This window comes from Elgaria multicarinata, chromosome 10 (assembly GCF_023053635.1).
Source record: "Elgaria multicarinata webbii isolate HBS135686 ecotype San Diego chromosome 10, rElgMul1.1.pri, whole genome shotgun sequence".
In the NCBI taxonomy this organism is placed as follows: Eukaryota; Metazoa; Chordata; class Lepidosauria; order Squamata; family Anguidae; genus Elgaria; species Elgaria multicarinata.
In genome coordinates this window covers 51,940,805-52,084,983 of record NC_086180.1, presented here as the reverse complement: position 1 = coordinate 52,084,983, position 144,179 = coordinate 51,940,805, and the positions used below count along the sequence as shown (strand labels likewise).

General features: G+C 41.5%; 3 protein-coding genes across 9 annotated transcripts; 2 read left to right on the top strand and 1 right to left on the bottom strand.

Moving 5' to 3' along the window:
• Positions 1–72,519: 72,519 nt before the first annotated feature.
• Positions 72,520–84,762, top strand: CTSO (cathepsin O). Its single transcript, XM_063136146.1, has 8 exons — positions 72,520–72,858; positions 74,460–74,568; positions 75,606–75,745; positions 77,109–77,276; positions 77,837–77,958; positions 79,922–80,085; positions 81,669–81,761; positions 82,403–84,762. The coding sequence occupies exons 1-8, from the start codon at positions 72,694–72,696 to the stop codon at positions 82,435–82,437; spliced, it is 996 nt and encodes a 331-aa protein (XP_062992216.1). The 5' UTR covers positions 72,520–72,693; the 3' UTR covers positions 82,438–84,762.
• On the bottom strand, positions 84,750–104,783 carry TDO2 (tryptophan 2,3-dioxygenase). Its single transcript, XM_063136145.1, has 12 exons — positions 104,697–104,783; positions 104,260–104,365; positions 102,222–102,312; positions 97,855–97,925; positions 97,100–97,227; positions 95,234–95,420; positions 93,811–93,918; positions 91,490–91,601; positions 91,318–91,375; positions 89,753–89,832; positions 87,089–87,179; positions 84,750–85,591 (listed from the first exon to the last, which is right to left on the bottom strand). The coding sequence occupies exons 1-12, from the start codon at positions 104,729–104,731 to the stop codon at positions 85,438–85,440; spliced, it is 1,221 nt and encodes a 406-aa protein (XP_062992215.1). The 5' UTR covers positions 104,732–104,783; the 3' UTR covers positions 84,750–85,437.
• A 13,572-nt stretch (positions 104,784–118,355) lies between these two features.
• Positions 118,356–143,156, top strand: ASIC5 (acid sensing ion channel subunit family member 5). 7 transcript variants are annotated; one of them, XR_010025882.1, is made up of 11 exons: positions 118,356–118,647; positions 122,462–122,509; positions 123,115–123,465; positions 123,666–123,897; positions 126,842–126,964; positions 130,441–130,590; positions 132,063–132,210; positions 134,210–134,266; positions 135,192–135,360; positions 140,067–140,231; positions 141,874–141,953. XR_010025882.1 is itself a non-coding variant. In XM_063135148.1 (11 exons), the coding sequence occupies exons 2-11, from the start codon at positions 122,484–122,486 to the stop codon at positions 142,724–142,726; spliced, it is 1,491 nt and encodes a 496-aa protein (XP_062991218.1). In that variant the 5' UTR covers positions 118,359–118,647; positions 122,462–122,483; the 3' UTR covers positions 142,727–143,156. The 7 variants fall into 7 exon arrangements, 6 of the variants coding, with proteins under 6 accessions (XP_062991220.1, XP_062991218.1, XP_062991215.1 ...); XM_063135148.1 differs by lacking the exon at positions 140,067–140,231 and adding an exon at positions 142,536–143,156 and having other exon boundaries at positions 118,359–118,647; positions 126,842–126,916; positions 141,874–141,965; XM_063135145.1 differs by lacking the exon at positions 140,067–140,231 and adding an exon at positions 142,536–143,156 and having other exon boundaries at positions 118,360–118,647; positions 141,874–141,965.
• The last annotated feature ends 1,023 nt before the right edge of the window (positions 143,157–144,179 follow it).

The following is a 144,179-nucleotide window of genomic DNA, read 5'->3' as shown; positions in this document are numbered from 1 at the left end:
CTTAACTACAACCAACCCCAAACAGTCAAAAAACAAGTGGCTACCTCCTATATCTTGACAAAACTATATGTCCTAGCCATGGCAAAATAGAAAAGCACTGTTTGGGGCTCAGAGCTTTCCCAACTTTTAAAGTTTTTTTTTTTTTTTTTTTTAAATGGTAATGCTTTTCTTTCATGATAATACTCCCCAGCCCCAAACCTCTTCCTACACACACAAACGCATATCTTCCTCCCCAGTTATCAACTTTAAAACCCATCATAGCTAATGAGCCCGAGCAGTACATATCCATATTGCAATTCGCAGTCAGACTGGATTACCAGAGTAGGGTGGGCAAAGAAGGAGAAAACTTTACTCGAAATATTCCTCCTTCACACCCACTTTCCCAGTGCAGTGGGGCTCTTCTCCTGCACCCTTCCCCTCCCCCCTTCCTTCAGCTCTGAGGCTCCATAAGTGGCTGCATCACAATATAAAGTCAGATAGGGACTCAAGGAATAAAAATTCTTTTAAAACCAGATACATGGAATTTTTTAAAAAAAAGAAATTGCAAGTGGGGGAGGAAGGAAGCTTGATCAAGCAACAGCAGTGATCAAAGGAAGAATAAAAGAACACACACACAGTCCTGCACTGGCTGTAGCATTCTTGGTTATACAGCCGACCACCAGGCCAAGTAATACCCCAGACCAATGTTCCAGCAGACAAGCTTTAAGTTCAAGCAAATGCAGAAGTAGTCAAAAAGGCAAAGGATCAAACACAGTGACGCAGTCCATTACATACATAATCCGGTAGCAGGGTCAAGCAGAGGTCCAAGGTCGTAGCACAGAGATTCAGGAACAAGGCAGGGTCAGGAGACACGAAAAGCTAATGAGACATTGCTACCAGCAAGCTCTCACTGCTGGCTTCACAAAGGCTGCCTAGCCCCATCCAGTCTCAGCTGCTATCCATCAGAGCTCTCTGGCCAGAGCCCTACTCTGGAGGAGTTGCTTTCTCCTGAGGAGACCATTTTTGCAACTGAGCACTTCTTCTTATAGGAGGCCTACTGGCTTGTCACTTGAGGCGATGGCACTCCTGAGGGTCAGGGGGTTGCTAAGCCGCTGCTCCAGAGTCAGAGTCCCCTCCCCTTGTCAGGGAAGGACCTGGAGCTGTCACTCCTGAAGGCCCTGCAGCCGTCTCCCCTAAAGGCCCAGGCTCTTCCTGGTCTGGTGCCAGTACTTGATGTGTCTCTCTGGCTTCTGGGGGCTCTGTTACCTGCTCTGAGGAGGATTCCTCTAGGGGCATCACACACACACACACACACACACACACACACACACACACACAGAGAGAGAGAGAGAGAGAGAGAGAGAGAGAGAGAGAGAGTAAGCAAGTTGTTAATTGTAGGATTATTGTGCTGGAAAGGAGAGGAAATTCTCAGCAACATCTCCCCCTTCCAAGGTTCCAGGCAGTTTAAAAAAGGCTACAATCCACTACACACTTACCTTGGAGTAAGACCATTACACTCAATAGAACTTACTTCTGAGAAAACACTGATGATTCCACTAAGGAAATATCTATGCTATAGGAAGCAAGCAACCATTTTATTTTAAACATTCTAATCTATCTGAGGCAGGAGGGGGAGAGTGACGCTACTGAGCATGTGCCACACTATCCCTGAAGAAGCTCTCTGTATTTACTCTAATAGGATGAATAAATATTAATTAAAAATCAACCAAAGGGATTTTTTTTAAAAAAGGAAAGCCATTCCACCAACTACAATGAAGGAGGAAGAAGACACCACCACTGGATTAATGGATGAGGGGCGGAATACTCCAAATTCCATGGATAAAAAAATCACCAGCCTAAATTGCCAGAACCATTTTGTTTCAGAGAGGTTTTTTCTTTTGTATTTTAACCCCCCCTCCTTCCCTCATGACCACCTCCAATTACCCCTTTATAATGGCAGAGTGCTTTATCTACTCTCCAACCTTAACTACAGGCATACTGCCTGTCCCTGTAAATTTAAGCCTTAGCTGCTACTGTCTGTTGTATTATTTATTCACCATGGAGTGACATGACTCTGACAATGCCAAGTCAGAGAAGATACTTACTTCAGGCATTGTTATTCCTGCTGAGAGATCTATCCTTTTGTTACTGAGCTGTTAGAATATTCCATTTTATCTCTGAAATGCTTCTAAAGGATTAAAGTATTCACTCCAGTAGCTTAGCATTGCAAATTGTTATTAACTTAAATGTATACTGCACCTTCCCACTAGGGTTTAGTTCACTTGAATAAGTGTCCTTTGAGGAAATTATAGCTGATACACAATTTCATTTGCAAGCAACATTGAATTGTCTTGTTTTGTTCTTAAATCTAGTAAATAATATACTGGAATAATTTAGGGCATTCATGGGCATAATATGGAAGCATACACTAGATAAATATGAGAAGGTCCGGGCCCAATTCAAAGTGCTGGTATTGACATTTAAAGCCCTAAACGGTTTGGGGCCAGGTTATTTGAAGGAACGCCTCCTCCCATATGTACCTACCCGGACCTTAAGATCATCTACAGGGGCCCTTCTCCGTGAGCCCCTGCCAAAGGAAGTGAGGCAGGTGGCTACTAGGAGGAGGGCTTTCTCCGCTGTGGCACCCCGGTTGTGGAACGAGCTCCCCAGAGAGGTCTGCCTGGCGCCTACACTGTACTGCTTTCGTTGCCAGCTGAAGACCTTTTTATTCACTCAGTATTTTAACACTTAATTTTAACTTAAATTTAAATTTTACTGTTTTAACTCTGTATTTTAATCTTATATCAACTTTGCTGTGTGGTTTTATCCTGGTTGCGCTTTTCATACTGTATTTCGTAATTGTGTTTTAACCTGTTGGGTGTTTTACTGTGGTTTTAATTTTTGTGAACCGCCCAGAGAGCTTCGGCTATTGGGCAGTATAAAAATGTAATAAATAAATAAATAAATAAATAAGGAAAGGGAACAGGGCGAGTTGGATCCTTCCTTCCCAGTCCTTAAGTAATTATTTGGTGGAGAGGAGAGATGGGGAACATAGAGCCCTCCATGTGTTATCTGTTGAGAGAATACTGAGGATCATCATATTTGTTAGGAATGAAAGACTCTAACCCCCTTTGATTGTGAAAATAAACTTGAAATCATGAAAATGGTGGCCTCAGTCCCTTGCCTTCGTGCAAGGAGTAGACATTGTTACAGAAGAATATCACATCACACATTCTATTTCCCCAAGAACTTGAGAATCAGACTGGATCAGACCAAGAGTCCATCTAGACCAGCATTCTGTTCACACAGCGGCCAACCAGCTGCCTGTGGGAAGCCCACAAGTAGATCATGAAGGCAATAGCACCTTCCCACATGGCTCCAGCAACTGGTATATTCAGAGGCATACTGCCTCTTATTGGAGGCAGGATATAGCCATCATGACTAGTAGCCATTGACAGATTTATCTTCCAGGAAAGAAATTATCCTTCTCCTCCATGAGAGAAAGTTACTTTTTTCTGTGAGGCATTCATTTATATATTTCATTAATGTATAGATTGGTTTTTTTTTAATTCCCAAGAGTTCTGAATAACACTTTTGTTAGACGGACCACATAGTAATTAGTAATGCTTAAAAAATTGCACACACACACACCCACCTTTTATACTCTGCATGAAAGTAACAGTAAAAGCTGAAACCTGGCACAGAGGTTAACATAATATTAATTAATTATTTGAACTGGTTCACTTTCTTCTCGAGCCCACTTCATTTCTCTGATCATCAGAAAGGTAAGCAATGAATAATTCATGAGGTTTCAGCAGCGCAAATGATTTAGGGAAGTTTAAAAGGTGAAGCACTTTTAAATCAACATCATAAAAGTTTGCTTGTGTTGATTCTGAACTTGCCACACATTCTATTTCTCCCCCTTCCTTCCTCTTATATGAACTCTCCCTTCCCCCTCCCCTTCATTCTCTGGTAATTAAACGAAATAATTTTTACTTCACTTTTTGGGCAGTATGGTAACCCTGTTAATTTTTAAGTGGACACTTATGGGTTTATTATTCTGTGACCTTGATCCTATGACCAACTCTAGAACAGTGAATCGGTTATTTCTCAAAATATAAACACCATTATTATTTCTACTAGTATGAGTTGAGTGTGCAAGATACACTTTATAAAAAAAAGGGGGGGAGGAAGTAAAACATATAATTCCTTTGTAAGCCAACCTTTCATCATGAGTGTATTTCTTTACAAACTTAATGCAGTTCAGCTGTGAACATTCATAACTGAACCTGGATTAATCTCTCTCTCTCTCTCTCTCTCTCTCTCTGAAATAATGCTCCTGTTTTGGTGTTTTATAATCAGATGACAAACTGAATTTACATTGGGGGTGTGATACTTAATTGCTAAGTGTACACAGCACAATAACTGGAATTGGAAGTCATGTGTTTCCACAGCTTCTCCGCATGGCCTTACACAGCACTGGAGGGAAGTGACCACAGTGCTGCATAAGAGCAAGATAGATGAATCACCCTGTGGGAGGTGTAAGTAGGCTTCCCATTTTAAGGAATGACCAGATGTTCTGCAATAGACCCAGCACTGTGTCTTCACTTACGAATTGAAAAACAAAGGGAAAATGTTTCATACCAAAAAAAAAAAAAAAAGTGACAAAAGAGGACACTGATCTGCATAAAAGTTATATATGCATATATATATATACATACCTACATACATATATATATATATATATATATATATATATATATATATGCATATATACCTTTTATGCAGATCATGCTTGCCCAAACAATGGTAGGGACAAAGGTGTTGAGCAGTTCTACAGAACTCTCTCTCTCTCTCTCTCTCTCTCTCTGTGTGTGTGTGTGTGTGTGTGTGTGTGTGTGTGTGTGTATGGGAAGGCAGGGGTGTTGATTCTGCCCTGTGTGTTTTAGTGTAAAATTCTTAGGTCACACTGAAAAAAGATCGGAATGCATTAGGGTTGCGGCATTCACTCAACGTTTTTATCAACTCTAAAGTTCACTTAGGCAGACACTTTATGTAATTTTTAATACAAGTCCTTATAAAACTATGGATGATAAGCATCAGTAGATGCATAACCCCTTCTTTCACACCCAGGAAGAAATGCCTCTTGAAAGATGATACCTACTGCAACATCTGCATCCATCACCGAAAAAAAAAAGAAAGATGAATGATATATGCTTGTTATTTCAGAACTCTTGTTTTACTCATATGCACATTTATAAAAATGCAATTGACTGACTGATTAATAGATTCATATTTCTTTACTGTCCTAGTATACAACATTTCAAAATAAAATAAAAGAAGTCCTTTTATTAGATTGTAAGCCTATGCGGCAGGGTCTTGCTATTTACTGTGTAATCTGTACAGCACCATGTACATTGATGGTGCTATATAAATAAATAATAATAATAATGTCATGTTATTCCCCCATCACACCCCCACAAATCCCTGTTGCAGCATAGAAAAGTGTACTTTAGGCCATTTAGAAAAGGCAGTTGATTGCAGTCCCTTCTTTCATTCCTTAACAATTTTCTAGCAGAAGCTCAAAGCTATAAGCCAGGATATTTTGTTCAAGATAAACAGCTATTATTAAAAGAAAAAACAGAATTGCATTGGGCATGCTGCTCATAGACTATGAAGTGGAAAAAAGTTTTTCATGCTGTTGGCAGAAACAATAAGCGCCATTTATACCATACATGCTTATAACAGGCTGCCAGTTATATAGAATAGCAGAGTTGGAGGGGGCCTATAAGGCCATCGAATCCAACCCCTGCTCAATGTAGGACTCTACCTTAAAGCATCCTTGACTGGCTATGCAGCTGCCTCTTGAATGCCTCTAGTGTGGGAGAGCCCACTACCTCCCTAGGTAATTGGTTCCATTGTCATACTGCTGTAACAGTCAGGAAGTTTTTTCTGATGTCCAGCCAGAATCTGGCTTCCTGTCACTTGAACCCATTAGTCTGTGTCCTGCACTCTGGGATGATCAATAACAGATCCTGGCCCTCCTCTGTGTGACAATATTTCAAGTATTTGAAGAGTACTATCTTGTCTCCCCTCAGTTTTCTCCTCTCAAGGCTAAACATGCCCAGTTCTTTCAGTCTCTCCTCACAGGGCTTTGTTTCCAGACCCCTGATCACCTTTGATTCAATTATATGATTCAATTGTTTGCAACCATTTGCTCTAAATGGCAATTAAACCTACACTCTGTACTGTACATGTCTAATACTGGGCAAAATGAGTTTCCACCAACATGAGAACAACTCTGCCTCATGATCCCTCAAGACAGATGGCCAGAGTGAACAAAAGAAATAACCTTTTCATGCCCCTGCAATGACCCAAGTACATCTCTTTCCAAGTCTACTATATGCTCCTTCTGGGGGTGTGGTAACTTGGTCTTATACTTGTTAGCCTTGGCTAACATTATTTTGCTGGCATGCACAGCAAGTGATGGAAGGAAGCACTATTTTAAAATTCAAATTCATTTCCAGTTCAATGTGGGGGAGATGGAAGTCCCAATGGCTCAGTGCCATTTTATTGTTTAGTAATAATAGGAATAATAGTATCATAAAGAATGGATTTTTGGATAAGAACTGTAAAATATTTTTCACTAGGGACACATTAACCCATGATGGGTTTAATAAACCACAATGGTTTATTTAACCCATAATTTATTTATTTATTTATTTATTGCATTTCTATACCGCCCAATAGCCGAAGCTTAGTGTGTCATCTGTGAGTTCTTTTTCCCACCTACAGTGGGTTATTTTACCCAAATAAGTCACCCTGGGAACCCACACTCTGCTGTGAGGATTATTTTACTTATGGTGGGTTAGTGTGTCATCTGTCACACTAGAGTGTGCAATGGAGATTGCCTACAGAACTGCTTTGCAAGAATGGGCAAAAATGCTGCTGCCACTCTACTCCTCTCGAGTGATCTCTGAGCAAGCTTGTTTTTCTGAAATATTCAGCTGTGTCTCCAACTCCCTCCTTCTAGCGCAGTTCCAAAATGGTTCCACGTGTGTATAAATCCTCACTTTTCCATTAAAATGTCAATTCTTGTATTCATCCAGAAGTGCATATGGTTGCTCCTCATAAGGGAAACAAGTATATTAATTTTGTTCCATTTCTGCAAACTTTCAAAGAATTAGAGCCCCACCCCCATTTTGTTGCACATGGGCAAAGAAAGGAGACTTGGCAAAGGCTTGAAAGTCCTCAAAGGGAGTTGGGATACCTGCCTGGCCAGGTGGGAGGATTACAGAGGTAGGAGGAGCAAGGGGGGAAATAAGCTGTGTGTAGTTTATTTGTCTGATTGTCTATTGGGGAACAGTAGGCTATTTGCAAAATAAGCTACTGTGCATAGCTGATAAGCCACCATGGGTTAATGAGACATGCTGAACAGGCCCAAAGAGTTATGGCTCAATGGTAGGGCACATGCTTTGCATGCAGAAGGTGCCAAGTTTAATCGCCAGCATCTCCTTCCTAAACATTCCTTCCTAAAACCCTGGAGAGCCATTGACGATCAATGTCAACAATACTTGGCTAACTGAACCAGCGCTCTGACTCACTATAAGGCAGCTTCCGACTGTTCAAAATTCTCTGCATAGAGCTAAGGAAGGTTTAGAAGATACACCAAAAAGGCATTAGGACAGGAACGTTATTTATCTTTATTAACTCTCTTCAATCAGAAGAGAACAGTAACCAGAAACTCGCTGACTCCAACTAGATACAACTTATTTTATATATTACTGTATTTTCAAATACTTCCAATGCAGCATTTTCTCATGTTTTCCTACCTGAATTGAATTCAGTTTTGGGATTATATCTAGGAAGGCATACCAAATAAATATATAAGGATTTCCTTCTGGATTGAGATAAATTTAATTCCATGTTGGTACTGATTCAGCAGAATTCGAGCTCACCACGTTCCTCCGAGTTCCATCTTGAAGCCTCTTCCAACTTGGCCCCAGATTACAAGCTTTGTTTTGCTTTTCACATGAATTTCCATGCAGAGTTTCATGCAGACTTTTCCAAATATATATTCATCAATTGTGCCTATCTCTGAAATGTACACATTTTCCTCCCATTTATTAAAGCACATTTGTACACATTTTTCAAAAGTACTTTTTTCATGCACATTTTCCAAGATAAGCATGGTGTGGAATGCATTTTTGGGGGTCCATGAGTCTTATTGCAAGTTTGGAAATGTATGGACTTCAACTACATCCTAGTCTGTGTTCAATCCGGAAGTTGCAAAAAGGATAAATCCTGATCAAAAATGAAGTGAAACAAATTTTTCATTCATCCCTACATGTGTGTAGGAACCCTTGCTTAACCATGAATTCTGCTTAACCATGAATTCTGTGTCCCCCACCCCCCGCTGTTGAATACACCATGGTCCTAATGGACAGTGCACACTCTGGTTATATTCCTGGTTGGGTGGGGGTGGGGAACCATCCCACCCTGAGCAATGATTAATTCTTGGACAGAGGTAGAGCAGCAAAAAGTAAATTCTATGCACTCCACCCTTGAACATTTATGTACTGTTTATTTCTATTTGAAGATGATAGGGCTTAATTCAAAGTAATGTGTTTGGGAAGAAGCGTTTTATTGCAGTTGGGTGGGTAACCTGGTCTTACAGCACAAACATATCTGAGTCGGAATTGGGATGTTGTGAAGAAAAATAAAGGGCAAAATCAATGGCAGATGACTGCTTGTTTATGGCCCAGGCCATTTTCTTACAATAACAAACTGTGTGTAGCAAACATCACAGATGGATGAGAGATTCTTTCCGCTTTTGTAAACTTAAAAGTGCTCAGGAACTTGGACTACCTCTACCTTTCCTGTTCTGCACATAAACATAAAGGTCACTAAACAATCTGAGACTGCCTCCATTCTCCTTAGGAATGGCAGCTGCCAGAAATAGGAGGGGACACTTAATTTTTTAATAAACATTTACTTCTCAGCTTCCTGTTGAAAATGCCAGCACATTGCCTAACTAGGACAAAAACTCAGTGCTAAATGTGGTAAACAGTTAAGCATGTGCGCAATCTTACAAATCCATAACACATTAAAACAGACATGCTACTTTCCTCTTTGATAAGGCCCATTACTATGTAAAATAGTAATGGAGGTGCATCATTCTAGACTTCATAAAATCAAAACTGTTTCACCAAATCTTTCTGAATTTTTTTAGAAGCCAGAATGAAGTTGTTGGTTTTACATACCCAGAAAATTTCAGAAAGATTGGTGAAAGTTTGTGGAAGAAAGAGAAGGTTAAAGCAAATAACAACAACAACAACAACAACAACAACAACAACAACAACAACAACAATAATAATAATAATATCCAAACAAAACCCTCCCTCTGTCAAAAGTGATAGCTCTTCCTTGGCCTGCTTTGGACCCAGTCTGATCTGCTTCAGATCTAGATCCAAAGCGAGATCCAAACGTCTGAAGTGGGTTGGATGTTGTCGTTTCCTGGACTTCCACCCAGACTCCCACACACACCGCTCGCTCACCCCTAAAATAGCCTTTTCCAGAAATGGCTCATTATGGCCGCTGTTGTGTGCAACAATAGATGACAGTACAGAGCTCCAGTCTTACTTTAAAATGATGGCTAACATGGAAGATGGAAGGCTGCCAGGCAAGAGTAGATGGGTCAGGTAAGTCCCAGCCAGTCGCGTGGCTTGGACAATGGGGGGCAGCGGCTCATCATTGCCCGGGATTGGGTCGAAGCAGCCAAAGTGCTTTGGCCATGATCTGACCTGCTTTGGGCCACTTTGGTGTGAGATCCAGATCTGGAACCGAAGCGGTGCACAACCCTATTTAAAATAGACTATTCAAAGTGCTGCACCTGGGTAGATCTTCCTGGGTAGATCACATATGTACTGTCTTAATTCTGGAAAAGAGGATGCTCTAGAGCAGCTTTCCCCAACATGATGCATTAGCTCACATCCTGTCTGGGATAATAGGATTACACCCTAAATGATGAAAACTGGTGATTGCATTTTCTATAGAACTAGGATTTTTTCATGATATTCTCCATCAGCCATTTTTATATTCTTGTGGCAATGAGATCACAAGTTACATCAATATAATATGCAAACAAGGACCCTGGTGGAGGTCTTGAAGAGTTGACTCTGTAAGGTAGAGTCTACGTGAACTGCAAGCAGAAGATACATCTTTCTGATAACATTATTCTAAGGCTTTTATAATTCTTTTAATTTTCACTTTGAAGCCATCTTTTATCTCAGAACATGTCCTCCCTCTCCCAACTGAAAGTTTGATCCTGAAACTAAGCCAACTCTAGCCATAGTAATATTTTGTAATGGGCACCCTCTTTGACATCACATCATTCCCCTAGGTACATCCAAAATTTTATGCAAGCCCTTCTACAGATATGCAGTGGAACAAATCACCTTTGGAATTAGAAAACGTAAATCATTTATAAAAGGAACTCTTTCTGAAGTTAAAAACTGCTGTTGATGTTCCAAATGCAACTGGCACCTGGGCATTAAAGTCCTACATCTGTTAAAATGCTCAGGGGCAAATCTCAACACACTTCATATTCTGTCATCTCGACAGAAACATTAAACTACTGATTCGAGATCCTCTCAAGTTATGTCACGATAAATACTTGGGAAGAATTTCATTTTCAAATGCAATTACACTAATGCCTTTGCCAGTGAAATGGCAAAGAAGTGCCGAATGATCTCCCCGGCTGTAGTTCTTATCTTCAAGGCAAGTTGGCCATTTGAGGATTGGGCATGAGTAGTGTCCTGCTCTAATGCTAGCATGTTTCATATTATAAAAGTGCTGTACTACTGTACTGAGGAAGGGTGTCTTAGTCTAAAAGAAGATGAGAAAACCACTTTGAAAATTGTGGCTGCACAACTTCTGGTATCCCAGAATGACTGTCTTTTTGTTTTGTTTTGAAGCATGCAGTATGTGCCCTGTTGAGCATTTCTGAATCAGTCCCCAACTTCTAATTCAGCAGATCCAACCCTTTTCAAGGATTATGTGCCATATCCAACTCCAGCAGGTTAAGCACATGCTTAATTCCCATTCACCGGAATCAGGGGGTGGGAGTGGGACCGGGGGGGGGGGGGGAATCACTCCAACAGTGGTGGCTTGCACCCAAAGAATTCATCTTTAAAAGCTGTCTTCAGTTATATTTATTAGGTCCATAATACGAAACCTACAATAGTCTGAGACTGCTCAGAAATAGTGCCAAATTAAGTCAATCCATTATCCTTCTTCATCCAGGAGAGTCACTTCAAAACCTTTCTTCCAAATGAAAAAAGAAAAGCAGCTGATGGTATTAATTTTGGCAGATAGACAGCACTTTCCATTTACGCTCATCACAACTCAGCTGCCCAATGAAATGCATTATCATGGCTTGGAGAAAAGGGAGGAGGAGGAGATCTGAACAAGAACTTGGAAACTCTGTGTACTCTCTGTATTGTACATCTGTTTGCAATTTGTAGAGATTTGCTTAGTGATACATGAGTAAAAATTCTAACGGTGGAGGGGAAAAACCCATTGCAAAATAAAAACAGAGGTCTGAGCATGCCCCTTCTTATAACCAGGTGGCAAGCCTAAATATCTGTGCCATCCATTCCACAGAGAATTACATGTAGACTGTAATTGGACTACATGATGATGATGATGATGATGATGATGATGATGATGATGATGATCTATATGTGACTGTCCTTGAAGACTACTTGGAAACTGCCACAAAAATCTTGACCAGTGCCCTCCTTAATTGTATCAGATGCAGTAGCTGCCAATCTGTTTCTGAATGCAATTCAAGGTCTCCTTAACAGCTTGGGTCCACGTTACCTGAAGGACCACCTCTTCCAATGTGAATCCACCCACATTTTAAGAACTAAGGGCAAGAGCCCCTTCTTGTGCATGCCGGGGCTTTCTGAGACATGCTTAGTGGCAACACAGGAAAGGGCCTCCTCATTAGCAGCACCCTGTACTGAGAAGTACCTGCCTCAAATAATTAGACCAGCCTTGCCTCAACCTGATGTCCTCCAGATGTGTTAGACTGCAACTCTCATTATTCCTAGCCATTGGCCAAGGTTTCCAAACTACATGTCCAAACTACATGTCTAGCCTAGCTTTCTCCTTAACATGCTATTTATTGTTTTGGATAGAAATGCTTTCCGGTGGGGGAGCATTCTAATATGGAAGTGCCACCTGCAGAATGAAGTTTACCACCTCAATGAGAACTAGGCCATTATCCCTTGCTGTTATGTCCTCTGGCATCGATTCCACCTCTGGCTCAGGAGAGCATACAGACAGGGAGGAGGCTTCATCCAGGAACCCATCATCTGCTACTCTGGGACCTTTAAAGCCACATGATGTGGCTTTACTGACTCCTCAGGCTCAGAGGGGGCAGGGTTAACAATAGGTCCAGATCTCCCAGCCTTTGGAAGGCCTCTGCATATTGCTGAGACAACTGCTCCTTTTGAGTGAATTCCAGACAGCATAGATTTGTCCAGCGTCCTGCTTGCCTTGCTAGCCTACTTTGCTGAACCTGACTCTGCGACATCATATTTTACTTTGCATCACCCTTCTAGTTGGTGCACCTGCTTCAGATCAGCTCCCTTGGGAACCTTGAAGCAAGGTAGACAGGACACTTGCTTTTTCAGAACTATGCTTCCATTTTGTCAGCGGCAGTGTATGAACAGTTCAGTTTTCTATTTTCAAGAATTCACCTGCCCCATCTTTGAATCTTGTATATTACAGTCTACTGTACTAAATTTGTTCAAGATGGAAAATACAATGCGTGTAAAGACACTAATGATATTCCAGGGTTTTTGTTTCTCCCCCCCCCCCATTGTACTGAAATGGGTGCATGTAGCACAGTCTTATACTGGCTGGGAATTATGGGAATTGTAGTCCAACATCTGGAGGGCACCAGGTTGGAAAAGAATGATGTATCAAAATACTACTGTTTTGAGAAGTCTCTTAGGAAATGAAATTGGTTTCTCGTGCTAAGAAAATAAAATTTAAACTGTAATAATGAATACTGAATAATTAATGCAATTAAAATAGCATTATATTTGCAAAGAACATGCTACTGGGGAAATTATATCCTTAACAGGAATTAAGACTAAAATATATAAATGCTCAAACAATGAACAACAGATCTAATCAAGTCCTAATACATAAGAATATCCCATTATATTTCTAGTGCAAAGTGAAACAACAACATAATATTAAAAAAGGTTCAGTAATTTAAAGACTCTTAAAATCAGGATGGAACTTCACTGGAGTAATTGTACTACATAGATAATCAAAACTAGTAGAAATAATGGTATTTGGAAGTCACTTGAAAATTACAACCAAATTATTGAAAGGCAAAATCCTATCCAGGTCGGTGCCAGACTATATTGCGCCCTAGGCATGCGCATTCTGAAGCCTCCGCCCTGTGCCTGCCCGCCTGCCCACTCGCTCGCTCACCGCCCGCCCGCTGGCTCGCTCGCTCACCCACTCACCGCCCGCTCGCTTGCCCGCCCACTCACGCTTTGAAGCCAGGATGCTGGGGTTGGGGGGGCGGGGCGGAGGCTTTGAAGCGGCGCGCCCGGAAGTGGCTTCCTGGCGCACCATACTGAAGCCTCCACCCCGGCCCCCCACGCCCGCTCCTGGCTTTAAAGCCAGGATGCTGGAGCTGGGGGACGGGGCGGAGGCTTTGAAGCGGCGCGCCTGGAAGTGGCTTCCTGGAGCGCTGTACTGAAGCCTCTGCCTCCAACCCCAGCATCCTGCCTTCAAAGCCAGGACGCTGGGGTTGGGGGGCAGCCGGGGTGGCGGCTTTGGAACAGCGTGCCCGGAAGCTGCTCTAGGAGAGCAGCTTCCGGGTGCGCTGTTCGGCACCCTCGTTTGCTTGGCGCTCTAGGCCGCTGCCTGAGTTGCCTCTATGGCAGCGCCAGCCCTGATCCTATCAGTCTATTCAAAGGGAAATCAGTACATTCAATGGGATAGGAAAAAATTTCCTTTCCCATGCACCGTCGTCACAATCCTGTTTTCCCCATCCCCTGCAGCTGCTATTGCTAAAGCAGACAAATGACCCATCAAATACATTCACACATTTACAGCACAATCTATATATCTACTTAGGAGTAAAGTTCTTTGAATTTTATGAGACTTACTCCATAGTATATGTGCTTGGGATTGCAGCCTTAATATATATATATATATATATATATATATATATATATATATATATATATATATGTGTGTGTGTGTGTGTGTGTGTGTGTGTGTGTGTGTGTGTGAGTGTGTATGTATGTATGTATTTATGTATTTCTGATAGAGAAGATGGGTGTGGGGGCATGCTGATTCTAGGAAAAACCAAGAAAAACATTACTCCAGGAATAGGGAAACATGGTCTTAGAAGTGTAGAGGAAAAATGATTAATAGGAAGCACAAAAAAATAAATTAAATTAAAGAACATAAATATTGATGGTTCCATTTTCCCTACAGAGGAAAAAAGTGAATGCCATTGCAAATTGCACTTTTAGAGGAGATGGAAATGCAGGCAAAGGAAAGCGTAACTATTCACCATTTGCCCCAGGCCAAATCTATATTCCCAATTTCTGGGAGTCACATCTAGAAACACATTTCATGACTACCCACCTCCGAAAATGATGAAACACATATGAGAGATTTGTTGCATTGGTTTAATAACTAATTCTATCAACCAAATGCTCCTGGTAATGGAAAAATACCATCCTGAATAGGGGAAAATGTAAAATATACACAGGGTTCCAATGCAGAAAGGTGGAATCTATATCTTATTGCCTTCTGGTACTAGTGCAAAAGAGAGGAGATACAGTGGGTATTAATAGTGAACTTGGTTTATTGCTTTCGTCTCAAGTCAATTTGTTGTCAAAAAAAACTTCCCGTGGGATTTCCTTCTTTGACCTACCAATGAAATTTTCCGGGTAACCCCATACAATATGCTCAATTCATAGCAGAATTGCTGTAATTCTTTTGACTAAACCAATCTTGAAATGCTAATTGACAACAAGTAAGCTTCTATTTGAGACATGTAAGAAAATGTAAGTGCAAGTCTTTATTCAAATTTCATGCGTATTCTTTAGTGTTTTATGTATGTACAATGACCACAAATTGCAAATGTCAAAATGGAGGTCAGGCAGGCAACAACACTAGGCCGCTCCTGGCACCTCCTGAAAACTGCTCTATTCCTGACCAGCCATGGTTTGTTCGTTTTGTTTTTGGTCCTTTATTTTAAACTGAACAATTTTAATTTGCTGTTTTTAATCCTCTTTCTTTTTACGGTTTTTTCCCTATACGCATTGCTCTGGAATCTATTTTAGATATGGAGCAGTATATAAATATTCTAAATAAGCAAATAATAAATAAATGTGTATGAATAGAAAACATGCTTTACTGTTATTCGTTTGTCGCTCTCAAAGATTTTGTCTGAGAATGTGTTGACATTTTCTCGATTGAAAGAAGCGGAGTCTTTTTGAAACGTATTAGCTGACTCTACATTTTTAATGAAGAGAATAGTTCAGTTCTTAGTAGAAAATTAGAATATAAGCACAGGCTTCCCTAATGCTAGGGTGGTGAAATTTTTCTTGGTAACCTGTTATAGATTTAGCTTTCCAGTTCTCTTCTGAGGGTGTTTTTGACAGGTCAGATGATACTGTTGGAAACCTACTGCTGGTGTCGTAATTCAGTCACGCTTCAAGCACGTGCTGAATCCGTCCACTAAAATAAACAGGAAATGGTTCCTAAAATAACTTCAAAACTGTTTATTATTCTGTATGAAAGTGCCATGACTAAAATATTTCTGGAAAGTCCATGAAATGGAAAGAAGAACTTTTATCCACACAAGGTTGCGAAGGATATGAATTAATGCTTGGCAAACATATTTGGCCCAGCAAGTTTTACAAGTACCCCCAAAAGACTGGAGACAGGCACATTCCACAAATTTTCAGTTGGGGTGAACCACCCCCAAACTGGGGTAATCAGGGGTTGCTGTGTCTTCAACTTCCCCAAAAGCCTTGCTGCCACTTCAAGTGGCTGCTCCAAGCAGCACAGGCAGGGTTTCTGGGACAATAACTTTATTCCATGGGTCATAGAATCATAGGGCCTTGCTAGACCTGCCGGATAAGCCGGCAGGGAGGAGGGGTGACGGCGAGCTAGATCTAGCGCGTACCGTCGCCAGCTTCTAGACCTACGATGCGAAGGGGCAATGGGAAGCCCCGTAGCGTCGTACGTTTTTTTTTTTTTTAGTTAAAGGGGCCATGTGCGCCGGAGAGCCGCCGGACAAGGTAAGTGGGGTTTTTTTTAAAAAAAATTAAGCCCCCCGCTCCCCCTGACCCCCCCAATTCCTGACGCCCCCCCCTGCCCGCTCAGCCATCCTCCCCCCATCCCCCATCTCCGATGCCCTGTGCCCGGCTCTCCTTCCCTCACCCCCATCCCGTCCCCGGCTCTCCTTCCCTTGCCCCCATCCCCTTTCCCCAGCTCTCCGTCCCTCGCCCCCATCCCTGTCCCCGGCTCTCTGTCCCTCACCCCCCATCCCCTGTCCCCGGCTCTCTGTCCCTCGCCCCCGTCCACCATCCCCGATGCCCGGCTCTCTGTCCCTTGCCCCCTCCTCCATCCCCGATGCCTGGCCTTCTCCCCCCCTCTCCTGCCGGGTCCGGCCTTCCCCCCCTCTCTCCCCCCCGGGATCCCTCCCCCAGCCCGATGGGCACAGCGCTCATATGAGCGCTGTGCCCAGTCTGTGGCTTTTCCCGGCTACTCGCGAGTAAGCGAGCAGCCGCAAAAAGCCATGGACCTTGCTAGACTTTCCGCAGCCCCGGAAGAGCCGGGCCATAAGCGAATTCGCTTATGCCGGCTTAAGGCAGGTTTCAGCGCGGCCTGACCCCGGATTCCCCTGTGCGTCATCTGGATGCACAGGAGGGAAACTGGGCTTCACACCACGCTAACGCCTGGACTAGCAAGGCCCATAGTTGAGCTGGAAGGGGCCTATAAGGCCATCAAGTTCAACCCCCTGCTCAGTGCAGGAATCCAGATGATGATGATGATGATGATGATGATGATGCACCATCAATGTACATGGTGCTGTAGATAGTAAAATAATAAAACAGCATTAAAGCATACCTGATAGGTAGCTTTCCAGCTGCATCTTCAATGCCTCTAATGTGGGAGAGCCCACTACCTCTCTACATAGTTGGTTTCATTGTCATACTGCTCTAACAGTTAGGAAGTTTTTCCTGATATCCAGCTGGAATCTGGCTTCCTGGAACCTGAGCCCATTATTCTATGTCCTGCACTCTGGGAGGACTGAGAAGAGATCCTGTCCCTCCTCTGTGTGACAATCTTTCAAGTATTTGAAGAGTGCTATCATGTCTCACCCAGTTATTTCAGTCTCTCCACATAGGGCTTCATTTCCATACTCCTGATCATCCTTGTTGCCCTCCTCTGAACCCCCCTACAGTTTGTCTGCATCCTTTTTGAATTGTGGTGACTAGAACGGGACACAGTACTCTAGATGAGGCCTAACCAGTACCAAATAGAGGGGAACCAGTACTTTGCATGAATTGGAAGCTATACTTTTATTAATGCAGCCCAAAGTAGCATTTATTTATTTCTTTTTTTGCTGCCACATCACACTGTCGGCTCATATTCAACTTGTGATCTACAACAATTCCAAGATTCTTCTGACCTGTAGTATTGCTGAGCCAAGTAGCCTCCATTTTGTAACTGTGCATTTGGTTTCTTTTTCCTAGGTGTAGAACTTGGCATTTATCCCTATTAAATTCCATTCTGTTGTTTTCAGCCCAACGCTTTCTGTCTTCCAGGGTATTAGCTATCCCACCCAATTTTATGTCATCTGCAAATCTGAGAAGCATTCCCTGCACCTCCTCATCCAAGTTATTAATAAAAATGTTGAAGAGCGCTGGGCCCAGAACTGAGCCTTGCGGTACCCTGCTCATTACTTCCCCCCAGTTTGAGAAGGTACCATTGATAAGCACTCATTTAGTCCGATTCTGTAGCCAGCTGTGGATCCACCTAATAATTGTTCCGTCAGCCCACTTTTAGCTAGTTTGCTAATCAGAATATCATGGGGCACTTTGTCAAAAGCTTTGCTGAAGTCAAGATATATTATGTCCACAGCATTCCCACCGTCCACAAAGGAGGTTGTTCAATCAAAGAATGAGATCAGATTAGTCTGGCAGGATTTGTTCTTGACAAATCCTTGCTGACTTCTAGTAATTACTACATTGTTTTCAAGGTGCTTACAGATTGAAAAGGAACAGGAGGCAAGTTCTGGTGCTGCTGAAAACAGTTCACATCTTTAATGGTTCTTTTTTGTAAAAGGCTCGACATTTTGGATTTAACAAAATCCTTCCTCAGGAGCTACAACAGATGAGATTTTAACAGTTAAATATACAAACAGACATAAGGAACAACACCCGTACCAAAACAAACTTTATGTTTTTTGTTACTTATATAGCCAGGATTTGTTTTTAAGAACAACAGAAGGTTGTTTTGTTAAAATATCAGACTTTAAATACATGAAATATCATATAAAATTCTACAAAAAAACAGCATGAATTACAAGGAAAGGAACCTCTCGTGCAAGCACTTGAGTCATTGCTGACTCCTAGAGGGATGCCTGCTTTCGCTTACGTTTTCTTGGCAGACTTTGTAGCGGGGTGGTTTGCCATTCCCCCAGCTAGCTGGGTACTCATTTTACTGACCTTGGAAGGATGGAAGGCTGAGTCGACCCTAGGCGGCTGCCTGAGAACCAGCTTCCGCTGGGATCGAACTCAGGCCATGGGGAGAGTTTCGGCTGCAGTAACTGCCACTTGTCACACAAGGCTCTATGAATTACAAACCCTCCTGAAAATTTTATATATATTATACATCATTCTCTGATAGCTCATACTAGAGTTGCACAGCACACAACATATCAAACATATTGTTAGGTTCATAAGAACTGAGCTGATGCTCACAATTCCAAAGAAGTGCTAGTGGTAGCCCCTTGGATAGATGTGGCAATTTGTCCAGCCACCATGACTCTATCAGGTTGCCCTCTCTGTTCAGGATCAGAAGGTGTAATAAGCAATCAGCAGTGGTGTTGTGGGCACCAGGATGATAAAAGCTGTGTATTTGCAAGACCTTCTAACCAAAAGAATCTGGTGATATGCTGAAGACATATCCAAAGTTGTAAAGACTGAAGCTTCTTTCAAAGTAAGATGTTGGGTAAACAATGACAATCTATTACTATGGTAGAGTTTAAATCTTTCAAATCCACGCAGATGCAAAGGGATTTGTTTTCATATCAGAACAATGGGAGAACCCATTCAGATGAATCGCCATGTCCTATGATGTCAGCATTGCACAACTTCAGTAGCTCTTCTTTTAGTAGCACAGACAGGAAACAGTCTGAGCTGTCTATCGCTCTCCATGCTTCAAGAGAAAAGGATCAGAAATGAGCAGTATACCAAGCATAGGTTCCACCTAAAGAATAACCTTTAGAGGCCATAGACAAGGGATGGGAAACTTGTGGCCCTACAGATGTTGGATTCCAAGTCCCATCACCCCCAGCCAGCACAGTGAATGCTCAAGGTTGATGAGAGTTGCAGTCCACAGGTTCACCACACCTGCCACGGACAGCCATGACAGAATGCTCACTAGCTTCCGCTGATGCACAGGCGTTCATCCGATCGGCCTGTCAAGTTGCAACTGTTCTGCCTTTCTACACATAAAAGCATAAAGAAATGGCAAATGAGCAGCAGGCTACATTTTTAAAGATGATGAGATCAACAAAAGTGCATTTTCCAAATTGTGCATGATGACCATACCAATTTCATCTTCTGAAGGCAGGGATTGTTTATAAAAAACAACAACATTGTGCCATATATATATATATATATATATATATATATATATATATGTCAATTGCTGCAATTATGCCATTACTCAAAAGCCTATAAAGCGTACCCTGTTCTGGATTCTGAGGGCATTTAAAGAGAGGTTGTTTAGGCTGTGGCAGACAAGACTAAAATATACCTAGCCCCAACAGTGATTTGACAACCTGCCATAATAGCTCTAATTAGTATGCAAAACACGTTCAGAAGTCTCCTCAAAAAACACTGCCAATTGTATGAAGAACAGAAGATGCTGCACAAACGAGACGGTTTTGACAGGCATTGCTTACGTACTTGTATACTCCCTCCAGAGATACCTATTATAGCTGAAAAGTATGCGTCTTCCTCAGCCTACAAAAGGTAACATTGGCTTAAATAAAAATTGCTCAGTGTCTAAATCTATCGAAAGACATGACACATTCTCTGCTCTACCTTTCTCTGAACTTTTCATCTCGAAAGGAGGAGGAGGGGGTGATGGAAATAGCTTACCATTTCTCATTGCCGGTGCAACCTATAAATTTGTTCAAGATCAGAGGCAGGATTTTAGGGGGAAGGAAGGAAGATGTTTTTGTTCTTTCCTGTGGTCCATTTGAAAGAAAACAGCCCCACCTTGAGGCAGGTGGAGAGAAATGGGGACAAAAGGATTCCAGATGAAAGACAACTCACGAATGAGGGCATGACAACATCATACATGCACAAGTATGGAAGAAAAGCCTGAGGAAAAGCAGTTTTCAGGATGGTGATGGTGGGAGTAGTTAACTCTGTTACTTTCCTCCTCCGCATTATTTGCCAAAGCCACTCCTCCCCCCCACCCCAGTGTATATTTACCTGTTTAAAAGCATCAACTAGAGAGAATGGTTGCTTAACTTGTTCTCCACCTGCTGCTTCTCCTCTTCAAACACACAGCTGGACCCCCAAGGAGGAAACAGTAGTTTGTGGGTTGATGATTTACTCCTCCTCTTTATCTACCTAGAAAACAGCTGTTGGGCTTTTGCATGTAATGGGCAGTTAGAAAATCTGCTTCCATAATACCATCCTAAGAAATTGCTACAAACCTTCCAGACTCCTCTTTCCTGTTTTATCCCATATGTAGCAAATACATTCATATTCCTATTATATATATATATATATACACATACATACACATACACACACACACACGTGTGTGTATGTGTCTCACACACATACCAGGGATGTGTCAAACATGCTTTTTTAAATAATATTTATGGATATTGTTCAATGAGGTTATTTCCTAGGAACCGTGTTCAGAAATTAGCAGAAACATTTTGTGGTCCTCTCTATATTACTTAATTTTTTTTGAGAAAGAAGGACAAAAGCTCTATTTTTGAAATATTTACCTGCTGTTTTACAAAAGTTATCTATAATCTTCAAAACATTAAAATGTTACCTTTGGGGACTGTTACTACAAGAGTGATATCTGCCAACAGAATTCACTTAATTTCCTTTTTATTAAGTTTAATTCACCCTCAAACTTTCTTTTATTGTAATCGCTAATGGTTCCAAATAAAAATTGAACAAGTGCAGAGATAATTAACACACCTGTCTTGTTCCCCTGTATAGGATAAAACCTGAGGAGATTGTTTTCTTTACAGGACAAGTGGGGACTTAGTCGTAGAAGTCATAATCTCTAAGTGACAGCTGGGAACGCCTTCTCTCATGCGCTTGGCGTTCTCTATGCACAGATGATGCTTAGAGGAGAGTTCACTAGTTGTTCTTAGGTGACACAATGACCAGGTTCACATGATTGCTGTGGTTTGTCATGGCTTCTTTATGGCATGACAAACTGCAGTACCCATGGGTGCCAGGTTGAATAGTCAAGCCACAACCATGGCTTATCATGACATATGAAATTGGTGAGGGGTGGTTGTTTGAGTGGTTAACAAACCATTCATAACCCTAAAACAGTTGTTGGCATGGTTAACAAAATACAAACCATGCTAAAACAGCCCATGGACTATTTTAGGGTTGTGGGTGGTTTGTTAATCATGCCAACCAATGACCAACCCTGGGTTTGTTTGACAAAACAAGTTGCAGTTGTGGCTTGAATGTTCAGAGTAAACCAGGGCTATCATGACATGTGAACCAGACAGTGAAACATTCAGGAAAAAGTGGTCATTCATTCGTTCATATATCTAGCTAACTAGCTAAAATGCTTTTTCCTGACTTTGTATGTATAATATACAACTAAACAGAATTCTAAATAAAATACTGACTTTTAGTGGCTAGAGTGAATTCTCAGTGATGTTAGGGTTAGGTTTGAGGAGGGACGGCTCCCCAGGCAAGAACCAGGGCGTGCAAAAGCCTATCAGACTGAGTGGGCCACCCAGATGGCTTGCACACTGACTTTTAGTGGTTGGGGGGAATTCTCAGAGGTAGGTTGGAGTTAGGGTCAATCCTCAGGTGAGGACTAGGGTTGAGGAGGGAAGGATCCCTCGGCAGGAACTCAAGCAGCACGAGGTTCTAGCTGGGCCAGACAGACTGAATGGGCCACTAGGATGGCTTGCATACTGACTTTTAGTGGCTGGAGGGAAGTCTCAGTGGTACGTTAGGGTTAATCCTCATGTTGGGGTTAGGGTTGTGGATGGACAGTTCTCCAGCCAGGAACTGGAGCCGTGGAAAAATCAAACAGGCCAAACAGACTGAGGCCTTAGCTAGACCTAAGGTTTATCCTGGGGTCGTCCCTGCCTGCTCCCGGGATATGCTGTGTGTCATTTACATGAACAAGGACGACCCCAGGACAATCCCAGGATAAACCTTAGGTCTAGCTAAGACCTGAGTGGGCTACCAGGATGGCTTGCCTACTGACTTTTAGTGGCTGGAGGGAAGTCTCAGTGGTATATTAGGGTTAGGGTTAATCCTCATGGTAGGGTTAGGGTTGAGGAGGGACAGCTCCCTGGGCAGGAACAAGATTCTAGCCAGGCCACACAGATTGAGAGGGCCACTACAACGGCTTGCAAAATGATCACAGTGTTATTTTTTACAAAATTGGCTTTTGTTTTCACAGCAATTTCCTTAGAATTTAAATTTATTTTCTGAACATAAGAACCCTGCTGGATCAGACCAAAAGCCTATGCAATCCAGCTATCTGTTCCCACAATGGCCACACAGGTTCCTGGGGGAAGTCCACAAGCAGGACATGAGTGCACTGTATTTCCAGCAACTGGCATTCAGAGGCACAATGCTTCTGATACTGGAGGTAATATAGAGCTATCATGTGAAATTGTTACTATAACTACCACAATACAAACATGTCACCATAACCCCCTCAGATGGGTTTCTCATATAATTTTTACATAACTAGGATCACATTTGTCCAGCTAAACATTGCTGTGTATTTATAATTTTACTAAAAGAAGTATAATGTTATGATGGACTGGGGAGGGGCAATCCATGTTTCAGTTTAAGAGTAAGCATTTAGCTTGATTTGAGAATTCCAGCAGCAGCTATAATTTGCAATGCCACTTCTTTTATGGTTTATTAAAGTAAGTGTTAGTAAAGAATAATTTTAATTCCATACAGCTGAACTGCTTCATATAAATTTATGGGTGCAGCAGATGTTTCTACTGGCTCATTTAGCCTACTTATCCTTACATTCCCCTCAGCTGATGAGGTGCCGTCCATATAACAAGGAATTCCTTTTACATCACACTAGTGCAGCTGGCTAAAATCACCATCAGCTCTCATAAACGCCTGGATTGCATTAAGTTCTTCTGCATAGAGTTTGAGGTTCTTTTCCAAAACGTATGTAGTGATGGATTTTCATATTAGCTTGAATTAAATTAACCTCTGTGCACACAAGAGTCCTTTTCTATGTAGTACATAAGTCCCTGGTTAAGGCTTTTAGGAAACATTAAGTGGTGTAATAACATTGCACAGGAGCTCAACAGAGAAATAAATTTTGCACACTGTGACTTCTGTTTATTTAGACATTTCCGTTAGGAGTGTGTTGTGGTGTGTATAGGTATAGCCAACGAAGTAATGAAATGTTTACCATGAACTTTGTCACCCGAGGGAGTTTAACCATCCCTTTTTACAGTTCTTGTTCTGACTACAGTTTATTTATTTCATTTCTATACTGCCCAATAGCCATTGCTCTCTGGGCGGTTCACAAAAATTACAACTATAAAGTACAGCTTTAGGTATAAAATACCTAAACTTAAATCGCAATATAAAAGTACTGGGAAAATATAAAGGTCTTCACCTGGCGCCAGAGGGAGTACAATGTAGGTGCCAGGTGAACCTCTCAGTTTCTTTCTCTGGGGCTTATTTTGCTTCCACCAGATCCCTCAATGACACTTCCTCCTCCAATGTAGGCATCACCTGTAGAGATATTACTTAGGAAGGCATCAACTGGGTGCAGACAGACCTATGACACACACGCTGTTTGGGCATGGGACAACTAGGAACAGGGCCATTTTTGCAGCAGCACCCACTCTCTGGAATATCCTCTCCCCACCCCCATCCCACACACACCAGAAATAAAATATATGCCAAGTCCAGTGCAGTTCAGGTATATGTTGAAGACTTCTTTAAAATTTACCTCAGCATTTGACGATACCTAATGCCTTTCATTTTAATTTTGTGTTTGTTTGTGTTCTGATGGCCACTGGTAGTTTTAATATGTTTTAGTTATATTGTATGTTGACATTTCTGTATCATGGTTTTAATATTTCACACCACCTGGATATGTTTTACATGACATGTGTTGTACAAAAAAAATTTTTTTAGATAAATAAAATAAATCTTCCTAACCAACCCAATATCCAGGTCTTTTCAAACCAGTAACATCTTTTTCCAGTTGGCATGGCTGGTGTTTGTGTTGACACCCTGTCACTCTGTGGAATGCAGAGATGATCCATGAGGTTCACACAGTCACTCCTAAGTGAACTCTTTCCCTAAGCAGAGCCTGTTGAGCTCCTTTCCAGGGACAGCAAGGACAATGAAACAATGAATCTGGCTAAACTACCCAGAGCTGGAAGATTCTCAATTAATCTGATTGGATACTAGTCACAGTTCACTACTAGGAATGGAGGAGAAATTAGTTCAGCTCCAAACAATCCAAGGCAGGATCTACACTACTGCTTTAAAACAGTTTGTAACAGTAGTGACAACTGTTGGGGCCCAGGACACACTGCATATACAGTTTTCAAAACGTTTTCAAAGTGCGATATCCTGCTTGGTGTAGATCTGGCCCTAATTTCTCAATTTCAAGCCAATACACAAACTAAAACTGAATTATCCTTCAAAATTTGCACTTCTCCACAAGCCAGACATGAACAGAATATCACCCTCCCACTCAAGTTCCCCAGAAGCTGGTAGACAGAGGCATGCTGGAGGCAGTACTGGAGGTAGTATATAGACATGACTAGTAGGCCATAAAGGATGACCTATGTTGAGAGAAAGACAAGGGGAAAGCTACTCTGTGGTTACTCTGCAGCTTTTGATAACATCCAGAAGTTTGGGATAAGATATCATCAGTTACTCCTGAGAAATGAGTAACTTAAGTCCCACTGATTTCCAAAGGTCTACTCTAAGTATTATTAAGTTTGACTGAATCCAACCCTTTGTTTCTCATTTTCATTAAATTGTAAGCATGAAATCAGCGCCTGGCTGCAATTATGGACTGGATGAGAGTCAATAAACTGAAACTCAATCCAGACAAGATGAAGGTACTGTGGGAAGGTTGGTTGTCTGTCCAAGAGAGTGGTGTTCACCACTCAGTGGTGTTAAATGAGGTTGCAGTCCCCTGGGAGAAACAATCTCACATCTATCTTTGACCATAGATAGACCTATGGTTTATCCCTGGATCGTCCAGGGCTCAAACCTGTTCATCTAGGTGACACACAGGGGATCCAGTGCTCAGGCAGGGGCGAACCCTGGATGATCCCAGGATAAACCTTAGGTCTAGCTGTGGCCTTAGTCACTGGAAACACAAATTGCTTCGGTGGCACAGAGTGCCTTTCACCAGTTTGGGCTGGTACACCAGGTGTGACTCAACGTGGATAGAGGTAGCCTAGCTTCAGTTATCCATGCTCTGGTAATCTCAGAGTTAGACTACTGTACTATGTTATGTGTAGCACTGCCTTTAAAGACTACTCAGAAACTGGAGTTAGTGCAGAATATAGATACTAGAGCAAAACTTGGACTGGGCATCATGATCATATTATGCCTGTGATATTGCAACTACATTAGCACCCAGTTTCTTTTCAGGCTCAGTTCAAAGTGCTGATTTGTCTTTCATAAATTAAGGCCAAATACTTGCACTTCCCGTACATTAAGATATTTAGTGGAGGGCTTTCTGTGGATACCCCCACCCTCTAAGTCACAGCAAGTGGCTACCAGAGAAAGGGCTTTCTTCATGAAGGCACCTCAGTTTTGGAACACTCTCCCCTGGGGAGCGTTATCTAGCTCTTACCATATCATACTTTTGGCGTCTGGCAAAGACCTTTTTATTTTCCTGAGTCTTTTAGACACAATTGTAACCTTGCTGTTACATGTTTCTTTTATGATTTTGTAGCTCTTTATTCATTTTTGTACCTCCATTTTAATTGGTTTATTCTTTTGTAAACGACCCTGGGAATGTGATCGGACAAAAGAAAGGAAGTTGCCTGTCTTTGCGTCCATCCCATGCATTTGAAAAGAGCATTTGATTAGTACTGGGACCCTGCAATATTGTGGATGTGTCTGAAAGAGCAATTAATCAAAACCTAAATATCATCTGAATGCTTTTCAAACAACCACACTTTTCAGTGAAAGATTATCTTGTAATTTCCCCATGAAATAATTGGCCAGAAACAATCCCATAATTACCTTTGAGATTTCAAGCACATTGTTTTTACCAGGATTCTGCATTTAACAATCAAGCCCCTATTGTGGAGGAAGAGACAAAGGGTGGGGGAGGCGGGTATATGCAACACGTGAGCAATCTTGTATGTTGTTGTTTATTCGTTCAGTCGTTTCCGACTCTTCGTGACTTCATGGACCAGCCCACGCCAGAGCTTTCTGTCGGCTATTGTAACTATTTCTAAAACACCTGTGGGTGATTAATATACACCCAAGTGCTATGATGAACAAAGGCTAAAATACTCTGCTGTTAGCCAGTAGGTTTGTGAACTATGCAGTCTGGAACATCACAAAGCTGTTGCTATTGCTATATCTTTATAATAAGATATTAAGGTGAAATGTACATTTATTTGCTGAATTTCTACAAGCTGCCCTGCATCATTTACTTTCTTACACCAAGAAAATTTTAAAAGTTTTAAAGGTTCAAATGAGAACTGGTTCTATTTGTTTAACCAAACAATTTGTCCTGTAATTGTAGAATTTTTTTAAATTTTTTTGTATTAAATAAACATATCTTGAGGGCATCACGTTGGAGAAGGATAGAAAAGATTACTAAATTAAGGTAGTGATCCTATGTACATTTACCTGTGTAACTAACTCATATTGAATCCAGTGGGGCGATAGTCCAAGCATTCAGTAATTATAATAAATTAAGGCAGAAAAATACAAAATACATTATTCACATGATCTAGAGAGACCGATATGCTACAGGCAGAGTGTTATGAAATTGAGTGTTACCAACATACATAATAAATTGATACTAATCCATAGTGAATGTATCGTGTTCCCTACTTCCTTTTGCCAATTGCAACTTGTTTGTTACTTTTTCAGATAAGGTAATCTTCCAAACCCGAGTCCACCAGGCATCCAATGAAACTCCTTTTAGATCCTTCCAAAATTGAGCAATGACCAGTCTGGCTGCTGCCAACAAAATCCAGCCAATGGCTTAAAGGAGCAGTTTTTGTTGTTTCCCAGAAATAGTCCTAAAAGTGCCAACTCTGGTGTTCTCTCCAACTGCTGTCCAAGTATCTTATCCATTTCACCAAAGACTACAGTCCAAAACTTTGCCACTTTTACACAGGATATGCTGGGTGGTACCTGGTTCCTTACATCCCCTTCAGCACAATCTTGTCAATTCCTGGTAAATGTGTGCTAAACAAACAGGGGTCATGTACCATTTTTGAAGAACCTTCAAAGTTTGTTCCCTCAGATTCATAGATACTGATTTAAATGGGTGTATTACTACATCAGAATACTTAGGACTGGGCTGTACATTCTAACAGTTAAATAAGAGAAAAAAATTAATTGGTAAGTGCAGATACTAATCACAATGGTTTAAACGTTGTGGCTATTGTGATTCCAGTATGGTACTGTAACAGAAAAAAGATTAAAGGTCTGTTTCTTCTAGTAGTGATAGTTTTGCTTTATTAACTTGTAAATTCTCTTATTATTATTATTATTATTATTTATTTATATAGCACCATCAATGTACATGGTGCTGTACAGATAACACAGTAAATAACAAGACCCTGCCGCATAGGCTTACAAAATGCACCTTTATTAGAGTAGTGATAACATGTACACGTATTTCAATTGGATTGATTGTTTTTAAAAGGTAGATGATTAATCAACTGAAGTTATTTAATTGGTTGTCAGACCCAGTTCAAATACAAAAGTTCTATGTAATTAGTTGATGATTAAGTGATTAACACTTTTGTCCAGAGATCCCTTGCAAGTAGGGATGGGTGGATCACTCTATTTCTGGTCCGTTTCACTTTTGCACATGTTCACCCATAAACTCTGGGTCGGACTGAGAGTCAGGAGATCTGGGTTTTAGTCCCCATTCAGCCATGGAAGCTGACTGGATGACTTTGGGCCAGTCACAGACTCTCAGCCCAGCCTACCTCACAGGGTTGTTGTTATGAGGATAAAATGGAGAGGAGGATTGTGTATGCTGCTTTGGGTTCCTTGGAGAAAAAAAACGTGGGATATAACTGCAATAAATAAATAAAACATTTTTGCCCAACCTCCAGGTACTGATCCATCCTGTACCTTTATAGTATGTGGACTTTATTTACAACCTACCTGCATCTGGTCTTAGATGTGCTACTCCCAGCCCCCAAAAGCACCTCTTCCAATGCAGCTTAGGATTCATCGCCAGCTAAGGAATTATTTTCTCAGGCATTCTGCTTTAGGTGAGGATTTGCAGTTTAGTGTTTTAGTAGTGAAATTGTCTTTTTATTGTGATTTTGAAGTGGTTTTTTTATTTTCTTGGGTTTTAAAATACATTTTACAGCATCTTGAGCACCTTTGGTTGGCATGGTGATCAAAAATGAGATTTTCTGTGGGTGTGAGAGAGTCTACATTACTGTATGCCTTGGAATATAACTGAAAAACAGCTCCTGCCGGTTCAGATTCATTAATTAATTTCCCCATAATCCACCCCTTGAATTGAAAGCATATAATATTTCTGATATTCTGGAGTGACCAGTGATTTAATTTCTATATCTAAGCAACTGTTCATTCTGTATTATTTTCTAAAAAGAAAATACCATAGCAACAGCTATACCTCACCACTCATGCTGTATGTTATTTCTGAGATAAAAGGGCAACGTCTTTAAATATATCCTCATGATCATGTGGGTGTTACTGGTATGCATATTGTATTTTATATATTTATTTTTTAATTTTTATGGGTTCTTTATAATCTCTGAACTGCCCCTCATCCAAACAGATTCCAGGGTAGTACACAACATATAAAATATTATATCAAATACATTCCTATAAAAATAACAAATGCAGCTTTCTGTCCTAATCCATAGCAATTTCCATTACTGTTCAACAAAACGGTAGGAAGCAGAGCCAGGACTGTTTGAACCAGCTTGGTTCTGGAATGAAGAACAGGACCCTGGACAGCACCAACAGAGCCAGGTCAGAGTTCAAGAGTTTCAGGACCACAAGTAGCAAACCTGCAGCTGAGAACAAGTTGCCTCAGCATTGGCATGTTGCAACTGTCAGAGCTTTATAGTCCAGCCTGCAAGATCCAGACTGAGGCCCTGCCTTCAACTGCTGCAGCTTTGCCAGTTAATGGCCCAGTGTCCTTTGGTGCAGCCAATGGCTCCTTCTACATGGCAGGGTTTGGAGCTGTAGGGAGTTAGTCCACAGATGCTCTGTAGAGCTTTCATGATCCTTAGAGGAATTGGTGAGCCATTCCATAGAGTCCATAGGAAACGGTACCGTACATCCCCCAGGTTCAGGAGACAGTGTAAAGTTTATTGCTGTAGGTTGACTAGGGATGGGAAGGGATGGGAGTGGGCAACTCTTTCTCAGAGCTACTCCTGCTAAGGAACTATGAGTGCAACTGCTCTGGGTCCAGGGCCATGACTCCTTCATATAGCAGTAAGACTGAGACGCAACAAACCAAAAAACTATAAAGCAAGCAGAAGCAGTATACCAGTTAAAATGCCTGGGGTTGAGCAAGGTAAGGCCTAAGCCTTCATGCTGTATATAGCTCCCTTTCTTAAGTTGATTTTGTAGAATAAATTATTAGTATTATGGATTTTCAGGTACATGAAAAAGCATGTTTCACATAGTGGAAGCTGTGATGAGTCATGAAGATCTGATGAGTCACTCGATTGGAAACAAAGAGGAACTTAAAATGGTGCCCATTTCCTTTGAGTCTATTGCTGGTGACAACCATTCATTAACAAAAACATTTTTTTAAAAAAATCTTGCCATTGAATGCTTTTACTCAGCCCACAGCTATAGAGAATAACTGAAGTCCTTTGCTCTAGCGAGTTTTCATTTAAAATGTATTTTAAAGCTTCAGTGCCCACTCTGCCATAAGCCATGATGAGCCACATGGCTCAAGCAACGGATCAGGAAGGGTGATAGATCACAACTCCCGCCTTCCCCATTGGTGCCACTGTCACCACCGCACCTTCCCAAGGTGCTGCAATCTTCCCACCCACACTGAGTGCTGCTGCCACATTGATACTTCAGCATATACCGTCTAACTTTATATGCCACTGCAGCAAAGGGGCTAGTGGCACTCCAGAGTGAGCCATGATAGGTGAGGTGGCCCCAGAGAGGGCCTGTGCTGCTTTGCTGGTGGTGAGGAGGGGCCTGCCCCTTTGACGGCAGTGAGAAAGGGAGCAATCAGCAGGGCAGGGCAGAAATATAGCTGGGGCCATCTCAGGTCTTTTGCAGGCCCTGGAGCTCCTGCAATGAGCAGGGGGCTTGACTCAATGGCCTTATAGGCCCCTTCCAACTCTACTATTCTATGAGATATCTAATACTGGAAAGACGCTGAAAACATCGTCCTTGTGCTGGCAACCTTATGACATCACCATTCAGCTACTACAAACGCTGCTGATCCATCTACAGCTATTCAGTTGGGCTCTCATTCCCTTTGCCGCCCTTTTCGATACAGCTGTGCTGTTTGCAGCAGGTGTCCAAATCCTGTCAGGTTCTTAAGGCGAGTAAGTTAAAGTCTTTCAGATGGGAGGAATGTACTGTTTCGCCAGCTCCTGTCACTGTTTTACTGTGCTAAACCCATGCCCTCCAGCACATTGGGCAAACACCACAGCACGCAATCTGGATGCAATCATACAGGATACAATGATGTCAAGGTTGTTGTTGTTTTTGCAGGGTTTTATTCAATGCACATGTGTATATAAGTAATGAAGAAGGAACTAAGCATGCACAGCACTCTACAAAATCTAGATTTTTTTAAAAAAAATAGAACAGTGGAAGATTAGGAATAGAGGACATTACCCTATACTGAGTGAGTTCATTGGTCAATCTTGCTCAAGATTGTCTACAGAAGAGGTAGGCAGCTGCAGGAGGTCTGGGGGGAAATTTGCCGCCTGGGCATCCCTCCTCCCATTGGCTGCACTCTATGGGTGCCCATGCAGTTCAGAAGATCCCCCATTTTTTCCCCTTTTAAATGGCATCAAAATTAGCAGAGAACAGCTCTGTGGCACTCCACAGGACTACAAGGGCCAGTGTGATATATTGTTTGAAGTGTTGGACTGGGACTCAGGAGATTCAGTTTATAGTCCCCACTCAGCCATGAAGCTCACCGGGTGACTTTGGGCCAATCACTAATTGTAAGCCTAACCTACCTCACAGGGTTGTTGTGAGGAGAAAATGGAGAAGGAGACCATGTAAACTGTGTTGGGTACCTTGGAGGAAAATAAGTGGGACATATATGTAATGAAGATGATGGTGGTGGTGGTTAAATTTAGCTTGCTTGCAAGCTACATTTAACTCTTTTAGCACTCTGTAGCCAATTTAACTCTTTTTGCACTCTTTACTGGAACAGCTGCCTTAAAGAAAAATCGCACTAACAATTATTTCAGTGGCAGGGAGCTACATGCAGCCTGTGGACAATATGTTTCTCACCCCTAGTCTATAGTGACTGGCAGCAACTTTTCAGGGTTTCAGACAAGAGCATTTCCCACGTCTAATTGGAGATGCCAGGAATGGAACCTAAGCATGTGTTATGTCACTGAGCTACAGCAGTTTCCCAGTTCCTACAGACACAAGACCAGGAAATTTGAAACTCCATTATCTTGGAAGGAATTTGAAGAATAATTTTGGAAGCAGCCTTACTGGGGATATAGACACAATATGGTGTGTCTAATCAACATGCCCATTGAAAACAGCTGACTTTGCTGTATTAAATGCAAAAGCAGAGCTGCGTGTAGAGATTCTCACTTTCCACTGCTCTGCATCTAATAGACATTTACACCTACTAAATATGAGCGTGAAATGCCAGCAAATTAGATCTGATTCTTCAGCATCTGTCACCGTTTATTTTACGAAGGTGCAAATAACTAGGTGCTAGATAATGTAATGATAGTGGGAAAAGCCGAAACTACTTGAAATCTCAAAGGAAAACATAATCCTAGTTTTCTCATGATTCTTCAGACAATGCAGCAGGAACTTTGCTCATACAATATTTCCACTAATTTTGTGAACCTAGTCACACAAGCAAAGTTGCATGAATGTTTAGATGGCTAAGGACTAAAATGTGTATTTCTGTAAGGGGCTAGGGAACTAGAACACTTGTTTATTATTGTTACAGTTGCAACATCACCACCACCATCCCCAGCATGGTGTTCCCTGCAGGACCCAGAGTATTTAGAAGGATTTGCCATGTTAAAGTCTGCCATCCTGTTGTGAGTTTACATGCCTATTCCAAAGGGTGTAGTAATATGGATTGTGGCAGGGGAGTGTCAGAAGATTCTCAGAGCTCCATGCGGTAAATACTTAATGTTACAACATAGGCACGGATTACTGTAAGGGTAGCCCAGGAATAGGTGGTCAGAATCTGCCACCCCTTCATGCTGCCACCACCCCTGTAAACCTTCTGATGCCGAGGTCTAAGGGGAAAACAACCAGAGCTTCTGGAGCAGTAGCCCCTGGATTTAGCACTGGGCCCTACAGAGAGAAACTGGCAGCACAATTCAATGAGGTAGAGATTTATTTAAAGGGTTTAACAAAAACAAAAACAATGAATCTTAAAAGAAATACGCAGAACCATTTATAGTGTGGAACCCCAATAGGATCAAATAACAAAATCTAGTCTATCTACTTACTCCAAGTAGGAGACCTAGCCAGAAACCAGACACCTTCCATTGGACCTCATGGAAACCAAGACCAAAGGTTGGCAGTTCTCCCTCGTCAACCCACCAAAATGGTCTAATCCCCTTCTCCCAGGGATGTGGAAACTTTTCATACCCCTCCAGCTGCAGCCCTTCCTTTCCGGGGGTGCTGAGCTGGTTTCTGGCCTTGAGGCCAGATAAGAGCCTCACTGGCACCATGGTCTGGAGACATCTCCATTCCTCTTCCCTCCAGGTGTCCAGGGTTGCAAATCCTAAGGCCAGACTGACCCCTGTAATAAAACAATAAAATTCTAACTAAGACCAGATACTTTATTCCTCAACCCTTAACTCCTGCAACAGTCTGGGAGAAAGGGCAGTCTAATTTACCATCGCTATTCCTTTACAGTCAGAAATGGCAAGGAAGCATCCCTGTCTAATCTGTATTCCCCATGGTAACAGTAATATAGGCCATGTCCAAAAGAGAAAATGGGCTGTACCGCAACACTTTTGCCATGGAAGCTATTGTTCAGATGTATATTGACAACTGGAGGCTCACTATGACAAAGCTTGGAAATGTATTTTTATTTCTTTATAGAACACATTTTACCCCCCTCTTGAGCCAAAATGGCCCCCAGAGTGTCTTACATAAGATCAATAAAAACAAGTCTGTCTTTGACTTCAGCCTTACAACCTAAACAACACAATGCAGGGATCAATATTCACATAGTTCTTATCTTACAACCAACTAGTTGGAAACCGTTCTGGGACAGTAAGAGTAGGACACACACACACAAAAATCCCAACTTTAAGTATAACCTGATGGGATCTGAGCTGGCCGTTACCAACTAAGAAAGCGATCTTGGGGTTGTAGTGGACAGCTCAATAAATATGTCAATGCAGTGTGTGGCCACTGTCATGTTAGGCAAACTCCATGTTAGGCATTATTAGAAAAAGAATTAAGAATAAAACTGCCAGGATCATACTGCCTTTATAGAAAGCTATGGTGTGACCATACTTTGAATACTATATACAGTTCTGGTCACCACACCTTAAAGAAGATATTATAGAGCTGGAAAAAGTTCAGAAAGGGGCAACTAAAATGATGAAGGCACTGCAGCATCTCCCAGATGAGGGAAGGTTACAACAGCTGAGATTGTTTAGCTTGGAGAAAAGGAGGGTAAAGGGAGAACTGATAGAGGTGTACAAAATTATGCATGATGTGGAGAATGTGGTTAGGAAGACATTTTCTTTCTTTTCCATAATACTAGAACCTGAGATCATCCCATGAAGCTGATTGGTGGAAGATTCAGAACAGATAAAAGGAAGTACTTCTTCACACAGTGCATAGTTAAACTATGGAATTCACTACCACAATATGTAGTGATGGTCACCAATTTGGATGGCTTTAGAACGGGCTTGGATGAATTCCTGGAGGAGAAGGCTATTAATGGCTACTAGTCCTGATGGTACCTCCAGTATCAGAGGCAGTAAGCAGTTGCTGGGGAAGATGGGTGGGAGGGTATTGTTGCAACATGTCCTATTTCTGGGTCCCTGGTTGACAGCTGGTTGGCCACTGTGTGAACATAGTGTTGGTCTAGATGGACCCTTGGTCTGATCCAGCAGGGCTCTTCTTATGTTCTTAGGAGTTTAATGGAGCTGGTCTCTCAGCACAATTGATCAAATGCTCCTGCATATAATCTTCTCCTCTGCTGCACAGTTTGATGGAATAGCTGCTGCCCAGCAACAGCTGGTGAGGGGAGGAAGTTTTCAGTCTTAGGATTTCACACAGAATTTATTGAGCAGGACAGAAAGATAACTTTATCTAAGTTGTACATAGAACTCCCTCCTGAAAGAGGTGAGATTGGATTCCTTTAGAAGGGGAGGGAAACCTGTTTTGTTCCATTGGGCTTTTAAGGTTGTATAAACTTTTGTCACTCCACAATGCTGCTCTTATTTTATTGAATTGCTTTTTTACTCCTGTGTTCCTTGGTTTTATGTGAAGTTTTAATGTTTTCATTGTACATCGACCCAGGCACTTGGTTGGTGGAAAATGCAAATTACAAATATAATAATAATAATAATAATAATAATAATAATAATAATAATAATAATAATTTTATTTATTACCCACCTCTCCCTCTGGATTGAGGCAGGGAACAACACTAAATAAAATATAATAAATTAAGATAATAATGAATAAACAATTCAGTAATTCTATATTATCTTTAAATGGTTTTATCCAATTTTCATTTGAAGACAAGAGTGGCAAGTCTAGAAAAGCAGTGATCTTGCCCTGAAAAAGTTCGTCTTCAAACTATCTGGTTTTGTGCAATTATCAACCTTTAGTAACCATTTAAGAATATAAATTGTTCTGGGTCCCTTGTGAATACATGTATCTTCTGATGCCCTTCAATTATCTCCTGGTCTGCAGAGGGTGGTGCAAACAAACAAAAAAAACCCTGTCCTTGGGATAGAAATATTTGGTTATTGGCAATAACAAACTATAATATCTAATCTGTGGTATTGACAAGGCAAAACGTCTAGGAATATTTTGTGTACTATTCTGGAATTTCTTACTGCACTTTTCTTGACAGCAAATATGAATATAAGAACAGTTGAGACTTACATAGTTTTGTTAAAGGAATGCAATTTAATTTTCAAGTGTTGTTCCTGTCTCTATTTTAAATTGTATATTTTAAAAATTGTTATAGCTCCTGACGAAGTTAAGCAGAGCACATTTGAATATTAACCAATAAAACAACTTTTATATGATTTCTGAAGCACCAGAGCTTGCCTCTTTTCAGCGATTTTGTGCTTCGCTTCATGACATAAAAAAATTATATGCACATTTAAAGATGACTTTAGGTGAAGTAACACTGGATTTGGTTGTGCTGTTAGATGTAACTACCTACATCTTCTGTAGGCACATTACAAAGAGAAAATATATCTTGCCTTTCTCAACTTCTGTCTTAATATCAATTTTATAATGGAGCGCACAATGGACATTATAATTCATACACCTTGTATTTATGGATATTAATCTTAATCAGGTTTTTTAAAAAAAGCTTCAGATTTTTTCTCCCAATAATAAAATATATTTGTTTTTAAATACTCTTTGTTGTAGTACAAGTATTGTTTTAGATTGTTGTATGCAAATCTGTGAGGTTTGGGGGTCTCTTTTTTGTTGATGCTTTCCTTCTTTTTTGGTGATAGGTGAGTCCTGTCTGGAAGTGTATAAAATAATGTTAACACTTAGCAGGTAATATGTACACACAATATAATCATATGAATAACTGTATGTTCAGTCCATATGATCTCAAGAAAACTTTACAAAGCTTCACATTGACAGTTTTATATTTTGTTTCTGACTGTGTGTGTGTTTTTAACTTGTGTAGAAGTTGGCCATCCTCTCTATATGGTTGCAAACTCTGTTTATTAGACATCTTGATAAGTAAGTCTCTTTTTTCAATTTCTGTATATCTGCTTGTCTGTGCAATATTTATTGCACAAATTTAAACTTTAATGAGCTAAGATTCAAATTCAAATCTCCTTCTGATATGGACCTGTCAGTCTTAATAACAATTAATAATGTTTAATTGGGATGCATCGAGCCTGTTGTAAATGGCAGGTTCACACAAGCACATGCAATTTATTTTTGCAGTTTTTAGTAATCTACATATGAGATCAAGAAAAGTAACAAGTTTGAGCATAAATCATTGGCGTAGTTTGACATGACAGGGCCAGAGAGAGGGCAAATGTTCCCAATATAGCAGATCCAGACACGTATCAATTTTTGATGACCCGTAAAACTAGCACATGTGCATTCTACCTATTTTTTCAGTCCCAAATGAGGAGTTAACAGTTCACTTAGAGGATTATGAGCTGAAATGATCTTGGACAACTATGGCCACAGCTAGACCTAAGGTTTATCCTGGGATCATCCAGGGTTCGCCCCTGCCTGAGCACTGGATCCCCTGTGTGTCACCTAGATGAACAGGTTTGACCTCTGGATGACCCAGGGATAAACCTTAGGTCTAGCTATGGCCTATGTGTGGAACAGAAATGAAGAAAGTGTTCCAGGTTCTGACATTTAGCAATTGCTGATCCAAGTGCATGTTCATGCAACATTAATACAAACCTCATTCCTCGGGCATGGGTTTAGGATCCAAATGTTAGAATACAAATAGTTTCATTAATTTTGGGGGTAATTTGAACGTAACACTGGGGCATAACGGTCTTCCTAATCTTTGCTAAACAACCCCGTTGCTCAACTGTAAACTAACCTTCGTGTTGGAGCCAGAGGCTCTTGTTTTTGGTAGATAAGACAGACACAAGACGACACCCTTGAATACGTGGTGCCTCGCTTGCTACATAATGGCTGCTTCATCGTTTCCTTTCTAAAATGGAGTCACTTATGCTAATAACACTGAATACAAGCTTGGTGTCTGACCAAGAAAGAGATCTTGGGGTTGTGGTGGACAGTTTGAGGAAAATGTTAACCCAGTGTGCGGCTGCTGTAAAGAAGGCAAACTCCATGTTAGGCATTATTAGAAAAAATGAGAATAAAACTGCCACAGCTGAAAAAAGATATTGTAGACCTGGGAAAAGTGCAGACAAGGGCAACTAAAATGATCGAGGGACTGGAGCATCTCCCCTATGAGGGAAAGTTACAGCAGCTGGGCTTGTTTAGCTTGGAAAAGGGAGGGTAAGGGGAGACCTGATAGAGGTGTACAAAATTATGCATGGTGTGGAGAACGTGGATAGGGAGACATTTTTCTCCTTCTCTCAAAATACTAGAACCCAGAGTCATTCCATGAAGCTGACTGATGGGAGATTCAGGACAAGAGGAATGTCCTGATGGGAGATTCATCAAGAGGAAGTATTTCTTCACACAGTGCATAGATAAACTATGGAATTCACTACTGCAAGATGTAGTGATGGCCATCATTTTGGATGGCTTTAAAAGGGGCTTGGATAAATTGCTGAAGGTTGTCAATGGCTTCTGATCTTGATGGCCATATGCTACCTGCAGTATCAGAGGCAGTAAGCCTATATACACAAGTTGCTGGGGAGCATAGGCTGGAGACTGCTGTTGCACCCATGTCCTACTTGTGGATTCCTGGTCAGCAGCTGGTTGGCCACTGTATGAACAGAGTGCTGGACTAAATGGACCCTCGATCTGATCCAGCAAGGTTCTTCTTATGTTCTTACAGAAAATTGCCATCAAAGAGTTCAAAGTAGCAACAGTTTCTATAGTTTGGTTGTAGTCACTTCCATATTTCTGATATTCCTACATGCTATTTTAATAGTATTATTTTGGCCCTCCTTTTCTAGCAAAAACAGATATTATACAATGTTGAGCCAGGTTATAAAATTGCTAACAAAGGAAGGAAACTGTTCAGTCTTTTAACATCCAACAATGGACTGATCAAATTCATAAACCTAGGACTGGATATGGATGAATATTGTTGCTAGTTTTATTAAAAAAAAACATATTGTAAAACCAGTGTGGTCATTGTGGTATGAAGTAGTAATGCTGAATTTAAAATACATTTTCTGAAACTTAGGACCTTTTATTCACACTAACAACATTTCTATATTTAACTATGAAATTAATACTTCGGAATAATCTAAAATAAAATATGGAATTTACCAAAAAAAAGAGGGGGCACTTTTTTCTTTATTGGACCAGTTTTTATAAAAAAAGGAAATGCAACTTTCATAGAGATCTTTTTTCCTACCAAGGTGAAATTATTAATCTAAAACTTCAATAATATATTTATAAATTATACACACACATACACAAGTATAAGGTTAGTACCAAAAATGGCTGAAAAAGCAGAGAGAGAGAGAGAGAGTTAGATATGTAAACATGTCACTGAAGTACCTAATTTATAAAGCTTTTTATGTTTAATATTATTTTTCAAAGTATTCAGTATATTATATTAATATGTTATATAAATTTTTATTAAAAACAGTTACATGTTGGATAATGTTAGTCCCTTTTTTGATCCATTTTATTATTGGGTGGCTTTTTTTATGAATAGTATCTCTATCTTTCATAGAATAGAGTTATTGTTTTTAAATTGTTTTTATTCTGCATTTATCTGTGTTTATGGTTCCCCTGAGGAAAATGTTTTGTTGAAATGTGTTGGACTTCGAATATGAATCGATAAGTCCTCCCTAAAGCACTAGTTTGAGGTTTATCTCTCTTTTTTGTACTGTCTATACATAACTGTGAAGCATTCATTATTGATCATGAAAAAGGAATATTCATCATGAAACATGATATATTGCTGTGCAAAAGTATGATGCAAAATATGGTTTGCAAGAAAATCAGGCTTATTGCAGTTTTGCACAACCTGGTTACTATCTATCCATCACAAAACAGCGAGGTGCAGCCAAGTAGGGGATTACTAGTTACAAACGGGAAGTAATTTTTAATTTGGGGGAAATCTGAACCTGAACATAAATCTGTTGTAAGTAAATTCAGCAAACACAATTTTCTGTGTTAGAATTTGAAACATATGTCTCCCAATTAATTTACTTACAACAGATTTATGTTCAGGTTCTGATTTTTCAAGTGTTACTCACTCATCTCAGTTTTAAGTCCAACAGCAATGTAGTAACCTTGTACCTTGCCAAAATGATCACATCATCATAACACCTTCTCTCTGCCTTAAAATTCTTTTGGATGAGCATAATATTGGAGATCTGCAAGAAGAAATGGAATTTATCAAACCTGAGTCTCAAGGTCTTTGCAATATTTAGCCCATTGTCTTGTTTTACAAAACTTGGATCTAACAATTAGCTAAGCAGAGGTTTGTTCCATTCAGCTTCCATAAGAATAAACATAGCAGTGAACATAATCCTGAAGATCACATGTTGAAGACACTAAATTGCTTCCACTTCTGTAAATGCAAAAGTGCTTCCATGAACAAATTGCACAACATGGGGTACATAGGGGAACAATTAGCTGTACAACACAGCTTGCATTTGTGTGGAATCAATTTTTATTTATTTATTTATTTATTTAAGTATTTTTATGCCGCCATTCAGCCAAAAAAGGCTCTCATGGCGGCTTACAAAAGTATTTCTTGACAGTCCCTGCCCACAGGCTTACAATCTAAAAGACATGACACAAAAGGAAAGGGGATTGGGAGGGAGGAGGAGGAGGGGGAATTTTTCTCATACAAGGTTCACATATGGGAAGAAATCAATGAAATTTTAGCCACTGATTAAATTAGCACCATGTTAGGATGCTTTAATGCCACATTGTACTTATTTATATATTTTGGAGACTTTTTTCAGCTTTAATAAGCAAAAAACAAACCAGCGCAGATAGCATTATGCATTCTTCAAGTGCAGTTGACTGAGCACAGATGGGATCTTTGTGCTCCATTCCACCCCCACCCATAAATTTCATAACAAAAACTTGATCAAGCAAATAACCATTCTTTTTCAAAGACTGACAGAATCAGGCAAGTGCTATAAAATTAATGCATGCTTATGAAAATTTTAAGTGTCTTCTCCCTGTCAGATGATAAGGAAACAAACACTAGCTCAAATTTAAGATTCACAAGGAAGCAGAATCAATGTATAAATATTGCCGCCCTTGTTTCCAACAAAGTAAAGAACACTGCTGACAACTAAAATGTTGATGGGTATTTTTCAGATGCAGAAATGAAATAGTTGCAGATTCAGGAACGAAATAGTTGAAGATGTACGAATGAATATGTGGTTTCTTCTAAAGCATTTTGGCCTGTATTTTATTCAAAGGCCTTCCTCAGGAGATTGTTAGAAGATAGTGTCTGTGGAATTTCATCTAGTAAAATAATTGTCTCCTGTGATAATCTATAGCGACTGAGATTATCACAGGAGACAATTATCTTTCTAGAGGAAATTCCACAGACACTATTTTCTAACAACTCCCTGAGGAAGGCCTTTGAATAAAATACAGGCCGAAACATGTTGGGCTTCGTGGAAAAAAATAAATTTTTTTGCATCTTGAGAACCTGTGTTTATCCCTTTTTCTGACCTGGCTGGATGCTCTCCTCCTTTTGTTTTTGGTTCTTCTAAAGCCTACCACATATTATGCTGTAATCCCATCCATAGCATTACAGCAGCCAGTGGTACTAAATAACATGCTTATTCTTTGTATGTAAAACAAATGTGCGAAGTTCGAGAAGAAAGAATTTAATCCGTTCCTGAAGCAAACACATATAAACCGGGGCAGCACCACAGTGATGCCCTTCCCCTGAATACACATGTTCTGTATAGAAACTGTCTATGGCACAGGTGTTGAATCTTTGGCCTGTGGGCCAAATCAAGCCCATGTGGGGTCCCAGAGGGCCACTTCATAGGGAATACAGACTAGAGATAGATGCTTTCTTAGGATTTCTGATCCTTGTCCAATGTAGAACATCAAGCACTTACCACATGGATCTCAAAAAATCTTCTGACGCCCACATTCCATATTACTACATCCACTGGCGATAATAGGTAGACTCATAACCTTTAGGTGGCAAGTCCTTCTAAAGGTTATGGGAAAGGCTGGGATGTTATGGACCATGTCTGGAGTGGCAACTGAAACAGCTAAAACGAACAAAAGCTCTAGTTCCTTATTAAATATAGATGTTAGTCCTTAGCCATCTAAATTAGGGGAAGGAGGTGGTCAGACCCAGGAACCATATCCAACCTGCCTGGCATCCCAATCTTGCCCTCCGGCATTCCCCAAATGGCTGCACCTCTTACCCTGAAATCCAAACCCTTCCCCCCCCCCCCCCGGATTATTTGGTAGCTTTTGCATGGCTTTTTCCTCATTCTAAAAGGTTGAAAGGCCTCTCCGAAGGCTTAGTTACTGGTAATAAAATATGCTGGTATTTTTTGGTACTTTGGTCATTCCACTTCGGACTTCAGCCCCGCCCACAACCAGAATGTGGCCTTCAAGAGCTTCTTCAAAAATGAATTTGGCCCTCAGGCTGAAAGAGAATCAATGTCCCTGGTCTATGAGCATCTGCTATTGCACAGGACGCGAATCTATAACCACAGCCAACGGATAGGTGGAACTGATGTACTGATCCTTGTATTATTACAGGGCTCCTTTGTGCCGTTGTCTACATGGGAGTTATAAAATCTTTTTTAGGCTCTGGAGTGCAAGCCAGGCAGCCAGATTCCAGAAACACACTTCTGGGTTTCCCAACTTGCTAAATACATTCAACCCCACCTTATTAATTCCAAGCAGGAAAGTAAAGTTCAATGACACCCTGAATATGGTTTCGATTTTCACAGCATACTTTTTATGATAGGGTAAAAAGTTAGGGTTTGCCATTCAAGTGCTGCATAAAAGGCCAACCTAAACATTGTTATGTAGCCATTAAATTGGCTGCATATTTTTGCCTTTGTAAAACTATTCAAGTCCTGTATAAGCATTTTTTTTTCCTCATATACTCCTGTCCCTAAATCCTCTGGTTTGGTCATTCAGGTAATTTTCTCAAGACATTCTAAAAGGATAAGATGAGGAAGTGAATGGATTGCAGGAACTTTAGTATCCTCTAATATCATTATGGGGACTTGCAAAAGTGACTGGTATGACCTTTGAGTGTAAAGAACCATCTCATTGGTGGTCTGTCTAAGAAGGGTCCCATTTCAAGGACTCAAATTCTTTCATGGACAGTTGTATAATACATTTCAGGGATGAGGGAGTGAGGGAGTGCTGCTACAATAGCAAGTTCCTCCCCCCACCCCCACCCATAACTGAGGTATGCAGCTTGATACTTCTGATTATCACACCTAAAAGGATATTCTAGAGCATGAATCGGTGCATGATCAAATGGTTCTTTCACATTTGCACCCTGCAAATGAGTGGTGAATGTATGTAGAGACATATAACTACTTTAAATAAATTAAACAATCTGCATTGAATAAAAAGTGTTGCACATTGGGTTTTAAACTTCTTTAGTCTACTGTAATTGGATCACTCTATATTTTAACTGCTTTGTGGTATTCATTTATCTTTTGTAAGTCAACTTGGGAGGAACTTTCCCCTAAAAGGCAGCATCTAACTAAATTAAATAGCTAAAATATGATAGAATTGTCTGAGACCAGCAGTCAATAATGAATTAGACAGCATTACATTGGAACAAAGTGTCAACATGAAATGACTGACCTAAATAAATAAATTAAGTTTGATATTGGCACCTGAACGTGTGAAATAACTCTTTTGAAATGTATTACAAATGAGGTAATATGAGAATTCTATTGACATCCAGACGCTATTATTGGATGACGCAGTTATCAAGTGATGAATATGCCATCTTGGTAGAATTAAAACTTAGTGCTTTGTCACATTTGGGAATAAGTAAATCCTTTAAATTCTGCGGCATTCAATGAAGTTTTTAAATTCATCCACCCTAAATTGTGTGCCTTTGCTTGCCACTTTGAGTGTTTTACAGTAAGGTTTGAATAGAAATGCTAAAAACAAATAAAGTGAATAATCTAAGGGACCTGTAGCCAGTGCAAAATAAATAGGATAACAGAGAAATACATAAAGAGGAGTCATTTCTGAGGCTGAGTAAACAGAAACAAATGGAAGATCTTAATATTGTGAGGAAAAGAAACGTTAAGGGTGCAGTCCTATGTGAATAGTCAACAGCCTTTGAACTTGGAGGATGATGACTATCCAATGCAGGATGGAGGACCATGGAAGTGATCTTTCCCTCCGAGCTCCAGCCGCAACACATTTCTGATAGATGGGCAATTTCACCCAACTAGAAGCAGCATCTTGGAGGGGGAGGGAAGAAAGCTGGGTGACCACAGGAAATGGCATACCACAGTCCACAAGGTCGGAGTCAGGAAACTGACTATCATTCCCCCCCCCCCCCCAGATGGTGTCGGGGGGGCATAGTATTGCTTCCTAAGCAAGCTTTTTTTAAAATCCTTTAAATATGTTTTAAGAAACAAAATGAACTCAAGTGTGCAACCATTATTCCAATGGAGGGGGAAACATATTTGCATGGTTTAAAAAACAGTGCTCTGTATTTATTATGGGTGCGCATGGAAACGTTGTATGAGGGAGCATGAAAGTAACAAACAGGGATAATGAAGTTGCAGAGAAGCTGGATGAATTATTTGTGTCTTCACTACAGCGGATGCAAGGCAGGAACCTATGGCTGAACTGATGTTTTTAGGAAGGGAATCTGAGGAATTGATGCAAATACTGGTTACAAGAGATCAAGTTTAAGACCAGGAGCATTGAATCTCTTTCTTCCTAAGGGCCAAATTCTATTTTGGAGACACTCTCAGGCACTGAATTCCAGCAAGCAGGGCTGAAGGCAAGCGAAGTAAGGCCAAAATACCGAAAATATCAGCATATTTTATCTTCAAGCTCTTATTGGCAGTAACTAAGGCTTAGGAAGGCACTTCAGCCATTTATAATGGGGTGAAAGCATGCACAGAAGTCACAAACCATGATTTCAAAACCACCAAGTGGGGACAGGGGAAGGACCATGTGTACAGGACTGGGTCTCCAGGAGGGCCAGATTTGGCCCACAGGCCTAAGATTCAACACCCCTTGTTTTCAATGTCAAATTGAAAACAAGTTACTGGGTCCAGGTAGTATCCAAAGAACTTAATGAACTCAATTGTGAAATTGCCGATCTTCTAAAAAAAGAAGAAAAGATCAGCCTCTGTGCCCAAGAACTTAAATTTGGCAAATTTAATGTCCATTTTAAAAAAGAAATCTGGAAGGGATCTAGGAAATTATAGGTTAACTTAATGTCTGTTCTGGGTGAACTGGTGGGAAATGCTATTAATGATAAAAATTATCAAGCAGATAGAAGGACAAATCTTGTTGAAGGAGATCAACATGGCTTCTAAAAAGGTATATTCTATCTCATTACCCTTTTAGAGTTCATTGAGAGTATCAACCAGGATGTGAGAGGGGTGTCCCAGTCAACACTGTTTACTTTAACGTTTAAAAGGCTTTGGACTAAGTCCCTTACTAAAGACTCCTGAGCAAACTTGGGGCCAAACTAAACATTAGTGAAAACATGCATAGTGGAGCATGTAAGTGAGTGTGGGCCTGATTCAGATCGGAACTATGATGCTCTAGGAAAGGAGGATTTAACTTTCTCCCCCCTACACACATGTTTTTTTTCATGAGATTCCACATGCAAACCCCCATGGGGGGATCTAAAGAAGAATAAAAAGTCTCTATTGACTCAAATCAACCTTCTTCTTTTAAACACCCCATGGAGTTGGAATTTCGCAAAAAGAAAGAGTGGAGGGAAGCTTAAATCCTCCTCTCCAGGAACACCAGTCCAAATTTGAATCAGGGCACACTTACAGGAGAGTAGAGAAAGCTAGCATGCACTGCTCTACTTTAATGAACATTTAATATGGCTGTTAGCAGTCCTCTTATGGCTCAGTAACTGGTTAAAGAACAGAAAGCAGAGTAGCAATAAATGGACAGTTCTTGCACTGAAGGGTTGTAAACACTGCAGTCCCCACAAGTCTATATTGGGATGACAATTAGAGGACCATTGCAGAGGACAATTAGAAGTATAGTTTTGGAGAAGTGATTGCAGAAGCCCTTGGGAAGACGACAGTTTCTGTCGTCCCCTGCTCCCCAACGAAGTGCTATCCAGCACGATGGAGGGAAGGGAGAGGATTGTCCCTCCTCAATCCTTCCCAATTATCTTTGCTGCTGCTCCCGCCATCACTGCCAAGTTAAGGCAAGGGAAGTGTTTTGGAGTGTGGAGGTAGACCTCAGGAGCTAGGGAAGGGAGGCAGAGATGGGAGGGAGAAGTTGGGAACACTTCTCCTATTTGGATTTTGACCTGAGCACGACATATTTACGGCCTGTTAAACTCACCTGTTTTGAAGTTTAGTTCTGAGGCTAGCATCTCTAACAAGTATAATCTTCCTCTAGGAGACCATCTACACCAAGCAGGGTATGACTTTGAAAATGGTTTGAAAGCTGTATATGGAGTGTGTCATGGGCCCCAACAGTTGTCACTACTGTTATGAACCGTTTTAAAGCAGTAGTGTAGATCCTGCTTAGGTTAGCTCTTCATTTCTTAACTGAGGGTCAAACTAGACCTGGCATAGGAAATTCATAATGGGATTTTCTTATGTCATGCTACTTATGTCATGTTATTTCCCTTGGAGGTGAGGGAAATAACATAGGTTTAAATGACCCTCCCCAGTGCCACATACTTAATGCTAACCGCCTCCCCTGCTTGCTTTTAAGTGTAAAAAAAGTGTTGCTATTTTTTTTAAAAAAAAAAAAAACTCTGCTTACTGTCAGATTTTATTTGGCCCTTTGCTTCTCAAATATTAGTATATTCCATTATGACATCCTGTTGACAGCCTGTGTCTTCAGTGTTTAATGCTTTTTCAAGATACATTGCTAATACTATTATAATTTCATTTCTTCACTCTGGAAGGGCCTTCATTTTGTTTTAATGAAGCCTCTCACTACTGGAAGAAAACACATATGGTCTCACTTACCTTACAACTGCCTTTAGCTCATTATCTTTCATTGCCTCTTTAAATCATTCCCTTAAACACAGAGAAATCAGACTTGTTATTCCATGCAAAATTATGAGTAATAAATGATACTTAGTTTTCCAAAGGATGTAAATGTTATGCCTTTATTCTTTACAGGAAAAAGTGAGGATAACTCAGGAAATATTGTAGCTTATTTTAATTAACAGCCCATTACATATAAGTTACAATTCTTAAGAAACACACACATCTGGAGCAAATGGATGTGATCCACAAAACTACTTTCCCACAAAAAAGGGGAAGGTGTGGAATCAATGTAAAACCTCTCTTCTCCAGCACTTGATTCTATCCCTAATTCTGCAGCAGTTTTTAACTTTTAAAAAATGGCAGGACATTCTCTTGCAATTCACCATCGCATCTGAACTGAACCTAAATGTAACATTTCGGTTGAGTACTTGGGATATTTATAATGCATAACCACATTTTCCATTACAGAATTTCAGCCAGATATAAATGATCTTAAAATGCTGGTATCGTACCAAATTCTAAATTACAAAGCATTCTCTTTGCTGTTTCTTCTAAAGCATTTATATCCCTACCTTTTCATGTACAGTTTTAATTAACTCGCATTCGTTCACAGCCTAAGCAGACCAAAAAGAGAAAAGCAATTACCTCCCTATATCCTGATTCTGTGGCTTATCTTTTGGCTGCAGTTCACATTCCACGTACTCTTACACAGCAACATAGTTGTTTTGTTGTGCTACATCTGCCATCGCTGAAAATTGTGGCAGGCTTGGAAAGAAAGAATGAGCACTGTGTTGACACTAGCTATGGAAGTAATTCACCTCCTTTGGCACAGCAGTGCTGAAGCTCAGAAGCTATAGCTTCATTGAAAAGGGAGCAAGCTAAAGTGTGTGCCCAGAGATGTACAGGCTAAGATACAAACTAGCTATAAGTATGGCCTTTGTTCCCTGTCTAGGTTATTTACTTCATGGCTTAGCTGCCTTCGTAGACAAGGAGAGCTAAACCAATCTATACAAATGTGTCACCAGATTTAAAGTTAAAGAGAGGATCCAATGGTGCCCTACTGCTGGTGGCAAGCACAGCTGGCTTCTGGTGCACACATGGCTGCTACTGCCAGTGGCAATGTAATGCTTCCAGGAGTAATGTAGCACTTCCAGAGTCAAACACCTTCCAGAAATGTGTGGGTTTGGTCATTTGGGAGCTTTCCCCTGGAAGCAATACATCACTGGTGATGGTAGGGGTCTCTCTCTCTCTCTCTCTCTCTCTCTCTCTCTCTCTCTCTCTCTCTCTCACACACACACACACACACACACACACACACACACACACACACACAAACAGAACCGGCAGTACTTGCTGCCAGTGGTAGGGCAACATTGGATTCTATCCATTGGCTGCAGTTCTCTATATAGTTAAATGCCTGCAGCCCCATTGAATTCAATAGGTTTAAGAAGACAAGTTCTGTGTTGAATGGCACCATAAACTAATAGCCCTGTTCAGGCATATTGCTCCATGTGGTTATGATCACATGGAAAGACTAGGGTTGTACTTGCTGGTCCCACAGCTCCATCCCCTGCTTCCCCACCTCACTTTCCACAAAATGACGTGCTTCAACTGCAACAGGGCTGATACAGAAGCAATGCAATGAAAGCAGCAAACATTCCAGCATACAGGTTTCCACCCAGCAGGGTTCAGGCTAAGATAGGGGTGGTCCAGATTGCAAAAGTCCAACTCGGGGGAGGACCTTGCTCGCAAGGAGTCCTCTTTTGTAATCAAGCACTCCTTCTCAGAAGAGCCCTATTGGCCTCGGGGACTAGGTGGTTGCCCAGCCTCTGCCTCAGAGATGGAACTCCCCTCCTTCTGCAGGGATGGACCCTTGGTGATCTCATCAGGCTCCCCCAGATCTCCTGACATAGTATTGTCTGTCTCTGGAAGCTCTAGCTCTGCCTCAGGGGAGGATTCCTAGAGCAAGGCTTGTGCAGGGTTCTCAAACATCAGGAGAGACTATGAGCAGAATGGGCAACCCCTTTCCAAAAGTACCTCCAAGATGTAGATAGCAGCAGCAGAGCCAGCAGAAAGGTAATGTTAGGGGTGGGGTCTTAGCTCACTCTTCCACTCCATGTGATCATCATTGTGTAGAGAAGAATCTTTGAACAGCACTTATAGATCCATAAAGTTGGAGGCATCTGAGCAGGTCATCAGGTCAAATCCCTGCTCTAGCCTCCCAAACTAAGGATAGCAACTGATGGGCAGGGCTCTCAATTAGGGTTCTGCTTGTGGGTTTTGTGTGGGCAGCTGGTTGGCCACTGTGTGAACAAAATGCTGGACTAGATAGACCCTTGGTCTGATCCGCCAGGGCTCTTCTTATATCCTTATGAGAAGCTTCTGCCAGAGCCTTGAGGGAGAAGAGAGGACTAAAGTGCCTGTGTCATGGCTCCCGGCCCTCATTCATTCTTTAGCCTTACAATACAGCCTTTATTATTCAGAGCTCTGCTGAATTTATCCAGTAGAAAGGAGTTCTGTTAATGGAGCTGGCTAGGTTGCTGAACCTTCATATAATAACAGGAGGCACGGCGTGTCTCTTTCCCTCAAGGAAGTAATATCAGATCCTTCCATTTGTTTGAACCTTGCTACAGTTCAGGCTACTGGGAAATATGGGGAGTAAAGCAAAGACCCGCCTGTAGAAGTGTGACTAACCAAATAGCTAGGGATAGGAATGTTTCATGTGGTGAAATGAAGGATATAGACCCCAAATTATGATTCACTTTCTATAACTGAATTTGGCATTTTAGTGTGTATAGGTAGGAAGTAAGGGAACCACATCCAGAAGTGAAGGAAGCATATACATCCATATGAAATATTATTTTTGGATGTCTCTGCTTCCTTAACTGGTGCACAATTTATATTGGCTCATATTATTTGAGGAAAAAGAAACATTGACATGAAGGACTAAAGTGAAAATAATAATAACAAAAAACCCTGCAAGCAAACTGCCATCTTTCATCCCCACCTCCTTCTCTTTCTCTCTGATATGCTTGATCTTGAAAGTAGTAGGGTTGCATTATCCTTTAACAGAAAACAACACAGTAGAAACTACCAGCAGATCCTCAGGCATTGCCACCTCAACTGCATCATTCCTCATTTTGCAGTCTCACAGGAAAAAGCCCTCAAGAGAAAGCCTTTGCAAATTTGAAGGGAAAGAAAACAAAAAGAGACTGTGTGACACACACACACACACACACACACACACACACACACACACCATTGTTTTGAATATCCAGGAAGGCTAAATTAAATAGGGACCGAGAATGCAAAGTGCATGTATGCCTGAAAATTCAAGGCGGCTTCCGTTTGCTCAAATCTGGCGAGATGTCTGTGCAAGATACAGAGGCCTAATGACTAAATACTGTGTTAAACCTGGCCAATTTGCAGATTATTCAAAACAGCTTGGATGTGTGAACTATATTCCAGTCCTACTCCTTGTTCCAAATGCAAATATATCCAGCTATCATATTCACTTTTGAGTGTACAGAAAAAGATCAAAAACATACATGGTTTGGGAATATTAATCAGTCTAGTAATAGAAGCAAGTGTTTTGCATATCAATGATATGTGGGTGAAGGGGTGGGACGTAAAGGAAATATAGTTCAGTTATACAGTTTTGTTGCAAAAAGGCACATTCATGCATTTTAATAATGGGATACTGCCCTGACAACTGTTGTCCTCCTCCTCCTCCTCCTCCTCCTCCTCCTTCTCTCAGTAAGATTACCAGCTTTCAACAAACCAGCAAGCCCTACATCTCTACCACTGTGTTGTGTCCCATGAAATATCCATCTCTTCCTGTTGGTACCATCCTCATACATAATGAGTGTGACTTGGAGTTCCAGGATAGAAGCTTCCTGAGGACCAAATTTCATAGTACAGGGAAAAGCTGTGATAGTAGAATCTCCTAACTTTTAAAACTGAAATTTGCTTGCAGCAGAGAGCGTGTTTAACCCTTCCTGCCTGCACCATTTCCTGATCAAAATTGTCCCCTACTCAGGCTGCTGTTATCCTATGAAGCGATGGATGAGATACCCTGAGCTGGCAAGGCAGACAACTCAAAATGGCCAAAATTTGACCAAATCTACAACACAGTCCATTTGCAGGCTTATAATTGTATCCACAGAGTGGTGCCTAGGATAGCTGTCCAAAGTAGTGAATTATATTCCAGCCTTCCCAAAACTGAGTCTTTTATAGGTCTCTGTGATATCTTTGCAAGGTACTTTGTGGATAAAAAAATTAGATCCAGTCCAACAGGGATGGTACAGTTTGAGGAGAGTCCAAGCCTAAAGCTTTCATTGCACTTTTGCTTAGATCAGTTCCAGTCTGTTGTAACCGTTCCACCTTGGTTGGTCAAGACTAATTAAGAAACAGATTTGGTCCATTACTACTAGATGTAGTAATCAAGTCTCTTCTATAAAAAAAAGTCCACCCCCCCCTTTATGCTTTATGACCAATTAAAGACTAACTATATTTTTTTAGAGATGTTGTGTGGTTCTGTCTACCTCTATGCTTTCTTGGATGATACATTCTTCCTCAACCAAGCAAAAACCACTTTAGGTCTGGGTTTCAGGTTCAAACTATGTAAGTACCCCTGGAGAATTATTTTTGTTTGGAAATCAAAAGGAGAGATGAGCGTTTTCCTCTCCCTTGTTGATTCTTCTTCTAGGTACTCAAAATATATGGTAGCCAAGCATTCAAGGGATGGCACTGCGAGGCTTCATTTTTTCATCTCTAAAAAGTTAGGCTTATGTGAGAGGTCATGGCAGTGTAGGCATTCGGAACACACTACAAGTGAATCCCCCAAAGACACAGTTGTTATTGGTGGAGTAAACAGGGACTGTGAAGGAAGTAAATTTGATTAGATTTCACTTCCTCTGAGGGAACATGCTCACACATCTTTAGGTATTTCTGGACAGCTTTAGAAATACAGGTAGGAGCTGTGACTAGCAGTGCCTTCTTAACCGTGAGGATCAAGTTTAAGGCATTTACACAATATGTAGTATCATATTTGAAGCTTTAGGTAATACAGGATGTGGTTACCTGCTTTATTAGGGGTAAATAAGGACAGCTGGAGCATATGGAGCAGCCCCCCCAATTCACTCATTGCTATGTCTTGCACAATTTTGCTCCCCTGAATCTCTAAGCCTATTACCCATGGGAAGAAATACATATGCAATAACCTGCCAAATTGCTCAGTATGAAGCAAACTAGTTTCTGTCTTCTTGCCAATAAGAGCAATAGAATGAGTGGCAAGCCCTTCAGTGACTTACAATGTCCACCACCACCCCTCCCAATCATTTCTCACCAATTTGCTTGGTTGTGATGGTTAAGGGCTGAGAAACGCTAGAATGGACTATGAAGACAGGGGAAATTTAAATGAGATAGAACACGAGAAATAAGCAAACTAAGGTTAGCTGCAGAGAAGTTGAGAAAACCAGCTTCAAATAAAGTGCAGTTCTGTGGTTTAGTTATGCAAAGCTTTTAACCTAAGGTTTAACCTGAGATCGTCCCGGGGTCATCCCTGTTCATGTAAATGACACACAGGGGATCCCGGGAGTAGGCAGGGATGACCCCAGGATAAACCTTAGGTCTAGCCAAGACCTTAGTTTCTCTTTGCCAAGAGTGAACTGGGTCCTGTACCGGGCATAAGAAGTCTGGTAACCAGTGGATCAACTCGATTAGGGCACAATTCTATGGCTTGCACCTTCATGAGATGAAAGCCTTGGAGATTTCCATGTAAGCAATGCCCTTCCAAATTGCTGTCAGCAGTGTGGAAAGAATGGTGGAGGTGATTTTCACCTCTCCACCCTCCTTGCTTTTTTGCTTTTTTTAAACCAGATGGGCTTCTAGAAAGGTTGCACTTGTAGGGGCGGGACTAGTGATGGAGAGGCCATAGGATTCCTTGCATCCTGGCCTTTCCTCTCCTCTCCCATCCCTCCCCACTGGCATGCCCCCTTTGTGACCTCTATAAGACCATTTTTGCAACTCCAGGAGGCAGCTGACACAATTTATAGAATCATAGAATAGTAGAGTTGGAAGGGGCCTATAAGGCCATCGAGTCAAACCCCCCTGCTCAATGCAGGAATCCACCTTAAAGCACCCCTGACAGATGGCTGTCCAGCTGCATCTTGAAGGCCTCTAGTGTGGGAGAGCCCATGACCTCCCTAGGCAATTGGTTCCATTGACGTACTGCTCTAACAGGAAGTTTTTCTTGATGGTTTTCCAGAATCTGCCTTCCTGTAACTTGAGCCCATTCCTGCATTCTGGGATGATCAAGAAGAGATCGTGGCCTTGCTCTGATTGATTGCATTTGTATTCCACCTTTTTTCCTCCAAGGAACCCAAGGCAGGATCCGTAATCCTCCTCCTCTCCATTTTATCCTTACAACAACAACCCTGCGAGGTGGATTGGGCTGAGAGTCTGTGACTGGCCCAAAGCCACCCAGTGGGCTTCCATGGCTGAGTGGGGACTAGAACTTGGATTGTCCAACTCCGACACTCTAACCACTACACACACTGGCTCTTGAAGAGTGCTATCACGTCTCCCCTCAGTCTTTTCTTCTCCAGGCTAAACATGCCCAGTTCTTTCAGTCTCTCCTCATAGGGCTTTGTTTCCTCTTTCCACAGAGGCTGCGAGAGATGAGGGGGAGGAATTAGAGTCTGAAGTCCCCCTTTTGAGGTCATAGTAGCATTTACAGCCTCGGAGGGGAGACTCCAAAGAATCCTATGGTCCCTGAAAGCTCTCCCCATGTGTTGAACAGGGCAGACTTGAATTCCTGTCTCAGCTTGACCATAAAGCTATATATATCTTTAGGATTGGAGTGTTGGGTATTTACACTGCAATCCTATACATGCTTATTCAAAAGTAAGCTCAATGAGACTTACTCTCAGGCCAACCATTATAGGACTGCAGTCTTAGGCTGCAATCCTATACACACTTCCTTTTGAGTAATACCAACTGAATTTAATAGGACTTACTCCTGAATAGGGTGTATCCATGCAACAGATAGCACTGTTATTAAACTTAAGGAATAATTGGGAAAATAAGTAGGAAGTAATGGGGAAAAGAATTGGAAATATAAGAAAAACTGGTGTTTGGGATATGATTCAACCATTCTTAAAAACCAACAAATTGTTTCAAAACAGATAGGTATGGAAAATAAAGGATAATTAATACTGCCACATTTAAGAAATAGAACAATTCTACACTTGTAGAGGTCCTGTCCATTTATAACTAATCAAAAAATAAAGAAAGGAACTTGATTCTAAAATGCATTTTGTTTTTGAAGTTTTAAATCTTACCAAGAACAAAACAAAACCCTCCCAGTATTATCTTGGCCTATTTCCGGGGGGGGGGGGTGTCAGGGGAGGAGGGAAGAAACAAAAAAGAACCTGCTGAAAAATTCGGACTGTTGATGTGGGTGCACTGCAAAACTATTAAAGCAAATGAGAGATAAATCAATTGCATGTTGTTTATCAGTCTGGCCCCATTTTCAATTTAAAGTTTCAAAGGTGGTTTCTCTCACAAGAAAATATCAGGCATTAGATGACAAATAAAATTGAATGATTAATTTCTTCATAATAAACGGCCACATAACTCTTTTTGATCTGGTTCTGTTACCCATGTAGCAGACTGGCATTTATCATATTTAAGCAAAATGAAACAAATCAAATTAAAATATTTTTAATTAACAGCTTAACTATGATTAATGATGCCTATGTCTTTCTTGTGAAAGAATAAACACACACACACACACATTTTGGAAAGAAAAGTTTGTCCTATTTGGTGGGCAATGTAAAAGGCAAATAAATTAAATAACAGTAGGCAGTATGAAGTCCTCTAAGCTGAAAATTAGTGCATTACTTTAAGAAGAAAAAAAAGATCAATTCATTACAGCTTGCTGATAACTTATCACGTAATAAAGGAACTGCTACCGAACAGCTAAAGGTAATGATTTATTATTATATTATTTAGTTCTGCAAAATAATAATAATAAACCACCCTTCACCCTAACATGAAAAAACAAAAACATGCCACAAATAGAATACAATGTAAAACAACAACATAACTTTTGCTTCACTGGGCAAGTTATGCTAGCTGGGGCATGCAGAGAATTGTAGGACTTTTTCCTGTTTAAACATGCATAGGATTGAACCCTAAGTATATGTGAATGTATACGTGCTGAGAAGCACTGTAAATGTTGCTGGTAGAGATAACAACACACAAACACACAACATCACTACCAATACAATGAGAGGAACAACTGGAGAAATGGGGTGGGGGAGACACACTAAAAGTGGGGAAATGCATTATACAGCCAGAGCAGCCAGGAAGACATTATCTGCTTTATAGATGCTTGTAATGGAGGTTCATTCATGGGACTCCGAATCTGCGCTGTGTCAGTTATATGATGCAGCCAATTCGGAGCCAACCCGGGGCAAAGGGTCAAAGTTCCGCAGCAGAAAAGTCAGGGATTTACCTGATTTTTCCTGTCCAAGTGAGGTCAGCACAGCTCTTCCGTCATCTGTCCTCACTCCGGCACTGCTCTGGGGCTGTTCCCAGGCAGAAGGCAACCTCTCATTGGTCACTGGAAGCCACGGGAGGGGGGAGGGGCAGGCCCAGCAAGCCTAATGGCCACTAGAAAGCCCCACTGGCTCCCCCAGTGGAGATAATTCGCCACCACCACCCTACACCAGTGATACCGCAGGGTTTGGCAGTGGAGCAGTGCCAACTCGATGCTGGGAAGACATCCCCCAGGAGAGAAATCCTACTTCCGATGAAACAATCCATCATAAATGTAGAGTAAAATCGTCGACACACACACACACCTGATGCATTGCCAGAGCCACTTTGAAGCCACTGCCATGATTTTCCTTGTCCCTACAGAAAATGAAAACTACAACTCCCAGCATGCCTTTTACCCAATGGGAAACTTGCCCAACTTGCCCAATGGGAATCCTGCCACTGAGGATGAAAGTGTCACCCTGCCATTGCCCCCTCCTCCCACATCCGGCACTTTGGCACGCAGCTGCCACCTTGTCCTCCTCCGTTTCTCCTTCTTGCCTGCTCCCACCTCCACCACCAATTTCCCTGGGGTGGGGTGGGGGGCAGAATTGCTTTACAATGGGATTGGAGGTGGTGCTTCACTCTGCTCCATTCTGCAGTTGCTGCTTCCAGGCAAATAGGCTGTGGAGGTGGAAGGCAGGCAGGCAGCAGCAAGTGAGCAACGTGTGAAGGAGATGAGCGAAATGAAGCCGAACCATGCTCAGTTCCCATCTCAGGGATATCTAAGCAGAGAGGCAGCAGTGTGTATGTGCAATGGCCCCTGCATAATACAGGCAAACATGAGCACGTGCAACCCCCTTTCCACACAATCCCCTCTCCCAGAGGGATTCTACACGTCGTACTGAGGGCGCTTGCATGCACCCCCAAAGCGATCATGTAGCTTGCCTGTTCGAAGAGACAAGGAAGAGGCGGAGCAGGAGGCGGCTGGGAAATCTGGCCGCGTCCTTGCTGCCGCCGCCACCGCCACCCACCTACCTCCTCGCTGGCTGGGTCGGAGAGCTCGGCGGAAGAAGGCGGGGCGGAGAGCGGAAGAAGCTCTCTGACCCAGCTGGTTCGTTCGCCGGCAGCAGGAGGCCAGCGGGGAGGTGGGCGGCGGCAAGGACGCGGCTGGATTCCCCAGCCGGCACCACCTCCGCCTCTTCCTTGTCTCTTCGAACAGGCAAGCTACACGATCGCTTTGGGGGTGCACTGGAGGCGCATGCAAACGCCCTCAGTACGACATGTATTATTCTTATTATTATTATTATTATTATTATTTATTTATTTATTTATTTATATAGCACCATCAATGTACATGGTGCTGTACAGAGTAAAACAGAAAATAGCAGGACCCTGCTGCATAGGCTTACATTCTAATAAAATCATAGTAAAGCAATAAGGAGGGGAAGAGAATGCAAACAGGCACTGGGTAGGGTAAACAGGCACAGGGTAGGGTAAAACTAACAGTATAGAGTCCAAACAACATCAGGTTTTAAAAGCTTTAGGAAAAAGAAAAGTTTTTAGCTGAGCTTTAAAAGCTGCGATTGAACTTGTGGATCTCAGATGTTCTGGAAGAGCGTTCCAGGCGTAAGGGGCAGCAGAAGAAAATGGACGAAGCCGAGCAAGGGAAGTAGAGACCCTTGTAGAATCCCTCCCAGTGTATATTCAAGTGAGAAAAGTGTAAGGGCTTGCTTTTACAAGGGAAATACTGACTTGCACACATGTGGGTGGGGGAGCCCTTCGGCTGCAGCCCTTACTGATCTGATTGCGGCTGTCTTCTGGGTGAACAGGAAGTGGCAGGAAAGGAGGTTCCATTGAATTCAATGGACTTTCCATCCAGATAACTGGGAGACTGCCAGGCAACCTTTGCGCCTGTTTTCTTGGACATCTTGCTGAATTCAAGGGACTTACTCTTTAGGAAGTGTCTCATCCATAGCCAGGAGGGGAGAGGTGCTACTCCAAAGGGGGTGGACACCTGGGAGTACAATGCTGCTGACATCTGATAACATCCCTCCAGACTCCCCCAAACCACTGTAAATGGCAGGTTTACACAGTAAACGAAAAATCAGCTGTGTAGAGAAACGATTTAACTACTGCAAAGAATCCGGAAACAGAAGGCCTGGTAAACTGCAGGATAAAAAGCCTGGTGTGGTGAAGCCCTAACTATACGTAACTGAAATAATTGTGTACTCTTTCCTTGCTTACTGGCTCCATTTGCTTCCCTTTCCTCTTTTGTTTCCATTGGGATATGAATTTGTTCTCTCATTCTTTGTACAGTGCCATTTACATCTAATGATGATAGTGTTGTTAACATAATAAGGCTAATAATGTTAACATAGCCATTTAATTACCTGGGACATTGTGCAATTAAATAGTTAAATGCAATTTCACCATTTCCTGCTTTTATTTGGCAGATTAAAAATTTAACAGGAGAACTTTAACAAATTTGATTACCAAGAGAAAACTAGGTCACTATTGTTAGGAAGGAAAATGCATATTTTTCAGTTGGAAATTCAATTTTACATCCAAGCTAATTTTACAGATTTGAGTGTGGGGAATGCATCATTTCTTGAGTGAATAGTGGGTGTTTTAGTAACATTTTATCTGACATTTGAAGTTTCCACAAACTGCCTGTTCCAGGAAGGCATCAATCCAGAATGATGGTTAACTTGTGAGAGAAGAAACCACGAAAGGTTGGTCATGAGATGAGGCAAAACTCACAACTTGCATAGAATCTGGCTATCTTTTAGATAACAAGCATTAAACCCATATGTTAATGGAGGTAGAGGCCTAGGCACGGTAATGGACTGGATGAGGGCTAACAAACTGAGACTCAATCCAGACAAGACGGAGGTACTGTTAGCGGGTGGTTCATCTGTCCGGCAAGGTGATGTTTGCCCTGTCCTGGACGGGGTTGCACTCTCCCTAAAGGATCGGGTCCGTAGTTTGGGGGTGCTCTTGGATCCAGAACTGTCACTTGAGGCACAGGTGAACTCAGTGGCAAAGAGCACCTTTTATCAGCTTAGGTTGATATACCAACTACGCCCTTATCTGGACAGAGATAGCCTAGCTACAGTTATCCATGCTCTGATAACCTCTCGCTTGGATTACTGCAATGCGTTATACGTAGGGCTGCCTTTGAAAACGGTCCGGAAGCTTCAGCTGGTACAAAACAGGGCAGCCCGTTTACTAACAGGGACTGGCCGGCGAGATCACATTACGCCAGTCCTTTTCCAGCTTCATTGGCTGCCAATCCAGGTCCAGGCCCGATTCAAAGTGCTGGTATTGACATTTAAAGCCCTAAACGGTTTGGGGCCAGGTTATTTGAAGGAACGCCTCCTCCCATATGTACATGCCCGGACCTTAAGATCATCTACAGGGGCCCTTCTCCGTGAGCCCCTGCCAAAGGAAGTGAGGCAGGTGGCTACTAGAAGGAGGACTTTCTCCGCTGTGGAACCCCGGTTGTGGAATGAGCTCCCCAGAGAGGTCCGCCTGGCGCCTACACTGTACTGCTTTCGTCGCCAGCTGAAGACCTTTTTATTCTCTCAGTATTTTAACACTTAATTTTAACTTAAATTTAAATTTTACTGTTTTAACTCTGTATTTTAATCTTATATCAATTTTGCTGTGTGGTTTTATCCTGGTTGTGCTTTTTATACTGTATTTTGTAATTGTGCTTTTAACCTGTTGGTTGCTTTATTGTGGTTTTAATTTTTGTGAACCACCCAGAGAGCTTCGGCTATTGGGCAGTATAAAAATGTAATAAATAAATAAATAAATAAATAAATAAAAGTAATCTAAAATAAGCCATACTGCATCATTCAGAACTAGATCTGGCATGTGCATTGAAATCATTGTGTTGGTTGAATAAGCAATACTTAAAGCAGAAAGTGCAATTATGCAGTACATTAAACCAAGATAATGAAATCTACATAACAAACTCAGGTAAGATAGACATCTCTAATTTTAACATAAATATGTGGAATGTTCCATCATTTCCATTAGCAGAGATGTGACCAAGATCTTCCTGCTGTATATGGAATGGCAGACTGTTTCTAGCTAACTAAAACAGCTGGAATACTAAAAGCTAGTATTTTAATTGGCGAACTATTATAAGCTATGAAATGTATTCTACATTGAACATGAGCACAAAGTTAAATGTGGGAAAGCTTACATAATACTTAAGTATTAAAGCTGCTCTTAAAGAACTATTATATACCTATTTCAGAGGAAAGCTAACACAAAAGAAAGTAAAATATATGTAATCCTGCTGCTTTCATTTCTGTGGCCAGTATTAGAATAATTAAATTTCAAGCGTTACTCCTTTTTGAGCTTGCATCCCTTTGGGCATGTGTTTCCTACTGCCAAGTAGGAATTTATGCTTCCTCCTGAATTCCAGTAGAATGTTTCTTTATTAAACTTTTTCTGGAATACATTTTCTTAATTTAACTGAAATCTAACCGTGCAATTCTACAAATGTCTACTCAAAAGAATGTCCCATTAAGTTCAATGGGACTTACTCCCAGTTCAATGTGTGCATAGGATTGCAGCCTTACCCATTATAGGGACATGTGTAAAGTGATATTTTTTCAGGCAGTCATATAATCATGGGGCAGGGGGTGAGATGTATACAATGTAATAATACTTTTCATTAATTCATTTCCCAAACTGCTATAATAGACTATTTTAAAGATGACTATTTCCTTGTATTAGACATAACATGAATATACTCATCAGATATTAAACTCTTTCATACTGACTTTGCACATAAGTAAGTGTTTCTTCTTTGCTGTGATCTCTTATATTTCTCTGGATTATAGTCGAGTGACCACAAATGCATCAGTAAGGCTGATTCCTCTTTGTAAGCTGTGTGAGTGTCTGTCTGTCTACTCAAGCTGTGTTTTAAATGCAACCTTCAGTAATCACAATGAGTGAGCTGGCCTGCAAAAGAGCAAGAACATATTTTTCAAAAAAAACTGGGGAAAGAATTATTTCTGGATTTGAAAGGCAAATATTTGTGTCTTCTCTGCTCTGCGACTGTTGTGATTTTTAAGAAGTGCAGCATTGAGAGACCTTTTCAGACAAACCACAGTGCTTTTGTCAAGCACAATCCTCTTGATTCTCAGCATCAGAAACCAAAAGTCAACAAACTCACATCTACATTGGCGACACAACATTCATTGTTCACCAAACCTGTGCTTCAATCCAACATGTTTTTGCTTCAGTGTTAAAAAGATAGGAGGATGCCTTTTATATTAGTTATTCTGTCCTGTTTCAATTACACTGAGTGTTTAGATTGCAGTGGAATGAGATCCTATAAGCTAAGATCAAAGCACTTGAAGTTGCTCAGACTTTAGACTGTTAGTTATACTGTTATACTGTTAGTTTTACCCTACCCTGTGCCTGTTTACCCTACCCAGTGCCTGTTTCCATTCTCTTCCCCTCCTTATTGCTTTACTATGATTTTATTAGAATGTAAGCCTATGCGGCAGGGCCTTGCTATTTACTGTTTTACTCTGTACAGCACCATGTGCATTGATAGTGCTATATAAATAAATAATAATAATAATAATAAGTAGCTGCTGGCAACTTAAAAATTGGACTAGGTAACTAGATTGCTGAGAAGAGGAAACAGATTTCCATTTCTCCCATGTGTGCTGCTAGAAGGAAGGACAGAGGAGACTAGAGACGTAAAATTTCCAGAAATTTTGAAGCCTTGGGGGGGAAACAATTTTTCCCATTTTTGCCAGAGGAAAACAAATTTTCAGAAAAATTGAAAAAAAATTCAATATTAGCACAGATTGAAAGTCACTTTGTTACTTTAGGGACATAAAACGTGATTATGTAGAAGTTGGGTTTTTAAATATACATTTGGTATATTAAAAGTACAATGTAGTCAAACAATTATTACAAATTGATTATTATTTTTTACTTTAGTAATCAATGCAGCCACAAGCTCCTGAACTGTAAGGATCACCTAAACTGTAGGGAACCTCTTTGGTTTTGCCAGTTTATGAGGAACAGGCAAAAAACAGTTTTTTAAAAAAAAGAAAAAAGAAAAGAAACCATCAATATTAGTAACAAAGAAAATTATTGAAGTCTCTGCTAGTCCTCCACAGTGTCAAGCAGACATAAAGCACCCATTCCCATGAAAAGAACAGGGGGGGGGGGGGAAACCAGGTGGACCAAGATTCAATGAATATGCATGAAATTTAATCAGTCTCATTTTCTGAGCTATAGTTATCACTATCAATTTCAGTCTCTGCTTCAATGGCAGTGCCCCCTAGAGGCAGAAATGCATCTTGCTCTTGCATTGAGAGTTGTATACCGTGTTTTTTCGATTCTAAGACACCATTGATTCTAAGACGCACCCCATTTTTAGAGATGTTTATTTGGGAAAAAAGGGCATCTTAGAATCAAAGAAATACTTCCCTCACCGCCCAGACAACCTTCTCCCCCTCCTCTGCGCTTTCTTCTAATGGTTGTGTCCTTTTCTTTTTTCCCTCTGTGAGAGAAGAAACTGCCATTAGCGCGGGAAGAAGGGGGGGCGTTGAAACAAAGAGTAAACTTAATTCTCCAGTCCCGCTCTTTACTTGTCTGTGCACCAGGGGACGACGACACGCGAGTAAGTCCCATGGAAATCGATGGGACTTACGAATAAATTTGCCTAACAAAAAACCAGGCGCTTACCCAACCAGCTCCTCCTCGCTCGCATGGCTCGAGGCTGCTGCAGGAGCTTCCTCTTTTCCTCTTACCGTATTACTTCGATTGTAAGACACCATCGATTCTAAGACCCAGTCCATTTTTAGAGCTGTTTATTTAGGGAAAAAAGTGTGTCTTAGAATTGAAGAAATACGGTAGCTTCATCACACCAGTGTTATACTGGGGGGGGGGGAGCTTGAAAAACCCGGGGGGAAATGTTTTTTCCCTGAATTTTTCTGGTTTTTTTCCAGGCCTTCACATTACTAGAGACCAAAGCACACAAGCGATAATGATATTTCTCCTTTCACTGGCACATCCAGGTCTCCAACTCTATGGGCTTCTCCACACCAGGCTTTTTATCCTGAAATTTTACTGAGGCTTCTGCTTCTGGATTCTTTCCAGAATTAAGATTGTCTCTTTAAATGTACTTTCCCTGGGTTCCTTTATCTGCAAGTTCTATGTGTTTCATTATACATCCACTAGACGTTGCTGTGGTTATAACATAACTCCAACATTACACGTTGTGATTCAAACCACTTTTTTTAGTGGTTCATTATTCCCATTACAATAAAGCCACAGAATTGGTCGCAAAGCACAGGAGAGGCTCTGGAGTACGACGATGTCATGTAAAGGACCCACAAAAGTCCATGAATAACCAATCTCAATCACAGGATAATAGCCCCATGTGAAGAAGCTCTAACTCTTTCCAAGATGTTTCCTAAGTTTTCTAGACAGCCCCATCAACACAAAATAAATCCCTGGCAATGCCAAAGTCTTACTGCATGACTTTGATCAAGATCTATGTCCCATTGTGTCCACTGAATAATTGCTTCTTGGCTCAGGGTTAATACTGTCCATATTGGTGAAATGTTTACATGTAACCTTCATAAAATGAATCAATTAATCTAGTCATCTGAATGTCATGTCAGGAATCGAAAGAAACAGCAATTTTGTTTTCATGTCATCTTATGACAAAAAGTCTTATCTGCAATCTCATTACGTGACAGTGTGTTGCAACCTGTGATTAAGCAAATTCAGATAAAATTTAGGATGGGGCATTTAACAAAAATGAAAGAATAATTTAACTCATGTGTATGGCAATTAGTCAGCAAACAGAATGATATTCAAATGTAGGCCAGATGGCCAAATGCTATGGAAAAAAAACCTGTCAGAACGCTTCATTTTAACAGGCAGCAGGAATGTATACTAATCATTAACATCTGTCTGAATCTAATTGCTATGGCCCACACAAATATCTGTGCAAAGGCAAAACACCCCACAGCATAAATAAGAGCTCATTTTTAACAACTGTGTTACAACCTGATAACGTTTCGTTGCCAGAAGGGATACAACCTCCTTCCATGCTCCTTCCATAGTCCTTCCCAATGTCTGCTTTGGTTGGGCAGGAAGAAAATGTGAACACGCTCCTCATAATCAGAAATAGTTACACCTGACCCACTTTTGGCAGACTAATATTACATTATACTCCTTCTGGAGTTGGCGGGCTTTTTGCTCCCCTAAAGTCTCTTCTAGGTATCCTAAATGTCAAGTATCACTCCTCTTTTCCTTGATCTGTATTCCCGAATGCTGATTTTGAAATGCATGCAGATCACTCAGCATCTCATCAATCGTTGAGCTGCAACTGAACACATGTGCTGCTCCAATGAAAAATATTGTGTTTGAAGTTAAACAAAAATTCTGAAATGTGATCTGGGATGGCTCTTTTGCATATACGTCTCCAGTTGTGGCAGTCATTGAGTTATGAATATCTCTGTGTGCATTCACTTAGGGCCCAATAAAGCGCTGAGTGCTGTCAGCGGCATCGTCCTTTTTTTGTTATTTGTTTCAGCTGTTGTGAGGGAGAGGGGGTGGAGTCTTAAATTCTGATTTCACTGAACTAAGGAGGTTACAACCACATGTTTTGGGAACCTTTCCTAAAATAATAATAAAAAAGGAAAATATTTATTTATTACATTTATAAACCACATAATAACCCAAGTTCTCCGGGTGGTGTACATTAAAAATATGCGTTAAAATATAAAATACAAACAATAAGACAAAACAGCACATGATAAAATCAAGATAAAACCAGCAGCAAGATCACAATAATCTAAAATAGGGGCGGGCGACGTATGCGCAACAGCAAAAAACCCACAGATTTGCCACCACGTTAACGATATAAGTCAACTCAGAAGTTGTTACCATTGAACTCAGTGGGGTTACTCCCAGGTAAGTGGACATAAAAGCCTTATTTTATTTTATATATTACATTCCTATACTGTCCAATAGCTGAAGCTCTCTGGGCAGTTCACAACACAAAACTATACAATACAGTAACACAGTAAAACATAATATAAACCCTTAAGTTTAGTAAAACGTAATATAAAACTATAATATAAAACCTTAAGAAATGGACAATGTCTTTTTAAGCCTTAGATTTTAAGAGAATTGGGAAATTAATCCAGTGACATCTATATAATTCAAACTACAATAACATAGTGGTCTGAGCACATTTACTTGTACTTCCTCTTAGGGAATGATATTTGCAAATGCTTTTGCCTAAGAGCTCCGTCAGATGAGTGTTATCTGCTTCCCGCCCCTTCTAGCCTTCTTCTCACCAGAACCCTCCCTCCCACCAGTAAGTCTGACTTATTTTTACACATGGAAGTTGCCACTATCTCCTGCTGTGTGAAGGAGAAGCAGCAGGATCAAAAGGGCCCACTGAATGGGCCACATTCAAGTAGTTTACTGACTCTTTCAAAAGAGGAAGCAATGAGGGACAAATGTGCGGGTGGAGAAGCAACGGTAAGGAAATGTGATTTTCCCCCCCATGTGATGATGCTCAAAGATGCTGGTGATTGTGACTTATTAGTTCCTGACTGTTTCTGTTTCTTTCTCCCTCTGACCCTCTCTCACACAAGCACAAAGTCCACTTTACTGCTTACAACTGGAAACCCAACATGCTCCACCTAAAACTTCACTTTCAAGCGCATTTATATCAGTAAAATTCTGTTCAGTGAAAAGTACACGTTTCTTTTTACATCAAAGTTTTAACTGATGTCCATAAAATTATTGTGACAGTGAAACACTGTTTTGTTTTATTGTGGGAACATAGTTAACTGTATTTATATAACATGCTAAATATTTCTCCCAAAATTATTTGTAAAGTTACAGTACCCAGAAAATACCACAAATAAATGTGGATTTTTTTTCACTCTATTGAACCACATGCTAAATAAATTAGGGTGCAATCCTATGCCTGTTTAGATGGAAAAAAGTTCTACAATTCCCAGCATGCTGTGCTGGCTGGGGCATGGTGAGAGTTGTAAGACTCTTTCCCATCTAAACATGCATAGGATTGAGGCCTAAGTTTACGTGACTGTATACGTGGTGTGTGTGTTCATCTCATCATTCTGGTGGTGATGTTGGAAGGTGTGTGTGCGATTATCTCTCCACCAGCAACATTTGCAATACTCTGCTGAACATACACATTCACATATAGTTAGAGCACAATCTTATGCATGGTTAAACAGAAAAAAGTTCTACAACTCCCAGTATGCCTCAGCAAGTTGTGCTGGCTGGGGAATGCTGGTGTATTGTAGGACCTTTTTTCTGTCTAAACATACATAGGGTTGCACCCTTGCATACATTTTTACTTTCAAGTAGTTGTAAAAGGATTGTGTTCAGATCCCTGAAAGAAGTATCTGAGGCCGTAGCTAGACGACAGGTTAGCCTGTGCTGATACCAGGGATCGCCCGTGCATCCAGATGACGCACAAGGGATCCCGGGCTCAGGCAGGGGTCAACCCTCCCTTGCCCTGGGGTAATGGGCTCCACTTGTAGCCTGGTATTTCCTGCGGTCTCGTACTGAGCCCGAGACCGAGAGCATGTGGGCTGTTCCACAGCTTCTCACGGCTTTGGCGATTACTCGCGAGTAGCTGGGAGAAGCCATGCATGGGGCACAGTGCTCCCATCGGGGCCAGGGTGTGGGGAGAGATCGGGGCTGGGGGGGGGGAATCGGGGAAGTTTTTCTTTAAAAAAAACCCGCTACCATTTGGAAAAAGAAAAAATGGCAGGCACGACGACTCTCTACTAGAGTCGCCTCGCCTGACGTCAAGACTAGGGTGGGATCTCGTGTTATTTACAATGCGAGATCACCACTCCTCATGCCCAGATTTCACGGTAGGTCTAGCAAAGGCCTGAGTCTTGTGGCATTCTCTGTTTCAGTATAGTAAAAGTATTTTTCCCCCTTTTATTTTTGACTTCAAATTTTTAATCCATGTTGGTAACTTTGAGCTCTCTGTAGGAGATGAAATTTTATTAACTTTCCCCTTAATATTAATATTCAGTGTATGCAGCCAAATAATTAATAGTTCCAGATAAAGATGGGATTCAGTTGAAAGCACAGTAACTGAACCATAGAAATGAGGAGCTGAAGATGTCCCATGGGCCATTTTGCCCATTTGTCTTTCTTGGCAGGAGACAGTAGGTGGCTATGCATGAAACAACTTGAAAACTCCTCTTCAAGAGTTTTGCTTTAGCTTACTTATTTTATTTTTATTTTTGTGACATTCATAATTTTGATTCTTTCAAATACGAAAGAGAGATAGCAAGAAGGAGTGGTGGAACTCTTTGAGTTGAACAATGAGCAGTGGGGGTTAACCATTGTGCGCCAGCTTAAAGAAGCTTTTTCTGGAATTTGGAAAAATATGTCTTCCCAACCCTCCAGTGGCTTCCTTAATTCCTAAACTATTTAAAAGAAGGATATGTTAGCTCCAAGCATGTGTTGGTAGGTACCTGATGGAAGCTTGATGGCCATACTTCAACTCCAAGCCTCAGGTCATCCAGCCATATTTCTTGCTTGGCTTTTCAGGCTTTCCCCCAACTGAAACCTGTGAACAACATAGAGCAAATAAGAAGAATTGTCCTCTTGAACTTTCTCTTCTCCCAATTGACATTTTAATGTTGTTTTCTTCTTCGCCTTAAAACTAGGAATCCCCTACCAACTAATTACCACTGAATGGAGGAGCAGGCCCCCATGCCTTTAACAATGAGAAGAGGCCCAAGGCTACTGAATGGGTAACCACAACTAACATAAAGATCAGCCTTGAATTGTCCAGACATTATGCTTCAATTAATATTGCTGCTGATTTATTTGCTACACATCTATTTATCTGCTAAAATATACAATTTTCTAAATAAATGTTAATTCTTACCAAGAGATGGATGTACACTCCCATTTATTAGCAATGAAATTATTCAAATTTATCAGGGTAACTGGAAAGCACATTATTTTCAGATCTAAGTAGTTTATGCACCTTTGAACAACGTTAATATATCTGTTTCAGGAAAGGAAGGGGCATCTCCCTGTCAGTTCCATCAAGTACAGTACAACAGCCTAGTTTTCTCGAGCATCAATTCCATCCTTTTTTAAAAAAAAATCCTCAGTACAAAGCCCAGGACTACCTTTACTCCTAATATTATCACTCTATTCCCAAAAGTAAAATAAATTTGATAAACCTGTGCATACTTAGGCCACCATAACTCCACAGAAATACTGACTTTACCTTAGATCCTCTGTACAATTTGTGGTTTAGCCTGGAATCTGTGTTTTTCCGCTTTGATTTGTTTTGGAACAGCGTTCCACACTTGCATGTTTCAAGGTATACTGCTGCCCCCAAGTGTCTAGTAGAATAACTATTTCTACATATTGAATTTTAAAATTGTCTTCGCATAAGCAAATTCTGCTTTCCAAAATTGAGACCATAGGCAACCATATTAAGAGATAAATAGAGAATCAGCAGAAAACTCTGTATCATTGTAAGTGTTTAGTGTGGCTATCTTACAAGCCAAAAACAGAATGCACAAAAAGTGGATCTGGCTTTCAGCAGTACAGCTCTTAAACCTTTTAAATGATATGAACACACAGATTAATAATACATTTTTATGGAATCAGATCACCTGTTGTTTCATTAAAGTTTATAGGAATAATTTGAGGTCAGCAATTTCTTCAGTGAGGCTACCTTTACTCCTTAAAAGAGTAACATATGGATTAAGAACTAAGAAGATTAATATACAACCCACTGGGAAGAATATGTCAGTGAGCAGCAACGTGGGACTGCAGCTGAACCTTTCACTGCACTATTTTTCATTAATACATCAATATGATTAAAGTATGCCAAGCTACGTCAAACTCTCAGCAAGTGTGACACTGCCACTTGGGTATTATGCCAGCAAATGTTTATTTATACGTGTGATGCAATGATAAATAATGCTGTACATGTGTACTTTGCTTTTGGAAATTGGTTTCCAAGTAAAGATAACAGCTACAACCTAAAACAGAGTTAAAGACACTTAAGCCCACTTGAACACGCTGGGTTTCAACACGCTTAACTTTCACGTTGGATTGCAGCCAATGAATTAAGCTACCAGTTTGGGGGACCACAAGCCTAACTCCAAGCTCAGAGAGGAAATTAGTGTCTAACAGAAGCTGAGCATGATACTCTGTGTTATTCCATACAAAGAAATCCTCTCCCCCTCACTCTAATCTGCATATGTTTGAACTTTTGTCATGATACCTGTGTGTGTGTGTGTGTGTGTGGAGGCGGAGAAATCGTTATGGGTACACTATTTTTAAAATTAACGTTTTAATTTAAAACTGGCAGTGGTACTATCAGGGCAGGTCCTTGGAATAGAAGTCCAGGCACCCACTCAACAGAATGAGCAGGAGGTTCCCAAAACACAGTAGGCCAAGCTTTTTACATTTTGCCATCTATAGAGTCCCTCACATCCACAGCCTAAAATTACTTAACTGCACCACTGAGAGTTAGTGTAACATAGTGGTTAGGAGACTGAGCTATGAATCAGTCGTTCAATCTCACCTCTGCCATGGACTCATTAGTGACCCTAGGCAAACCATGCCTCCCTTGGCCTCAGCCACCAACATCAATGTGAGAACAATACAATACAAGGCTAATACAACCATCTTAAATATAAGGATAATGTATGTGAAGCTCTTCAAATGCTCTAGTCTAGAGTGTTACATGCATGTGAAGTACTATTCATAATCACAGAGTGCTTAATTTGGGGGCTGGCAGAAGACAGTGAGTGGCTACTAGTACAAAGAGTCATGAATACTCCACACTGCATTCAGATCTTGACATCTTGGTAAGATACTTGCAGGTAAAATGAATGCATGGCATTCAGATTTGCATTCTGAACTATTGGCCTTCCCTCTGTGCTAATATTAGAAGCACTACATTTCTCTTTGAGATAGGCATCTCTTAAATTCTGTCCTTGTCCTGGGATGGAAGTAGTTCTTTTTGTCAGCCATTATGGCCAGAGTAAAGGCAGAGACTCTGTATGCTCTGTTCTTATCAGCTCGGGAGCTCATTTGCATCATTGCCATAGTAAATAATATTGTACACTTCCTGTCTACAGGTTTTATTCATTTATTTATTTATTTATTACATTTATATACCGCCCCCATAGCTAGAGCTCTCTGGGCAGTTTACAGAAATTCTAAAATGAGATAAAAACAAGTCCTAACTGGGTGTAAAATAACATATTGCCCAGTCTCTGAGTATCTTTCCCCTAAATTGGACTTTTCTGTGGGTCAATAAAATCTGATTCCCAGCATGTTCAGTTTGTAACTAATGTACTGTGGTTTTTTGGACACATTTCTCATGTTTCATAACTTTATAGTAATTATTATGGAGCATAGCAATTATTAATCTATAGGCCATGTGCATCATGCAGAATTTGAACCTGTTATTTTAAAAGGCTAGTTCATTACCACCACTGCTAAAAATGAAACACCGAGACGCCATGATCCCTTCCTAATAAAACGTAGAAAAAGGAAGGTGAGGCAGGGCGGAATTGCCCTAGGCCTCAAAGATGGAGAGGGCCACATAAAACATTGAGGTTCATCAGACAAGCGTTTTATCGCATGCTCACTAGTGCCCATTTCCGGATGTGAGCACGTCCTTTAGACGACCTCCGCCTCCCATGCGCCTCTCACTCCTTTTTCCGTTGCAAAATAGACCCCTTTTAATCCAACTTTTTTTTAAAAAAATGGAATGTGCCATGATCTGCTGTGTGCAGGAAAAGTAGTGTGATACAAACAGCCCCTGAATGGGCCACTTTGTCTTTCTTTACTTCCTCTTTCCCCAGGGTAGAAAGAGGAAGTAATGAGGGACAAAAGCAGCAGCAGAGAAGCGAAGTGACAGTAAGGAAATGCAGTTTCCCCCCATGTAATGCTCCTCATTGATGAACAAAAGCCTAAAGAAGGAGAAATCCGCATACCCCCATCCTTCTTCCCAGGATTCAAATGCAAATGTTTTGGGGAGGTTTGACCCCCCTCCCAAATATTAAGGAATTCCCTGCCTCTGGAGGTCAGGCAGGCGCCAACATTGTATTCCTTTCAGCACCTCCTGAAAATGACATTATTCCAGGAAGCCTTTCCTTAATGACCAGCCATGATTTACTGTACATTTTGCTTCTTTTAAAATCTATTTTAAAGTGTTTTATTCTGTTTTTATTTTATCTTGTACACCGCTCTGAAATTTTGAATGGGGAGCGGTATATAAATATTGTAAATAAATAAATTTCGAGATGAAAGGGTGGGAGAACCCTCCCCTTTGGTGAGCACTTACACTGAGGTAATTAAATGTGTATTTTGGCCCTCAGAGCAGTGTTTGAGGAATCCTATGAGGTGAGTTCACTTTTTTTCTCTTTAAATGTTTTATTGTTTCAAAACACAAACAAGCAAACACCACAAACAACAACAAAACATACAAAATTAAGACGGACTTCCAATTTTCTCCACAGCAAAAATATGTAACAATATTTTCTCTTACTCTATAATTACGAAAAAAAGAAAGTTCCCCTCTTTCTTATCTTAAAGTTTTCTTCTTATTCATTGAAGCCACAAAAAAACAAGTCATTTTTTCTAGTTCCCGCAAAAAAGACTATAAGAGGTTTCCATTTGATTATAAACCTAGATGTTGATTTTTCTCTAATTATTGATGTAAGTTTTGCCGTCTCCGCCAACTCCAACATCTTCACCAGCCATTCATCCATTGTTGGTAATGTTGATCCTTTCCACTTTTGTGCATATAATAGTCTCGCTGCCGTTATCATATATAAGAATTTTTGTTGTTTATTCGTTCAGTCGTTTCCGACTCTTCGTGACTTCATGGACCATCCCACGCCAGAGCTTTCTGTCGGCCGTTGCCACCCCCAGCTCCCCCAAGGTCAAGTCTGTCACCTCCAGAATATCATCCATCCATCTTGCCCTTGGTTGGCCCCTCTTCCTTTTGCCTTCCACTTTCCCTAGCATCAGCCTCTTCTCCAGGGTATCCTGTCTGCTCATTATGTGGCCAAAGTACTTCAGTTTTGCCTTTAATACCATTCCCTCAAGTGAGCAGTCTGGCTTTATTTCCTGGAGTATGGACTGGATTGATCTTCTTGCAGTCCAAGGCACTCTCAGAATTTTCCTCCAACACCACAGTTCAAAAGCAGCTATCTTCCTTCGCTCAGCTTTCCTTATGGTCCAGCTCTCGCAGCCATAGGTTACTACGGGGAATACCATTGCTTTAACTATGCGGACCTTTGTTGTCAGTGTGGTGTCTCTGCTCTTAACTATTTTATCAAGATTTGTCATTGCTCTCCTCCCAAGAAGTAAACGTCTTAAGGCTCCATATATCCTTTCCACCTGATTGTCCATTAAACCCAAAAGGGAGTATTCTGGCTTCAATTGTATATTGATCTTTAATATCTTTTGAATTAGAGAATGACTTTGTTTCCAAAAGTTTTTAGGTTTTTTTACAAGTCCACCATATATGATAAAATGTTCCCTCTTGTTGTTCATGTTTCCAACAGGTTCCCGAGCCACCTTTATAGATTTTGGCCAATTTCGAAGAGAACATATACCATCTATACATCGTCTTATAAAAAATCTCTTTAAGACTAGAACTTAATATAAACTTTAAACCTTTTGACCACATATTTTCCCATTGTTCCATTTGTATATTATATCCAAAGCGTTAACTTGAAGGGAAATTAATTGCCCATAGGCAAGGGGTTGAGGATCAAAATTAAGAGGAGAAATTTGCCTTTTGCAGTGCCCAATTTAACAGCGTAGAAGGGCTAGAGGCGGGTGCTTGGGCCTCTCTCACTGTCCCCCCCCCTTCCCTCTCAGCTGCTCAAACTGCTTTCAAGGGGCATATTTGGGACTAGAAGTCCTTGTTGTCCACACAACTGCTCCAGCCCAGCCGAGAGGCGCTGCAATTGCGGCTGACAAAGCAGGTTGCTCTCTGGCCTTCGCCGCCAGTCGCGCAGGCCGGGACGCAGAGGAGGGGCCAGCAAAGTGAAAGGGAAATCCGACGCCGAGCGCGTCCCCAAGACACAGGAGGCGGCGGCGGCGGCGAGAGGGTCTCCAGCCGGCTCTCCATGAAGCTGTGGCCGTGGCTCTTCTCGTGCTTGCTTCCGTCCCTCGCGGATGGCGCCTGCCCCGAGCCCGCCGAGGCAGGAGAAGGCGGCAGCGACAACCCAAAGCTCCCTTTTCCCCGCCCCAGTCCCGGAGGCAGCGCGGGGAAGAAGGAAGCTGCCCTGCGGGTAGGTACCAAACATTGTACCCAAAAGAGGCCGCCGCCGGCGCCCACTTGGCGGGAAAGCCTCTCGCGCTCCCAATCCTGGCGCAGCCTCACACGGCACTGCAAGACACAGCCCTATGCATGATTAGACCGGCTTGGGGGGGGGGGGGGAGACGGGACAACGGGACTCCTACAGCTGCCAGCTTTTTTTTCTGTCTAAACATAGGGCCGTGAGTGGAGTTGTGTTGCGACTATGCCTTTGACCGGACGAAGCTCCGCATCGACCTCCTTTCCAACATCTTCCCCCACCGCCCTTTAATTCCCCCCCCCCCCATCCCGCTCACCCTCGGGGCGCCTTGCAAGAGCTCACAGGGCAGTGATAGAAATCAGCTAAGTTATTGTAGTAAACGACAAGATTAATTATCATCTTCCTTCCTTTATGTGTATGCTGCTCTGAGATCTCAGTGATATAGGGCGGGATACAAATGTTGAAGCAAATAAATTAAACTTTTCTGCATTTAGGGTGCAATGATATGCATGTTAAGACAGACAAAAGTTCCTACGAATCCCAGTACGCCAACCGCCCTAAATGCAGTAAAAGTACAATATTGTTTAGACAGCACCAGCCTTGTACAAGGAACTTCATAGAGTCACCCTGGGTGACTTGTGGGTGTTCCCAGACGAGACCATGGCCCTGTCTCATTCATGGAATTTTATGTGGGGAGGGATACAGACTTCGTTGTCTTCCCCTTGTCAGCCTCCTGACACTTCTTCCATGGTTTTTCCTTCGCTCATAAAATCTGTTAAAGAAAAATAAATGCTGCACAATGCTTTCTGATTAGTCTCCTCCCATATATACCTTCCCAGACATTAAGAAAATTGTCTGAGGCCTTCTTCCAGGTGCCCCACTCAATTGAGAGAGGCAGATGGCCCCTAAGGAGAGGGCCTTTTCATTGGTAGCACCCTCCCCAGAGAGACTTGCCTGGCACCTACCTTATGGTTTTTCCAGGACCAGGTAAAGACTCTTTTTATTCTCCCAAGCATGTTAAGAACTGTTTTTAGTGCTTTTAATACTGTATTATGCTGCTAGTTTTAATTTGGTTTTATGATGTTGTAATGGTCTTATTCTTTGCTGCTGGTTTTATTCTGCGCTGTTTTTTGTTTGATGTATTGTACACTGTCCAGAGAATTGGACAGTTTAAAAACACAGTGAATCAATAACAAATACATAGGTCCCTGTTTCCAAAGAGTTTACAATTTTAAACAAACAGTGTAGAAAGCAACAAAAGAAGAGGAGGGAGAGACATGGTTCAGGAAAGAGGGATGTGGTCATTGCAGTTAGGAGTGCTTGCTTACAGTTGGGATAAAAAATCCATGTAGAAAAAGTGGTTTTGAAGTATTTAAAATGTATGTACTTAGATCTCTCAAAAATTGACACATGGTGAAAAGTTGCTACTAGTAGACGATTTTCTCAAAAATGTTGAAACACACCTATTTTTGTTCCCATGGCACAAGTTGCATCCATGTTTGTTAATAGGTCTTGGTCTTGTAAGTATTTGGCAAGCATGTAGACAGATATGGCTGCATTTCAGGAGAATAATTCTTTATTATTATTATTTTCAGGAAACTGTTAAGAGAATTAAGCATTTGAATTCATTATCCTCCAGTGACAACATTACTGCTTTTTATGGAATAAATCAGTTTTCCCACTTGTATCCTGAAGAATTTAAAGGTACAGATGATGATGATGATGATGATGATGGCAGTTCAGTAGTCTCCCTGTCAAACTCTTTAGACTACAACCTGGCAATGCATTTAATGATGTCTGTAGCCATCATTTTCTCTATTATACTCTTTTACTTCATATTTAATATAACTGGATCTAGGACAGACCTGGTAATTATGCAAAACAGGCCTCTTGCACAGAACAAAGATCCTACAAACCTAAATGTTACTAATAAATCAGCTCCTAAATCAGGAGAATGCAGTCTGGAATTAGCCAGTATTGGAAAGTAGACAGTATGAATTGGGCTTGCTATGTCATAGAGCCAACTAGCGTAATTACTAAAAGAAAAACAAGAAGTCTCATGCAAGCAAGTTGTTGGGTGAAAACTCTTAACATTTGCTAGGCAACCTGTCCTGTAGAACAGTTGTTCGGTTAGACCTTGGGCCAGTTCCTGCCTTAGCATCAAGCCCACACATGTCCTCTTGCCTCCTCCTATCATCTGCTAGTTTTGACATTTCCCCATTACATGTGCAACAGGGAACTGGTTTAATGTGAGTTTACTAACCAGGATATTAAGGCTGCAATCCTATACCTGGGAATAAGCTCCATTAAGCTCAATAGGACTTGCGCCTGAGTAGACATGTATAGGATTGCACTGTAAACCATAGTTTGGACCTTAATATCCTCATTAGTAAATAGCATTAAACCACAGTTCTCCATTTTGGATGCAATGGAGAACTGTGGTTTAAAAAGACCAGGATCTGAGCATGGTTACCAAAAAGTTACAGGAGGTGATGAGGTGAAAACACTGGTTTTCAGCTTTCTTAAACCAGGAATGTTATGTCCAAACCAACCTCTGGGGCAGAAAATACATCTGTCAACCTGCTATTGAGATAAAAATCTCACTGCTTATTAACTTGATGGAATTTGATCTGTATTCGCTAAATGAAAAGGACACAAGTGACTTGCTTTTAGAAAAATATCTGAACTGGATATAGTTGTGTAAAAACCAGAAGATGATACATCTTTCTTCTTCTTTAAAGCCACTTATTTGCAATGTAGACCTTTTAAAGTTCCCAAATATACTCCAGGAGTTAGACTACAGGGAACAGAAACACCCTTACCAGCAAAGTTTGATTGGAGGGACCAGAATGTTGTTACACAAGTGAGAAATCAAGGAACAGTAAGTTTTTTATTTCATTTTAACTCAGTATGTAGGCTTTAGCCTTAGCTAGACCTAAGGTTTGTCCCAGGATCGTCCCAGGGTCATCCCAATGCATCTAAATGACACACAGGGGATCCTGGGAGCAGGCAGGGACAACCCTGGGACGATCCCGGGATAAACCTTAGGTCTAACTAAGGCCTTTGTTCAGACATATTCTCTCAACTCTGTGGCAATAGAAATGAGGGCTTCAGTGTCTTTGTGATAGTAAAATGAGGACTTCAGTGTCTTTTCTAGACAAGAATATGTCTCCACTATTGTCATGGCAGTGGCGTAATAACGGAAAATAAACACTCAAGGAGCAAGAGACATAAGAGAACGACAGTAGACCAATAAGATAATTTTATACAGTGTCTGTAACCCAGGTATATTCCCGTGTTAACTATACATAGTCTTCATCAGAACTGATATGGTTGTTATGACATTGGTATGTTTGTTTGTGTATCATCAAGAGCTTTAATTATAAACGTATAAAATTAATTGGTACGATTTTTTGTTTACCATCAAGTGCCTTATTTATAAACACGGTATAAAACTGTATTGGTCTAGTCAGTGCTGTTTAGTCTCTTGAGTGGTATAATAAGTCATATATTTATAGCGCTATTTCTCAGGTTTATACACACTATGGGCACATCTACACCAAGCAGGATATTCCACTATGAAAGCGGTATATAAAAGGCAGGAGCCACACAACTCCTTGGTATTGAAGTGAACTGACAACTGTTGGGGCCCATTGACACAGACCATATACCACTTTCATACCACTATATCCCGCTTGGTGTGGCTCCTGCCTTTTATATACTGCTTTCATAGTGCAATATCCTGCTTGGTGTAGATGAGCCCTGACTTTTTTATGACTCACAGCTAGTGAGAGAGCTGAAGTGAAGCCTTTGTAATTTTAGATTAAGAAAGCACTGATGTCTATCCGCTCCTAGTGACATTATAAGGGATGGGTTGCTTTAGGGAAAGGAACACAGGAATTATCCTAACAGCATGTCATATTTATTTATTTATTTATTACATTTATATACCACCCCATAGCCAAAGCTCTTTGGGCGGTTTACAAAGTTAAAAAGTTAAAAACAGTGAACAATAAAAAGTATACAAAATTTAAAACCATCAAATACATAAAAACAACGGTATAAAAACAACGGTATCCATTTAAAAACAACAGTTCTAGATTAAATACAATCTATGCAAAACTATAAAATATATGTACCAAATACACTATTTTAAAATACTTTATTAAAAAAGAAAAATGGGAAGGTATGGGCAATAACCAGTGTTGCTGATTATTGGTTTTGTTGTGCTTTTTCCTTTCCAGTGTGGTGCCTGTTGGGCTTTCAGTGTTGTCAGTGGAATAGAGTCTGTCTATGCAATTAAAGGGAAAGTTTTGGAAGAACTCAGTGTACAACAGGTCATTGACTGTTCTGAGCACAATTATGGTTGCCAGGGTGGCTCGACTGTTGGTGCTCTGAATTGGCTGAATCAGGTATTAATTTCTTACAAATCTGCAGTCTCTGTAAATTAGTGACAGGTTTTTGTAATAGTAGTAGTAATAAAACTTGATTATTTCAACCAATGGTTACAACAAGCATAATAAAAACAATGCTAAAACAAAGAGAGGAAGAATTTCAGAGTTGTCAAAAACATTGACCTGTTGGATTTGACCCCAGAGGTCTGTCTAATCTGGAATACTATGTCCTGCTGTAGTCATCCAAATGTCTCAGCGAAGGTCACAAACAAGGCAATATTGGCAATAGCTGTAACCTGTTGTTTGTCTCCAGCATCTGGTGATCACATGGCCTGTTCAGACAATACTTCTCCCCCAACAACCAGATGCAAGTAGAGATCAAGAGCAAATCTAGGGCCCAACCTGATCCCCTTTCTGTCCATAGAATGTAATGCCTGAACAAAGTAATTGCACATTTATTTGAATATATTATCCTCACCCATTTTTGTGGACCCTGCCATGTAAAAGGTTACTTGGTGACCATAAATATAGTGGTATTTAGTAACCACAAGTCATTGGTTTGATTCATCTTCTTGTAGACACGTTTGAAACTGGTGAGAGATTCAGAGTATCCTTTTAAAGCTCAAGCAGGATGGTGCCATTACTTCAGTCCCTCAGTTTTCGGAGTCTCGATCAAAGATTATGTTGCACATGATTTCAGGTAACAGCTAATAATTAGTTTATGTGCTCATTTTTTTCTGACTAACTCAGAACTTATATATACAGAACTTTGGATATATTCAGCAGCAGTCTTAATCCTGTCCATCTTTAGGGTTTGGAATCTAAAATGTGACCCATGACTGCTGGTTTTCCAGGTAGAGAGAATTCTATCCATTACACTTGTATAGTAAATTCATCTACTATTCTCCTATCCCTACACAATGCAGATCAATTTATAGCAGCTATTGATTGCAAATTGGAATAAATTTTAATGGAGGACAACATACAGCAAATGCTGTATCTTCCAACAGAAGTAGATGTGATATACAAGGAGGCAAATATGTGATACGTGTTTTATTTTCCCCATAAAAAGTCAGTACTGCTTGCATTTCCCTTGCAATGTGTATACTGTTTTTCTCATGTGATCAGAACAAACAGTGGCACAACTTGTAAAAGCAATACTGTTATTTGAGGTTATTTTACTGGGTAGTAAGCAAAAAGTGTTCATAAAAAAATCAGAATAGGAAAACAAGTCTCAAATGCTTACAAACAGGTAGAAATCAACTGTTATCTCTACTTAATTCCATGTATACTAATATTAAATTAGAAAAAGAAAACCACGTGTAAATGCAATGCATTTACGTGATTCTTGTTGCTTTTTGAGATTAATATATTTTTACAAATACCTTAAATGCAGCTTTATTGTGATGACTGTTGGTGATTTTCAGATAACAAGATACATAGAACAGGGAAAGAGTTCTTCATTAAAATAACACTTAATGAAATTGGCAACTTCAGTAGCTATAAAAAATTTCTATCAATACAACTCTTCACAACTAGGGTTCCAAGGTCATTATGGTCCTAATACCACAAATTGCTATGAATAGTTAAGAGCACTCTCTTAATAAACTACCATTTTATTACACATCGCTCTGAAAAATCACTTTAAAAACTCTCGAATTTAGGTAGAGACATAGGTCTCTACCTTCTGTGCATGTCCCTAGGCTTCTGTGCATGTCCCTAGCTTGATGAGGAATTGGAGGTGCAGACAGGTACTACTTGTACAGTTGCAGAGACAGAATAACACTGCCCAGTAGTTGGACCTATGAGCAAGCTATGATAGCACCAACATCAGTTGTTCAGGGAGAAGAAAAACAGCATCTGGAAGATTCAGCACCTCACACACCCCAACTCACACACAAACTCTAGTGCCTAATGCTGATGTTGACTGTCTGACTGATATTGTACAGGTTGCCTTGGCTGTAGGATGATGCCAGAATTAAATCCAATGCTGCAATAGTGGACATCTGTTAGGGCAACAAGTTTTTTGCCCTCTCATCTTTCCCCAGTAACCTTCTGTGTCACCTGAAAAACTTCTCTGGAAGGTTTCCCAGCCTCCTGGAGCAGACTTGAGGGCATGTAGGGGTCTGGTGAGGAAATCAACCCAAAGGCGCTAGGTTATACTAATGCTTAGCAGCCCACTGCATGCATATAGCTGGGTGAAGTGGGCCAAGGGCCCTCTTACCTTTTCTAAGCAAGTGACCAATGGAATCACTAACATGTATTGTGTCTTCATGCTCCTTGCTCTGAACCACACACACACACACACACACACGTATATAGTTGGAATGAAACATAGAAGTGTATCATACCTATATTTCCTGATTTATTTGAGCAAATAAAGATTTCCGCATAAGCATTTTCAGTAGTTAGTGTCACATTTTACTAGCTACATTTGCCAGTACAATTGGTCTGCTGATTTTTAATGTTCATAGATAACATCTTTGACAATTTATTATTTCTGTTGACTTAATCCAAGGATTATATCATGGACCAGGGACGACCAACATCTTTATCCTGAGGGGCCAAAGACTTTCCAGCAAAGCTGCTCAGAAGCTGTTTTATTTCAGGCTCTTGATGGCAGATTGCTTTCTGACTATGAGGGATCTTTCCCTATCTTTCAGTGGCCGGGAAGATGAAATGATGAAGATGCTGGTTGAACAGGGTCCTTTAGTAGTGATTGTCGATGCGATTAGCTGGCAAGATTACCTCGGTGGTATCATACAGTATCATTGTTCCAGTGGAGAAGCAAATCATGCTGTTGTCATTACTGGTTTTGATAGGACAGGTAAATTTTTAATCTGCTAATTATATGATTATAATGGTTCCATCCCAACCAGGTTTGTTCAGAAGTAAGTCCCCCTGGTTTCAGTGGAATTTACTTCCATCAAGTAAGTACAGTCTAAAGTTCATTAACAATTATAAAATTTTAATGTTCTGCACATTTAAATACCGCACAGGAATGCTCTTCAAGTTACAACAAAACAATGTTTACATTTTTTAGACATGCAGTCCAAATCCTGAAATCAGCATTACTGCATGGATGAGCAACTTGTAGGCCAAAAATCTGGAAAGCCACAGCTCCCATCAGCTTTATCCAGAATAACCAATGGTGAGGTATTATGGGAGTTGTAGGCAAAAACATCTGGAGAGCCACAAGATGCCCACCCCTGTACTACTGTTTGTATCAGTAAGGATACATTCAGGCTGTAGAACGGCCATACTGCTTTCCCTAGCTTGGATTCACTGTGGCTAGATCTACACTACTGCTTTATAGCAGTATTGAAGTGCAGTGATAACTGTTGGGGCACAATCCACATTCCATATACTGCTTTCATAGTGTTATATCCTGCTTTTTTATTTCACATATGCAATAATTTGACACAAGGTGTAGATCTGGCCTGTGTGATGCTGGGGGAAACTGATTCTGTATTGACTTGGAGAGCTGTCATAGTAGGCTCTTGCTTCAGTCAATAAGGAGCTCTAAGGAGCTCAGTATTGGGTTCCTTGTGCACATTCTCTCCCTGGGTAAATATTCATATGCACAAATTAGATACAAAATTGCAATTATTTTGTATGAGACTAAATTAAGGCTACAGTCTTTTCCCTGCTGTATTCCTGTTGATCCAGCCTTTGTGTTGTGATACTTATACTCTCGCATTATGTACTTTTTGTATCCATGCATTTAACACACACTCGTGAAGCACTATAAGCTGGCTGGCTGCCTGGGACTCAAAGCATGCATTGCTTTTTTCTTTACTCTGGTGCACAACCTTTTCAGCCCTGAGGTCCACGCATGCCCACCATAATACATTCATGCATGCACACAGGATGGACTCCTGCCTCCATTACTGGCAGTAAAGTAGCAATCCCGGCTGCTTCAGAGTCTGTGTTTTCCTGCCATTTGGCAATATATATTGCAGGCTCCTGAGCGTTGGGGTTGATCCAGAGCCAGACCCCAGAAGAGGAGGGAAGGCTTAAAGACCCAGATTGGGTCCAGATTGCACTTGATCTACAGTTAAAAAAAGAAAAAAGACGTAGTTGCTAGTTATGGCCTTAAAGTAATTGGTGCTTTGTCTCTCCAAGACCAGATTCTATAGAAGATTCCATATTCTGTTTTAAATTGCATGAAGTTCTTCTCTTAGTCTTTATGTTTGTTTGGCTAATGCAGCCTTTCCCAACCCGGTGCCCTCCAAATATTTTTGACTAGGACTCCCTGCATCCCTGACCACTGGCCATGCTGGCTGGGACTGATGGAAGTTGAACATCTGGATGGCATCAGGTTTGGGAAGTCTGGGCTAATGGCATAAAGGTTTGCCGAACACTTTCATTTTTTAAAAAAAAAAATTACTTGTTGGATTCCTTTTACAGGTATCATTCCCTATTGGATTGTACGGAACTCCTGGGGATGTTCATGGGGAATAGACGGCTATGCTCATGTTAAAATAGGTTCCAATATATGTGGTAAGTTGGGCAAATGGCATTGTGGCTTAGATGAAGTCACAGATGGCTGTGCAGTCTTTGGTAGCCCTCTTGTAAGATCATATTTGAATTTTCAGGCAGGCATATTGTAAATTCCTTCTCTCAACTTAATTGTTTCAGAATGCAGTGACTGTAGAAATCACTTATTTAAAAGCACGCTAACAAAACCCTCTCTGCTGGAGCAAAGCTAAGATGTCTGATGTGGTCCTGTCACATTGATGACTATCCTACATGCCTGCCTGATTACTTTTGTATATGTTACGTTATACTCTATTAAAGCAGAAGGTTCTATATTGAGCAGCAGTTTAAAGATTATGGCCACTGAGTCATGAGCTGGGGAAAATTAATCTTAAGTATATACAATTATGAAAGCGCTGTATTCCTCTGAAGCCAGTTGCCATGGACTTCTAATATAGTGGTTAGATTCCCTCCTCTGGGGGGAAAAACCCTTAAGATCCCTATTGGAAATATTTGTGATCTAAAATTAAAAGATGCAATGCTTGTGCAATGCAAGTGTTGACGGGTTAAGAGAAGATGTTTCAAAAAAGTTTTTTCTTTATAAAAGGCACAACATAAATTACTCTAATGATCAAATGGTAACTTTGACTTTTGTTGCCTTCTAGGGATTGCTGATGAAGTTTCTGCTGTGTCTGTGTGAAATGGCTGCTCTAGATAAAAGACCTGTGGATATTTCAATTGCTACTGTATACAATATAAGAGCATTTTATTTTTAAGAAGGGACTTTATTTGTGGACACTGAGACCATAAGAAATTTTAGATTCTGGAAGTAGTATTCTCTTCCAACCAGTGACATAGACATTTGCATTTAGGAACTAAAAGCAGCCCTTAAGTGGACAGACAATATGCACTAGGCCCATAAATTATGCAGAAGAAGGGTATTTTATATTACCAGTTCTAGTATTACGTTTTAAAATCTTGATCATTCTCAGGCATATCAGAATACGTTTTAGAGTTTCAAGCTGCTATGCCACAATAATACCGTATTTCTTCGATTGTAAGACGCCATCGATTGTAAGACGCACACTAATTTCAATGTGTACACCAACAGAAAAAAGCTTTGATTCTAAGAATAATAATCACACCTGCGATTCTAAGACACACCCCATTTTAGAGATGTTTATATGGGGGGAAAAGTGTGTCTTAGAATCGAAGAAATACGGTAGATAGCTGTCTTTGTATCTGGGAAAACTGCGTTCATCTGTTACCATGTAGTTGTCATGTAGCCTGAGACAAATCACGCTCTGTGGGCTCATCTACACCTGCAGACCTTTGGGGAGTGGGGAGGGACAATCATGGAGTTTTCCACTTCTGGGATCATCCCTCAGGAGCCACATGTCAGCGAGTTGTCCCGGAAGTAAAGAGTGGTGTTTCGGGGCGCCATTTTTTAAAAAAAGAGGAGTCATTTGCACAATTACATGGGTGTGATCCTGCAGGAAGGTAAGGTGTGTTTTTTTAAAAAAACACACACAAACCCAACAACAGCACACTCAGCACTGGAAGATGCCGAGGGCCATCCCAAAGATGCTGAAAATGCTCTCCCCTGATGCCCACAGACTCCCTCTCTGCCCCCTGCACAACTCTGTGCCCATTTCCTGAGCCATGCTACTTGTGTAGAAGAGCGAGAATCCCAGGAGGGAGAGCCACACCACCTGCAGAGCTCAGGATGGTCCCAAGATGGTGGAAAAAACCAGTCCCAGCTATCATGGGAGAACTGAGTGCTCATCCGCGGTTCACCCCGGGATCAGCTGTGCGTCATTTGGACATGCAGGGACGACCTCGTTACCATCCCGGGATAAATGGCAAGTGTAGAATAGGCCTGTGTTTCAGTTCCTTATCTGTAAAATGGTAATAACAATCACCCATTTCCTAAGGTGGCTGTAGAGGTGAAGCACAATTAAGTTTGCAATCCAGTGCCTACTTAACAGGGAATAAGTCCCATTGAACTCAATGGTACTTTCAAGTCAACATGTTCAGGTTTGTGCTGTTATGTTTGCAAGCCACTTTCCAAATTAAACTTACAATTACGAACAGTTTGAATGTTTAGGGTTCATCTCTCTCCATCCCTTGTTTTGTGTAATTATATTGGTGTATTAGCAACAACAACAAAAAGTGGTCTTTAAAACAATGTTTAATTCCTTTGACTGATTTGGTCTAGATATACTGTTATGTATGTGAATTATTTTTGATTGTATATTACTCTCATTACTAATGGGGTCCTAATTCAATGTATTGACTGGTTTAATATGTACAAATTTGAATAACAGTTACGTTACTGGTTTTTTATTCCTTTGATGGTCGCCTGTTGTGGTTCTTTTGGTTCATATTAACTCCACCATTGCCTTGCATTTATTTGTTAGCAGTGGTTTGGACAGTGTAAACCAACCTTTTGAGAACCCTCTCCAACTTGGTGGACTCCAGCTATGTTGGACTACAACTTCTAGCCAGCAGGGCCTTGGCCAGACGCATGAGGAATGATAGAAGTTGTAGTCCAACACATCTGGAGGTCACCAAGATGGGGAAGTCTGCTCTAGAGGCATCCCTCAGTAGCTGTGTTCTCTCTTCCATTTCTGTTCTAGTCCTTCTGTGCTCTCTTGGAACATGACATCACTTTTTCTGTTCAGTATATGTTGCTACAGGGCTGCTCTAATCTTCTGTTTTTCTCCACATTGTGAGCTTGGACCAAACAGGCGGAATTTCTACTTATAATTGGCATTATCAGGAATGTTGTTCCCTCTCTTTGGCTGCTCCTTTGAAATGTTTACAATTAACCCTTGATAACAGAAAGTCAATCTATCTAATAGTGGAAACGGTGATATTTTAAATAACAGTTTTGATTAAACCATGTCTAATTATAAGAATGTTTTATATACTCAAATTGGTATCTCAATTTTTATAATAAAGATGAGTGGGAAAACATCTATTAGCATCTACAATAAAAAGTCTGTCATCTCTTTTTATACCATTTAATGTTTTGAGTCAGTTATAATCAGATTCATATCTGCCATGCGTTACGTGAAGAAGAAGAAGAAGTGGTTGAGTCTTCCTAGACCTCTTCAGTGTCCCAGCAACAGCTGCTAAGGCCTGCCATAACCAAATAACATGGAATTGACAATCTCCCCACAATATGAAAAATCAATAATAATAAATATTATGGCTCCTGCAGGGATATAGCTTTTGTTTGAATAGACTGTGGCATCTTACTTAAAATCACAGTGTGAAATTTTATTTATATTTGTAATATGTTTGTGCTACTTTTTGTAGCAAGCCCAAGGCGGCTCACATACATGATTTAAAAACATCATACAACTGAAGCAGTACTTTACCATTAAAAAACTAAAACAGCAACCTAAACATGCTATAAACCAGCATAATGAATCAGATAAAGCAATTTAAAACAGGCGGCAGCAGCAGTTTAAACCATTTTAAAAAATGGAAGTCTCAGATGTTTATCTCATCTCTTAAGTTTTATTTCTGATAACTTATCTAAAAGGCATGTTCTTTAAATGCTATAGTACATTGTGCATAAATATTTATAAACATATGCATACATTATCTAACTGCATATAAGGTTTAACATTAAAGACCAAGCTTCTTCCAGTTACAATTCAGTTATTTACAAGGATTATCAGGAAGGTTTTTAATCTGAATCATCACTGCTGAAGTAGGAACTGTCACAATATTCTGCTGTGTAAAGGAATTTATGAACAGTTGGGTTCAGCCGAGGGATCCAGTGTCTTGGCACCAAGTACGTTGAAAGATTGAACAAATCAACAAACACTTTGTATCTGTCACTGCAAAGAAAAAGGAAATGCATTAAGGTCTAAGATTCCATAATATTTCCTAGTTTGTAGTAGCAGGCAGCACATTCCTATTGTTCCTGTGCACCAACGGGACTAACTGGGCAACAGAAAGTTAATGACTCTAAAAGCAATCTGTATTGAGAAGAATTGCTAGTTTCCAGAATGGTCCAGGTCAGCAAAGTTTGCAGAAGGGAGCTGATCTGTCCTAATCCGGGAACAAGTGTTTCTGCTCGATTCCAGGAATACTTTTAGAACTGCTAGCTCCACATTGCACAAGTGGTCAGTCCTACTGGCACAACACAGTGGGAGCAGAACGGCCCTGTTGGATACTGCCCAAAATCTGTAACCCAAGTCACACAGTAGGATTGACTTTTTATGTACTACCAGCCCCCAACTCTTTGCATGAGGATTGGGAAGAGTCAGCATAGGATTGAGCAGCCTTCTTCAACCTGATGCCCTCCAGTTGTTTTGGTCTTCAATTCCCATAAACCCCATCCAATATGACAAATGGTCACAAATACTGGGAATTATAATCTTAAAGATCTGGAAGGTACCAGATTATAGAAGTCTGGTCTTAGAACTAGCTAAAAAGTGATAATTTTTAAATTTACCCAAGCTTCTAATAATACAGCAATTTAACTAAAATGCAACCATTAGAAATAATAAATATGGCAGTCAGTTGTGAATGGCAGATGTTAATTCTACTCAACTACAATGCTCTTCACTGCCTGCCTCTAACCTCTGCCATACGTCTGCTTCCACAAGCTTGAGGGCTCAGAGGCTTAGATCAGACTCTGTAATCTTAGACTGAGTTAGGGAATCTGGCCCTGCAGATGTTGCTGGACTATAATCCCCATAATTCCTGGACATTGGCCATGCTGGCTAGGACTGATGGGAGCTAGAGTCCAACAACATCTCCAGGACCACACGTTCCCTACTAGCCACAACATGCCCATATCTTCAGATGGACCTAATATACATAAACTTAATTTCTCCAGTCCCTCTTTAAAACCTAGCTAAAGCCCTGCATTAGACCTGAACCTGTTGCCAGTCAATGTAGCTCAATGCCTCCATAGCTCTAAAAGTACTAAGGTTTTTTTTTAAAGTAATAAATTGCTGTTGCTGATTCCACATGCATCCCCTGGGGTGCGTATTGCCCACTATTCCCCTGGACTGGACTAAACTCTAGTGTTTTTAGAGAAAGAGGGAGATAAACTTATTTCTTTGTATTCACTCTTTCCATATACTTGTAGAAATCTTTTCTAATTATATGTCATTTTTTTAAAAAATGAAACAAAACCCTTAAGAAGCCTTTTCAAACTCAAATTTGAAATCAGTGCAAGAGACACAGCTTACCATCAGAAGACATGTTAACATAAATATGAAAACCTTAAAGGAATGCATCTCTTCTATCTTGTTTCCTGTTCTCGCCCTTTTACGACATGTACATATAGCTATAAAGTTAAACTGGGTTTCCTATAGACTTACCTCACAGTTGAGCGTAAATACTGATATCCTGATGATCCTCCTGTCCCAGCCTTGCTGCCAATCATTCTATGCACCATACACACATGGTTATCTAAGCATACAAACAACTTCATTTTAGCAGATAACTAATTTTAAGACATCAAAATGGTCATTCTACTGCAATGGAAATGACCCCTTGAAAGTTGTATAAATGATCATTGTTTCATTCATCTATAATATAAACATGAATTCTTTATAATAGCATCTTTTCCTTCCTCTATGATTAAAATAAGTATGCATATTGTGCTTTACAGTGCAACCCTATACAAGTTTGTTCTGTCAGACATGAGTCCCATTGAGTTTGATAGGGCCCAGTCCTAAGTAACTGGGTGTAGGATTGTAGTGTTTCAAGTCTTTCATATACACTACCTATTAATACTAAACAGTAATCCTTTAAGGCAGGAGTTCAGAACCTCAGGCCTGGGGGGGTCAAACATGGTCCTCCTGAAGTCCCAATCTGTCCCTCTGAGGTTCCCCAGATGGCCACACCACATTCACGTGACCCTACTGACTTGCCCCAATCACCGGGGGAACAGATTCTGCGCAGGCTTTCCCCTCTGTTCTAAACAGTTGAGATGCCTCTCCTAAGGCTTAGTTACTTGCAGTAAGAGATTTAAGTTAAAATGTGCAGGCATTTTTGGCCCTTTGCCTTTGGCCCCGCTTCAAAGCAGTGAACTCTCAGGCTGAACCAAGTCCCACACCCTTGCTCAAGTAATTCGGCATTACTTACTTAATTTCTATCCCACCTTTAAACTAAAGTTAGTGCTCAAGGCAGCCACTTTGCCCCGCTTTGCAGATGGGAGGAGGTGACCCTGAGATAAAATGGCTTGCTAAAGTGAGTGACTCATGGCACAATCCCATGGGCCCTAAACAGGATCTGAGGGCCCATAGGATAGTTCGGATTCCCAGGTCTGCGGTCGGATACAGCACTTGGAGCTGGGAATTGGCGCTCTTACCCCTGACCCCATCCCGCCCCTCCCTCTTGCAGCTGGTATGGAAAGAACCACACTGGCTGGCTTTCTGAGGTCAGGAACACAACCTCGGAGATGGGATAAACTAGGCGGGGAGGGGAGGAGATGAAAGTCCAGGGTACGAGCTATCCTGAAGCTTCTCTAGCCTCTTCCCCTCCCTCCATGATACTTTCACTAGATGAGCAAAAAAGCCTGTCTCCTGAAAATGCAGGGCGAGAAGATGGGGAGGTGAAGTTTGCCTGTGCTGCTCCTCCTGCCCTGCACAGGATGACTGTTAGTCTCCAAGTGTGGATACTTAAGATCATTGCAATAGGAGTGCGCCTTTAATGAGAAAGGCAAAATTAAGACTGGGGACTTCCTGATTCATAGCTCAGTCACCTAGCCGTTAAGGTTCTAGTTATAAGACAATTTTACACAATCCGTCTGCACCAAGGGTACCCAACTCAGCAACTGCGGGCAGCAAAAAAATTTAATTTTTAATTTATCTATTGCCATTTTAATATCCATACATGGATTTGTATGAAATGCCTACAACTTTCTACCAATTATACATGGACTGCCACAAAAATGGACCAAATATCCAAATACGTATTCATTTGAAAATGACGTCTATATGCATGCAAGGTCCTCAGTCCATTGTAAAGTCATCAGCCTGTTGCATTATAGGAAGTGAGTGTTTACCTTCCCAGTAAGGGTGCAAAGAATCCCTTTACACTGACCATTTGTTAATTTCCATGAAGCAGGTAAATATTTTTAAAAGACATGTACATCACTAAATATTAAAGACTGTTCCAGTACAATTTTTTTCTGTGTAACAACCTCCCTGCAAAAAGAAGCAATTCCTTGACATTGTCAAAACATGTTTAAAAGATGTATTGCACTACCAGCAATTAACTGAATTAGGCAATCCCTTATTAAAGATACATTTAATAATCCCTTATTAAAGAGTCCAATAGACATGAAGCAGAATTTTTTACTGAATAAGACACAACCTAGGATCCATAGATGAGAATGATAGACACCAAAGCAGCAAGCCACTGATTAGGCATTTTGTGGTGCTGTCCACAGCAGTATCTCAAACTTCCCAAAAAGTTGGGGAGCCCTGGTCTACACTATTCTTTACAAATCAGCACTGCATGCATCTTATTTATTTATTTATGTATGTATGTATGTATGTATGTATGTATGTATGTATGTATTTATGTATCTATTACATGTATATACCGCCCCATAGCCGAAGCTCTCTGGGTGGTTTACAAAAGTTAAAGTGAACATTAAAAACAAATATACAAAAATTTAAAAGCATAAAAACAGCAATATCATTTAAAACAACTATTATGGGGTCAGTTAAAAAAAAAACTCTGCATGTGCACATTCCTGTCAATAGATAGGAATCATTGTAGGCAGTGTCATATTACCCTGAACACTGATAGTTTGTGTTCTGTGCAAAGCTTCCCCCAGACATGCATGTGTTACAGCAGGGAGTAGATATTCATGTCACTTCTTTGGCTTGCAGGGGATGCATCCATTAATTAGCCAGTCGCTAATTAGCAACACTGTCAACCATGTAAAACTCCTTTTGTGACAGTTAAAGTAACAGCCTTATTTACAGTGTTATGGTGGTTGTACCACAAAATATGGGAAAGAAACTTACATCGCCATTTAGTCATCAGCACGTCGATATCCATAAGGGAAGTGAGAAGTTGAAAAGGAACCTGAAAGCGAGGCTCTTCTCTTAACAAGGGAAAAACAGAAGAGAACTCATTATCTTGCTTAAATTCTCCTATTTTACTGTATGCAGCAAGTTAAAAGGAAAAGGCATGCTGTTAATTATATATGCTATATCCTATTATATTTTAACTTGGCAATAGCAGTATAGTGGTCTACTACTATAGAAAAGGTAAAAAACACACAGCTATAAATCAATAGCAAAGTGATCGTTTATAATTTGCGTCTCAAAACATTATTGGCTTCTATTTTTATTCTTTCTGCATACGTAAATATGAATGAAGTGAGTAAGGTTCACACTGATGGTCCATTGCAGCAAAAGCACAATTGTCTACTAATTTTAGATCAGGTCTCTTTCAAGAGCTAAATTATAACTATATTCCATACAAGATAGAAAAATGAGAAATGAAAGAAGAAAGTCCCACCCTGTTCAATGTAGCTTACTCTCCAGTAATTATTTTCAGGATTACATTCCAAGGCTCTAATCTTATGCATATTTATTTAGGTTAAGGTTGCTGGTTTCCTGAGACTCAGGCCCTGATATTGGAGGACAGGAGTCTAGCAGCTTAATAGTGGTGCTTATTGGGGGCAGAGGATGATGCCAAGTTATGGGCAATAACTTGACTATGGTGCCTTAGGAGAGGATCATGATGGACATTAGTTGGGGTGAGTGAAGTGCCCAGCAAAAACTCAAGCCAAGCAGGAAATAGCATGCTCCTTTGATTCTGATTCCTTATCACTTTAACTACTTGCCCTGGATGCTACTCATTCCTTTAACTAGCTTGCGCTGAAGCCTCAAAGAATAAAGGTTCAATGCAAACCTTGAGTCCTGGAAATCATTAGTTGTATATAATGATTTACTTTATATTATTATTATTTATTTATTTATTTATATAGCACCATCTATGTACATGGTGCTGTACAGCATCATTATATACAAATTTACTTCCAGCACACTTCCAACCCATGACACACCTACACCAAGCAGGATATAGCGGTATGAAAGCGGTATGTGGTATGTGTCAATGGGCCCCAACAGTTGTCAGTGCAGTTCAATACCGCTATAAAGCAGTAGTGTGGCCCCTGCCTCTTATATACTGCTTTCATATCACTTTCATATTGTAATATCCTGCTTGGTGTAGATGAGCCCTATGTTAACGGTGAAATAAGTCCCACTGCTTTCAATGGGATTCACTTCTAAAGATAAAGGCCTTCAGCCTTGCACCTCATCTCCTTCCGGTGCCTCCTGAAAACATCTCTCTTTCAAGAAGCCTTCCCCAACTGACTAGCCACTGTTTTTTCTTTTCTTTTTTCTGGCTAAACAGTAAAAGTAAGAAGATTAAAGAACCAGTTATCCCGTGAAAATGGAGGGGTTGCCCCCGGGATCCCCTTTGCATCTTTTGGATGCACAGCAACGACCTATGGATGACTCCACGAAAAATGGGTAGTGTAGACGTGCCCCAAGTAGGAATGAATAGCCCTTTAATATACCTGTAGAAGTAGATCATTAAAGCTCCTTTCATTGCTTTGTATGACAGCCTTCTTTCACCTGCAAAAGTTGATATATATTAAATGTAATATATTAATTGTATTGCAGCTTAGTTTAATCTGGTATATTAGAAATTGGAAATTCACATCTGCACACACTGATAACCCTGCCTACCTTTACTAAGAAGATGTTCATGGCGTTTTTCATCAAACAATGAAATAAGCACTTCTTTTTGTTTCTGAAGTTCTGCCAGTTGATCTTCTTTTTCCTCTGAGTCTTCTTTGGCCTTTCAATCACAATAATTATTGCTTTTTAAAGAAGACTGAAAGCTTCATTTTTATTTACATAGAATATATTCCCTACATCGAGGGCTCTATTCAATTAACAATATTCAGGGTTCAATGGTCTTTCCATTAAGGGTGGTTTAGCCATGTGATTGGAAACCAACTTAGTAGACAGAAACTACTACAGATGTCCCCACCCTGCTGCTACTGAGTGTGGTTCATTATTTCAGGAGACTTTTGTAAGGTCTAAAAATGTACATCAAGAACTTGGTTATTCTGACCCAAGTTACATTGCAATGTTCCAAAATTTGGCACTATTTTGATTTGTCTTGCAGTGACACTAAATTACTAAGGTGTGTTGTGTATTGGTTAGAACGCAACACAATCTTGTCTTCTATTGCTTTTAGCCAAGATTCTACTTGAAACTATGAGCGTTGTCACACGGGGAAAATGGTGTTTCTGTACTGTCGCTTCTTCGCACTTCCTCGTTCTGCCAGGAGAGGAAAGAGGAAGTAACAAAGACCACATGGCCCATTCAGAGGCTGCTTTTATGGCATGGCTTTTCCTGCACACACCTTGATGATATTATTATTATTATTATTATTATTATTATTATTATTATTATTATTATTATTATTATTCCGCCCCATAGCCGAAGCCCTCTGGGCAGTTTACAGAAGTTAAAAACAGTGAACATTCTGGGTTGTTTTTTTTTAAAAAAAAGTTGGATTAAAAGGGGTCTATTTTGCATTGGAAAAATGACTGGAAGAAGCAGGAGGCAGACATCATCATCATCTAAAGGACGCTCACACATCTGTAAGTGGGCAGCAGTAGTGAGTGCTCATCAGATGAACCTCTTAATGCTAGTTTCTACACATTCACTGGTTCTACACTATAGTGGTAGTAAGCATTCACTGGCAATTATTTCCTCAATGCAATAATGGCAGAAAGTTAACTTTAGGATTAATTTTGACACAGATGAATGAGAATGCGTTCATAATGTAACATGGGGATGGGCATATAAATTTATATTTTATTCTCTGTATACACTTTACGAAATATTGTCTTGCTGAAACATGGGAAACAAAATATACACCCACATGATCACTTTTACATTAACATATTCACAATTTTTCATACATGAGTATTAATCTCTGTTCAGTAACTGAGCATGAGAGAACACTATGAGTGTAAAGGCTGCCAACTCCCATTAATAAACGTTAAGAACTGAAGTTTTATAAAGGAGTTAAAGAATCATTAGAAAGTACTCTTGGGGCTCATCTACACCAAGCAGGATATTCCACTATCAAAGTGGTATGAAAGCGGTATATGAAAGGCAGGAGCCACACTACTGCTTTGTAGTGGTATTGACGTGCACTGCAGGATCTACACTACTGCTTTGTAGTGGTACTGAAGCGCACTGACAACTGTTGGGGCCTATTGACACGTACCATATACCACTTCCTGCTTGGTGTCGATGTGTCATGGGCCCCAACAGTTGTCAGTGCACTTCAGTACCACTATAAAGCAGTAGTGTAGATCCTGCAGTGCACTTAAATACCACTATAAAGCAGTAGTGTGGCTCCTGCCTTTTATGTACCACTTTCATAGTGGAATATCCTGCTTGGTGTAGATGAGCCCTTGGACTCAGGACTCTCACAGAGCTGCATTATATTTAGCACAGATACACCTCATGCAAAATCACTGAACTCACATTCAGTAAATACAAAGGCCCTATTCAGATATTTAGGATTGTGAACACACGATGCTCTAGCCACACATCCCTCATTATGTGTTTCCGCCGCCCTGTACTTGTATAGGATGATGGTGTAAAGTGGAGAGATGTCTGTACCTGTGGAGGCTCTCCCCATGAGCCAGGATGCAGCATTGATTGTACGCAGATTGTACACAATGGCTAAAGAGGGCTGAACAGTTTGATTCATACATACAGAAAACTATGTGGGCAGCCCCTTGCCAGTACCTCTCTCCCAAATAGCACTTGCCAGTGCTCCCCATCCTACTCTCTCACACACACATGTGAAGGGGGGAATGAGTTACTTTGGCATGCTTAAACTCCCTCCATATACATGAGGAAGTGCTCGTACAATCTCATGCATTATCTCATGGAACTGCACTTCGGCATTTCTGTGTTAGTGGCCACTACTGGATGCCTAGATTGATTAATCAGCCCAAAGACAACCCATGGTGTACCTGCACCATTGCAAATTCCTCTTCCAGTCCCTTAAGTACATTCACTTCAAATTTCCCCCAGAAATTAAATCCTTCCGGTTCAAGTCCTGGTGTCCTTTCCAACCATGCCTTATAAAACAAAACAGATTAATCATTAGGTTATGGTGTAGATGACTTATTATTATTTTATTACTTCTATGCCGTCCATAACTAAAGCTCTCTGGCCAGTTCACAAAAACTACAAAACATCTATATTTGATAATTATATTTGATATTTGGGTATACCAACTGATAATGGTGATCTCTCAAGATGCATGGACTGGAAAACACTATATTTATCTCCTGGGAATTTGTATAGATGTGCATGCATATCTATAAATGCAAATGATATATTCTACATCTACCAGAACTCAGGAGTGGGAAATGTGTGGCCTTCCAGATGTTGCTGAATGAAAACTCCCATGAGTCCTAGACAGCAAAGCTAACAGTGAGGGATGATGGAAGTTCAACAACATCTGGAGCACCACAAATTGCTCACCCCTAATATATATAATACCTTGCCAAGATGCAAGAGTACATACAGTTAGGAATAATGCTTGTACTACCAAATCCCACCGCCCAAAGACATTAAGCAGTATGCCTATATATACTAGTTGCTGGGGAACATGGGTGGGAGGGTGCTACTGCACTCATGTCCTGCTTGTGGGTTTCTCAGTCATAGGCACCTGGACGGCCACCGTGTGACTGGATGGACCCTCTTCTTATGTTCTTACATTCAACTTTCATATTACTCAGTCACACACTCTTCTCTGCTCTGTCACTATAGACAAATAGTGATAAATACTTATTCCGCTTTATTCTTGTCCACTTTTTATCCTATCACATTCTTAAGATCTTCTGGAATATAAGGAACAACCAGTTCTTCCTGAGCAATTTTTTTTTTGGAAACAACTAGTTAAATGACACCATCATGTGCTTTAATAAGTGACCATCTACCATGTTATAAACTGCAGGTTATAAAACAGCCTTGAGAAAGAAACAAGGGGTGCTCCAAGTGAGACTTTTATGGTTCCATTGCCATAACTCATTCATGGAATTTTATAAGTGGTCTAGATGACAACATCTTCAATGTGTAGCCCTCCTGTGTTTTACCAATGCTCCTTCCATCTTTTTTTCTTAACAGAAAAACCCATTATGGAGGAAAGACAGAATCACTGCATAATGGCCACTGCACAATGGAAATGTTCACATTTCCAAATGTGCCCGTGGCCCCAAAAGGTTGCCCACCCATGGGATAGGCATCTTGCCCCATTATCATAATGATTAATTATGATCAATGATTTATTGACCCCCTTGCTTCCATATCACTTGCAGATGGAAGGTAAATTACTAGCTATTCAAACTGTTTATAGCAGGCCAAGAATTAATGAAGGGAAACTCATACTTCCACTAGCTGAAGTAGAGTTGGCTCCTGTTCAGATTTAAGCAATAATTCATTCTCTTTTCCCTTGAAGTTATCCCGGTAATGTCTTCTGTTGTATGGAACTCTCAGGCTTTGAGGGACACCAATCTTATTCTCCAGTAATCGAAACTGTAAGCTCTGAAATCCCGAAGCTGGGCTCAAATAATCTCTTTGAGGATGAAAAAAAGAGAACATTTTAAATATCACTATCCATACCTGCATCTCTATCTATCTCTATACCTGTATCTCAAAGTGTAATATGGCTTAATAAGCACTTTGGAGGAAACTAGTTCTACAGCCAACATGTAGGAACTTGTTTAATATGTTAGGAAAGATAAGAAAGTCCTAGACAAAAGCAATGGGATATTAGAGGCAGAAAGCTGCTATTGAGATAACATTTATGTGAATAGATACCAAACTTGTGGACATAAAGGACATAGAGCCAGTGTGGTGTAGTGGTTAAAGTGTTGGACTGGGAGTTGGGAGAGCAGGGTTCTAATCCCCACTTGGTCATGAAAGCTCACTGGGTGACTTTGGGCCAGTCACAGACTCTCAGCCCAGCCTACCTCACAGGGTTGTTGTGAGGATAAAATGGAGAGGAGGAGGATTGTGTATGCCACCTTGGGTTCCTTAAAGAGGAAAAAAGGCAGGACATAAATATAATAAATAAATACATAAAATACACTAAAAACAAAAGAACCCTCCACATTCTGTAATGAGAAGATCCAAATTCTGCAGTCAAAAAATAAAGCAAGTTTGCCTTAAAATTTATTTCTTTGTCTTGATATATTCCAGGTATAAAATCGGACTATTTCAGTATACTTAAACCAAACAGTCTATTCTAAATATGCAGATGATGGCAAACCTGGTCTCCGTGACATAATATTGGGTTGTAATACATTCAGGCCACCTCCCACAATGCCTGCATGCTGCTGCTGCTTCACTTAGTGCATTTAAATCCATCCACAAAGCTCAAACTTTCCATGAAATTTTTGGCACAACTCCCTAGTCACTATACCTAGGGTGACCATATGAAAAGGAAGACAGGGCTCCTGTATCTTTAACAGTTGCATAGAAAAGGGAATTTCAGTAGGTGTCATTTGTATATATGGAGAACCGGTGAAATTCCCTCTTCATCACAACAGTTAAAGTGCAGGAGCTATACTAGAGTGACCAGATTTAAAAGAGGGCAGGGCACCTGCAGCTTTAACGGTTGTGATGAAGAGGACATTTCACCAGGTTCCCCATATATACAAATGACACCTTCTGAAATTCTCTTTTCAGTACAACTCTTAAAGATACAGGAGCCAGGTCCTCCTTTTCATATGGTCACCCTAATACTAAAACCTGCCACAACTAAACCTTCAACTGAAACAATCATACATTCAGCATCTGTTTACCCCTGCCTCCACTTCTCTTCCTCCTTCTATTGTCCCCCCTGTGTCTAATTCTAAATTGTAAACCCCTCAGGACCCAAACCCATTCTCCACTACTCTGCAAAGTGCCATGCACATTGCTGACATTATTGTCATCAATATCACCTCCAAAACTACTCCTTAGAAGGGTAACCACTGTTGCCAGTACATACATTAACCTTATAAATCTGAACAATCTAATCTCCAGCCTGGTGGCCTCCAGATATTTTGGATCAAAACTCCCATTATCCCTGTCCATTGCACATGCTGGCTGGGTTTGACCTTAAACTTATCCTAGATTGCATAATGGGACTAAGGTGGAAAATTTCTTCTGGCCCACCATGAGTTGCTTAATTACTTGTGCACTGCAGCTTTAACAATTGTGATGAAGAGGTAATTTATTCATATAAATCAACGATGGTGTACAGTTTACCTAAAGTCAAAGAAGTCCAGAGCTGTCATAGTTTCCAGAACAGAAAATTGTTCCACTAGTAATTTAAGAATCATTGAAATTCTGTGCATTCGAGCAACAACTTTAAGCATGTTCCTCTCATCTCTCATCTTAGTAAAAAGAAAAAAGAAAGAAATGATTATCATGGCTCGGCTGAGAAGATGTAGCAGAGAACAGTAGGCTGCTTTAATTAGAGCTGTCACCTGATTAAATACATCTTAGTTGAATAAGCATGAGAGTTTCAGTTGATTGATAGATTAATTTACCATTTAAACCTGCTGACTGATAAATCAAGGATACCATTTTAACTGATCAAATGTGGGGATATAATTCATTAATTGGGGGGTCCAAGTAACCCTATTGTCATGGTCAGATAATTTCCTAGTGAGATTTGAACTCACGGTGTTACTTCCCTCCTGCAGGGCTGGGGGACCCATTTGGATGGTCCACCCCAGGAAACTGATGGGAGTAGAATCATAGAATAGCAGAGTTGGAAGGGGCCTACAAGGCCATCGAGTCCAACCCCCTGCTCAATGCAGGAATCCACCCTGAAGCATCCCTGACAGATGGTAGGGTGGAGTAGATTTGCTCTGACTGAAATGGGTGGGGGGTTTACTGTCTAAAATGTCTTTGTGTGATAGAATCAAGGGTTGGATTTCTAATATTCAGTATTTATTTGGTGAAAAACAAAAAAAAAATGAGAGGGGTTTAAATAGATATATTTATATCCTACTTACATGACCATTTTGAAATATCACTCGGACAGAATCCAGTTCCCACAGGATCTGCTTGAACCATAGTTCATAAGCTGCAGTCAAAAACCATTGTTAGTTTCACATCTTACTCATGGTGATAGTAAGTTAGGTGAATGATTAGAGGTCAACCAACTCCATACGTATTATGACTTGCTGTATAAAAATGTGATATCTTTGATTAAGGATGGTATACAAATACTTATACAATGTGGTTCCAGGTTTTCTGTTCCAGACTAACCTTGCTATTGGCTAGCTAGGGAATGCTGGGAGTTGTGGTACTTTTTGTCTAAACATGCAAAGGATTGCACACTTTGATTACATACCTAATATAGTGATACACAGTGTATAAAAATTCTGGAAATGTATTCTCACAAAGCAAATAACTCAATGAAACTAGACCGAATGGCTTGAAAGACAAATCATAATATGAAAAAATAGTATTTGTTCTGGCTCATTGCATAGCTGTGAATATGATTTCTAGTTATAAATAACTTATTTGTCATTTGAAGAGTATAATTCTTTTCTCAAGCCACCATTGACTGGAATAATGTACTATAGGAGTGCTAAGAAAATAGGAGATTGATTATTTTTATGTCCCATCTTTCCTCCAGTAATCCTCATTTTAACCCCCACAACAACCCTATGAACTATGTTAGCTTGAAAACCCAAAGTCACCCACTAAGCTTTGTGGCTAGTGAGGATTTCAACTTGGGATGTTGGAGGAATCCATCCACAGGGTGAAGTTCACTAAGTTTTCATGAGCTCAGCACTTTGAGACTTTGTCTCACTTACCTATATTAATTGGCATGACTTGATGCAGATCGAGTCCAGCCAGCTCAGGAATTTTCATGTTGTTGTTTTCCTTAAAGCAACATTTGCGCACCTTTCATCCATAATTTGCTGCCTTTGTGCAAATTTCATCCATAATTTGCTTATTTTGCACAAATTGAGCCCACAACTTGCACAAATTACAGGAGCGATTTGTGCAAATTAAACATATCATGGTCACAATTATGCAAATTAAGCAAACTATAAATGCAATTTACACAAAATAGGACAGGGCTGCTGTATCTTTAACAGTTGCATAGAAAAGGGAATTTCAGCAGGTGTCATTTGTATATATGGAGAACCTGGTGAAACTCCCTCTTCATCACAACAGTTAAAGCTGCAGGAGTACTATACTAGCGTGACCAGATTTAAAAGAGGACAGGGCACCTGCAGCTTTAACTGTTGTGATGAAGAGGACATTTCACCAGGTTCTCCATATATACAAATGACACCTGCTGAAATTCTCTTTTCAATACAACTGTTAAAGATACAGGAGCCCTGTCCTCCTCTTCATATTGTCACCCTAAGTCAGGGCCTCCATGGAAATCCAATAAGCCTAAAAGCAGCTGGATTTTTAATCTGAGGGTACAAGATGGGTGAGCACCCAAGGTGAACACAAAGGGAGTCAGGCCAGGGTATCAATGGTGCTAGTCAGAATGGCTATATACTAGGGGTGAGATCTGCTTCTCATCAGATCGGAGAAGCAGAAGTGGATCGGGGTGATCCGCCTCCACTACAGGCGGAGGAGAAGCAGATTGGGGGGCTGGAGAAGCATGGCGAAGAGAAGCAACCGTAAGCGGATCGCTTCTCTTTTCGTGGAGCACTCCGCCCACCATTTTGGATTTTTTCGACCATAGGATTGCATTGCGGAAAAGATTAGTGGATAACTTTTTTTGTTTTTCAAGCTATTTGAAACTCGCTGTGCTTAGAGAGTCGTGGGTGGGGGTCATTTTGAGCATATTTTCAGCACTTTGCATGCTGCGGTTTGCTTGCTACAATTTTTTTAAAAATAGGGTTAAAAAAGCGTGAGAGGTACCTTTTTCAACCCCACAAGCCTCCGGCATGCTTGCTCCCAGTGCTGCCTGTCTTCCTCTGTGCCCGCCTCGCAGGGATGGTTTGCATTACTGGCTTTGAAACAACCCTTGGCTCACTTCGTTGTGCCCCCGAAATGTCTGCTCTGTGCCTGCCTTCCCTCCTCCGCCTGGGTGCTGTTGTGGTGGGGCATCTGCTGGGACTGACTTCCCTATAGATCTATGGTATCTCTGCCTGCCTCTCTGCCCGCCTGGTGCCTGGGAGCTGTACTACATGATGGGCTTTGTGGTTCAACCCCACAAGCCTCCGGCATGCTTGCTTCCAGTGCTGCCTGTCCTCCTCTGTGCCCGCCTCGCAGGGATGGTTTGTGTGTGTCTTGCTTTGACTCAGGGGATAAGTCCTTCCTGCGCTCACTTAGACTTTTTGAAGTTCCAAATAAAATTTTCAAGTGTGGAAGAAGATTCATATTTAGGTTTTTCTACTCCCCAATTCATGGCATGTTGGGATGTTCTTTGAAATGGCTGTAAAGACAGAAAGCCCATTGAGCTGTCTGCAGCTTTAAAAATCCCTGAGATACTGGGGTGTTGGATTTTCAAAAATCCCCCAATAATCAGGGGAGGCTTGGATTTGCTTGGGGCTTGGCATGCATGTGTATACATGGATCAGCTGTCATGGTGTCTAATTTGAGGTTCCTAATGTGAAAATTTACAGAGTTCTAGCATGAGACTTGAATTGGGGGGAGTTAAAAGGGAAAAACCCCGCCAAAAATCAGGGGATGGGATTTGCTTGAAACTTGCCATGAATGTGGATCTAGATGGCATCTATGAGGGTGCCCACTTCTATTTTTTTTATCTGTCAAAATGTCGGAGAACAGTCCATGTCTGAAAATGGGATGTCCGATTTTTATAAATCCCCCAATAATCAAGGGATGCTTGGATTTGCTTGAGGCTTGGCATGAATGTGTATACCTGGATCAGCTGTCATGGTGCCTAATTTGAGGTTTCTAACATGAAAATTGACGGAGATATCGAAAGGGGTGTGAATTGGGGTTAGGGGTGATGCTTTAAAGGTTAGAAACCCCGCCAAAAATTAGGGGATGATGGGATTTGCTTGAAACTTGCCATGAATGTGGATCTAGATGGCATCTGTGAGGGTGCCCGCGTCAAAGTTTTTATCTGTAAAAATATCGGAGTAAATCCCATTTCTGAAAATGGGGTGTTGGATTTCAAAAATTCCCCAAAAATCAGTGGATTCTTGGATTTGCTTGAGGCTGGCATGCATGTGTATACATGGATAAGCTATCATAGTGCTGAGTTTGAGGTTTCTAACATTAACAGAAAAAAGTTGTAGGCGTTTTTGGATTTCAATGCAAGTCTATGGGGGGAAAAGCGGAGCTCTGATCTGGAGCTTCGCAGTGAAGCGGCGCGGACCACAGGCAGATTGGAGCAGAGTGGATCGGGCCCAATCTGGAAGTTGCGAATCTGGAAGAGAAGCGGATCGGGGGGTCCGTGCACATCCCTGTTATATACTACTTGCAGTATCAGAAGCAATATGCCTCTGTATACAAGTTGCTAGGGAAAACAAGCAGAAGGGTGCTGTTGTGCTCATGTCCTACTTGTGGAGTAGGTATGCTTTAGGGTGGATTCTGTCGAGGAAATGTGCAAATGGGCTGTTTTATCTGTGCCCACCCTGTTTTGATGTAAGCCCTTTCTATTAGAAATTAAGTTCTATAGCAATTTGATCCAAACTATAGCTGAAAATATATTGAGCAACACTTGCTCAACCAACAAGAAGTGTTGACACATTAGTCAGAGTGTGAGCCTCCCAGCGAGGACAGGAAGAGTAGTAACCACAAAGGAACAGATGTTCCAGGATTGCAATACCCATCTACGTATTGTTTTTCTAGTCTTCGAATTATCTGCACTCTGCACATGCATAAATGCCTTATCTATCATTGGTTACTGTATTGCAAAACTGTATTATGATTGGTTTATTATATGAGGAAGTTCTGTTGTTGCTTCTGAGGATGTTACCCTATAAGTATCTTAGCGTTGCCTACAACTAGTGGGCAGTCCTTCAGATCCTCTAGGGTTTGCACCTTGCAGCACTGCAGGCTGCTCGTAATAAAACTTTTCCAAGATGAAAGAAATTGTGTCTTGAGAGTCTTTGACCGCCACTCAGCGAACCAAGGCAACCCGCCCTTTTGGGTTCCTACACAATTCCTGCATTGAGCAGGGGGTTGGACTCGATGGCCTTGTAGGCCCCTTCCAACTCTGCTGTTCTATGATTCTATGAGTTCCCATGGGCAGCTGTTTGGCCACTTTGTGAACAGAATGCTGAATTAGATCCAGCATGGCTCTTCTTATGTTCTCATATACACCTTCTTTTATTATAGGTAACTATATCCATTTGTAAATGTAATTTTACTATAATATAATAAAGTTGGGTTGGCTACACAACATTTGCTTTGTTCTTTTCAGAAATATTACCTTGATGAGTCACAATAAACAGATGTTCATCATGGACCTTGTTCCCCTTCTTTTCACTCTGAAGTTCCTGAGCGTTCAATATTTTGTCCAGCTTTAACAGAAAGAATAAAAGGCTTGGCCTTAAAACCGTATGGTTACTTCCAACAAAACTTTCCTCAGTTAGTTTGGCATTAAATTCTTTATTATTAAACAATTACCATGAACATGCACAGCTCTATTCAGGAATGTCTTAGGGAGTCACTGTTTATACTTCAAAAAAGAAAAAGAAAGACCTAGGCCCAAACTACACATGACCCAGGCCTAATCTACACCAAGCAGGATATTGCACAATGAAAGTGGTATGAAAGTGGTATATAAAAAGCAGGAGCCACACTACTGCTTTATATCAGTATTGAAGTGCACAGACAACTGTTTGGGCCCATTGACACATAAATGTTTGCCCTTGTTTGCCTCGTTTAATCCCCCTTCATTGCCAGAGCATGTGAAAGCCTTACGTTTCATTCATCTTTATACCTTTCCTCTCCTGCGCACCAGCAAAATGCTGTTCCCCCTCCCCGCAGATTCCTTTGTACCTCCCCTTACAGTCTATTGGTTGGTCACAGTAGGACACCTCACCCTCCCCAGTGATTGCCCCCTTTAGCTTAACCCTTTGGCTTCCGGGAAAGACAAGGCAAGCTAGGACGGCTCATCCAGCGCAACAAGAGCAGCACCTTGAGAGTTGTCTTCCTACTCCTGCCACTTGTCAGAGTGTGAATCCTGAAAGGTGATGGACAAGCCCCGCCCCTTTGCTTTTCAAACAGCTGTGGTATGCGGATTGCATGCCAACAGCAGTTGCATTTCAGAGAAGGCGGCAGTGGTTGATACTGCTAGGGGAAGAAGGATAAGCTCTTTCACAGTTGGACACCTTGCTCTCCCCAGTGATCAACATGGCACGCTGGAGAAAAGGCACGCCCCCTCCCTCTCTTCAGCAGTATCACCCCTTTAACACACGCCCTCACAACATTGGATTGAGTTCGATATAAAAATGCACGTTGAGGTTTGAGTGCATTGCCAGAAAAACAGTTCTTTCCCTGCACCAAAAAACCTCGCAAAAGGGGGGGGGAAGAGGCAAGATCATGGCAGGACATGGATGATGTCATGTGAGACATCTGCAAACAACGCATGGCGACAGTGGGCTATAACACTGGTGTAATGGAGCCCATAACATATACCGCTTTAATACCACTATATCCTGCTTGGTGTGGCTCCTGCCTTTTATTTACCACTGTCATACCACGTTCATAGTGCAATATCCTGCTTGGTGTAGATTAGGGTGACTATATTTTGGAAACCAAAAAGGAGGACAACATGGTCGTCCCCCAAGACCAAAAGTCCTGGAGGAATCCGGGCAAATCCAGTCATATGGTCACCCTAGAAACTATTGTGCTCATTTAACCACCAAGCCTCACAGTTGATTTTGACTTCAGAATGGCTATTATTACCAGCACCTTAAACTCTTGAAAACTTCTTTTTTTTGGTAGGCCGAAATAGACATTAATTTAAATCCATATTTAGCAGCTTCATCTTTTTTTTATGATTACTCAAGGTGCAGTGGGAGAGAGAGACATAGCTGATTTAGAAACAGATTTAAGTAATACCTTTGGCCATACCCCCACCCCCCGCCCACCCCCAAAACCAGCAGCAACAAAACCAGAGCTAGCACTGTATTACTTTTACAGTCCAAACCTATGGATGCCTACTCAGCAGTGAGTCCTATGGAGTTCAATGGGACTTGCTCCTAGATAAGGGTGTACAGGCACTTGAACAAAATGTTAAAAGCTCTTTTTAAAAATAATACTGAACATTCCAGTGTTCTCTAGCTTTCATAACCAAAGGCAGAATGTATTAGAAGGATAAAATATGTCAGAATCATAAAGGATATATGAACTGCTATAGAAGTTGGGGAAATAATCATGCTTGCATTTGACGATTTGCAAAAAAAAAAAAAAAAAAAGCATTTTCTGCCATATCTGAAAGTGCAGCGCAATCTCACATTTACCTGCAGGTAGTCTCCATAGATAAGTCCACCTTTGCTAGCTTTATTTAGCCCTTCTTGTGACTTGTCCTCTTCCCCATCCTCCAAAGACAGCTTATTAAAATTAAATCTAGGAACAAACAAATTACAATAGTGCTGAATAATACCAAGAGAAGTGATGAAAGCACACAGGCTTCTTCAGACATTTTGATGGCTTGAGTTTTTAAATAACTAAAGAAGAATAATTCCATGGTTCAGTCTTTCAGTGTAAATCGCGCTATAAAGTATGCCACATCAATAACTAAAGTTCCAAAAGCAGTTGTTATTGTTTTTAAATACATTTCAAGTAGTAAATCATATATATCCATTAAATAGTATTATTTCTTTTTTGCCCATTTGGCCATCCAGATACTACCTATTCTAACTACTATATTACTCATTAATGAGAGAGAGATACTTACTGGTATTTGTTCTCCCAGAATGGACACCCACTCATGACTCCAGAATCTAATAATGCACTGAGTTACAATCCCCCGAAGGTAAAATATATGGCCATTTCCTAACCTAGAGTACACCCTTTTTATGTAACCTGATTCCACATTATAGTCCCACCCCCTTCTTTGCTTACTCACCCCTGTTGTCATCACAGAAGATATCCTGAAACAAGCATTGCTTTTGTTGACTGATCAACTCCATGGCTTGAGCCATGACTGCAAAAATATTCACAAAGGTCAAAGACCACGGGTACAGCTTTCACTGCAGTTACTCCAATTCCGATAATGCTGAATTATGTACAAAGTTTGAGAGAACAAAACTGAGGGAAATTATGCTGGAGTTGAGGGGTGGGAAAGTACATGGACATCTTTAATTGCTGAAGGAGGGCTGTCATATTGGGTTCAAAATTTGAAAGCAATTCTGAAAAAATGGAATTCATGAAATATGTCGTGAAGATAATAATGAAACCTTTCTAGTGATAATCCCATAATTCAGGCAATCAAATGCCTATATTTCCAAATGAAAACTGAATATTATTTTTTAAACTTTTGTTACTGTCTCTGTAAAAAAAATAGCAGTTTAATTTTAAAAAGAGTTTTGAACTCTCACACTACTTTTCCAAGTTCTGTTTGTGTTTGTTGAATGTGGTTACTCAATGCCATCTAATCATTAACAGAGCACTTGTTTAAGTGAGTGGCACATAATGTCTTTTCACTGCACCTCAATTCTATTGCATCTTTGGCATATCTCAGGAAGTCATATTAATCTCCAGAGGAAGCATTTCCCATTTCTTAATGCTTTACACTATATGCTTGAATGTGAACTAGCAAAATAATTGAGTATGGTGCGTGTGTTTCACTGGAAGGCAAAGAACCTGCGTTCACCCTGTTGCGAGCAGGTGCTAGTATAAGGAACAACGGCTAAGGGAAGGGGCATTGCACAACCCCTAACAGAACACAGCACTAGAAGGACAGGGAAGCTTGAGCTGCAGCAAACTGGTCCTGGTCCTGCCCTGCCCAAGCATCACACCCTGGCTTTGTTCCTTGTGGGCCCGAACATCTCTACGTAGAAAAACTGGCCCAGTCTGCCACAAAAGTGCAAAGTTTGTGTCACCACTGACATGAGCCTCTTCCCTTTCAGTAGCTAGAGCTCCCAATGTAGGGAGCCAATTCCTGGCCCAGTCTCACAGACTTGTTTATGCACAGCAGCCTTCCCCAACCTGGTGCCCTCCAGATGTTTTGGACTACAGCATGCCTGACCGTGATCAATGCTGACTAGGGCTGATGAGAGTTTATCTATTATTACATTTATGTCACATCCTTTTTTCCCCTCTTGCAAGGACCCAAAGCAGCATACATGGTCATCCTTCTCTTCATTTTATCTTCACAACAACCCTGTGAGGTAGGTTAGGCTGAGAATGAGTGCCTGATCCAAACTCATCCAGTGAGTTTCATGGCCAAGTGGGGACTGGAACACGGATCTCTCAAGTCCCAGTCCAAAACTCTAACGACTACACCACAATGTTTCGAAGTCCAAAACATCTGGAGAGCACCAGGTTGAGGAAGGCTGATTCATGGTGTCTTGGGGCAGAACTACACATTGTATTTAGTTTCATGCTGTACTGGGGTGGCAGTGGCAGAGGGGAACAGGCTGCATATGGCTGACTGGCATGGAGTGGGTGGATGGGGAAAGGGGGCTTCTGACCCTCTTGCCTCTCCCATTTTAACCCTAAAATGGTCTGCACTAAAAAAAAAAAAATCAAAAGGGGGGGCACAGCAGGGGCGAAATATATTTCTAGGTGGGCAGGCTGTACTCCACATGTTAACGTCTCTGAAGAAAAATAATGTTATATCTCACATTATAACTGCCATCCTAACCATATATTCTGAAATAAATCATATATTGATTTAGATTTTTTTAAATATAGCATGTATTAGCTAAATTCAAATTGCAGTAAGGAAAAGTGTTTTCAAACAAGGTAGTCAGTACATAAGCATTTCCTTGACATACAGATTAAAGAGACAGAACACTTTCTTTAGAAAACAGTTACTTTTCAATCAGTGTAGGTAGAACCAATTGTCTGTAAATCTTCTCTGAAGTTCACTAATAGTACGATCAACAACAGGAAGGAAGATCTTAATTCTAAAATCATGGTCAGTTTTTTGGATCAATACTTTCCATTGTCTTTAATTCAGTAACATAGTTTTGAAATTTTTTTGGAATACAGCGCATTCTGTTTTCTTTATTTTGCATTTTGATCGAATTTTCTTATGTAAACATCTTCACATCTGCCATAATTTTACGGAATTTTCCACCTGAACTCTGAGATCTTGCAATTTATCAATCAGAGAATTAACAAGGGCACAAGCTTGAGCCACATCACAATCCAAATTTTTCAAATAATCTGAAAGCGCCTTTAGTTCAAGAAGCACATCACTAAAAAGCTTCAGGTAAAACACAAAGCCAAAATCTATTTGATTTAGAATGCCACAAGCCTCTGCACTTCTTTCAGAATTTGATTCAATGCTGATTATATTCAGAAGCAATAGAATTGCAGGAAGTGTTGACTTAACAGCTAGACACGATGCAATCTGACACACCCAGTGAGTGTCTGACAATCTTTTTAATTCAATAATTCTATTCCTTGTTTGTCTTTGCAATTCAATGAAACGTGGATGAACATAAGAAGAGGATACAAATATGTAGGGCTGTGCACGGACCCCCTGATCCGCTCTGGATCCCAATCCACAACTTCCGGATCGGGTCTGCTCCACCACGCATCGATCCACCTATGGTCCGTGTTTTCCCCATAGACTTGCATTGAAATTCAAACGCCTATAACTTTTTTACTGTTAACGTTACAAACCTCAAAATTGGCACCAGGAGAGTTTATCCATGTATCCACATTCATGCCAAGCTCCAAGCAAATCCGAGTATGCCCTGATTTTTTGCGATTTTTTCATTTTAAGCAGCACCCTCTAACCCTAATTCACACCCCTTTCGAGAACTCTGTCAGTTTTCATGTTACAAACCTCAAAACTGGCACCCTGAGAGCTTATCCATGTATCCACCTTCATGCCCAGTTGGAAGCAAATCCGAGCCTCCACTGATTTTTGGGGAATTTTTGAAAATCCTACACCCCATTTTCAGAAATGGGATTTACTCTGACATTTTTTACAGATACAAACTTGCAAATGGGCACCCTCACAGATGCCACCTAGATCCATATTCAAGGCATGTTTCATGTAAATTCGAGCATGCCCTGATTTTTGGCTATTTTTTTTTCGTTTTAAGAATCACCCCCTAACCCCAATTCACAGCCCTTTCTAGAACTCCGTCAGTTTTCACATTACAAACCTCAAAATCGGCACCATGAGAGTTTATCCATGTATGCCCAGTTGGAAGCAAATCCGAGCCTCCACAGATTTTTGGGGAATTTTTGAAAATCCTACACACCATTTTCAGAAATGCTAATAGCTTCAACATCTTTCCATACCTGCCCATAAGGATCCATTGCAAAGCGCTTGCACATAGCAATCAATAATAGCACAGAATACTCCATAGAGAAACCATAGAGATCCATGGCAAAGCGCTTGTCCATAGCAATCAATAGGACAGATGATTTGGGGGAATAAAGATTTTTTCTAAATAAGGATCTTCATCTCAGGTGAAACACTTTAAAAATGCACCCACCCACCCACACACCAAGAAATCTTAAACAGGGTGAGCGTGCAATGCAGCTGCCTTTTTTCACAAGGAAGAATACTCTGAGTCAAAGCAAGACACACACAAACCATCCCTGTGGGGCGGGCACAGAGGAGGACAGGCAGCATGCCCCTGTAGCACTGGGAGCAAGCATGCCAGAGGCTTGTGGGATTGAACCACAAAGCCCATCATCTAGTACATCTCCCAGGCAACAAGAGGGCAGAGAGGTGGGCAGAGATGTACGACTATGCCATAGATTTGTAAACCGCCCAGAGAGCTTCAGCTATTGGGCAGTATAGAAATGCAATAAATAAATAATAAAATAAATCTACGGGGAAGTCAGTCCCAGCAGATACCCTACAACAACAGCACCCAGGCAGGAAGGCAGGCATGCAGCAGACATTTCTGGAGGCACAAGTAAGTGAGCCAAGGATTGCTTCAAACCGTCCCTGTGAGGCGGGAACAGCACAGAGAGATGCCTTTTCTTTTGCATCCCATAACTAATACGAGGCTAGGAGGATAAGAGTAAAGCTTTGTGATCATTGCTTCAGAGTTGATTGACTGCACTGTGATCACAGCCATTATTAAACAACAACAACAACAATGTTATAATAGCAGTACTAATATTATTAATAATAATCACAACAACAATAAGAAGTTGAACCACAATGAAAACCTGCCTGACTTCACTGAAGAGGGAAAGCCAGGAGAGCTTGGGCTATGGGTTGGTATATAAATGTATATTAAATAAACAAACACAGGAGGGGTGGAATTAAAAGCAGCAGTGTTGCTGAATCACAACAAGAAGAAGCATTTTTTTAAAAAATCTATGTCTGTCTTTTACCAGTAAGAGGAAAGTGAACATGCCCAGGGGGAGGGGAACTGTTGTGCTAATTTGACTGGTCCTGGTACACATTTGACTGGTACACACTTCAACTCATGACAGGCATAGCTTCCTCCACTGGCTAACCTTTGGAGGGTTCTGATGACCCCCCCAAGGCAGGGCAGTGGGCAGTGTGCACTGGGCATGTTCACATGCCCTATGGACATCATCCCCTTGCACCACATCTATTCAGTTGTTCACCAAGGTTAGGGTGGGTAGCAGTGCTGTGTTTCCTATCTGTTATTTATTTACTTAGTAGTATATGATTTAAGGTTGTGTTTGTGCGTTTGGTGGGGCTACTGTTTCAAAAAACACTAGAAAAAGTCCGTTCAGACTAAGAAAGAGAGGTTTCCCAGTATCCCAAGTTACTAAGTATCCCGTTTTGCTTATTCCCCCCCTCCAACATTGGGATTGGAGGATGCTTCATCAGATGATCACGTTTGGGAGTTGAATCTGCCTCTCATCGCTTAAAAAAAAGTTACCCCTCCTGATTTTAGATATTCTAAACAAATGAATAGCAAGCAAACCGCATGATGAAAAGGTCTGAATATCTCCACAAATGACCACCAACCACCACTCTCTAAGCACAGTAAGTTTCAGAGATGTGGGTTTCAAAACAAAAAAGTTATACGCTAATCTTTTCCACAATGCAATCCTATGGGAAAAATAGCCAAAATGGTGGGCGGATTGATCTGCGGAAAGCGGATCGATCTGTTTGTGGTCGCTTCTCTTCGCTATGCTATGCTAGCCACCCGACTTGCTTCTCCTCCGCTTTTAACGGAGGCAAAGCACCCCACTCCGCTATCATTTCTAAGAACTGAAGAGAAGTGGAGCACAGCCCTACAAATATGTACAGTTGTAGAAGAAGATTAAAGAAGTTTGCAACCACATCAATATTCTTACATACATCAACAATAATTAAGTTCAGCCTGTGGTTGAAACAATAAACATAGAAGGCTTTTGGCACCTCTTTAGGAGCAGTGACTGCACCCCATTTAGTTTTCTACTCATTACACTGGCACCATCATATGTTTGTGCTATGCAGTTCTTGATATCTATGCCGCAACATGCTAAGATTTCCGTTGTATAACTCAGTAGTGAAGGAGCATTCAGTGAATGGCATGGATGGAAACCAACAAATTTTCATATATATTGCCATTGAAGCAATAACAGAGAACTGTTGACATTTGTTCGTGCTTACGTATGTCCTTAGTTTCATCAGCAAAGAAGCCAACTTCCTTCACTTCATGAGAAATTGACTCCGGAACCATTCTGCTCATAACGCTTTACAATTCATCTTGAATGGAATGATGTGTGTACTTTGCATTGTGAGGAAGAGTATCTATTTTAGACTGGATTCTGGGATCATGTTTTGCGACTAAATGCAAGAGTTCAAGAACATTTCCCCGGTTATCACTTGCCTCATTTTCCCAATGTCCATGCTGAGCAATGTTTTGTACAGCAGTGAGCAAAAGAATTTCTGCCACAGTGGTTATATAATGCCTATTTTCTTTGATCAGTTCTTTATGAGCATCACTTAATTGCACTAAAACTGAGCCTCCTTTGGATTTCTGTGTTTGTTTGTAACTGTTCCATGCCACCATACAGGCTTTGTGGACTGCACTTCTGTTATGCAGCTTCAATCCTGAATCATTAGCAGTAGCTTTTTTCCAGTTGTTGTACCCTTTATAAGTAAATGGATTTTCAACAGTACAGGGATCTTTTCCAGAGAAATGGCAACAAGCAAAGCAAAACACAGCATTTTGTATTACACTGTATTCTAACCAGGAATAGCATTTGTATCATGCTGGGTTGAAATGTCTCCATGTCGATTGGCCATATTTTGTTGATGGATAACTTTTTAGCACTGGTTGAATTGGACTTTCTTCTTGAGACTGTGCAATGTCACTTGGACCAGGTAACTTTTTTTACAAAGGGAGTCATTAACTCAACCCCTAAACAAGCATCTGGCAACTCTGAAACACTTTCGACTTCAGAATTATCTATTTCAGAAATATCTCTACTCACTACTACTGCCAGATAATTCCTCCTCCCAGTCAAGTTCTGGTTCAGTTAGACTTTCTGAGGTACCCTGTGCTTCTGCGACATCAGACTTTTTCCTGAGTTTTGCTCGGCTTATGAAGAAATAGTCTAAAGATCAAAAAGACAACATTTTTTGAAGATGATGCTCCCGATGAAGCTGGGTGTTTTTTTATTATTACTCCTTTGCCTTTGTAACATGTAATAAAAGAAATACAAGGCATTGAGTATGGTGGGATTAACTGATGAGCAAACATTGTGAATAAATTCTCACAATTTACTCTTGCACTGTGAGTAAATTCTCCCCACCTCCCATTCCTATCCTAATTCTCTGAGAAAAAAGGAAGACGTGGAGAAGGTACAGATTAATTATTTCCTCCCCTCTCATTTTTCCTGGCCTACTGTAATGAGAAAAAAAGGAAGAGATCCATGGAATAAGCAGATGAATTCTTCCAAGGGTGTTCTTCTAGCTGGCTGGCTGCTGATGCTGGTGTATAGTTTGGAGAACTGCCAAGAATAAGTTTAGGCATCAGGGTTTTAAGTGTGATGCAGTTATGAGTGCCCTCATCCCAAACTTCAGTTACCTAACCCTAATTGGTGGGGCAGAAAATCGGTTCACTGGAGACAGAGCCAAGGGGGTCACCACCCTCCCAGAAACTTCTCCAGAATACAGAGAAAGCAGTTTGTGGCAGAGCCCACTTATTGAAGCAAGGGGAGGTGGGGAAGGAAGAAGCCCATTTCACACCCAGGCAAACTGAGGCAGGAGGCAAATAAGAGTCAATTACTGCAAGAGAAGTGAGTTTGGGTTGCATAATTGCAGCACACTAAGTTCCCAGAGCCAACAGAGAGCAGGCTTTTTTTTAAAGTGTCTTAAACACACACACACAATTTATCCAGGATATGTCACAGCACAGAGAAAGGCATTTATAGACAAGCCCACTTCTCCAACATTTAAATTAAATGAAGATGGGAGACCAAGAAACCCATTTCACACATAGATAAACTGAGGCAGCAGGTAAATAGGAGCCAATGACTGCAAGTGAGAAAGTTTGGGTTACATAATCATATGTTTAAAGGGGAAAAATGTGCTCCATCAAACAGGAGGAATTTAGCCACGAATATGTATTAACTTGCACCATGAAATTGAGATGAATTATACAGCAAAACAAAATGGATTCTAGGCCCAAACACACACACTCAAGAATTTCTCAATCTGAAAATCACACATACACCAAGCCCAAATAGATTTTTACACAACATGGCAGCACAGACTTACATGCATTCCCTATTCAGTCACAACCCCCTGAAAATATTTTTTACATGAATCTATTGGGCTCTGATGGGAATGGGTTTTGTTAAAACAAAAGTATTTGTGCTGAGGGAAATGATCCCCTATCCACCCAAAAATGAACAAAGGAGATCAGCAACCACCAGCTGCAAGAAACATTACAAAAAATAGCAATAAGATCATGCCAGGATGGAGATAGCAATGTTCTTGAAGCTGCAAGCAAAAAGCAACATGCAAAAAACCCAAACCCAAACCCAATCTATATAAAGACAATGTGCTGAATATATATATATAAAACCCAAAAGCTTTTTGCAACCAGCACAGAAATATTCTACCAACCAGATTCAACTCACAAAAAGGCAAAAGTGGGGTAAATAAAATGTTCCTCAGTGCAGAAGATTTGAATAGTGTATTGAGCATTTTCCTGACAAACAATATTAGGAAGTGTTTTTATAAGGGAGAGCAATAATATAAATGAAATGCTAGATTGTCAGCAGACTGTCTTAAGGGAAAGAAATGATATCAGTAACTTAAAGAAAAGAAGGAGAATCTTTTAAAACATACTTAATTTAAACAGGGTGCATTTGGTAGCCACGGGGAAAGCAGAGGCAGCAACCTGGGGCCTGGGTCGGTTGCTCCTTATCGCTTTCTTGTTCCTTCCTTCTCTCGCTTGCTTTTTTATCTTCAGTTGGATCTTGCTCCCACCAGAAAAGGAGCAAGCAAAACAGGCGTCAGCAGTGTCCGCTCACCAAGGCTGCTTAACTTGGCCTGCCTGGGAGGTGCTCGCTCTCCTCTTCACACTTTGCGCAGTCACTCCTCCCTAACCTTCCCACCCTGCTCCACCTCTTTCTAAAACAAGCCGCTTCTTCCAGATAATTAATCACCATGACAATAAGGCCTCAAAGCCTCCGCCCAAGCAGTCATCCAGCAGTGAGCTGACCAATCAGCTCTGGAACTGGATCAAATCCTCGTCCCCACTGCTGCTGCCTTCTTGGCCATCCCAGAATGCAGGCAATTACAACAGGAGTCCTAAAACTAGGGTGGCAACTGGGATGGCAAGCTCCTTTTTAGGGGGGTGCTTGCCTCTCCGCACCCCCTGGAGCCACCACTAGATTCAGGAACATAGGAAGCGGCCTTGGTAGTCAGCCCATTGCTCCATCTACCCAAGTATTGTCGACACTGTCTGGCAGCGGCTCTCCAGGGTTCCAGGCAGGAATTTTTCCAGTTCTACCTAGAAATTAAAACTGGGATCTTCAGCCTGCGAAGCATGTGCTCTGCCACTGAGCCACAAACCATCCATCCCTTGTGGAGAAAAGTAAGTTTTCCCCATTTGAGGACAATTTTCAGTGGAAAACTGTGCACAGGGGGAAGAGATAAGAATAGGGGTGTGCACGGACCCCCCAATCCGCTTCTCTTCCAGATCCGCAACTTCTGGATCGGGTCTGCTCCACTCCACCTATAGTCTGCTCCGGTTCGCTGTGAAGCTCCGGATCTGGATCGGAGCTCCGCTTTTTTCTCCCATAGGCTTGCATTGAAATCCAAAAAAAGCCTACAACTTTTTTTCTGTTAACGTTAGATACCTCAAATTCAGCACCCCTCATGCACGTATACACATGCATGCCAAGACTCAAGTCAATCCAAGCCTCCCCTGATTTGGGGGGAATTTTTGAAAATCGGACACCCCATTTTCAGACATGGGCTTTTCTATGACATTTTGACAGATAAAAACTTGGAAGCAGGCACATCCACATTCATGGCAAGTTTCAAGCAAATTCCACCATCCCCTGATTTTGGGGGGCTTTAACCTCTAATGCAGCACCCCTAACCCCAATTCACACCCCTTTCTATATCTCTGTCAATTTTCACATAAGAAACCTCAAGTTAGGCACCATGACACCTCATGCATGTATGCACATGCATGCCAAGAATCAAGCCAATCCAAGCCCCTCCTGATTTTTGGGGAATTTTTGAAAATCGGACACCCCATTTTCAGACATGGGCTTTTCTCTGACATTTTGACAGATAAAAACTTGGAAGCAGGCACATCCACATTCCTGGCAAGTTTCAAGCAAATTCCATAATCCTCTGATTTTGGGGGGCGGCTTTAACCTCTAACGCAGCACCTCTAACCCCAATTCACACCCCTTTCGATATCTCCGTCAATTTTCATGTTAGAAACCTCGGGTTAGGCATCATGACACCTCATGCATGTATACACATGCATGCCAAGACTCAAGCCAATCCAAGCTTCCCCTGCTTTTTGGGGAATTTTTGAAAATCGGACACCCCAGTATCTCAGGGATTTAAAGCTGCAGAAAGCTCAATGGGGCTTGTTTCTTTCTAAGCCAGCAGTAACACATTGCAAACCATCCCTGCGAGGCGGTCACAGAGGACGAGGACAGGCGGGCAGAGAGCCAGGCAGAGATATGCCATAGATCTAGTATGGGGGAGTCAGTCCCAGCAGATGCCCCACCACAGCAGCACCCGGGGGGAAGGCAGGCAGGCAGCAGACATTTCTGGGGGCACAAGGAAGTGAGCAAAGGATTGTTTCAAAGCCAGTAATGCAAACCATCCCTGTGAGGTGGGAGCAGCACAGAGAGATGCCTTTTCTTTTGCATCCCATAACTAGGAGGCTAGGAGGATAAGAGTAAAGCTTTGTGATCCTTGCTTCAGAGTTGATTGACTGCACTGTGTTCACAGCCATTATTAAACAACAACAACAATTGTAATGTTAATAATAGCAGTACTAATTAATATTAATAGCAATAATAACAACAACAACAACAACAACAACAACAATAAGGAGTTGAACCACAATGAAAGCCTGCCTGACTTCACTGAAGAGGAAAAGCCAGGAGAGCTTGTGCTATGGGGTGTAAATATAAAATGGAATAAATAAATAAAGGAGGGGTGGAATTAAAAGCAGCAGTGTTGCTGAATAAACAACAAGAAGAATTTTTTTTAAAGGGCTATGTCTGTCTTTTACCAGTAAGAGGAAAGTGGACGTGCCCAGGGGGAGGGGGATATGCCAATTTTTGACTGGCCCTAAGTAAGTACCAGTGTTTAAGAAGCTACCTGTCACTTCAACTCATGATAGGCATTAGTCTCCACTGGTTACTCTTTGGAGGGCTCTGATGACCCCCCAAGGGCAGGAGAGTGTGTGTGCATTGGGCACATCCACATGCCCTAGGGGACCTCATCCCCTTGCACCACATCTATTCAATTGTTCACCAAGGTTAGGGTGGGTAGCAGTGCTGTGTTTCCTATCTGTTATTTATTTGCTTAGTATATGATTTCAGGCTGTGTTTGTGCATTTGGTAGGGCTACTGTTTTAAAAAACACTGGGAAAAGTCCGTTCAGACTAAGAAAGAGAGGTTTCCCAGTATCCCAAGTTACTAAGTATCCCGTTTTGCCTATCCCCTCCTCCAACTTTGGGATTGGAGGATGCTTCATCAGGTGCTCATGACTGGGAGTTGAATCTGCCTCTCAGCACTTCAAAAAAGTACCTCTCCCGCTTTTTTTACCCTATTTTTTAGAAAATTATAGCAAGCGAATGGCACCACGCAGAGTGCTTTGAGTAGGCTCAAAATGACCCCCAGCCACGACTCTCTAAGCATCCAAAATTTCAGAAAGATAGCTTTAAAAACAACACAGTTATGCCCTAATCTTTTCCGCAATGCAATTCTATGGGCGAAAAAATCCAAAATGGCGGGCGGATCGCTCCGCGAAAAGAGAAGCGTTCCGCCTATGTCTGCTTCTCTTTGACATGCTTCTCCAGGACCCCGGTTCACTTCTACTCTGCCTCTGGGCAAGGCAGATCAGGCCAATTCGCTTCTCATTCTCCGCTCCAAGGAGAAGCGGAGCACATCCCTAGATAAGAAGCTCCCGTTTCACCCATGCCCCCACACCAATCTCCCACTTCAGATTCCAGCTTCAGCACAGGGAGAAAATGTGTCCCCCAAAGCATCATAGAACTTCTGCCCTCAGTGCAAGTGGCCTGGAAAGGGCCTCATTCTTTCATTTGCTTGTCCACCAGCCAATCCCACAAGAGAGCAGGATGGGCAAGGAGAGAAGGAAGAGGAGGAGAAAGAAGGATGTGGCACAATAACAAGCCCTGCCTGGTGCCTCCCCCCCTTTTGGTTTTCCTTTTTTTCTGAGAACTAGAAAGCAGCTTACTCATGCCACTGTTACTTGTAGCAGCAGAGAGCAAGCAGTGACAGCTAGTTCTGTCCTTCCACTGTGGGCCTTGCGTCTAGGCCCCAGTTGCCCAGCGCCTGGTCCTGGCAATGCCTAACTGGAATGCCTGACTTTGTCACACAGCTCATGATGACATCCTGTTGACTTCAAACCCAAGCTAGCCTTGAATCTCTGGTCAGCTGAGTAGGTTATTAAATAAAAGCTGGATAAAGGAGCCTCCTTCACGCTGAACCAATAGGAACGGCATCAGTCATGTACTGGCAAAATGCTGCTCTTAGAACATTTTACACAGGCAGCTGAAGGCTAATATCCAACACCATGTTTAGACGGAAAAATATCCTACAATTCCCAGCATTCCCCAATCAACATTCACTCCAGGCAGAAATCTACTCAACCCACAATCATTCAAGATAGTGTAGATGAGCCCACACATTCATTCTAGCGTAGATGAGCCCACACATTGGGTTGCCAGGTGTCTGCAGCCCAGCCCTGCTCTCTGTGGCCCTCCCCAGTCTAACCTGTTCAGCCTCCAACCCATTGCCCATCGCTGTATGAAGTGGCCTCAGGCACACAAAGGTTGTTCATCCCTGCTCTAAGGAGTCTAATCCTAGTAACTTCGTGCATTTTGCCACATTGGGAAGAGAAGAGATTGTGCAAGTGACTGTCCTACTTCTTCAACATCTAGAAAAGAAAACCTAGATGGCTGATGTCTCTTTACTTATATCTTTAACACAGTGAGCTTCTTGAAAATCCAGGGTTTAATTGTTGACTCTCAAGTTCACATTTCTGATCCATAACCACAAGGGAACTGCCATGTGCAAACAAACTCCCAACTTTCCAAATGGATGCTAATGTGTGAAAGACTTCTTCAAAATGCTAATAGCAAAGTCTTCTTCTCCATTACCACCTTGTTGAAAAGCACTTTCCATCTTTCCACCTTTATTTGTTTCATGGGAACCATTAACAGGGAAGTGAAAATTACTATATACAGTTTGCCGCATACGAATCTATTTATTGGCACAATTACGTATCTTCTGATTTTTCCCCTCATACTTTAAAATAAATTAATAACATTAAACCTAGCTATTCCATAGTGCTGCTTCTACTAACAGGGGCTACTTAAACATATCTGTTATCTTTGAAATTGGAACTGGAAAGAAGAACAGAATGTTTTAAATGATGTTATGCCATAAAATATTAACACACACAAACATATCTGTTCTGCAGTTAAATTTAAACGCTTCCTGTGTTCCCAGAGTATTTTGTAATTTCCGCAGACACAGTGCCCTTTACACTTAACCTCCATTTGCAATTAATAGCCTGCTTTAAGCAAATGGGAGATCCAATAACTCAAGGTTAGGCAAATACGGATAACAGTTGATGCAATATTAATAATCCAATCAGAAAGTCATTCTCAGTGGGAGGAATAAAGTTCAAGGTTTTACAAATGACAAACTGATTTGTAGCAAAGAGAGACTGCAGCAGGACAATTTTTGAAACGGTAGTCCATATTCAATCCTCTTAAGACAAAAAAAAAAAAAAAAAACCTGAATGCAGTAAGCCTACAGAAGATTGATTTTCACTTTGGATTTTGAACTCAGATATTCAAATACAAAAACACATGGGCTTCTCATCAAACACTAGTAGCCCTGTCTGTATGTAAGACATAAGTTACCGTGGCTGGGTCATTCCAAGTCCTTTATTTCCCATTATTTCCTTTTGAGCTCCATAGAGGGACAGAAAAATGAACCAGGCAAGATGGAGAGATCTAAACTTCAAAGGAACATGGCATTTTAATGTTGTGGTGAGTGAAACAAAGGGCATTATTTGCAGGGCTTTGATACTCTGAAATAAAAGAAAATAAGGGCATGTCATAAGTATTAAGTAAGCTATGGCTGGTTGATATACAACGGCAATAGCAGAAAGACAGAAAGCCCATACTGATAACCAAACTTCCTTAGCATGAGTTCTTTCATCCATGGTAACTTTGTCATCTAGATCATTCTAAGGAGAGCTTTTACCACACATTTGGTGCAGAAAATGGTCATCTCTGCAGGCTCACAATTTTATCAAAGTCTGGGCATCAATGTATTTCACAAATAGCAATGAAAGTGTTAAGTAGAAAGTTAAGTAGAAAGTTAAGTAGAATGCCTTTCCCACACTAGAGGCATTCAAGAGGCAGCTGGACAACCATCTGTCAGGTATGCTTTAGGGTGGATTCCTGCATTGAACAGGGGGTTGGACTTGATGGCCTTATAGGCCCCTTCCAACTCTACTATTCCATGATTCTATGATTCTAAGCACTTACTAATTAATGAATTTCATCCACACTTCTTTCCCCCCATTATTTGTCTCTGTTAACAGAACAGAGACCTTGGTTTGCCAGTGGATAGCTACTGTGCTCCCTCTAGTGTTGTCCATAGAAGTCAGCTTTAATTTTCTATTCACTTTCCGTGAATTTTCTAAAGCAAATCGAAAGGAAGCTGACTAGATCCATTAGGTACAAAGTATGCAGAACAAATAGCAAATACCGATTTTAGTAGAACTCATTCTCCAAAGTAATTCTGATGGTCTATGACCATATTGACTGTATTTGGGGTAGGGGCTTTGGGTGTGTGTGTGTGTGAACAAGTGCAGTCTCTTCCACATGTTTATGCACAGATGGGAACAAGTGAAGAGGACTTGTGTGATCCCTGATTAGATGGCATCACTAGTGTGAATAGTTTAGGAAGCTTTGTTACCATTCTGAATTGGCTTCATTTGTTCTCAGTTACATTAGCATGAAGCCAAGTCTGATTAGCATTATATTCACTACATCTGATTAATGATTATATCCATTACATGATATCTGATTGACTGTCATAATTCTAGGAAGGTAAAGTAAGTTCTAACTAAAGATGGGATGGGGGTGCAAAGGAGCACAATATAGGCTGTACACAGGGATACAATGGCAGCGGTTTGAAAAACAATGATTTTTTTACACATTTAAGGAGAAATATGCCTCATTGAGGGCCTTGCTAGACCAGGGGTTAGCACGGTGTGAGGCCCGTGTTCGCCCCGTGCGTCCAAATGATGCACAGGGGATCCCGGCCTCAGCCAGGGCTCGAGCCGCCCTGGAGCCGTGCTAACCAGAACCACTTGTAGCGCGGTTCTTCCTGCGGTACCGGCCTCAGGTCGGGCTGAGGCCTGGACCACGCACGTGTGGACCGGTCTGCCGCTTTTCCTGGCTACCGCACTTACGTGTGAGTAGCCAGGAAAAGCAGCGGACGGGCTGCAGCGCTCCCGCCGCCACCGAGTCCCTAGCCTCTGTTTCCCGCTCCCCCATGTCCCCGACCTGTGTTGGCCTCTGCCGCCAAGTCCCCGGCCTGTGATGCCCGGAGCTGCCATATCTCCCGGCCGGGGACATGGGGGGGTGGGAAACAGAGGCCGGGGACATGGGGGGGGGAAAACGGAGGCCGGGAACATCAGGGTGCGGGAAACGGAGGCCGGGGACATCGGGGTGCGGGAAACGGAGGCCGGGGACATCGGGGTGTGGGAAATGGAGGCTGGGGACATGGGGTGTGTGGGAAACGGAGGCCGGGGACATGGAGGTGCGGGAAACGGAGGCTGGGGACATGGGGGGATGGGAAACAGAGGCCGGGGACATGGGGGGGCGGGAAACGGAGGCCGGGGACATGGGGGGGCGGGAAACGGAGACCGGGGACATGGGGGGACAGGAAACGTAGGCCAGGGACATGGGGGGCGGGAAACGGAGACCGGGGACATGGGGGGATGGGAAACGTAGGCCGGGGACATGGGGGGACGGAAAACGTAGGCCGGGGACATGGGAGGACGGGAAACGGAGGCCGGGGACATGGGGGGACGGGAAACGGAGGCCGGGGACATGGGAGGCCGGGAAACGGAGGCTGGGGACATGGGGTGGGTGGGAAATGGAGGCCAGGGACATCGGGGGGGGGAAACGAAGGCTGGGGACATCGGGGGTGGGAAACGGAGACCGGGGACATGGGGGGGAATTGCGGGTGGAAGACGTCGGGTGTGGGATCAGACATCGCGGGTGGGGGGTGGGCGGGAGAAGGAGAACGGTGTCGGGGGAAGAGAGAAGGAGACTTAAAAAAAACTACTTACCTTTCCTGGCTCCTGCTGTCTCTTTAAACATAAAAAAATGGTGGCCGCAACAGCTCTCCTCCAGAGCTTGTTGCGGCTCCCATCTGAATAAGGGTGAGATCCTAACGCGAGATCTCCCCTCCTCTCCTCCGGATTATCAGGTAGGTCTAGCAAGGCCCTGAGTCTCCACATAAGGAACTATAGGCTGCCATTTATGAACCTGTTTTCAATGCTGAATTCCTACATCCATTTGACTGATAATATGATGATAATTACCATAATACTGGATATATGACTATAGTCCTGTTTACAGAACGTATCATCAACATATTCACAATTGTTGTTTCCATCCCCAGATGCTATGCATTCACATAGAGGTCTAGAGCCTACATACACAGAGATGTATTTTATAGGTTCCCTCCATACGATCAGACAACTGAATGCATAGGCTCTATTATGACCTTCATTGGACTGCAAGGAGGGCAGGGCTGGGGAGGGGCAGTGGGCATTCCTATTCTCAAGTTTATAAACTCCTTGGACCAATAAGTCACACGGGGCTCTCATGGAGAAAAACTGATGTGAGTCAGGTTGTAAATATGGGTTTTTTCTGTGATCAGCTGCAAATCCTGGACAGTATCCTATTTTGCCTGTGGGCCAGTGGGAGTGGCCACTTACACAACAGGGAACTATCGGTTCTTCTAAAAGCAACCTGGAATGAGCAGAAATTCTCATTTCCAGAATGGGGCAGTTCAGTGGAACTTGCAGAAAGGAGCTCCACTGACCTGTCCCAATCCAGAAACTAGAGTTTCCAGGGTTAGTTTTAGAAATGGTAATTTTCCGTTGCACTATTGGTCGCTCCTGCTGGTATTACAAAACCATCAGCATGAACATAGTAGCCCTCTTGGTTGTTGCCCTCTGTATTCACAGAAATGGCTGCCAGCACGTGCAGCCCAGATCACACAAACATGTCTGTGCATGACATGCAATCACATGGAGGAGTTTATCATGGTGATCTGTTGTTAAAAGAGGGGTTTGGTTTTTTTAAAAAAAGTCCCATTGGCTGATCAAAAGTGCCCAGTTGCACCAAAAATAACCCATTGCATGCTGGCCTGACACTTCAGGAATTGACATTTTAATGTCTTGATTAGTTTTCAGTTCTAGTGACTTCCCCACTTGTATCTGCTATGCATTATGTATAGTTAATCCCATGTGTTTGGTCCGGTTGTTTGTTTTAAAATTGCTACCAGTATAGCAACAGAGGCAGGCAAATTGCCTCCTTGATGTGTATTTAATATAACCCCACCCCTTTCCTTATTTTATAAAAGCAATTAACCACCAATGTTCTATCGCTGAATTTTCTAATACATGCCCAATGGAGAAGCTTAGAAAATTAAGAGGATTTCATGGAAGAGGTATGTAACAACAGCTATTACAATGTGTTGGCTTGTCTTTTTATTTGTCTTAAGTAGTACTGTTCTGGAGATGATGTTTCTGGTTTTATTCATTTTCTACAGACAAAATGAAAAGAATGAGTGTATGAACCTTCTGAGCAAAATGTTCAGGTATAAATAGACTACAGCTGGAGTCCTAGACACAATGCCATTAAGGTGCTCAGCTCTCCTCAGTGGAACTTACATCTGACTAAGCATGCATAGGATTGGGCTGCAGAACCAGAAGCAAACAATGATGGAAGTTATTACACATTAAATCAGCCTTCCCCAACTTGGTGTGCTTCAGATGCTTTGGACTTCAGCTCCCATCAGCCTCAGCCAGCATGACCAATGGTCAAGAATGCTGGGAGTCATAGTCCAAAACTGGAGGGCACCAGGTTGGGGAAATTTGCTTTAATTAACTAGAATAATAGGGAAATCTCTCTTAATAGTACTTCTTGTAAAATTTTGGTTATTAAATGCCAACACTGATTATTACAATTTTCACTAAAAAAAAATTGCATGGGGTCCAGAGACCTTCTCTCTCTCTCTCTCTCTCTCATGTGCTACTAATGTTCTTAATATGTGGTTTGGAGACATGTGCCAAATATGTAAAACACTTGTAGCAACAGAATGAAATTTGGAAATACTACATTCTGAGCCAGTCCTATTAAAGAGATAGCATCCTAGATTATACAGAAACCACCCTGAAGGATCCTTTTCATTTGGTTTTGTAGGAAACCTATTTTGCCAATAATTTTTCTTCTTGTGAAATGCTCAGGATTGCTGGAAAAAGCCAGACTCTATTTAACAAGGAAACCACTGCCATCTCTGGAAGAAAGGAAGAAGTACGATTATGAATTTGCAACTTCCACCTCATTCCACGGGGTACACAATATTGTTCGTACCCAGAGCAGGACACACAAGACACTATGGATGTTAGTTGTCGTGGGCTCCATTATCCTTGTCGCCTGGCAAATCTGCAATCGTTTCATCAACTATCTCAGCTGGCCCACCACAACTTCAGTGGTAGTTCAATACGTGGAAAAAATTGAGTTTCCTGCTGTAACTTTTTGTAATCTGAACAGGTAAGTGACTTCTTTGTGTCTTATTATCTTTTAGGATGCACAAAATATACATTTGTTTTCCATAAAATTTATGTCGAGTGAAATGTGATGGCCATATAATCTGCCCTGGCTCCCTTAATCCATTATTTCCCATACATTTTAAGAGCTGCTTTGGGACTAAAATTCAACACTGGCACTGTATTTCTGCTTTGTGCTCACAGGTTCCAAACGCAAGCAGTAGCTAACCTGAGCATCATTTTCTTCCTGTGGAGCATAGTTTCTGGAGTTCTTCATTTCTTTGATACTGATAACAAATTCAACCAGGAGTTTACCGATTTCCTTCAAGGGAATCAAAATTTCAGCATCAAAGAATTTACAAGGAATAATGGCTTCTTTCTCAACGACACTACATTGCTGAATTGTGAATATTTTGGGAAGCCATGTTACCCAAAGGTAATATTTTTGCTTTTTAGTGTAAGAGGAAATTTAGACATTGTGATGTGTGGGAGGTAGGGATCTGTCTGGAACAAACATTTAGAATGATACTGGAACCATACTTATCTCATATAGAGAGGGAAATATATAATCTCAGAAAGTTTTATAATTTATTTTGAATTTCTTTAGGTGGTATTTTGGAGCTTACCAAATCACTGCAAGGCAGCCAAGGGTGTGTGTTTTCCCCCTTTCTATTACATATCTTTCCATTGCTCTGCAACCTCCCAGGCTGCCTGCATTACGTGATCTGAAAATGCACTATGGGAGGAACAACCTCATGGGCTTTAACTGAAGTGCGGGAAGCCAAGGAAGTGTCCTGCTTGGGCTGTAGGATGCTCTAAAGTGCAGATCAGGTATATACAGAGGGACGATCAATCCAAGCCAAGGTCAGAGCACATGCAGTCAGTCAGTCAAGAGGGTCAGACAATAACAGGAATAGTCACAATAACAGGCAAAAGTCAAAACACCATAAACAGTCAGTACTTTACACAGTCCGGAGGGTGAGTCGGTAGGCAGTCCAAAAGGTCAGTAAACAAGGTATCAGGCAAAGGCCAGGTTCAGAAAACAAGGTACAAGGCAGGATGGACCAAAGTTGTTCCAACGCTGGCTGATTCCAAATGCAGGCTTTTAAGCCCAAAGCCTATTAGAAGAGCTCAGCTGCAGTAACCAAACTGCTCCTTTCAGGGCCCTAGTCCTGAGGAGTCCCTTTCTCCCTGAGGAGACCTTTACTGCTGGCAAGTACTCCATTGCACAGGAGCCTTACTCACCTGTCACTTGAGGCGACATCGCTCCAGGGGGGGTCAGGGGGGGTGCTCAGCCTCTGCCTCAGAGGCAGAGTCCCTGTCTCCTGGCAGCGATGGTCCTGCAACTACTTCCCCCGAGGGCTCAGGCTCCTGTGGGACTGATGGTGGTCTTTGGTCTGGGGCTTTGGCATCTGGGGCACCTTGGGCTTCTGGGGCCTCTAGATCCCCCTCTGAGGAGGACTCCTCAAGTAGGGGCATGACAAGAAGATAAAAGCAATTGTACAGTCAGAGGGATAGCAATCCCATCCAGAACAAGCAATAAGCCTACCTCTTTTACTTGGGTACCACACACCCTCCATCTTGCCAGGAGTCAGTCTCAATTTATTGGCCCTCATTCAGTCCATCACTAAGTCTAGGCACTGGTTTTGGACTTGCACAGTCTCATCTGAATCAGATTTCACAGGAAAATAGAACTGTGTGTCATCAGCATACTGATGGCACTTTGCTCCAAATCCCCTAATGACCATTCCCAGAGGTTTCATATAGATATTAAATAGGGTGACCATATGAAAAGGAGGACAGGGCACCTGTATCTTTAACAGTTGTATTGAAAAGGGAAATTCAGCAGGTGTCATTTGTATATATGGGGAACCTGGTGAAATTCCCTCTTCATCACAACAGTTAAAGCTGCAGGTGCCCTGCCCTCTTTTAAATCTGGTCACTCTAGTATAGCTCCTGCAGCTTTAACTGTGGTGATGAAGAGGGAATATCACCAGGTTCTCCATATATACAAATTACACCTGCTGAAATTCTCTTTTCTATGCAACAATTAAAGATACAGGAGCCTGTCCTCCTTTTCATATGGTCACCCTATATTAAACAACATTGGGGACAAGATGGTACCCTGCAGAACTTCATAGCTTAATTGCAAAGGGACTGAGGCATGGTCACCCACTGTTTCTGTTTGAAATCAATTCTGCAGGTGGATCTAGATCCACTGCAACATAGTGGGCCAGTCCCCACAATCACCATGGTTTAAACAAGCTATGGTGCATGGCAACTTACATAGTCACTTGCTGGCCATGACTTATAGTGTCATCTGAACCTGGGCAACATTGCTTGTTGGAGGGTTAAACAATATGATTATTTAACCTTCTAATAAGCCATGCTTCCTGTACTCAGATGAGATAAGACGAGCAGGTCAGTGATTATGCAAATCATGCCCAGCACATGCCACAGCTCTCTACATGCCATCATGGCTTATTGAAGCCATGATGATTGTGCAAACCAGATCAGAGCCTCCAAGGCCCAACTCATGGAGCCAGTCCAGGGAGATCCCATGGCTGATGGTACTTCTGTTTGAGAGATCAAACAGAAGTAACAGGATCTCATTCCCCCTATCCCTCTCTCAATAAAGGTCATCCATCAGGGTGACCAGGGACAGAATCCAGAATGAAATAGGTTCAGATAATCAGTATCCTCCAAGAGTGCTTGCAGTTGCTCCACCGTGACTCTCTCAAGTAACTTCCCCAAGGAAGAGGCATTCACAACTGGGTGATAGCTGTCAAATACCATTGGATACAGAGTGGGTTTCTTCAGGAGTGGAACCACCCCTTCATGTAGAGATGCATTTCCCAGTCTCTAGATCACCCAGTCATACCCCCTCATAGATCTTATTCACCAGGAAGGGCAAAGGTCAAGAGGGCCCATGGTCAGGCACATTGCTGTAAGCACCTTGTCCACACCATCAGGCTGCAAAAACTGAAATTGAACCCATAAACTCAGGGAGATAGTGGAACCTTTAATTTCAATTAGAAATGCCAACAACCTTACAAAGAAGTATAACCATTTAAACAGCTTGTGTGAAGTAGGAACTCCATGAAGGGAAATGCTTGATTGTGTTCCTTATTCTTTGACTTCCTCCATACTAATCTGTCACAAACAAGGACAAAACTTGAAACTTTCATTATCATCTCATTCACTTGCCAGAACAAGGAGGGGCCATCCATTTATCCTGGAGCTCTGACAGATCACATCATTGCTCTTGCTCTGAGAAAAAAGTCCCAGAGATGTGTCCCTCCTCCACTACACCACTGGCTACAACTCTCTGTGAATACACTAATTCAATTTTCCATTTCCTTTTGCTTTCTTCACTGAAGGACTTTGAGCACGTCTTCACTGAATATGGAAACTGCTTTACTTTCAACCATATTAACATTCCAGCAAAAAGAAGAGTGAGTGTCTCTGGAAGAGGCTTGAGTTTGCTATTTGATGTCAACCAGGTACACTTATCACAATAAAGTGTGGATTCTACCATCCATTCAAAATATGTCTGAAATGTGACGATGAAATCTTGATGGAGGATAGCATCTGTGGGTGACCATAATGATGCAAGGTCTTTCCCCCCACCCCTAATATTTGTCCAAAATCTTTATTGTACTCTCATAAAAACAGATGTGATCTTTGGCTTCACTCTATGATTGGCTTCACTCACCAGAAAAACTCAGTGACTATTGTCAGGGCTGGGGAGCAGATGTTTGTGGACTGCAACTCCCATCAGCCCTACCCAACAGAGCCAGTGGTGAGGAGTTACAGTCCAACATCTGGAGTCCATGATCTCCACCTCTGCCATAGCACATGGGATAAGCTGAATGGTTTAGAATTATTTAGAAGTGGTGATTTACGTACATGGAATTGACTTAAGCCATAAAATGAAATACAAGAGCACCCTTTAATTCCAAGGTTTGTAAATCATGAACTTAGCAATAAGAGTGCAAAGGGGTCAAGTGGGAACTACAATGAGTAATTTGGGGGGAATCTTAGCACAGCTAAGTACAACATATTCAGGCCTTCCTGAACACCACCACCACACACACTCCTCAAGATTGTGGAGAGGTTGAATGATCTACCTCCCACTATGAGTTAGGGCTCCAGAGATGTAGGGCAGGAACAATGTATAAGTGTTACCAGTTTTCCCACTGTGGTGACTGTGGAGGCCAAGCAGTCTGGCACGTGGTTCAGGTACAAGGGGAAGGCCACGCCTGTGGCAGAGACATGACAACTTCCCCACCCAGAGACCAGAAGTCTCCCAAGGGACACACACAGTACTCTAATTGAGCAAGACAAGAGTGGGAAGAAGTTGAGGGCGATTAGCTCCACAGCCCAGCTAGCTGCTGGCAGAAAGGCCACATGTCTTTACAGCCTTCTGTTCAAAGGGCTGTCCAGTCCAAGTCCAGTTTAAAGAACTATAAGAAGAGAGGACAAGGGCCTTGAAATAGTCCATCAATAGCAAGCATCTGAACAGCACGCTGAACAGGCACACAGGTCACATGGCCATATTCTTTCTCGTTATAGTGAGATGTATTGCATTTCTACATTATAGTAATAGTTTATAAATTTGTTTCTTCACACAGAAATTAACATATGCATTTTTTATGCACATTTCTCCTCTTTCGCTTAAATATTCCTGTTTTGACAATGTGTTAAGCAGCCACCCTACTTGGTGGGAGCCAGAGACAGAGAACTGAAAGAGGAAAGAAGTTCACCCATCTTCTGCAGATGAGGCTCTGGCGACATGTTGCTTGGACACAAAATCATGGACTGGACACAAGCAGCAAAGGTCTCCCACAGGGCCCTTTATCAAAGCTTTACTATATATGGATGTCTGTGCAATCTTGAGGTGATCAATATAGAAAGTAGCTAGAGATGTTCTACTGCTCTATCACAAATTCCACTGCCATGGGCAGGCAGCAGCTCAGGCAAGATGGTGCTGGCCTGAAGATGGGGCTTGGTCAGGACCCTGGATAGGTCTGAAGGTGCTGATTCAGAGGCCAACAGCTAAGTTGCAGGACCAGAAAAAAACAAGGAGATAAGTCACCTCAACACTGGTTTGGAACAACTGCCAGGGCTTTATAGGCTGGACAACAGTGTCACTCTGAAAGCTCCGCCCCCCTCTAGTGCTGTATCTGGTCATCTTAAGGCCCTAGTGACTTTTTATAGCAGTTGTTAGCGTCTTCTGTGGGTGAGGTTTGGAGTTGTGGTGACTTAGTTGGGGGATGTTCCTCAGGCTCTTCCGAGTCTGATGGTAGCAGTACTTCCCAGGGTTCAGTGGATGGGGCTCAAGACCTAGGGCAGAGGGCCCTACTTGGGAAGGAATGGGGATCACGTCCAAGTCCTCAGCAGTGCTGCTTCTCAACAACTCTACCTCTGGAGGTTCGTGGTCTTGGGCCATGACAGGAGAAAAGGTTAAGTATTCCTCTTTCACAATGGAAATGTATTCAAGCAGTACAACTCCAACTAGCCTTTCGATCAAGGAGTTGAAAGACTAATTGCTAGAGTGTTACTGCCCGCCCACACGAACAAGGGGAAAATGTATTTCTTAGTAAGATGTTTGCTTTTGCCAAAACTCCTGATTGTCATAACCACAAAAGAATGTTACTTTAAGTTATTTAGGCTGGCATACATGCTACTATCAGTATGGGTAGGATGTCTGAACACAGCCCCGTCTTTCCAGCTTGAAAAAAGAAAATCAGTGGCTTGGCAATTTCAGCATTTGAGAGCCTGACCTTGAGCTTTTCTTGCTTTAAACAGAAGATTCTATTTGTCACTTTTGCGTGAAAGGAGACAGCCATCTACAATTCCTTTCCCTGACAGGAGCAATGCATAGAAGACAGGACAGGAAAACACGAGGGCAACAACTCCTTGCTGTTCAAATTCTCTGCAGGGAAATCCATGGATGTGTCTCTCAAGTTGTGCCAGTCTTTCGAGTTCACATTAGGCTCACATCAACTTCTGCAATTTGCCAATTCACTAAAAACCATGGCCTAAATTCCCCCTTTCCCCTTCTCCTTCTGTGTAATGATCCAGTAGTGACACAGTTACATCCGAAGACATGAAATTTAGTCACCCCAAGCCAAATTCAGTTTCTGTACAACTTGTGGCCCTCCAGATGTTTGGGCCTGCAGCTTCAATCAGCCTAGCCAGCAAAGCCAATGGTGAGGGATGGTGGGAATTGTGACAAATCGTATGAAGAGCCACAAGTTGCCCACCGCTTCTTCACATAAGAAAGCAAGAAAATGAGCAAGTGAGTAATGACTCAAGCCACTGATTTCCACTTGAGGTGGTGTTTTATATGACCTTCCGTTCAAGTTGCTAACATGCTGATAATAGCGTCATTTATTGTGTTACAGTTCAAATATATGGAAGTCTGAATTCTAGGAAAGATTCTGTGTTTCTTCAAAGACAGTCATTCCACTGTATCTGCATTTCTAAATGTCAACTCTGATCACTTCAATGGTTAGGTTACCTAAGGCAAAAAGCAATAAACACAGCTCATGTGGCCATTAGTCATTCATGTTTAACTCCAGAAAGGACCAATATAATCAACTGTTATTCCTATGCCTCTCAGTTAATCATTTGCCACACCCACACAGAAGAGAGGTCAAAAAAGCGAGGACAGACAAATGACCTTTTATAATGGATCTGTATTGTACCTGTTTGATAACTATGGTAGCATGATGGACAATGCTTATCCTGGTTTTAAAAGGGAGCACTTTGCACATTAGAAAATGTGAATTTCTCTTAATGGTATGAAACAGGGCTATGGAAGCTGATTTATCCATAAGAGAATTGAAATGAATGTAGAGCAAACTGAATTTGCTTCATCAGGATGGTTCGGTGTTCAGTGGGATGACTCTCTTGAAACAGATCTAGAATTTATCCCATTTCTTCCCCTTTAAAGCTTTTTTTTTTTAATTAGGCCAAGTTTACTGATGACCCTGCTCTTGGTTTTGTTGATGCTGGCATCACCTTTGCTATCCATTCACCAAAAGAACCTCCTCGATTTGATGGTTTAGGTGTAGCTACCCCAGTAGGAATGCATGCTCACGCTGCTATACGACAGGTGAAGGTAAGCATTCATGTAAAGATACGAAGAAAAAGGACTAAATGTATTGTCTGTTTATTTAACTGCCCAGGAACCAAAATTCTCATCATTTGAATCCACAAATCATCACCATCATCACTATCACCATCACCACCGATCTAGCAATTTATATGGCAGCTTCAAATATCAGACTGCAATCCTGTGTTCCCTGGAAGGGTGTTCCAGGGTCCATTGTATTTTTCAGATCTTATCCTCCAAGGGCAGAGAGAGAAGTCCACCCTTGGGTTCCCCCATCCCAGCCTCTGTGGTAACACTCACAGCCCTTAACTTCCTGACACTATTGGAGCTCTGATTGTGGTAGAGGGCAAAGGAGGAGGATCAGGGGTGTGGCGTGGGTTAGTCAGGGGACTCTCCACACAGGCCACCAGCATGGGGAACATTTTACACCAGCCCCTGGATTTGACATAAATAATTTTACTCACATTGCTGGCAATGGAAGATTATCTATCTATCTATCTATCTACCTATCTGAACACCTGATGAGGAAGAGGGAGGGAAAAGGTTTCTCTTCTGCCCAGCTGGGCTCAATCTAACAGAACTGTGGATGTCTCAGAGGCTCCAACGATGGAGCTTTCCATAGTGGTATATAGGATTGCCCTGTAAAGATGCTATGCTACATACAATTGAAAGGGAAGAAATCCCATTGCAATCAGACGGCCTTACGTCAGAGGAGTTGCATTTTGAATTATTCAGTTTTCATTATTAAATCAATTTATCCCTGATAATAGACAATTTTAAAGTAGAGCCAAAAGAAGAAAGGGCAAGGAGGAGAGGAGGGATGGGGAGGGGAATGCAAAGAGTGAAAAATGAATTTGGAGGTAGGATTCCAGTTCAGGTGACTGTTCTAGGTGCAAAACTCCAACGCAGTGGTTCAGAACTTCTTTCAGCTTAAGGGCCGAATTCCATTTCAGAGAACCTCTTGAGGGTCACATTCTGGTGATGGGTGGAGCCGAAGGAAAAGGGGTGGGGCCAAACCCCCCAAATACCAGCATATTTTGGCTTAGAGCTCTTGCTGCCAGCTCTTACTACTCAGTTACTACTGAGCCTTACGAGAGGCATTTCAACCTTTTAGAATTTGTGAAAAACTGCCCCAAAGCCTGGAAACCACCAAACCATTTAGGGGTTGAGGGAAATGGGGTGGGGCAGGTGAAGGGTGTGTGACCTTCTGGGGAGCTCTGGAGGGTTCCTAGCTGTCCTCCAGTGACTGGCTCACCTAAAGAACAACAAGGACCTCTACTGAGAGGCTTTGCCTTGATTTCAGTTCTGTTTGTATTGAAAATGTTTATTTTCACAGCAATCACTCTTGTGGGTTATTTGTATGTGTGTGTGCTTTTAAAACATTTGTTCAATAAAAACTTGACTGTAGCAATGAATACCATTTTCTACAAACTTCTTTCTTTCTTTCTTTCTTTCTTTCTTTCTTTCTTTCTTTCTAGACAATTATCCAAGAACACCCATGGGGAGAATGCAACCCAAATATCAAGCTTCGGCACCACAAGATCTATAGCACCTATGGATGTCTACAAGAGTGCAAGTCGCAGCATATACAAAAGCGGTGTGAATGCGTGCCATTCATGTTACCAGGTATAACTGATCAAGTGCTAGATTCACTTTACAAAGGGTGTTCAAAGACAATCAGTGAGATGGTAGGAAACACACTTTAGGGACTCACTTTAAGCCAGCCTTTCCACACCTCGTACCATGACTGGCTGAAGGTTGTAGTCCAAGTTGAGGAGGGCTACCTTAGGCATCAGGACAGAATCAAAGAGTTGGAAGGGAGTTTGGAGATCATCCATTCCCACCTCAATCCAGGCTCTGCACCGCAGGTGCAGCTACATCATCCCTGGACATTCAGCCTCTTCTCAGAATCCTCCAGTAAAGCAGAATCCACCACCTCTTGAGGCCATCTGTTTCACTGCTGGGCAGCTGTTAGGAAGCTTCTCCTAACATTTAACTGAAATCTGCTTCCCTGCAGTTTCCAGCCCTTTGTTTTAGTCCTGCCCTCTGGAACATCAAGAGACTAGGTCTGCTCCATCTTCTGCATGACAGTCTTTCAGATATTTGAAGACTGTTGCCATGTGAACTGCCCACAGAGTTTGGGCTTTTGGACGGTATAGGGAAATAAAATAAATTAGGGCTGTGCACCGCCTCAGATCTGAACCCTGAATCCGAAGCAAATTGGGGTGATTCAGACTTCTGAATCTCTGATCCAAGGCAGTTTGGGTGAAGGCCGAGGTGGCCCGAAGCCAAAACCAATTGGCTCCGAAGATATCGTGCGGCCTCTGCTGTGATTAGTACCTCTATGGCCACTGTAGTTTGCGGCCATAGAGGTACTAAACAGTTTAGTACCTCTGTGGTCACAAACTATGGTGCCTATAGAAGTACAAATCAGCAGAGGCTGTGCGATATCTTAAAATTGTGCGGCCTACTCCCTTGTGCGGCCTATTGTGCGGCCTATGCCCAGAAAAGTCCGAGTCTTGGAAGGCCTGAATCTTGCCTCAGCACCTAAGCTGAGGTGGGTCGGGTGTGTGTGTGTGGCTGCACAGCCCTAAAATAATTAAGTAATGTTTCCCTTTAATCAGCTCCTCTTCAGGTTAAACATATGCAGCTCTTTCAACTGTTCCTCATAGGACTTAGTTTCCAGACCTCTCACTATTCTGGTTGCACTTCTCTGGATGTGTTCCACCTTGTCAGTGTCCTTCTTAAAATGGGGTGCCCAGAAGTGAGAAGTTAAAATGCCAATAAAATATTCCTCAAAACTACAATATATTGATTATCACTATATAGAGGGGGAGTTGCTGAGAACTGCCCCCTTCCATTTAGTGTGCACCATTTCCCACACTGTTCCAAAGGGTCCCCAGCACTGTAGGAGGGAATTTCTGAAAATCACCCTTCCGCATTTCACTGGTGGATGCCTTCCATCATCTGAGATACACCAACTGGACATCACCCTTAAGAAATCACAAATCACATACAGAAATCACAAATGAAGAAACCACTTCTCAGTATGTGGGTGTTTCTACATGAAATATGCCTATATGGCTCAGACTAGGGATGTTGGAGAAATCCATAATGAATTCAAATGAGATTGAATTTCTGTGAATCTGACTTGTGGATTCTGACATGGATGACCTTCCTCTGAGTCACACAGGTTCTGTAGACTGGCAGACCATGTTGTTGTTGTTTACTTTTGAGGGGGAATTTGCACATTTGCAAATGAACAAAATTATCATGCAAAAAGTCTAGTTCTGTTAGTGAATGGATGACAGAATGAAAGACACCTGACAATACGCAAAACACAGGCAGAACAGATTTAACAAAATCTGTACAGCCCTAGCACAGATTAAAAGGAGATGATTTAAGCTAGGTGGACAGGGATAATCAAATCTTTTTTATTCCATTCAGATGTTACATATTGCCTTCAGACATATACAGTACATTGCTCATGGAAATAAAAGTAATATTGCCAAATACTTAGATTAATAGTTTTCTTACCAAATAGTTAGGTTATTGACTCAAATTTGTGTTTTTGATGCCTTTGTCTCTCTTTTTCTCTCACTCTCTAACCCCCACTGTTGAAAAGGAAATGGCCCAGAATGTGACATGGAAAAATTTTACAACTGTGTGTCTCCTATGCTGTGTGAGTAAAACCAAAGAAAAACAATCCGATGATTAGAGACCAATTTATAGATACCAATGTGGCACAACCATAGTTCCCACATGGCCAAGTAGCCATGTTGTGGCGGTAATGTCTGCAATTGGCAAGCAACTAGATGTATCCGCTGGCTCATTTGATTAATTCCTGCAGTAGTACCACTGAACACTAGTGAGATGTGGAGCTAGAACATAGCACAAGATTTCCCCAGCCTGTGGAATCCCAGTCACTCAAAAGCAGCATCTACAGCAGGACAAAATATCAATCAGGGTTAAGCTAGAAGTTAATCAGAGCCTGGTGTGTCCTGCTGATGGGAAGCAAAGTGGACCAAGTTTGGATCAATGGTTTCTGCAGGGGCTTCTTTCAAGGAGGAAGGGACTTCGTTTTCCCAGAATACTTTCAGTGTTCCTAACTGAAAGCTTCCATCACTCTAGATCAGCCTTCTTCAATCTGGGATAATGGAACTTGTAGTCCAACACACCTGGAAGGCACCAGTTTGTGAAGGTAGCTCTAGATGAACTATAAATAACTAACCCCAACTATTTCTAAATGTATGGTTTTATCAACTGTATGGTTTGATTTTGATTTCAGAAGTTCCAAATACTCTAGATAATTCAGTGAGAATGACCAAATTCACATCGGTCTACTGGAAATCACATGCTGAACACTCCCTGTGATTTATCCCTTTCATTTTGTCTGGCTGCTGATATACATTCATTTTTTCCAAAAATCCTGCAGTCAGTAAAACTCCCTAACCAAAGGATATACTTTATTAAATCTGTGGTTTGGGAAGATAAACCAGATATAACTTTTGTGGATTTCATTACCATTCTTTGTGGTGGTGGTGGGATGGTACAATGGCATTTTCTCCTGAGCAGACATTTATTTATGAAATTGTTTCCCATTTTAGATAACATAGAACTCACGGGATCGTGTTCAGTAGGAACATATAATTCCACCTGCCCAGTACCTTGTGAGGAAACAGATTATCCAACCACTATTTCCTATTCAACGTTTGCGAGTGAAAAGGCTTTGAAATTTCTTTCCACAAAGCTGAAGAAAAGTCCAGAATATATCAGGTACTTTTATTCTTAATTGTTATGTGGTCAAACAATGTACTAGTTCCAGATTTAACTATACTCAGAGAAGACCCAATGGATTAAACCCATTGAAGTTTAACACAATCAATTTCTATGGGACTACTAAAAGTATCAGTAAATCTGGAATCAACTCATTTTCACATGCATGTGAACAACCTTCATTGAACTGACTGAAGCCACTGATATTCAGGACATGCTGACTGCCATGTTGGTTCCCAAAGGAGAGAAGATACAAAATAGGTATCGTTATATTTTTAATTGGGCCAGTTTAGCTTGGTGTAAGGTTATGCTTATTCTTACACCAACCTAAGTAGCCCAATCAAAGATCTGTTGGACTGTATAACATCTAAATTAGAGATTGGGGTTGGTATTCTTTATTAGTGCAATCCTATGTATATTTAGGCAGAAAAACGGTCCTACATCTCCCAGCATGCCCCAGCCAGAATGGGATGCTGGAAGTTGTAGGTGGGGGGTTTTCTGTCTAAACACGCAGATTCCAGCCTTAATTCACTAGGCCAGATGTAAAGATTGACCACACAGGAAATTGATTAGGAAATAATATTTGAAAATATCTGCAGAACTTTTAAGCATACATGGCTATTTCATACATCTTTGTTCACTTTAAACAAGAAAAGGGGCTCAATTTGGCATGTTGATTGTTCTCCAGACAAAAAAGAGGCATGCATTTTCTTATGGTTCTCCAGATGAAACATTTCAATTTCTTTTGCTCTTGCCTCATATCTCAAGCTCTTAGGAGGCAATCCTATGCATGTTTAGACAGAAAAAAGTCCTACAACTCCCATCATTCCCCATCCATGTTGGCTGGGAAATGCTGGGAGCTGCAAGACCCTTTTCTGTCCAAACATGCATAGGATTGCACCCATATCTCCAACATCTTCATTCCTAACAGACTTCTGCCTCAAATCCTTGCCTAAGCACTTATTCTACTTTTATAACAGATTAAGCAGGGTTTGAAAGCCAGTGGTGAGGGATGCAGCTTAGGCTGACCATATTTTGGAAACCAAAAAGGAGGACAACATGGCCGCCCCAAGGGGGCGTGTCCACCAAATTTTCTAACCCCCAAGGGGGTGTGCCCACCAACATGAACAGCCCCTAAGTAGTCATGCCCACCCAGAAACAAGTCCCATTGATTTCAATAAAGCTTACTTCCAGATAAATGAATACAGGATTGCAGCCTCTTCACGTCTGTTCACCTTACAGTAGCAAGTGCAAGCCCCTCCTGTCAAGGACAACCATGCACTCACAGAACCTGGCCTCGTGGCTCATGCCACCAACAGGTGCTCTCCAGAAAAATGCTTTCAGAGCCTAGGAGGTCCAGACACACTCAAGGAAGTCAGGCCAAATCATGCTATGCACTCACATAATTATCTCACTAGGACAGAACAATTCTGGTACAACATTTGAGACATTAGCTGCCATGCCACAACAACAGTTTGTTCACAAATAATTGAGAATAAAAAGTGAACATGCCAAGATAAGTACAGTTGTCTACTGAGAGGAAACTTAGTATAGCTGAACGAGTAGCCCATGCTTGCAGTGTAGAGCAATTGTCTTTCAAATCATGCCAAAAGACAAACAAGCTGCTTTTCAAAACCATGGGTTGTATTCAGAGTCTAAATTCCATTCATTTCAATGGGTCTAAGACTAACATTGGATACAACCAATTGTTCTTTTTCATGGGATTTTTCATACACCATTGTCTTCATCTTCTTGCTATTGGTTAGACAAATGTGTATGGCAGCTGCAGATTAAATGCAACTAGTATGCTGACATGAATACTACTAAAACCAGATATCTCCAATATATTATACTGATTTTACTGAGGCAACTGCCCCATCATTCCAGATGCTCTTACAACAACTTTCAGATATTCCCATTCAGTTACAACGAAATACAATGGAAAACTTTACTGAGGTATCATTTTATGGCAATTCCAAACCCACCCTCCCTAAGACAATTAAAAACAAACAAACAAACAAACCTCCACACACACACACACACACACACACACACACACACTTAACTGGGGGTCAGGAGGAGCACAATAAAAATCCAGGCCACACTCATGAAAGGCAAAATAATAATAAACCACAGCAACCCACACAAGGAAAAATAACATTCATCAACATAATAAATCCACACAGGCATACACACACCCAAGGCAAACTAAACAAATAAACAAAAACACCATTAAAAATACAACACACCCATATACTCTCCCAAAGCATTGTGAGCATCATCATCCCACACATGCACTAAGGCAAAAACCAAACAAACGAGAAACATACATACACAACCGGGGCTAAAAAGTAAAATACAAATCTTCACACACCAACATACTCACCCACTAATAATTGTTTTAAAATACACCCAAGGCAAGCCCACTCACCCAATTAATTCATCAAAACCAGTACCCAAAGAATGTATAGAAAGTCAGTGACAATTTATTTCATCAATGCAGCCAGAGATTAAATCCAATCTACCGCATTCACTATAGGTTGCAGCTAGAGGCATTTCATTTGGACTTCAATTACTTTAATAACTCCCCCCCCCCCACATACAAGAGCAGCAATTCCCAGAAGTGTAGAGAAACATGCCTGTCCAAAATACACACACACACACACACACAATTTATATAGTTGAGCAACTTTTAAAACCACTACTTGAAGAGATGCCTTCTTTTTGGAGACCTGGACATGCTGTGGCTGGGAGGGAGTTGCTGGACAACAAGGTGGGCTGCGCTGACTCAAGCAAGCAAGCTAGTATGGCCCCCAAAAAATTCAAGCCTCATGAGTGCCTAAGGCGGCTGAAGAAATGCTGGGTGGAACAGAGAGCAAGTCTGGGCATGTCCCGAAAATCAACCAATTTTCTGTCTTCCTTTTTTAAATTTACCCTTTTTTGCCCTCTCAGTCAGTTATAAGAACATTGTTTTTGTTTTTAATAGAAGGTAAAATTAAACGTATCCTACCTATGCGACAACAATATTCCACAGCTTCTAATTCCAGGGGAAAGAAAGGAGAACAGGGACAGCCAAACAGCATGGGCTAGCAGCCCAGTAAAACACATCGCTCCAGCCTCTCACCGGCTCCAGCCCCGCCCCGGCTCCAACTCCAGCCCTGGCTCCGGCTCTGGCTCCAACTCCAGCCCTGGCTCCAGCTCCAGTTCAGCTCCAGCTCCAGCTCCAGCCCCGGCTCTAGCTCCAACTCCAACTCCAGCCCCGGTTCCAGCTCCCCAGCTCCAACTCCAGCCCTGGCTCCAACTCCAGCCCCGGTTCCAACTCCAGCCCCGGTTCCAACTCCAGCCCCGGTTCCAACTCCAGCCCCGGTTCCAGCTCCAACTCCAGCCCCGGCTCCAGCTCCAGCCCTGGCTCCGGCTCCACCCCCAGCCCCGGCTGCAGCTCCAGCTTCAGGCTGATTGTGCAGGCCAAATACAAGGCCAGGTCGGGGCTGGGCAGGGCTAGGGAACATGCCGGGTTGTGTATGTTTTCCCCAGAGTTTTGGGGGCCAGAGCCGGTTGCCCTGGAGATACTTCGTCTTACCGGAGGTCTCCGGGGTTTCCCGGTGCATCTGGTCACCCTACCATTGTAGGCCAAAACATCTGAAGGCCCACAGGTTGCCCACTGTTGCTATAAAGCTGGGGTGTTGAACCCCTTTCAGTCTGAGGGCCAAATTCCATTTCAGAAATGCTCTCGGGGGCCACACTTCAGTAGTGGGTGGGCCAAAGGCAAAAGGGGCAGGGCCAAAAAGCACCAGCATACTTCAGGTTGAAGCTCTTATTGCCAGTAAGTGAGCCTTAGAAGAGCTGTTTTAACCTTTTAGAAGGGGGGGGGGGGTACTGCACAAACTCTGGGAAACCACCAAATGGTTAGCAATTGGGGAAAAGGGTAGGGCCAGGGGGAAGACTGGGGACAGAGGGAAGAGGTCTGGCCATCTGTGGAGCCCTGGAAGGCCACATTTGGTCCATGGGGCAGAGGTTCTACACTCCTCTTCCATTGCCTTTATTATAAACATGCAGAATTGTGGTGAATGCAAAAACAAGAACGCAATACATTAAAATAGCTCTTGGGACAATTAGCTTCATATTTGAATAGAGGAGTGAGTCAAGCAGGCTTGGCTCAGCTTAAAATGCACCCACAGCTTATCATTCCTTATCTTCACCCGGCAGATGGTAGCTGTGGTGAAGTCTGTTAGCAGCACAGCACACACATTTTCTTCACTCTTGCTTACCTAATGCAATCATCCACTTGAGCCAACCTTGCAATCTCAATTACACAAACTCACCAGTCTCTTGCCACAGGAATTTCCCAGGAATGGCCAGTTCACAGGTTCCAATAGGCAAGTCCATGAGGGTGGGTAGCTTAATGTTGATCTTCTGCTTCTTTCAGTCCTTGTAAGCATAAACAACTTGTGCTTATGAGCAAAAGATGGGCTTCATGGGTAAGGTGCCACAATAAGCATCACTTTAAGCAGGTCCAGAACAGGGCAGGGAGATTGTGAACAGGGACTGGACAATGATTCCACATTACGCCAGTACTTTTCTAGCTGCACTTGATGCCAGTCCATGTCCGGGCCCAATTTAAAGTGCTGGTATTAACATTCATAGCCCTAACTGGCTAGGGGTCAGGTTATCTGATGGATCGCCTCCTCCCATATGTATCTGCCCAGACCCTAAGATCATCTTCAGAGGTCCTGTTCCATGAGTCCCTGCCAAAGGAAGTGAGGTGGGTTGCTACCAGGAGGAGGGTCTTTTCTGCTGTGGCACCCCGGCTGTGGAATGAGCTTTCTAGAGAAGTTAACCTGGCACCTATGTTTTACTCCTTTTGGCACCAGGTGAAGACCTTTCTATTTTCCCAGTATTTTAGCATGTTAACATACTAATCTTTTAGCTGTTTAAAATTGGTATTTTAAATCTCTGTGTTGCTGCTTGGATTTATCTGGCTGTACTTTCATATTGTGGTTTTAAGTTTCTATATTTTATATTTTGTGCTGTATTTATGGATTAAATTTTTGTGAACCACCCAGAAAGTTTTGGCTATTGGGCAGTATAGAAATAAATAAATAAATTTAAGCATAAAACATCATTTTATTATAGATGAGGGCCCTTTAGATCAGGAGTAGTCAACTTGTGGCCCTCCAGATGTTTTTGGTTCACATCACCTCTCACCATTGACTAGGCTGGCTAGGGTGAATGAGAGTTGTAGATTAAAACATCTGGAGAGCTACAAATTGCCCACCCCTGTTTTAGATAATCTCAATTGTCATTGAAATAGGGTCTGAGTTAATCAACACCAACAGCAGTTTTATTACTGATCGTGTAATCTTCACCCTTTGATGGCTAAATTACATGAGAAGTGGAGGATTGTATCTCCCAACTTTTCTAATTTTGCTGTAAAGCAATTTGTAGCAGACTCCAGTTTTTATAGATTTGTGTGCTTGGGAAGAAGGTGGAGTTACCACTTTCCCCCTGTGTCAAAACAGAGAGCTTCAGCTATTGGGTGGTATAAAAATGCAACAAATAAAAAATAAAATAAAACTTAAAATCTGTATCTAGCAGCTACATCTCCCCCACCTCATTTTTGCTCTAGAGTAGGTGTACAGGCCTGATTCAGATGTTAAAAGCCCTCCATGCTAGGGTCCCAATCGAGATTGGGGACCCAGTGACTATTGTAAAGTAAACATTTAAATAAGACAGCTTCTAGATACAAATCACACCCTCAAACCTATTGGCTCCATTCAGGTGGGAATAGAGACGCTATACAGTTTCTCCACAGGGTCACGTAGCAGCTTTGGTATGCGAGGGTTTTGACTGTAAAAGTGATGAGATTGTAAAAGTGATGTGGGTAGAAGGGTCCCTCAGAGCCACTGCTCTGATAAAAATTGTAGCTGCTTTTAACGAAGCATAGAAAGGCCATGGATCTTGTGATGTTCAGCTTTCATAACAACACTTTTATTTAGCTCATTTTGTCATTTGATTATTGTTCACAAATGGGGTGCTATCTAGTAATTTACTCAGTGAAGCATGACAAAGTAAAGGAAAATATTTCTGTTCCCAAGTGATTAACCAATAGGAACCAAGCAAACATATTAATGAGTTTACATCATAAATAATTTGATAGTAGTGTCAACTCATTTTTCAAAAATGTAAAAGGGTAGGCACAACTATTTACAGCCATATTCCAAAGATATATAACAGTAGCATCTTGGTTATGTCAAGAAATTTAAACAAAGGGGTCCATTAACAGGGTCATTAACGTAATTATAATCCAAGTGTCCTGAAAGGAGAATGTCCTTGAAGAACAGAGTGGTCACATCAATTAATCCTTCATTTTCAGAGATTGTTGAAAATTATAGAAGTTTGTGTTGTCTAACATGTTCAATAAGTAATATGCAGTATTAAACAAAATTAAATATGGACAAAGATGGCTAAAGTGACTAATAATAATAATGTAATTAAAGTGTCTATTATCCCTAGGAATAACTTAGTATATATTGACATCAAGTATCATGATTTGAATTACAAAATGACCCAACAGCAGAAGGCATTGAGTATATCTGAATTGCTTGGTAAGTGATCTCCTATTAACATTTAAAACAACCACCACATTTCTGGGTCATTGACAACATTACTAAATGTTCTGCATCATATTGATTCTCCTTGTTTTCCAGATAAGCATAAGTTGGATCATGATGGGTCATGATATAATTTACTATATTATTGTAGTAAATTTCAAGTCACTAATAAAATGGTCAAGTCATGTGTGTTATCTTGGGTTGGATCCAGAGCAGGTTAATTGCACTTGGCCTTAAATTAGTTATTGATTTTAATGACAGCTGGATGCAACTAACTTGCACTGAGTCCAACACTGTCTACACATGTAAAGCATGAAAACATGGAGGAAATGGTCATGGCACATATTTTCATTCTAAATCATAAATAGCACTAAATTCATCGAACTTCCTGCACAAGTGAATTCAAGGCGGAAGGTTAGCATCCCAGTCTGATTTCTCTTTATTTAGAATGAAAACATACTGATTTCAAAGGGACTTTTTTTCCCCAAATAAAGATGCACAGAATCGCAGCCTTTTAAAATAATAACGCCAAACTGATGTGTTTCTTTCTTTCTTTCATTGCAGCTGATGTCGGTGGTCAACTTGGTTTATTTTGTGGAGCCAGCATGATTACTATCATAGAGATTGTTGAGTACATTTTCACCAATTTCTGTTGGGCGTGTGTCTTCTTTTTACTGAAAGCACCAGAGATGCCTAACTGGAATGCATCCGATCAGAATCCACAAACACACAAGAGAAGAATACAAGAATGTTAAGGGCTTGCAGAAAGAGAATGAAAGATGAACCTTTCTTGTATGTAAACGACTTTGTTTTTTAAAGGTAACGCAGGGGAATGTAGTGTTCAGTTCTCTTGCGTCACTCCAAAATTCAATTACTAGAGAAAACAGATTTGTTCATCCTGGAAAGGTACTTTTTCAGAAGGCTGGGCAGAAGTGGGGCAAAGGTGAAGAGCTGTGCAAATCTGGCCTCTAGTGCTTTGCACTGAACACTAGCCTCAGTGTTGTGCTACTTGTGTTTTGGAAGGGCAGGGCACGCATTCACTCCTCTACCATGCCTAGAGGATCACTGCCCAGAAAGTGGATGAAGCTGAATGACCACAACTGCGATCACTCCCATCAAATCTGGGAATGAATTGGAGGGTATGTTAATTTTGGAACTGTCATAATAAAGAATCTTTATCCCTAATATTGCATATAGAGCCTACCTTGTTTTAAGTATTTTTATCTCAAATTCACTAACTCATTTGACTGTGCACTGTTGCATAAGGTAGACCTGAGATTTTAATAGATACTGTCCAAACAATAGTAGTCTATGGATCCTGCACCCAAGCAATCTCATGAATTAGATGGACCAACCACAGCGGGGAAGTAGACATTGGGGGATGCACGTAACCCCCAATCTGCTTCTCTTCCAGATTTGCAACTTCCAGATCGGGTCCGCTCCGCCTACGGTCCGCTCCGCTTTGCTGCGACGCTCCGGATCCGGATCGGAGCTCTGCTTTTTTCCCCCATAGGCTTGCACTGAAATCCAAAAAAGCCTACAACTTTTCTTCTGTTAATGTTAGAAACCTCAAACTCGGCACCATGATAGCTTATCCATATCCAAGCCTCGAGCAAATCCAAGCCTCCCCTGATTTTTGGGGAATTTTTGAAAATCAGACACCTCATTTTCAGACATGGGATTTACTCCGACATTTTGACAGATAAAAACTTGGAAGCGGGCACCCTCACAGATGCCATCTAGATCCACATTCATGGCAAGTTTCAAGCAAATCCCATCATCCCCTGATTTTTTGGGGGGCTTTAACCTCTAACGCATCACCCCTAACCCTAATTCATACCCCTTTCGATATCTCTGTCAATTTTCATGTTAGAAATGTCAAATTAGGCACCACAACACTTGATGCATGTATACACATGCATGCCAAGCCTCAAGCAAATCCAAGCCTCCCCTGATTTTTTGGGGATTTTTGAAAATCGGACACCCCATTTTCAGACATGGGATTTTCTCTGACATTTTGAAAGATAAAAACTTGGAAGCGGGCACCCTCACAGATGCCATCTAGATCCACATTCATGGCAAGTTTCAAGCAAATCTCATCATCCCCTGATTTTTGGCGGAGCTTTAACCTTTTAACTCACCCCAAATCAAGTTCCATGCTAGAACTCCATCAATTTTCATGTTAGAAACATCAAATTAGGCACCATG

Coding starts and splice junctions, on each gene's coding strand:
- CTSO (XM_063136146.1), top strand. CDS start 72,694: ATGAAGCTGTGGCCGTGGCTCTTCTCGTGCTTGCTTCCGTCCCTCGCG. Junction 72,859..74,459: donor AGAAGGAAGCTGCCCTGCGG/GTAGGTACCAAA, acceptor TATTATTTTCAG/GAAACTGTTAAGAGAATTAA. Junction 80,086..81,668: donor TACTGGTTTTGATAGGACAG/GTAAATTTTTAA, acceptor TTCCTTTTACAG/GTATCATTCCCTATTGGATT.
- ASIC5 (XM_063135145.1), top strand. CDS start 122,484: ATGAACCTTCTGAGCAAAATGTTCAG. Junction 130,591..132,062: donor CTGCTATACGACAGGTGAAG/GTAAGCATTCAT, acceptor CTTTCTTTCTAG/ACAATTATCCAAGAACACCC. Junction 135,361..141,873: donor AAAAGTCCAGAATATATCAG/GTACTTTTATTC, acceptor TATTATCCCTAG/GAATAACTTAGTATATATTG.
- TDO2 (XM_063136145.1), bottom strand. CDS start 104,731: ATGAGTGGGTGTCCATTCTGGGAGAACAAATACCA. Junction 102,313..104,259: donor TCTATGGAGACTACCTGCAG/GTAAATGTGAGA, acceptor TTTCTGTTAAAG/CTGGACAAAATATTGAACGC. Junction 95,421..97,099: donor CTGGACTTCTTTGACTTTAG/GTAAACTGTACA, acceptor TCATCCTCAAAG/AGATTATTTGAGCCCAGCTT.